This window comes from Capra hircus, chromosome 3 (genome assembly GCF_001704415.2).
Source record: "Capra hircus breed San Clemente chromosome 3, ASM170441v1, whole genome shotgun sequence".
Lineage (NCBI taxonomy): Eukaryota > Metazoa > Chordata > Mammalia > Artiodactyla > Bovidae > Capra > Capra hircus.
The window spans coordinates 33,213,931-33,358,109 of NC_030810.1; the positions used below are offsets into that span (position 1 = coordinate 33,213,931).

Sequence of the window (144,179 nt, forward strand, 5' to 3'; positions counted from 1 at the left end):
CAGCCTTATAAATCAACCATACTTTAATAAAATTAAGTTTTTTAAAAATATGGCTCAAATGAATTTACTGGTATGTCAGGCTGTAGACACACAGCTCCCCTTCTGCACAAAGTCAGTGACATGAGCCCAGCTACAGGGGTATAACTCCTTTTGGGGAGCCTCAGTATCAAGACACATTGTCCAGCTGCTGCTTGGTGATCAGAAATGCCCTCCAGACAAGCCAGAGCAAGAGGAGTCAGAGACAGCAAGGTCAGGAGGCCTGCTACTACAGGAGGCCTGGGGCGGTGGCTGCCCCAGACTCAAAGTTCACCTTGAGTGGAGGCCACACAGAGCAGCTTTGCTGACAGATGAAGGGGCTGGCGAAGGGAGGGTGCAGGAGGCGGGTCCACAGGGGCAGGCAGATGCCAGGGTGCTGGAGGAAGAGAGGAGAGGAAACAGGCATCCCAGAGGCACACCTCTTTGCTTTCTGAGTGTCATTTGCCTTTTCCCTTCTACTTCGGGTCCCACCCTCCTCACCCAAGACTTGATAGAGAGCCCCCCACCTATCACCTCTGGACAGACCTTTCTGAGACATCCTGAGTGCCACCTGCTCCCAGACACAACACTCCAGACCTGGGCGGTGACACTAAGGTGCTGTCTTCTTTCTGCGGAGAGGAAATACTTTGTCACACACTCTTCCCACATTTAACTATGTGTTTCTTCTAGAAGATCTAAGGAGATCTTCCCTGGTGGCTCAGATGTTAAAGCGTCCTCTTGCAATTCGGGAGACCTGGGTTTGATCCCTGGGTTGGGAAAATCCCCTGGAGGAGAAAATGGCAACTCACTCCAGTATTCTTGCCTGAAGAATCCCACGGACAGAGGACCCTGATAGGCTACAGTCCATGGGGTCACAAAGAGTCAGACACGACTGAGCGACTTCACTTTCACTTTTATTCTGGAAAGCTCCAGTTCCTCTCCTTCCCTACCACCTCAAAAGCAGAGCCGACTTGGCCTTGCCCTTGGTGCCTTTGGACCACACCTCAACGGTGACTTGTGGCATCTTGAGCTACATTTGTGTGCTTTCTTCACCCTTGTTGGTTCATGAGCTCCTCAGATATTGCATCTTTATCTTGTGTTTCCCATCACCTATAACAATTTTGAGTAGGGTCTGCATTTGGACTCCCGCAGAAGTGATTCTGAGTTATGGATCTAAGGGTGAGTAGTTCATTTGGGATGGAATTCCAGGAAACACCTGTGGGGATGGGAAAGTAAGAGAGGGAAGGATGGGGAAGCAGCCAATGGAAGAGCCCATTAAAGCTCAGCTACCAATAGGGACAAGTGAAGCTTAATCCTACTGGCAGAACTCTGGCAGGGAAACATGTTCTTCTCAGAGTCACCCCACTGGAGGGAGCTGGTTGTTATACACCAACACCTATCTGTCATTGGGCCAGGGCTGCTTTTTGTTCTTAAGTTGCAACTTTTTTGCAATCCCATAGGCTGTAACCTACAAGGCTCCTCTGTCCATGGGATGTCTCAAGCAAGAATACTGGAGTGGGTTGTCATTTCCTTCTCCAGAGGATCTTCCTGACCCACCGATTGAACCTGCATCCCCGGCATTGCAGGCGGATTATTTACCAGTGAGTCAACTGGAAAGCCCAGGGCTGCTTCTAGGGGGCCTTAATTCCCTGGGATGACAGTGCACCACTAGGACAGGCAAGGCAGGCTTTGGCAGCTGGAAAAAGCCCTCAGCACAGACATGCACTGGCCGGTGGAACTTGGTACAACTGAAGATGAAGTCATAAGGTGGTGGGGATATGGGCTTAACAAATATCTACTGCATTATGAGCGATTAAGTTCACTCAGAGATATTTCGGAATTAGCTTTGGTATCACCAAAGAGTGATATACAAAAGAAGGAATGAATTTCATTATATTTAATTCTTGCCAAGGGGTCAGAGTATGGTTACTAAAGCATTCTATTTCTCTTAACTGTTCTTCCACTGTACGTGTGAAACTAACACAATATTGTGAATCAACTATATTTCAGTACAAACTTTTTTAATTAAAAAAATATTTTTTAGACAAGTACATCCTCTAATGTTATATATGCCACCCAATGGGTAATTGTTTCAGAAACTGTGGTTGAGCATCTATGGGTGGGTGTCTCCTTTCTCCCCACCTCCATGGCCCCAGCATCCCTCTCAGAGCTATGGGGTCAATCAAAGCAGAGAAACATCTCTGAAGAGGTGAGCCTTGTCCCAACAGAGGCACACAGCACAAAGACTCTGGCGTCAGACCAGCTCGGGCAGGATCCTGGCCCTGCCTCCATTCACTGTTATCACTTTGGTTCAACAACTCACTTTTGTTGTCTATAAAATGGGCCTATCTACCTTGCTTACTTTTATGGGAATGAAATGACATAAATGTATGGAAAACATTCAACATTGTGTTAATACTTTATTTCTCAATTTTCTTTCCTTCCCCTAATAAGGTAACCCTATAAGAGGGTCTAATGGTGGGAGGAAAAACTGATTTCAAAAATTGGGATCTTTGGGCTCCTCAGTAAGCAGATGACAGTATTGAGCACAGAGAGGTTAAGAAAAATATCCAAGGTCATAGCTAATAAATGGCTCACCTGGGATTAGAGCCCAGACAGTGTGACTCCAGAATCTATGTTCATATGCTCATGATGCTTTGCGTATTGTTTGAGAATGAACACTGGAAGAAGAAAGATACTAGGCTAGTGAAAGCATCCAAAAGTACACTAATAATGGATGGTCCAGAGCAAAGCAGGCATAGGAGGGAGTGGAAGGGAGGCGTGCACACAAGAGACATGTCAATGGAGGACTATGAGGTCTAGGAAAAGGAGAAGAAAGGAGAAACCCACAAGTATTTGTATTTTCCAAGCCCGGGGCTATTTTTAGCATATATAACTTAGGGCCAGAAGGCCAGGTTTTGGAAAAGAGGATGACACAAATGAAAACCAGTACAATATTGTAAAGTAATTAGCCTCCAATTAAATAAATTTATATTAAAAAAAGAATCCATTGAGTCATCCACTACTTATTAACATCTACTAAATATGAAAACTCCCACCAAGCCTTAAATATGATTTAGAAACACCCAAGAAGCTTATTTTTTAAATCCCAGCACTTAGATCCGGACACAGACGATTAAGTCAGTATCTGTGGGGCTGAGGCTGTGGGCACTGGTATTTTTAAAAAAGCATCCCAGGTGATTATTATATGTGGCCAGGGCTGAGACCACTGTTAATTCATTATCTCATTTAATTCCTCCAGCACCCCTATGAGGTTCTACTATTATTGTCTTAGATAGGCTAAGGAAGAACTAAGAAAAAGAGCCAAGTGTCAGACTTTACGTAGCTGTAAAGCCCATGCTTTCAGCTACTCTGTAGGTTGAGAGGCTAAAAGAGGTCTTAAATTAAGATTGCCATGCCCAGCCCCATTTCACAGAGAAGAAAATGGAGGTCCAGGGAAGGAGTGAGCTGCCAGAGGTTACCCACACCAGCTGTGCCACACCAGACTCCTACCTGGCTCTCCGGACCCCTAGCCCAGAACTCACTGCTCTCAGACATGCCGTGTTCTGTTTTAGACTAGAATTCTGAAACAGAGACGAAGTAGTGAGGAAAACCACCTGAGTGCCGGGTCAGACAGTCAGAGGGTGCTGCTTCACTCTCCTGTCTGGAAAGGCTGACTGTGTTCCGGGAAAGAAACGAGAAGGGAGCCGCAGCAGGCCACCCTTACCCTGTCCTCTCCCTGCGTCTACACAACAGCGCCTGCTCGTGACAGCAAAAGCCCTTATTAAGCGTCCTGTACCATCTCATCTCCTGCCCTCGCTGAACTTACACTGCTCATGTTGTAGGGATTAGGGGGAAAAAAAATCCCTCCACCCCGAGGCAGAACAATAATAACATGGATGCTGACTGGGAAGGCAGTTCATCGTGTGGGCTTGAAAAATAATGAAGGTGACATTTAGGGGGGCCGCTCTGGCCTCCCTGTCACTGAGCCTCATCATTAATTTAACCGTCTCTGTTACAGACAAACTTTCTAGTCAGCCTTGGAGGGATGAGGAGGGGGCTTCCTGTCCTCTGTGGCCCATTAGAGATGCAGGGAGCTTCTCTCCCTCCTCCCCCAGTCACCTGAAATCTAGTCTCTGTCCGATTCTTGGCTCAAATGACATTTCTGCAGAAGAGCATAATTGGCCGCTGTGGACGAGGGGAGAAAAGGCAAAAAGTGCATTGGCAGGAGGGCTCCGAGAAACATCTATCTTTACCCAGCTGAGAGAAGCTATTTTTCAAATGCCCACAATGGGACACACATTCATGTGTGTATTTATCTGTTCAACAATTAATTACAGGTGCCTCTCTGGTGTCAGCCATGGTGCAAAGAGCCGAATATACCTTGGTGAGCTAAACAGGTAGAGACCCTGCCTTCCTGGAGTTTCTAATCTAGCTCTGTGCTATCCAATTTAGTGATCACCAACCACAAGTGTGTACTTACTTAAACTGATCTAAGTGTAATCAAAAGTTCAGTCCCTCCTTTGTGCTAGCTGGGCTTCCCTTGTGGCTCAGCTGGTAAAGAATCTGCCTGCAATGTGGGAGACCTGGGTTTGATCCCTGGGTTGGGAAGATCCCCTGGACAAGGGAAAGGCTACCCACTCCAGTAATTGGGCCTGGAGAATTCCATGGACTGTATAGTCCATGGGGTCACAAAGAGTCAGACATGGCCGAGCGACTTTCACTTCACTTTGTACTAGTAACATTTCAGGTGCTCAGTAGTCATGTGGCTAGTAGCTACCACATTGGATAGACAGGAAACATCTCCATCTTCAGAGAAATTTCAGTTAGACAGCACTGGTCTAGTGGGACAAGCAGACACTTTATATTATATCATATCTCCCTCATAGAACCTTGGAGGTAAGCGCGGTTTCCGTTATTTTAGAGAGGAGGAAGCAGGGACCACCTGGTCAGTGCGGAGTCAGGGTTTGAACTCAGGTTTCTCCTACACCAAAATCTATAAGTAAGTAAAGGAAACAGGATCAAAGCTACAGGCAGAATAGCTACAGGTAGCATAGATTCTGAGGGTCATGAATCTGAAAGCAGTTTAGCTGGGTGCCTCTCGCTCAGGATATCTAGCAAGGTGGCAGTCAAGTTCTTGGCTGGGGCTGTATTATCTGAAGGCTTGGCTGGGCAGGAGACTCAACTTGCAAGAGAATTTAGTCCCAAGACTGCTGTCAGGGTCTAAATTCTTTAGCTCTGTTTGGTCTTCTTGGGTCTTCATCACATGGGCTTCTAGACAAGGCCCTATAAGAGTTCTTAAGACATGGAAGCTGGCTTTCCCCCAGAGCAACTGACCCAAAGGGTAGAAAGAGCAAGTGACAGAGAGAATCCATAGTCTGTTCACAAGGTAATCTCAAAACTAACATACCACCACTTTTGCCATGTTCTATTCATTAGAAGCAAGTCACTAAATCCAGCCCATATTGGACTGAGAGAGGAATTAAGCTCTACAGCTTGTAAGGAGACGCATCAAATAATTTGTGGACAGATGTTAAAACTACCACAAGCATGAACTGGGCTGGGTGCCCAGGTATTCCTCTGAGCAGAGTGCCTGGATGGACCAGGAGTCAAAGACAAAAATCTAGGCACATAAATACCACTTTACCATCCAGAAGCTTGAGTCAGATGAGGGAAGATAGCAAAAGGCAGATGAAGTTGGCAGCAGAGGGACGTATCAGTAATGTTTATGCATGTGTGTGGGGCAGGGAAGGAAGGGCACATCACCTGTATTATAACAGGACATACACTTATTGTATATAAATTCTTTCTCCTAATTGGGGCACCATGTTTGGGGAATGAGGCACCAGAAACACTTCCAAACTTACATTGTTTTATTTCTGGCCAGAGCGCCTTCCCTGAATCCATCTCCTGTCTTTCACTTGGCCCTAGGTTGAGCAGCAGAGAAGGGGATGAAAGAAATTAATATTTATTGAATAGCTGCTATGTCATTTTGTTTCTCACAAATATCCTATCAGATAGGTGTCAAAGACAGATTATTAAAATGTGTGTTTGCATGTGTGTGTGTGTGCTCAGCTGTGTCCAACTCTTTCATCCCCATGGACTGTAGCCTGCCAGGCTCCTCTACCCCTGGTATTTCCCAGGCAAGAATACTGGAGTGGGTTGTCATTTCCTACTCCAGGGGATCTTCCTGATCCTGGGATCAATCCCACATTTCTTGCATCTCCTGCATTGGCAGACAGATTCTTTACCACTGAGCCACCTAGATATGGTGTCCCCCAACTCATGTGTATGCCTGTCCATGGTCCTGAATCTCATTGTTCTCTGTGGGTGCTCCCCTGACCAGGGATCCAACCTGCAGTGCTCTCTGCATGCTCAGTTGTGTCCACAACTCTTTGCGACCCATAGACTATTGTTCTCTGAGTGGTCTCCAAAATGAGGTTGACCTACTCTAATGATTCATGGGATTTGCGGAGGAAAACATAGTGGTAGAGCCCTCTATTTATATGTTTAAACTTAAAATAAGTAAAATATTAATGTTTACTAAGCTATAATATGCCAAAGCCTTTGACTGTGTGGATCACAATCAACTGTGGAAAATTCTGAAAGAGATGGGAATACCAGGCCACCTGACCTGCCTCTTGAGAAACCTATATGCAGGTCAGGAAGCAACAGTTAGAACTGGACATGGAATAACAGACTGGTTCCAAATAGGAAAAGGAGTACATCAAGGCTGTATATTGTCACCCTGCTTATTTAACTTCTATGCAGAGTACATCATGAGAAATGCTGGGTTGGAAGAAGCACAAGCTGGAATCAAGATCACCGGGAAAAATATCAATAACCTCAGATATGCAGATAACACCACCCTTATGGCAGAAAGTGAAGAAGAACTAAAGAGCCTCTTGATGAAAGAGGAGAGTGAAAAAGTTGGCTTAAAGCTCAACATTCAGAAAACAAAGATCATGGCATCTGGTCCCATTGCTTCATGGGAAATAGACGGGGAAACAGTGGAAACAGTGTCAGACGTTATTCTTTTGGGCTCCAAAATCACTGCAGATGGTGATTGCAGTCATGAAATTAAAAGACGCTTACTCCTTGCAAGGAAAGTTATGACCAACCTAGATAACATATTAAAAAGCAGAGATATTACTTTGCCAACAAAAGTTGGTCTAGTCAAGGCTATGGTTTTTCCAGTGGTCATGTATGGATGTGAGAGTTGGACTGTGAAGAAAGCTGAGCACCAAAGAATTGATGCTTTTGAACTGTGGTGCTGGAGAAGACTTTTGCAAGTTCCTTGGACTGCAAGGAGATCCAACTAGTCCATCCTAAAGGAGATCAGTCCTTGGTGTTCATTGGATGCTAAAGCTGAAACTCCAATACTTTGGCCACTTCATGCAAAGAGTTGACTCATTGGAAAAGACACTGATGCTGGGAGGGATTGGGGGCAGGAGGAGAAGGGGACGACAGAGGATAAGGTGGCTGGATGGCATCACCGATTCGATGTACATGAGTTGGGTGAACTCCAGGAGTTGGTGATGGACAGCGAGGCCTGGCATGCTGCAATTCATGGGGTCGCAGAGTCAGACATGACTGAGCGACTGAACTGAACTGAACTGAATATGCAGATAAGCTCTGATGCTCTGATGCTCTTATGCTCTTACTGGGTCTATTTGTCACCTACTCTCTACTCTTGTTTCTTTCTCTGCATAAAAAGCAAGTGTCCCACAAGACAGAAAGGCTACCCACAGAATCCTCATTCAATTTTTACTTTTCAGCATTTAATGGTTTACTGTATGGACATGAGTATAATTAAGTGACTTTACAGATTATTGTTTGAGATACTAGAGTTGGGTGAAGATGGTGAAAATCTTCTACACCAAACAGAGGCTCACTAGTTATCCCAGAGCTAAATACTTAAAAGAGTTGTCTAGAAGAGAGATGAGATATGAAATTATTTTTAAAAAAGACAAAGGTTTGAAATATACTGAGATTTCCTGTGATGAAAACAGCTGTTGGCAGTGCCTTACAGCTAAGAAAATGATTAAATTCAACCCCTCAAATAAATTAAACTTTGGGCCAAACTTCTTTTTTTTTTTAACTTTTTGGCCACACTGGACAGCTTAAGGGATCTTAGTTCCCTGACCAGGGATCCAACTTGCACCCTCTGCAGTGGAATCATGGAGTCTTTACCACTGGACCACCAGGGAAGGCCCTGGGCCAAACTTTTAAATAACTATTTCAGAAAGTGTTACAAGATTTTAAAAATGACAATATTTTAGTGTGAGTATGCATTTCTGGGTCATTAATTTCTTCTAATTAGCATTTATTTTTATTTCAGGCTTTCAAAAAATTCCAATCTTAAAAATTTCCATTTGTGGACTTCCCACCAGAGAAGGAGGTCCAGTGGTTAAAACTCTGAAATTCCAATGAAGGGGTGAAGATTGTATTCCTAGGCAGGGAACTAAGATCCCACATGCCATGTGGCATGGCCAAAAAAGAAAAGAATCTCCATTTGTGTTTTTCTTACACACAAAATATTAGTACATGTGTAACAGTACAATTTTTAAACAAAGAACTGTGCATACATTGATACTGGATGCTCAAAGTTTCCAGTGCCAATAGAGGCTCATGATCAAAAAGTATTGATCTAGAGCCCACTTATTTCCAACGTGATTTATACTCGTGCTCATTCTCCTGAAACATTTCTAAGTCAGAAACAGGCAGGATGAGTGAGAAAGGAGAGAGCAGAGATGGAAAGCAAACGAGAGATGGCCACTCTGGAAAGTCAGAGCTACTCAGGGATTGCCAAGGAGAAAGCAAGGTTTGTTCTGAAGTTGATTTCATATAAGTACAGTAACCAAGGACAAAACTGCAACTGAACCCAGCTAAACTACTAAAGAGCTTTTTTTAAAAAATAAGTCAAAGGTGTACATTAATGGACACCGAGGCAGGCAAGCATCAACATGAACAAGGGTAGTACTGTGGTGTCCCAACAGAGCAGCGTGAAGAGAATGAGCTCTCCCTATGATGGAGTTATTCAAAAGGCTCATGATTTTTCTCTGTTTTTATTTTCTATCTTGATGAGAAATGTGCTGATTCCACCCTGTCTCAGGACAAATAGAACTTTGACATATAGTTCACAATTTATGTAACTGATTGCATATACATTGTGTTTCTGACAATTACAAATACTTCTTTGCTCACTCAGTGGTGTTGTGGGGCATCCGTGATCACCCCACTGTGCCTTGATGCTACAGTTAGGGGTGCTCTTTATTCCATCTGACACTGCAAGGAAGCGAACTGAGGCTCAGACAGGTTATTTGATCAAGGACACCTAAAGGGTAAATGGCAGATCCAGGATTTGGACCCAGATCAATAAGGGAAGTACCTTAAAATTTCTCTGCCACATCTCAAGTGTCCCCAGACTGAGTCACCTCAATCCCAAGGAATCTCTGTCTATAGCAGTGTTTCAGAGGTTCAGGGTACCCAAAACTTCAGGGTATTCTCCAAACTTCAAAATGTCTAAAAAATGGCACAAAACAGGCTATTTACTAATAAATATAGTGCTTGTACTGGGTAAAATCTTTCAAGGGTGCAGTCAATCAATGTATGAAAATCATGTATGGGTCACTGGTGGTCAAAATGGGGGAACTCACTGCTTTAGATTTTTACCCAAACGACAAGTACCCTGCATCAAGTCCCTTCAACTTCATATAGCATCTGGTGAAGCCAGATGGGCTGTTGAATGAATGAATGCCTCAGGCTGTTAATAAGACCTTATTGTGTTCAGTTTCCTCAACTATAAAATAGGGGTGAAGACAGACCTACCTCTAAGAGTTGTGGTTGGTATTTTTAAAAATCAAAACATGAAAAGTACTTAGAACAGTGCCTGGCACCTAGCAGGAAATCAGTGACAGCTATTATTGTTTTAGCCTCAGTTTCTTCATCAGTAAAATAGGAGAATGCATACACTACCTACTACCAACAGGCATACTGTGAGACTCAAATGAAATGTACAATAGTGCCTGACAAGCTACAGCACGCTCCGAAGATGACAGAAGGTGTTGTACTTCTCAGTCTTCTGACTCACACATGAAACAAGTCTGAGAACAGCACATTCCAGCCAGGAAATTAAAAGCTTTGTTCCTTTAGAGTCAGAGTGTGTCCCTGTACAGATCAATGTTTCTGAAGAGAAAAGAGAGATTTAATTACCTCCAGCCTCACCACCTTCCCCACCGAGAGCAGCGAGCTCCTGGTGGGAGGGGAGGCTGAGTGTGGAGGTGACAGGCCATCGTGTGCACACCTGGGGAATCCCAGACCACCAGCCTGGGCTCTGTTCCTGGGGGCAGACAGCTTGACACAGGCAGAGCTGACCCCAAAGAGAAGGTGTGAACCTGTCTTTGAAAAGGCCACGAGCTGGGATGGAATCCCCCGGGGGAGGAGGCAGTTAAGGCAGCCTTCCTCGCCCTTGCAGGCCTGTGTGTGCCACCATGGAAGGGCACACGACACTGAGTTTGCACGCACTGGTATCCACGTACCGAGGGCTATGAACTCTCAGAAGCATAAGGTCATACGCACACCAGAGTCTGCCTGTGCATGTACCTGTGCATCTGGGCACACCTTGCATGCGAAGAACAAGTGGGTTTGCCTGTGGGCCCTGTGTCTGCCCCCGTGGGCACACATGCATGTCTGGGTCTCTGCTCTTGGCCCAGTGGGCGTGGATCCTTGTGGCCAGGTGGATCCATCTGTGTAAGATCCTGGCATCACTGTCTAGATTTGTGTTCAAGTCTGAACACAAATATATATGAGTTTGTACAGCTCTTACTGTGCATCTCAGTGGTGCCTGGTTACTGAGACAGGGCAGCCTGTGGGGCTGCTGCCCACGGGATACCTGTGGAGTTGGGTCTGGGGGGCTCTGGGTGAACGCCCCAAAGCTAGGAACTGGCAGGGAGCCGTGGCTGGGAGAAAGTGAGGTCACTGCCAAAGGGGTCAAGTAAGAGTGCATCTAAATGAGATGTGGAGCCTGGGCTGCGGGGAGGAGAGGACAAGGAAGAACACAGTGCAAGAGGGGGGAGGAGAGATCTGGCTGACAAACCCACCACCAATGGGCAAGCACAGACAGAAGAGCGTCTTGCTTTTTAACCAGAGATGTCTCCTTAAAGGCGCCACACCAGTTGCCCAGGGCACACAGTCTGAGGACTGAGTCTGTAGAAACAGGGTCTGTTTCTATACAGGGCTTCTCTGGGGGTTGACATATGATATGACTGCATGTTGGCTTTTACTCAGGCAGTATTTACACAGCACCTATTGTATACCTGGGGTCTTTGGGAGGAATTGGAACAAAGTGAAAGCAAGTCCCTTGAGCCTGAGTTTCTAAACGTAGGAGTGACACACACGATGAAGAAAAAAATAAGCAACGTAAAGAAAGCGCTCAGGCATTCTACTGTCTAGATTTGTGTGCAAGTCTGAACTCCACCTTCTACTGGCTCTGCGGTCTTAGGCAAGTTATTTAACCTCTCTGAGTTTCATTTCCCTCATCTGCAAGATGAAATAATAATACCAATTATTGTTACTAGGCTATTGTGACAATGAAAGGAAGTAAGAAATATGAAGTCACCTAATAAAGCATAAAGTACATAGCATATGTGATGAGTGGGGCTCAGTCCAGCAGGCTCCTGGGAGGAGAAGGAAGTGACCAGGTGACAGTCTGAGAGAGGAAGTGGAGGATCCAGACCTCCACGGGAGTCAGCTCTTGTCTTTAGACCTTTGTTGTGGTGGTGGTGGTTCAGTCTCTAAGTCATATCCAACTCTTTGTGACTCCATGGACTGTGGCCCGCCAGGCTCCTCTGTCCCTGGAATTCTCCAGGCAAGAATGCTGGAGTGGGTAGCCATTCTCTTTGCCAAGGGAACTTCCCAACCCAGAGATCAAACCCAGGTCTCCTGCACTGCAGGCAGATTCTTTACCATCTAAGCCTCCAGGGAAGCAGAATCAGAGGAGGATCTTAAAACCAAGCCCCAGGGTCAGGAGTAGCTTTGCAGAAAGATGGACAGAGTGAGGTTGGGTGTATCTGACATAGGCCGTGGTAGGACACACGGTGTTTCACATTTGATGCAGTCCTGTCAAGGTGATGCACTGAAATAGCCTGCAAATCAACATGGGTCCACTACAGTTATAATGGATAACATTTATGGAGCACTTGCCATGTGCTTTCATTCATTTGCTCCTATGACACAGTGTGAGAATCCACACTTTCAGATGAGAAAACTGGGGGCTTAGGTAGCTTGACTAAAGTTCCCAGCTGGTAAGTCTGAGCTGGGGGGATGACTCCAAGCTGTACCCCTATACCACCTCTGGTCAGAAATGTTTCCCCATTAGAACTCAGGACCTGAGGCTAACAGCGAAGCCAGATTTTGGAGAGAAAGAAACCTAGACCAGTATGGTGGCTGCAAGAACATGCCTCTCAGATGTCCAACCTCAGGGAGCATAACTGACCAGTGGTCCCAGCCACTGTGCTCTGAAGTCCAGTATTGCCTTTGCACCATGCTGGCTCCTGGCAGCTCCCAGCCAGTGGCAGAACCCAGCGAGGGACACTCAGCAGGGCCATTCCTGGGAGACTCGGGTCTCCTCTCCCAGGCAACTTGGGTTCAAGGACCCCCAGACAGCTTTGCCAGACTCAGGATTGTCTAAGACATTTTCACCCAACCCTCTGCCTTCCCTCTCTCCTTCACTCAGGGTCATATCAACTTCACATGCTGTAGCTCCTCCCATCTCCCCTCATTTTCTCTCCTGTTTCAGATTTCCTATATGTAATCCTGTCTGTCTCTGGTTTCCGCTTCTTCTATGGACCTGGACTAATGCAGATCAAGTGAGTGTAAACAGAAGCCCAGCTGGAGTCTGTGGGGCCCTGGATTCCGAGTCCGGACAGCAGAGGAAAGGGAGGATGTTCGAGTGAGGTCGTGTGAAGCACTATCACTTTACTCTCCCTTTCCCAGGCCTCGGGAAGGCGGTTCTTTTCTGAAGGAACAATCTCTCTCCCCGGCCACACGCCATCCTCTCCTCCTTTCCCTGGCTCCACCTGGTTCTCCTCTGGAGGTCACTTCCTCCAGAAAGCCTTGACGCCGTGACACGGAGTGACGGGTCACTTTCAGCGCTGCCACTGCCCCGACCTTCACCCAGCATGGGCTTCATCCCACTGCCCGGGCACCTGCGCATGCCTCTGTGTTCCTGCTAGATGGGGGTGGGGGCTCCTGGGCGGTGGGTCCGAGTCTGTGCTACTTGTCACTGTATTCTGGTGCCTGGAACATAGGAGTGGTGAATCAATGACTGAAATGACCGAACACATTAATAAGCGGATGACTGGCCTCATAGCAGACAAACACATCGCTTGCCTTGTGCAAAACAGACCCAGAACCTGGAGGCAGAGCACCGCCGAGGACCCTTGACACCAGAATGACTTTCGTGTGAACCCAGCTCTGCTAATTAGCAGCTGAGTGACCCCAAATTCGCTGAGCCTCAGTTTTCTCATCTGTTAAAAGGGGTTGTAATACTCATCTCTCCAAGCTGTGAAGACTGAAAATAAAACACATGAGGCATTTAACAAAGTGGCTGTCACAGTAGTAGGAAATCAGGCATCAGACCCTCTGACCTGGCCACCCAGGTCCTCCACCATAGATCTATTACCTCATACAGCAGTGCTCAGACAAAGGCAGAGACTCTGCTTTCCTGACTTTCAAAACAGTTACTTACGTTCGACTATCTGCTCTACCCACCTTCTCTCTTCCCTCGATTTTCCATCTCCTGATTAATAAACACATAATAAGCGCATATTGCTTGTCATCAGCACTGGGGATTCAGAAACAAGCAGATGAGAATCTTCCTTCTTAGAGTTCATGGTCCAGTGAGGGTCTGGGAGAGAAAGAGAGTAGAAACAAGCATAAAAATAAAGAAATGCGACTCAGGGTAGGAAAAGCCACAATAGGCTAAGACTCAACTGCTGGCATGTGATAACAAAGACCCAAGATTTTCTGACGCAGAGCCGATTTCAAGTCATTTAATATATTTTCAAAAAAGGTAATCTGTGGAGTATGATTTAATATGGGTTACTTTTATCATGGAATACTTTAGGCACAGGTACAAAGAGCAACCATCTACCAACCACTCAGCTTAAGACAGAAAACCTGACTGCATTCTTCTTTCTTTCTCTCCCCAGTGGCAACTTCAATCCGGCAGTTTGTGCTTAATCACTCCCTAGTACTCCAGTACTCTTGCCTGGAAAATCCCATGGACGGAGGAGCCTGGTAGGCTGCGGTCCACGGGGTCGCTGAGAGTCGGACACGACTGAGCAACTTCACTTTCACTTTTCACTTTCCTGCGCTGGAGAAGGAAATGGCAACCCACTCCAGTGTTCTTGCCTGGAGAATCCCAGGGACGGGGGAGCCTGATAGGCTGCCATCTATGGGGTTGCACAGAGTTTGACACGACTGAGGCGACTTAGCAGCAGCAGCAGCAGTGGGTTCTTACACTTTTATTATGTATGCACATATCTACAAATGATGTATTGCTTGGTTCTTCATGTTTTAAAACTTTATATAAATGTCACATCCTGTATGTATTGACATCCAGGATGTATGTCACATCCTGCAACTCTTTTGGTTGTTTTTGGTCAATACTGTACTTTTGAGATGTATCCACATTGAGGCCTTTATCTCTAAATCATTCATTTTCACTGCTCTGTAGCATTCCATTAGATGTCAATATCACAGTATTGATCTGTTTTCCTGGTGATAAACATTTGGATTGGGGAAACAGAATCACTCTGTCTGTCTACTAGAGACTTCCAAGAAGCAGACACCAAGATGGAATCAGATGTACAGGAGATGAATTGGAGAGACACAGGTGAGTGATGTGGGTAGGGGAGGAGGAGTAGGCAGAGAGAGCCTTCAGACCACCGTGCAGGTCTGACACAGGAAAGGAGAGTGGGAAGGAAGGACTCAGTCAGGAAGGTTTCTGACTAGCGTGGCTCTAAGCAAGTCTCAGCTAGGCCAACAGGGAGTCCTCGAGCAAAAGTTGTGAGGCCGGAATGGCCCAGTCCAGCTCTAGCGCTGCTGCTGTGTCCAGTCACTGGCTAGAAGCCATCCAGATGAAATGTCACAGTGGATCTGAAGGTGTGGCAGCTGGGGCATCAGTCAGCTAAGCTCCATACAGCAGGTTCTCTGGAATGGGGTGCCGAGTGGGTCCACAACCTCTGTGGCTGCCATACTGTGCATGAGCAGAGAACAAGTAGATTCCTACTTACTTATTCGTTCATTCATTCATTCTCTGTCTTAGAAAAAAATTGAGATGTTTGAGAAGGTCATCACAGAACAGTGCCATGAAAGCTGGGTCCTTAGAAGACTGTCTCAGATATCATCACTGGGGCCAGCAGCCACAGGAAGTCATTTTTGTCTAGGTGACCACATAGAGCTCTACTGCCAGGGATCTATAGTCAAGGTCCCAAGAGGCTTCAAGGTAAGATTTTGGAGTCATATAGACCTGATCTGTTTTTATTCTCTTCTCTGCCACTTGGTCACTTGTGCAAAGACCTTTGTACCTTGCTCTAGGTCTCAAAAATGAGGGTATCCAGACCTATTTCATGGAGCTGTTATGAGGATTAAAAGAGGTGATGTAAAGATAGTAACTGGCACACATAGTAGGTGACTTAAAAAACATGAGGCAATTAGGTTCCTCATCCAACATTCTTGGATGGAAAAATTTTTCTCAAACAGAACTGCTAAAACTTAGAGCCCTAGTTCTGCAAACTCCAGCTATAGCAATCAGGGTGAATCGAAATGATCTCCATTGACCCTTCTTATTCACACCCATCACTCTTTCTAAAGCAGCATTTGTGATTAATCTCACTCTAGGGCTAAATCAGTCCCAAGCGCTTCCAAGGCACTTGATAAAGAAGCTCTCTGATTTATAGCAAACACCATTATTGAGCGATGGCAGAGAGAGGCCATTGGGGGATTTGTCTTGCTGGAAACTGTCTGTTGGAGCCATTTCTTCTACTTTCCTGGATAAGAGCTCAATTTACTTCAAAATAGATAAATGGGGTCCTTTTTTTATTCCCCTGGTGGGGTAGGAAGGAGAGAGGAGTTGAACAATTTTTTAAAAATAATGAATAATAGTTAACATTTTTAATTTGGGGAATTCCTCACGGCTGACACAGACATCAGGGTTCAGCAGGCTAGGCACATAGTTCAGTTCAGTTCAGTCGCTCAGTCATGTCCAACTCTTTGTGACCCCATGGACTGTAGCACACCAGGCTTCCCTGTCCATCACCAACTCCCAAAGCTTACTCAAACTCATGTCCATTGAGTTGGTCATGCCATCCAACCATCTCATCCTCTGTCATCCCCTTCTCCTCCTGCCTTCAATCCTTCCCAGCATCAGGGTCTTTTTAATGAATCAGTTCTTCACATCAGGTGGCCAAAGTACTGGAGCTTTAGCTTCAGCATCAGTCCTTCCAATGAACATTCAAGACTGATTTCCTTTAAGATTGACTGGTTGGATCTCCATGCAGTCCAAAGGATTCTCAAGAGTCTTCTCCAACACCACAGGTCAAAAGCATCAATTCTTCAATGCTCGGCTTTCTTTATAGTCCAACTCTCACATCCATACATGATTACTGGAAAAATCATAGCTTTGACTAGATGGACATTTGTCAGCAAAGTAATGTCTTTGCTTTTTAATATGCTGTCTAGATTGGACATAGCTTTTCTTCCAGGGAGCAAGCATCTTTTAATTTCATGGTTGTAATCACTATCTGTAGTGATTTTGGAATCCAAAAATATTAAAGTCTGTTACAGTTTCCATTGTTTCCCCATCTATTTGCCATGAAGTGATGAGCCAGATGCCATGATCTTAGTTTTCTGAATGTTGAATTTTAAACCAGCTTTTTCACTCTCTTCTTTCACTTTCATCAAGAGGCTCTTTAGTTCTTCTTCGCTTTCTGCCATGAGGGTGGTGTCATCTGTGTATCTGAGGTTATTGATATTTCTCCCAGCAATCCTGATTCCAGCTTGTGCTTCATCCAGCCTGGTATTTTGCATGATATACTCTGCATATAAGTTAAATAAGCAGGGTGACATAGTAGGTCCTCAATAAATGTTTGTGGGCATATGCAGTCATCTCATGGAATCCTCACAGTACCCCTGTGAAGTGTACCAAATCCATTCTTCCCATTTGATAAAAGGGGAAGATGAGTCTCGCAAGTAAGAAATGGAAGAACTAGGACCCTGATGTACTTTTCTGGTGGCTCAGGCGGTAAAGCGTCTGTCTACAGTGTGGGAGACCTGAGTTCGATCCCTGGGTTGGGAAGATCCTCTGGAGAAGGAAATGGCAATCCACTCCAGTACTATTGCCTGGAAAATCCCATGGAAGGAGGAGCCTGGTAGGCTACAGTCCCTGGGGTCACAAAGAGTTGGACACGACTGAGCACACTTTCACTTTCAGGACCCTGATGTAGCCTCAGACCTGACCTTGACCAGTCACCGCACCACTGCCCTTGGTGGTCCAGGAGCAGAGCCATGATACCCATTCCTTGAGCACAGATGCCTAAGACACAGGCTCAGAATGAAAGCCCAGTTAGCCAAGGCTCCAACTTATTTTTACCTAGTCTTTGGATCCAGTTGGTTCTACTCCAGAACATATACATAGAACATTTGTCTCTCACTTGCAGTCCCACTTCCTCATTTCTGCCTACTCAGAGCCAGACTTTCCTCTCCAACAAACCTTACAAACGGTAGTCTGGCAAGACTTTGCCTGAATATTTCCAGTAACCAAGAGCTCCCTCCCTGCCAGAGCTGTCCATAAGAGAGCTCTTCTTATTTGTGCCCTAGGAAGGTAATTCCCCTGGACCTTAGACTTCGCTGCAGGCAGAAGAGCATCAGTGAAAAGCTCAGGCAGACCTGCCTTGAAGTATGGACTTTTCATTTACTAGCTAGGTGAACTGGGAAAGTGAACTAATTTGCAAAATGCAACCAATAATATTTTATCAGTAAGATTTCTTTTGGGTGCAGGTGTGAGAATGGCCACCTGATGTGAAGAGCCGACTCATTGGAAAAGATCCCGATGCTGGGAAAGATCGAAGGCAGGAGGAGAAGGAGATGACAGAGGATGAGATGGTTGAATGGCATCACCGACTCAATGGACATGAGTTTGAGCAATCTCTGGGAGATGGTGAAGGACAGGGACAAGCTCCGGCAGATGGTGAAGGACAGGGAAGCCTGGCACGCTGCAGTCCATGTGGTTGCAATGAGCTGGACACAACTGAGCAACTGAACAAGAAAATAATTAACAGTGGCATAAACAATATACTTAACTTTTCATTTCATAAACAGTTTCAAGGGAGGCGGCACTGTGTTCAACAACACAGTGATGTTGGGCTTCAGGTTGGTATCTTCATGATTCTCTTGGCCCACCCTCAAGTTCATTAAAAGGCCACAGCAGCAACAAGTGTCACGTCTTAACACAAAACTTGCAAAGCAGGGATAGAAGACACAGGTTTAAAAATAAAGTAGATAAACAATAAGGGTCTACTGTATAGCACAGGGAACTATATTCAATATCCTGAGATAAACCATAATGGAAAGAATATACATATGTGTGTGTATATATCAGAATGTATAACTGAATCACTTTGCTGTATAGCAGAAATTGATATAACATTGTAAATCAACTATATATGGCCTCTCTCTTATCAGAGTGGAAAACATTTGCGATCCTGGAAAATATGAGACTTGTCTCTATTTCTCATGGGTCGGATCTGGTCACATGCCTACTTCTAGACCAATCACTAGCTTAGGGAGATAGTACTGCCATGATTGACTTAGACAACCATGTTTTATCTCCTTGGGCAGGGCAGATTGCCATTTAAACAAAATGAAGCTTTGCTAGCTGTTGGCTGAACAGCAACAATATTGCAGTTGAGGGTAAAATGTGATACTATGCACACAGTGCTTAGTAATTTCTGACATGTTTTACTCCTTAAGTGTTAACTCTTACTATTGCCTATTATGATGACAAACATTAATAAAGGTATCCAGTTTCCCTCTGACAATCTCCTCTTCCACCTAGAACTTCAGTTCTACCTTGTAATTATGTTCTACCTTGAGGATCATTCTTCTTGACAGAAAAGATAAAAGCATTAAAGGTAGGACTTCCTTGTTGCATGACTCTACTGGGAGTTGTTCACATTGTAGTCTGGGCAGATGGCGCCCTCTGGAGTTGTGCAGTATATAACTTGTGTGACTGCTAGCCTTGGGCCTATTAGAAATAAAATCGTTCTTTCTGTGTCATCTGTCTTCACCATACCATCTTCTCCCATAAGCAGTCCCCTCCTGTTCTTGGTATATTTGACCCTACAAAAACTTTAGCTTTTTTGTTTTGTCTTACTCATAAGTCTCAGTTAGGAATTTAGCCTGGATTAACATCTTATCAATATCTTGAGTAAAAACAGGGACAGGCAGCTCCCTTTAGGGGACAGAGTCAGTGACCAGTTGTGGTCATTGAACTTGACCATGGGACCTCTATCTGCCCTTCATATGGCAGTGGGGTTGGGGGGAAGGCAGGATTTCCAGTTCTGCTGTCATCTTTGAAACAATTCAAAGAGACTCATCAGCAGAGAATAGAGAAACCAGGGCAGGTATTTCCTGAATATTACTTAATGCTATCTTGAGTAGAAAACGAAAGACTTTGTTGAAAAACCTTTCTTGTATTTGTCTCTTGATATTCTCTGCCTTACAAAAGAATCTCTTAAATCATCTGAGGCCTGATAAAAAGAGTCAGATTTTGGCCCCAAACTTTCCTTTGCAAATCATCTTTGGAAGTAAGTGGACTATAAGGCATATGTTTGAGGGGGAAAGAGAAAGAACAAGAAGTGATTAGTTACCACGTGCCAGGCACCTCTGCCCATAAATCCACTGCTTTCTCCTGGCTGCTCTGTGAAGCAGGTATCACCGAATATTTAGCGGGAGTGAAATCAGTCCTGGGAAGGTGAAGGAATTTTCTAAGGTCTGTCTGATTCAAAAGACATTTCTCCACATCACACTGTCAGTTCAGTTCAGTCACTCAGTCATGTCCAACTCTTTGCAACCCCATGGACTGCAGCATGCCAGGCTTCCCTGTCCATCACCAACTCCCGGAGCTTCCTCAAACTCATGTCCATTGAGTCAGTGATGCCCTCCAACCATCTCATCCTCTGTCGTCCCCTTCTCCTCCTGCCTTCAATCATTCCCAGCATCAGGGTCTTTTCCAATACATCACACTGTATTTTGTGCATCGTAAACCAGTCAGTCAAACATCCAACCCACTGTCATCGAATGCCTTCAGATGGCCTTAAATCTGGGGCCCATGAGCTTGGAGGATGGGGATAGTCCAAACTGTGACTCTGGGTCAAGACACCCATGCTCTCTAGGCTCTGATTCCTGCATTCGTCTATAAAGTGAGACGATCATATCCACCTCACAGAATGGCTGCAGGGATCAAATCAGCCCCTGGATGTCAAGTGCTTTTGGGTCCTGGCTTGTAAGAAGCGATTAACTATTCATCCACTAACCAATGGTGGCTCTTATTATTGCTCTGCTTACTGGTCTCACTGTCAGTGACTGGATCATCCTGAGCCCTGAAGTGAACTGAGAAGTGTGAAGTGAAAGTGTTAGTCGCTCAGTGTGTCTGACTCTTTACGACCCCATAGCCTACCAGGCTCCACTGTACGTGGAATTCTCCAGGCAAGAATACTGGAGTGGGTTGCCATGCCCTCCCCTCCAGGGGATCTTCCCAACCCAGGGATTGAACTCGGGTCTCCTGCATTGCATGCAGATTCTTTACCATCTGAGCCATCAGGGAAGCCCCAGTGACCACTTTCCAAAACAACCCAACCTGAATGTCCTCTGCAGAGTAAGCTGGAGCACTTCTGAGTGGGCTTCCCCCAAACTGGTTTGCCTTCCCAGCCTGTTTCGTGTTTTGACTCCTGACAGTTTCCTTGTATTGGACAAGGCCTCCGAGTGTGACTCTGCCATCTGCTCCGGCTGTTAAATAAACTTCTGCTCCTGGATGGGCTGTCACGGGTGTGTAAAAACCACTTTACGTCTGGACTCTGATTTCCAAGTCAAAATTCCCACTGCATGGCTGGTTATTAGGGTCACTCCAGATCCAGAGCGTATGAATCAGAGATAATAGGTTCCAGCTCCGAGGCTGCCCTGGGGACTGATGATGGGCCTGAATGAGGGATGTTTACTTATTGTATGTGGGCATGTTTATGGCTACTCTGAGCATCAGATGATCGCTTTTGTGTCACCATCATTAGAAGAGGTGGCCTTATGAAGGGACAATAAGCCACTCATGCCCAGTACTACAGTTTATGAAGCCCATTTATATTTAAGTGTTGACTCATTACCTCCTCATAACAATCCTGAGAGGCAAGGGTTATTTAAACTATGCACTGCTGTGTAACCATGGGCCGATTCCTACTCTCTGAACTTTAGTTTTGTCATCTGCTAAGTGGGGTTGTTATGGGCATTCAATAATAATAATAGTGTTTGATAACTAACTTCCCAGTTTGGGTCTCCCCCAAAATAAGGCCAAGGCAGGCACCAGGGTTAAGTAGGGAGGCCTGAGATGGTTTATCTGGCCTTGCTCTCAGGAACTCATGTAAGGAAGTGGACAGAGAGAGCAGGGAGGGAGAAACCACTGCAGTATGGATTAATGACTGGGTTAAAACTCTGATGGGGCTTCCCAGGTGGCTCAGTGGTAAAGAATCCACCTGTAAAGCAGGAGACCTGGGTTCGGTCCCTGGGTCGGGAAGATCCCCTGGAGAAGGGAATGAATGCCCACGCCACTATTCTTGCCTGGGAAATCCCACGGACAGGGGAGCCTGAAGGGCTACAGTCCATGGGGTCGTAAAGAGCCAGACATGACTTAGCGCAGTAGCAGGTTAAACATACACATCTATAGGCTCATAAATCTAAACTAGTTTAGACGAAAACTAAACCTGCTACAGATAGGTTTCCCTTTTTGTCACCCTTGGGTAAGAACAGATTATCATCAGTTCTGGGCTATATCACATCAGGCAATGGTCATCCTTTTGGAAATGACCTCTCCTAAATAATTTGCGACCCCATGGACAGTAGCCTGCACCAAGCTCCTCCGTCCATGGGATTTTCAAGGCAAGAGTACTGGAGTGGGTTGCCATTTCCTTCTCCAGGGAATCTTTCCAACCCAGGGATCGAACCCAGGTCTCTCGCATTGTAGACAGATAATTTGCCATCTGAGCCACCGGGGAAGTCAAATAATAACCTTATCACCCAGACTAAGATGATGCTAGAGTCAGCCTGCATGCAGGGTTGTTTTTTTTCTTTTTCTTTTTGAAAGAGAAATGAAGCAGTTTTTAATAAATTAATGGCATAAATTTGGTTGTATATCTTAGAATACAAAAATAAATTACAGGTGTTTTAAATACAAAACGATAAAAAGCCAGCCCCAAACTGCATGCAGCATTTTGGATAATGTACAAAGCAGAGACACATAACTATATTTAAAACCCATTATAACTGCGGGAAGTAGGCAGGGAAAATGTTATCATCCTATTTTCCTAAAGAAAAAAAAAGATTAGTCATGTTCTTGATTTTTCTCAAGGTATTCTAACATCAGAGGGGAACAGTTGTGGAAAAAATTAAATTCTTCATCTTGCTTTTCTGCAAAAATGATACTTAAAAAATATATCCTTATATACAAAACAACAGACCTGTCTACCTTCAGTAGACTGTCCATCATCCCTAACCTACAGCAATATGGCTCTAATTTAATACACTGGTCAACATTAATACATGTTAATTTTACTTTCTTTCATCTTCTAGAGAAAAAAAAAGTGAATCTGACTCTAAACCCATACATCCTGGGAAGAGGTCCCAGGCCCCTTGTGGCCTGTGAAGATGTTATTGGAATCTTTCAAAGAACCTAACTAAAAATTGCATATTTTCTCTCATATAATTAGGCCACACAGACTAATTAAAATCACAAATCTTGCTTCTGGCTGGAATTTGGTAACACCAGAGATCACATGATGATCAGCAGTCCTGATTGGTCATTGATGACATCACAGAAACTCTGAGACCTGGAAGCAGAACCACACTGTGACTTATGCCCCTCACCCAACTATCTCAGCTCCTAAGCAGCCAGTGCAGCAAGAGACCCTGGTCATGGGTTGAGACATTCCAACCCTTCAAGACAGAGAGAACTTGGTGCAAACATCCATGCACACAGAGCCAGATCATGTAAAAAGAATTCTTGGTGATTTAAAAGCTAGAGCCGCTAGCCTACTTTGGAGGGCTACTGGTTTTCTGATGGAAATTAGGGGGCTGAAGAATTGATGCTTTTGAACTGTGGTGTTGGAGAAGACTCTTGAGGGTCCCTTGGACTGCAAGGAGATCCAACCAGTCCATTCTGAAGGAGATCAACCCTGGGATTTCTTTGGAAGGAATGATGCTAAAGCTGAAGCTCCAGTACTTTGGCCACCTCATGTGAAGAGTTGACTCATTGGAAAAGACACTGATGCTGGGAGGGATTGGGGGCAGGAGGAGAAGGGGACGACAGAGGATGAGATGGCTGGATGGCATCACTGACTCGATGGACGTGAGTCTGAGTGAACTCCGGGAGATGGTGATGGACAGGGAGGCCTGGCGTGCTGCAATCCATGGGGTCGCCAAGAGTCAGACACAACTGAGCGACTGAACTGAACTAAAGGAATAAAGGGGGGAGGCACTGATAGTGCTTTCTTTCCACAGTGAAATGAGATATATATATATATATATATGTATATAATATATATATATATATATAATGTTTTTACACAGATTAAGGAACTCTCTAGGTTTCAATAAAAATACATTATACAAATGCTGGAGAGGGTGTAGAGAAGAGGGAACCCTCCTACACTGTTGGTGGGAATTTAAGTTTGTGCAGCCATTATGGAAAACAGTAGAGAGGTTCCTCAGAAAACTAAAAATAGAATTACCACATGATCCAGCAATCCCACAAGTGGGCATATATCCAGACAAAACTCTAATTTGAAAAGATACATACAACCCAGTGTTCACAGTGACACTATTCACAATATCAAAGATATGGAAACAACCTACATGTCCATCGACAGACAAATGGATAAAGAAGATATGGTACACAAATACAATAAATACTACTCAGCCATAAAAAAGAACAAAATAATGCCCTTTGCAGCAACACGGATGCAATGAGATTATCATTCTAAGTGAAGTAAATCAGAAAAAGACAAATGATATATGACAAAAGACATATGCTATCCTCATACATGGAACCTAAAAGATGACACAAATGAACAATCTATGGAAGAGAAACAGATTCACAGACATAAAGAGCAGACTTGTGGCTGCCAAGGAGGAGGGAGCTGGGGGAGAGATGGACTGGGAACCTGGGGTTGAAAGAGGCAAACTACTACACTTAGGATGGAGAAACAAGGTCCTATTGTACAGCACATGGAACTATATTCAATATCCTGAGATAAACCATAATGGTGATGCATATAAAAAATAATTTCTGTGCATATATATGTGTGTGTGTGTATATACATATATATAAAACTGAGTCTCTTTGCTGTACAGCAGAATTAACACAGCATTGCAAATCATGAGTATTCCAATTTTTAAAAAAACATGTTATATAATATAACAATTACCAGGAATTTTATCTTCATGTATATGAATATGCTTAAAATAGATATTTTTACCACAAGCCATGGAGCATTAAAATGAGTGCTTTTAAGAAAGGGAAGAGAAGGTATTGGCCCTGCTGTTCGCAAGTGAGGAGTGAAAGGAAAGGAACCCTGTGCGTTTCCACTTCCTTTATGAGATTTGTCAGCTGAAGCAGTAAATTGATGAGGAGCACAGACTCTGGAATCAGAAGATGAAGGCTTGAATCTCAGTTCTGCCATTACTTGCTGAGCAGTGCTGGGCACGCAGTTGCTTAGTACCTTTGAGCTTCAGTTTTGAGATAAAAAATGGAGGTAAGACCTGCCTCTCCAAAGAGAGTGGAGTTACAGTGTGGTGTTACTGTTGAATGAGCATAGGATTATAAATCAACAAATCTTTTCCTTCTGATCTCAGTTCAGCCATTCACTTGGATAACCTGCCTAACTCCTTCAAGCTTTAGTTTTATCCCCTATGAGCAAAACTCACTTGTCCTTCCAATCTCATAGGTTGATTTTGAGGATATAATTCAGGATAGGCAAAATAAATAAATAAATAAATAAATGATAAAACAAACATTTCAACACAAATCCACTATCATATCAACATAAAATTTTGCTACAGTGTTTTTGTACAGATTAAATATCATTTCAGACCAATCTTCAAAGGATCATGTTTCCTTACTTGCTCAAAGAGGCAAAGGTAACAGGTTTCTTTATTCATCACTCAACAGACCCTTCGGTTGCATGTCCCCCACCGTGTCATAGAGCTCTGTTTGGGTGCTGTTGACTGTACCCATCCTTGGCTCCTGCCAGTCAGGACAATCCCATCCTCTCCCTTGGTGATGGTGACTGCTTCTGGGATAATCTTTAGAGGCTGCAATTAGAAATGAAGGCGTTATTTCAAAAGTTGCAAAGTGAGTCACTCTTCCCACCTAGATGTGAAGTAAACCTGGCGGCTGCCAACAGCCATCTTGATTATCATCAGAGGAGAGAGAAGCCAGAGCTGAGAAAAATCACAAGAGCCATTGCTCTGCTGATATCATGATCCTCTGGACTGAACTGTGTCCAGAGCTAGTGCACTGCTGGGCTTGCTGGCTAAGACAATAAATTTTCTTGATTGAGGTTGAGTTGGTTTTTCTGTTCTTGCAAGTAAAATAATCTTAAGAAATATACCATGTGACCTTAAGCAAGTTTCATTAACCCCCTGAACATCAGTTTCCTGATCTATAATAGGGGATAATATAATATCTATCATATACAAGGTTACAGTGAGGTTCAATAGTGCTTGAAAAATGCTTAGCACAGTGCTTAGTACAAAGTAAGAATTCAATAAATTGTGGCTATTTTTATTATGTTTGGAGCTCTGGACATTGTGCTAAATGCTTTCAGTACATCATTTCCCTTAATCATCACATTAACCTATAAAGTAGGATTTATTATCTCCATTTATAAATGAAGAAATGAGGGTTAGAGGGTTTAGGGGACTTGTCCAGGGTCCCATGGCTACCAAAAGGCAGAGATTTCACCAAGTATGATTGCTTTTCCTTTTTTCTAATCTTTTGACCAGATGATATTGTACATTATCAGCAAAACGCAAATGTGCTAAAAATGATTAGGTATTAGCGATATAGCAGTAAATATACATGTTTTCTTTGAGCTTAGTTTTAGAGGGTATAGTATTAAAACTATTTGGATTATAAACAAAATTAGATTGAATTTCTGCCCTGGATTAACCAGCATCACATTCCAGCCAATAGCATCTAAATCCTTCAAGCACATAAAAAGCACTGAAAGTAAGTTAAGCAACTAAATGCAGGACATAGACAGGTCGTTTCCATGTACAACCTAAAGCATATGTACACCTATTATGTTCCAATTGCTATCTAATTTCTCCTAAAACCCTGAGCTGAAACGTAACGTTTCTTTTACATTTATTGATTCTAGTTTTAAAAGAATCCTTTTCATGTACACTATGAAATTATCATCTCTATATTTTCTCTGCTCTTTCTGACAAGATGTCAGCTTGTGTATGTTTTCCAGGAAGTCTGAACAATACAATTAGATGTGAGAATAGAAGAAAACAAACAGACTAGGGTCTCCACCACATAATTTTCTTAGGAAATTTACAGGGCAATCTAAAACTGTGCTTTACTGTTGACCTGTAGGGGACCTTCTCCAGGTGTCGTTACATGGCATGGAGTGACAGAACTCCAATCACTAAGGGAGGAAAGAACAACCAAATGGAGAATGGTTAATCCAAACCTCTGCCTTACAAGTGTTGTCTCGTGGGCAGATGAGGGGATTCCTTCCAAGCGATATATAGAAAGCTTCAAAAAACATAAATACACTCTGGACTTGTCTTCTTAACAACTAGGTCAATATTTTGTCAAAGAAAATGTAAGTGCATCCAGACATATCCCCAATGAGAAGTAAGAGTTTCACAAGCAGGGCGAGAGGTTTCACTTCTGTCCTGCCTCATTCCAGGTTTTTCACATGAAGCCTGATAGAAACGTCTGAGAGGAGGACCTGGAAAACAATCTTATAGATGACACAAGTGACCCTTGATTTTAAACTTAGACAGTTTTTTACCTATATCAAAGTCATACATGAGGAAGCTGACAAACAACCTAGAATAGAGTTTGTTCCTTTTGGTAGTTTTTAGAAAGCTGAGAGTGGGGAAGTGGACCTATTTGTAGTCAGGCAGGTCTAGCTTTGCTCCTTCTAGGTGAGAGACACTGAGTGTATCTTTGAACCTCTGCAAGCCTGTTTCTCATCATAAAATGAAAATACGGGCATGCCTCATTTCACTGCGCTTCACTTTATTGCACTTTGCAGGTATCATGTCTTTTACAAATTGAAGGTTTGTGGCAAGACTGTGTCACCCTGTCCTGACAGCATTATATTTTAATTAAGGTGTGTACATAGCTTTTTACACATGATGCTATTGCACATGTAATAGACTACAGTACGGTATAAACATAAGTTTTATATGCACTGGGAAGCCAAAAAAATTGCAACTCATTTGACTGGGATATTCACTTTCCTGTGGTGCTCTGGAACCGATCCTGCAGTATCTCTGAGGTATGCCTGTAGTAAGAAGTATTCACAGGGTTGTGTGATGAATGGGCACAGGTAAAAGGTAGCTTATTTTCCCTTTTTCTATTAAACTATTTATTTGATTTAATCTGTTATAAGAAAAATACCCCTCTTAATATAACCTCAGCATCACTAGACCTCACCAGTTTGGGAGTACAAATCATACAAAAACAACAATACATTTTAAAAACCTATTTCTACATGTAGCAAATACAGTAATTTCTGGGTATCACTAGGGATGTGTCTTATGCTTCTTTCATTTTCATCCAGATCTTTTTCGATGTCCACTGCCCAGAAAGATCAACTTGGGGACTACACCTCGCCCCTGCCTGTGTCTCTGTGATACCTCAGTGATAACAGGTTGGCTGTGCTGAGAACCCCCGAGGTACCGAGACTATAATGCCATCAACGAGCCCAGATGATACGACGACCTGCTTCGGCTTCAGTGCACCAGAAGCACACTATGTCTGCAGAGAAGATCCTTCTCCACATTTTCTCACCTGATCACTTAAACCACAAACAGCACTACTTGTGTCTGCCTATGGAAAGAGCTTCTTCAGCTTCTTCTTAATCACTCATGGCCCACAGATGAGGATCAGGAAACTCTCTAGTCAAAGGTGCCCTATTCCACACAAGTGCAGTCCTAATGCAAACCAATTTCTGCCTATATCAGACTATCAATTTCCTAGTTCCTTGCAACCACCCAGACTCTTAAATTCAGTTTAGGCTCAGCTGGAACCCTCTGCTGCTGCTAAGTCGCTTCAGTCGTGTCCGACTCTGTGCAACCCCATAGATGGCAGCCCACCAGGCTCTGCCATCCCTGGGATTCTCCAGGCAAGAACACTGGAGTGGGTTGCCATTTCCTTCTGCAATACATGAAAGTGAAAAGTGAAAGTGAAGTCACTCAGTCGTGGGGTCGACCCTTTGCAACCCCATGGACAGCAGCCCACCAGGCTCCTCCGTCCTTGGGATTCTCCAGGCAAGGCATGCCAGGCCTCCCTGTTCATCACCAACTCCCAGAGTTCACTCAGACTCACGTCCATCGAGTCAGTGATGCCATCCAGCCATCTCATCCTCTGTCGTCCCCTTCTCCTCCTGCCCCCAATCCCTCCCAGCATCAGAGTCTTTTCCAGTGAGTCAACTCTTCGCATGAAGTGGCCAAAGTACTAGAGTTTCAGCTTTAGCATCATTCCTTCCAAAGAAATCCTAGGGCTGATCTCCTTCAGAATGGACTGGTTGGATCTCGTTGCAGTCCAAGGGACTCTCAAGAGTCTTCTCCAACACCACAGTTCAAAAGCATCAATTCTTTGGTGCTCAGCCTTCTTCACAGTCCAACTCTCACATCCATACATCAGTTCAGTTCAGTTGCTCAGTCGTGTCCGACTCTTTGCGACCCCATGAATCGCAGCACGCCAGGCCTCCCTGTCCATCACCATCTCCCGGAGTTCACTCAGACTCACATCCATCGAGTCCATGATGCCATCCAGCCATCTCATCTAGGTTGGTCATAACTTTTCTTCCAAGGAGTAAGCCTCTTTTAATTTCATGGCTGCAGTCACCATCTGCAGTGATTTTGGAGCCCCCCAAAATAAAGTCTGACACTGTTTCCACTGTTTCCCCATCTATTTCCCATGAAGTTATGGGACCGGATGCCATGATCTTCGTTTTCTGAATGTTGAGCTTTAAGCCAACTTTTTCACTCTCCTCTTCACTTTCTGCTATAAGGATGGTATCATCTGCATATCTGAGGTTATTGATATTTCTCCTGGCAATCTTGATTCCAGCTTGTGTTTCTTCCAGTCCAGTGTTTCTCATGACGTACTCTGCATATAAGTTAAATAAGCACGGTGACAATATACAGCCTTGACGTACTCCTTTTCCTATTTGGAACCAGTCTGTTGTTCCATGTCCAGCTCTAACTGTTCCTTCCTGGCCTGTATACAGATTTCTCAAGAGGCAGGTCAGGTGGGCTGGTATTCCCATCTCTCTCAGAATTTTCCACAGTTTATTGTGGTCCACACAGTCAAAGTCTTTGGCATAGTCAATAAAGCAGAAATAGATGTTTTTCTGGAACTCTCTTGCTTTTTCCATGATCCAGCAGATCTTGGCAATTTGATCTCTGGTTCCTCCGCCTTTTCTAAAACCAGCTTGAACATCAGGAATTTCACGGTTCACATATTGCTGAAGCCTGGCTTGGAGAATTTTCCTCTAGATCAAAACAATTATTTCACATTCTGATATTCTGATTTTTTACCCACTAGAGGTTTTCCCCCAAATCAAAAGCATAAGACACGTAAAATGTGTAATACAGGGGCGGTCCTAAGATGGCGGAGGAATAGGATGGGGAGACCAATTTCTCCCCCACAAATTCATTGAAAAGAAAATTTGAACGCTGAGAAAATTCCACAAAACAACTTCTGAATGTTGGCAGAGGACATCAGGCACCCAGAAAGGCAGCCCATTGTCTTTGAGAGGAAGTAGGACAAAATATGAAAGATAAAAAGAGAGACAAAAGAGGTAGGGACGAAGATCCGTCCTGGGAAGGGAGTCTTAAAAGAGAAGTTTCCAAACACCAGGAAACACTCTCACCGGCGGGTCTGTGGGGAGTTTTGGAATCTCAGAGGGCAACATAACTGGGAGGAAAAATAAATAAATAAAACCCACAGATTACGTGCCTAAGGGCAACTCCCAGTGCACCCGCCAAGCGAGGGCTGAACAGGGAGGCATGGGCTGCATTGTTTAAAGTAAGGACAGGGCCTGAATGCTGAGGGCAATCTGAGGGAACTAACATGAGATAGCAACCCAAACTGTGAGATAGCAACCCAAACTGTGGGATAGCCAGAGAGAGACAAAAAAAAAAAACAGAGAGAGAGAGAGAACTATCCTGTGAAAAGCCCTAACCTAAGGCACTGCCAGGCAGGCTCACAGAACAAGGGACTGAGGGAATACCAGAGGAGAGCTAGCCGGCTTTGGACCGGCCCATCCCCTGCTGGAGACAGGCAGGCAGGCGGGGATAGCCAGAGCCGGAAAGGGGCAATCTCAGCCCCAGAGATGGCATCCTCCACCAAACTGCAAGCAGGCTCCCAGTTGCTAGCCAAGACTTATTGGGATTCTGGGCGGTTGACATCTGCCAGGAGGGTCGCAGCCAGAGACCAGCTCCCCAGAAGAACCGCACGGCACACCTGAGACGGCGCACCCGCTGCCACCCAGGAAACTGAGCTGCTGGGACCAGGGAGGTTCTAAGACGCACTCCCCACCTGGGGAGACTGCGCTCGCCAAGCACCTGGTCACCTGAGCTGCTTGGACCTGGGAAGGGCACAAAACACAGACCCAACTGAGTCTGCGCCTTTGTGGAGTACCCGAGAACCTGAACCTGAGCGGCTTAGACCTGGGAAGTGCATACAACCCAGGGCTCACCTCAGACAGTTCCCGGCAGAGCAACCTAGAGCCTGAGAAGTGTAGACTGGGAAAGCACATGTGCCATGAGTGGGAGCACCCAGTGTGGCCCAGGCGCTGCGAGCACTCCCCACACACGCCAGTGGTATTTGTTTGCAGTGTTTCTCCCTCCCCACAGCGTGACTGAACAAGTGAGCCTAAATAAGTGACCACCCTTGCCCCCATGTGTCAGGGCGGAAATTAGACACTGAAGAGAGCAGCAAACAGAAGAAGGTAAAATAAACAGAGGGAACCGTTTTGCAAGTGACAGGTGCAACAGATTAAAACCTCTAGTTAGCACCAACTACACTGGAAGGGGCCTATAGATCTTGAGAAGTATAAGCTGGATCAAGGAACTATCTGAAACTGAACTGACCACACACTGCCTGCAACAGCTCCAGAGAAGTTCCTAGATATACTTTTACTATTATCACTTTTTAAATTTTTAAAAAATGAAAAATAAAAATTTTAAGTCCTCTATTACTTCAATTTTCATTTTTATAACCTACTACTAACTTGCAAAAAAAGACTCTATTTTTAAAGCAAACTTCATATAATTTTTGTGACTTTTTTTAATATTGTATTTTTGAGAATTTAACCACTACTCTAGATTTTTAATCTTTGCTTTTTGGTATTTGTTATCAATTTTGTACCTTTAAGAACCCAATCTTCAGTACCCATTTTAACTTGGGAGTGTGATTAATGGCTTGATTGCTCTCTCCCCCTTTTGACTCTCTTTTTTCTCCACCAGGTCGCCTTTTTCTCCTCCCTCCCCCTTCTCTTCTTTACCAAACTCTGTGAATCTCTTTGTGTGTTTTGGACTGTGGAGAACACTTAGGGAACTGATTACTGGCTGGATTTGTCTCTCTCCTTTTGATTCCCCCTCTTCTCCTCCTGGTCACCTCTAACTCCCTCCTTCCTCTTCTCTTCTCCATGTAACTCTGTGAACCTCTCCAGGTGTCCCTCACTGTGGGAAGCTTTTCATCATTAGTGTTAGTTGCTCAGTCGTACCCGACCCTTTGCGACCTCATGGACTGCAGCCCTCTGTCTGTGAGATTTTCCAGGCAAGGATACTGGAGTGGGTTGCCATTTCCTTCTCCAGGGGATCTTCCCAACCCAGGAATCAAACCCAGGTCTCCTGCACTGCAGGCAGATTCTTTACCAAGATGTTTCATCACTGGTGCTGTGTTTTCTATCTCATTTATTGTATTATTCATTATTGACTCTTTTATTTCTTCTAGGTCCTTGTTATACATTCCTTGCATCTTCTCAATCCTTGTCTCCAGGCTATTTATCTGCAACTCCATTTTGTTTTCAAGATTTTCGATAATTTTTACTATCATTATTCTGAATTCCTTATCAGGTAGGTTCCCTGATACAGACAAGCAAAAGCTCAGAGAATTCAGCATCACCAAACCAGCTCTTCAACAAATACAAAAGGATCTTCTCTAGACAGGAAACACAGGAAACACAGAAAGGATGTATAAACTTGAACCCAAAACAACAAAGTAAATGGCAACGGGATCATACTTATCAATAATTACCTTAAATGTAAATGAGTTGAATGCCCCAGCCAAAAGACAAAGACTGGGTGAATGGATACAAAAATAAGACCCCTATATATGTTGTCTACAAGTGACCCACCTCAAAACAAGGGACACATACAGACTGAAAGTGAAGGGCTGGAAGAAGATATTCCACACAAATAGAGACCAAAAGAAAGCAGGAGTAGCAATAGTCATATTAGACAAAATAGACTTTAAAATAAAGGCTGTGAAAAGAGACAAAGAAGGACACTACATAATGATCAAAGGATCAATCCAAGAAGAAGATACAAAAATTATAAATATATATGCACCCAACATAGGAGCATTGCAATAAGTAAGGCAAATGCTAACAAGTATGAAAGGGGAAATTAACAATAACATGATAATAGTGGGAGACTTTAATACCCCACTCACACCTATGGATGAATCACTAAACAGAAAATTAACAAGGAAACACAAACTTTAAATGATACAATGGACCAGTTAGACCTAATTGATATCTATAAGACATTTCATCCCAAAATAATGAATTTCACCCTTTTCTCAAGTAGGAACCTTTTCCAGGATAAATCATATCCTGGGCCATAAAGCCACCCTTGTAAATTTTAAAAAAAAATTGAAATCATTCCAAGCATCTTTTCTAACCACAATGCAGTAAGATTAGATGTCAATTACAGGAGAAAAACTATTAAAAATTCCAACATATGGAGGCTGAACAACATGCTGCTAGATAACCAACAAATCACAGAAGAAATCAAAAAAGAAATCAAAATATGCATAGAAATGAATGAAAATGAAAACACAACAACCCAAACCCCATGGGACACTGTAAAAGCAGTGCTAAGGGGAAGGTTCATAGCAATACAGGCTTATCTCAAGAAAGAAGAAAAAAGTCAAATAAATAACCTAACTCTACACCTAAAGCAACTAGAAAAGGAAGAAATGAAGAACCCCAGGGTCAGTAGAAGAAAAGAATCTTAAAAATTAGGGCAGAAATAAATGAAAAAGAAACAAAAGAGACTATAGCAAAAATCAACAAAGCTTAAAGCTGGTTCTTTGAGAAGATAAATAAAATTGACAAACCATCAGCCAGACTAATCAAGAAACAAAGGGAGAAGTATCAAATCAACAAAATTATAAGTGAAAATGGAGAAATCACAACAGACAACACAGACATACAAAGGATCATAAACTACTATCAGCAATTATATGCCAATAAAATGGACAACTTGGAAGAAATGGACGAATTCTTAGAAAAGTATAACTTTCCAAAACTGAACCTTTAAGAAATAGAAAATCTTAACAGACCTATCACAAGCATGGAAATCAAAACTGTAATCAGAAATCTTCCAGCAAACAAAAGCCTAGGTCCAGACGGCTTCACAGCTGAATTCTACCAAAAAATTCAGAGAAGAGCTAACACCTCCCCTACTCAAAATCTTCCAGAAAACTGCAGAGGAAGTTAAACTTCCAAACTCATTCTATGAGGCCACCATCACCCTAATAACAAAACCAGACAAAGATACCACAAAAAAAGAAAACTACAGGCCAATATCACTGATGAAAAAATCCTTAACAAAATTCTAGCAAACAGAATCCAACAATATATTAAAAAGATCATACATCTGACCAAGTGGGCTTTATCCCAAGGATGCAAGGATTCTGCAATATCTGCAAATCAATCAATGTAATACACCACAGTAACAAATTGAAAGATAAAAACCGTATGATTATCTCAATAGATGCAAAGAAAGCCTTTGACAAAATTCAACATCCATTTATGATTTAAAAAAAAAAAACCCTCCAGAAAGCAGGAATAGAAGGGACATACCTCAACATAATAAAAGCTATATATGACAAACCCACAGCAAACATTATCCTCAATGATGAAAAACTGAAAGAATTTCCCCTAAAGTTAGGAACAAGACAAGGGTGCCCACTCTCACCACTACTATTCAACATAGTTTTAGAAGTTTTGGCCATAGCAATCAGAGCAGAAAAATAAATAAAAGGAATCCAGATGGGAAAAGAAGAAGTAAAACTCTCACTGTTTGCAGATGACATGATCCTCTACATAGAAAACCCTAAAGACTCCACCAGAAAATTACTAGAGCTAATCAATGAATATAGAAAAGTTGCAGGATATAAAATTAACACTCAGAAATCCCTTGCATTCCTATACACTAACAATGAGAAAATAGAAAGAGAAATTAAGGGAACAATTCCATTCACCATTTAAATGAAAAGAATAAAATACTTAGGAATATATCTACCTAAAGAAACTAAAGACCTATATATAGAAAACTATAAAACACTGATGAAAGAAATCAAAGAGGACACTAATAGATGGAGAAATATACCATGTTCATGGATTGGAAGAATCAATATAGTGAAAATGGGTATACTACCCAAAGCAATCTATAGATTTAATGCAATCCCTATCAAACTACCAATGGTATTTTTCACAGAACTAGAACAAATAATGTCACAATTTGTATGGAAATACAAAAAAAAACTCAAATAGCCAAAGCAATCTTGAGAAAGAAGAATGGAACTGGAGGAATCGACCTGTCTGACTTCAAGCTCTACTACAAAGCCACAGTCATCAAGACAGTATGGTACTGGCACAAAGACAGAAAAACAGATCAATGGAACAAAATAGAAAGCCCAGAGATAAATCCACACACCTATGGACACCTTACCTTTGACAAAGGAGGCAAGAATATACAATGGATAAAGACAATCTCTTTAACAAGAAGTGCTGAGAAAACTGGTCAACCACTTGTAAAAGAATGAAACTAGAACACTTTCTAACACCACACACAAAAATAAACTCAAATGGATTAACGATCTAGATGTAAGATCAGAAACTATAAAACTCCTAGAGGAAAACATAGGCAAAACACTCCCTGACATAAATCACAGCAGGATCCTCTATGACCCACCTCGCAGAGTAATGTTAATAAAATCAAAAATAAACAAATGGGATCAAATTAAAATTAAAAGCTTTTGCAGAACGAAGGAAACTATAAGCAAGGTTAAAAGACAGACTTCAGAATGGGAGAAAATAATAGCAAATGAAGCAACTGACAAAAGAATTAATCTCAAAAATATACAAGCAATTCCTGCAGCTCAATTCCAGAAAAATAAATGACCCAATAAAAAAATGGGCCAAAGAACTAAACAGACATTTCTCCAAAGAAGACATACAGATGGCTAACAAACACCTGGAAAGATGCTCAACATCACTCATTATCAGAGAAAAGCAAATCAAAACCACAATGACATACCATCTCATGCCGGTCAGAATGGCTGCGATCCAAAAGTCTACAAACAATAAATTCTGGAGAGGGAGTGGAAAAAAGGGAACCCTCTTACACTGTTGGTGGGAATGCAAACTAGTACAGCCACTATGGAGAACAGTGTAGAGATTCCTTTAAAAACTGCAAATAAAACTGCCATATGACTCAGCAATCCCATTGCTGGGCATATATGCTGAGGAAACCAGAACTGAAAGAGACACGTGTACCCCAATGTTCATCGCAGCACTGTTTATAATAGCCAGGACATGGAAGCAACCTAGATGTCCATCAGCAGATGAATAGATAAGAAAGCTGTGGTACATATACACAATGGAATATTGCTCAGCCATTAAAAAGAATACATTTGAGTCAGTTCTGAGGTGGATGAAACTGGAGCCTATTATACAGAGTGAAGTAAGCCAGAAAGAAAAACACCAATACACTATAGTGACACATATATACGGAATTTAGAAAGATGGTAACGATAACCCTATATGTGAGACAGCAAAAGGGACACAGATGTATAGAACAGTCTTTTGGACTCTGTGGGAGAAGGCGAGGGTGGAATGATTTGAGAGAATAGCATTGAAACATGTATATTATCATATGTGAAACAGATTGCCAGTCCAGGTTCAGTGCATGAGACAGGGTACTCAGCACTGGTGCACTGGGATGACCTAAAGGGATGGGATGTGGAGGGAAGTGGGAGGGGGGGTTCAGGATGGGGAACACATGTACATCCATGACTGATTCATGTCCATGTATGGCAAAACCACTGCACTATTGTAATTAGCCTCCAATTAAAATAAATAAAAAATAAATAAAATGTATTTTTGTTCCAGAATTAAAAAACAAAAAAGGAGTTAGGCATGATTAAAAGCGAGGTTCTTGATTTATCAAGAAGTAAAATGTAGCAGTGATCGTCAACCAGAAAGTAAATTATTTATCACTAGATAGCACTGTACTGGATAATTAAAAAAAATTTTTTTAGCTCAAGGTTCAACTTACTTATCAAATTAAAGAATTCTTTCTTTCAACAGAAGAAGGTAAGATTACATTACTCCTATTTTAAGTTATCTCATGGCTTTGAAAATAAAAGATATGGTTTAATGGAAAACAAAACAATGACATACTCATTAAACTCTATTTTTAAACTATTCTGATATATTAAATAACTCTTCTGATATTTTCTAAGCAGAAATAATGATGAATGTCTCTTGTTTACAATACAACAAACAAGTATAGGAACGGAACCTGCGCAGATTTGCACTATAGCAATTTGACTTAGGGGGAACTACATGTCCCAGAATCTCTGGTCACAAACGGCTCCAGGAAGAGGTGGGCAAAAGAGGAATTCACTTCAGATGCCAGAGGAGGAACTGAGGCAGCCATAGGATTTCTCTTCTTGGTTAGATGTGGTCACAGATACTGACACTACCAGTTCCAGCCCATCCTAACACCCCTCTGGTCCATGTCTAGCTCTTTTTTTCTCAAACACTGAACCGACTGAGCAATAAAAACCCCAGGTTCACACCAGAGAGCTGGCAGAAGACACAGAAGTGGCATTCTAGAAGTATTTAATTATGGACGAATAATGTTTAGTAAGCTATAATAATGAAGTAAATGAGTTAAGCTCCTCCTCACACAGTACCTTCAATGTGTTGATAATGTTCTATTAATTTATAGATTTATCAGTTCAATTCGGTCACTAAGTCATGTTCGACTCTGTGACCCCGTGAATCGCAGCACGCCAGGCCTCCCTGTCCATCACCATCTCCCGGAGTTCACTCACTCACGTCCATTGAGTCAGTGATGGCATCCAGCCATCTCATCCTCTGTCGTCCCCCTCTCCTCCTGCCCCCAATCCCTCCCAGCATCAGAGTCTTTTCCAATGAGTCAACTCTTCACATGAGGTGGCCAAAGTACTGGAGCTTCAGCTTCAGCATCATCCCTTCCAAAGAAATCCCAGGGCTGATCTTCAGAATGGACTGGTTGGATCTCCTTGCAGTCCAAGGGACTCTCAAGTCTCTTCTCCAACCACAGTTCAAAAGCATCAATTCTTTGGTGCTCAGCCTTCTTCACAGTCCAACTCTCACATCCATACATGACTAGTGGAAAAACCATAGCCTTGACTAGGCAGACCTTAGTCGGCAAAGAAACGTCTGCTTTCGAACATGCTATCTAGGTAGGTCATAACTTTTCTTCCAAGGAGTAAGTGTCTTTTAATTTCATGGCTGCAGTCACCATCTGCAGTGATTTTGGAGCCCCAAAAAATAAAGTCTGACACTGTTTCCACTGTTTCCCCATCTATTTCCCATGAAGTGATGGGACCGGATGCCATGATCTTCGTTTTCTGAATGTTGAGCTTGAAGCCAACTGTTTCACTCTTCTCTTTCACTTTCATCAAGAGGCTTTTTAGTTCTTCTTCACTTTCTGCCATAAGGGTGGTGTCATCTGCATATCTGAGGTTATTGAGATTTCTCCCGGCAATCTTGATTCCAGCTTCTGTTTCTTCCAGTACAGCGTTTCTCATGATGTACTCTGCATAGAAGTGAAATAAGCAGGGTGACAACATACAGGCTTGACGTACTCCTTTTCCTATCTGGAACCAGTCTGTTGTTCCATGTCCAGTTCTAACTGTTGCTTCCTGGCCTGTATACAGATTTCTCAAGAGGCAGGTCAGGTGGGCTGGTATTCCCATCTCTTGAAGAATTTTCCACAGTTTATTGTGATCCACACAGTCAAAGGCTTTGGCATAGTCAATAAAGCAGAAAGAGATGTTTTCCTGGAACTCTTGCTTTTTCCATGATCCAGTGGATGCTGGCAATTCGATCTCTCCTTCCTCTGCCTTTTCTAAAACTAGCCTGAACATCAGGAAGTTCATGGTTCACATATTGCTGAAGTCTGGCTTGGAGAATTTTGAGCATTACTTTACTAGCATGTGAGATGAATGCAATTGTGCAGTAGTTTGAGCATTCTTTGGCATTGCCTTTCCTTGGGATTGGAAAGAAAACTAAACTTTTCCAGTCCTGTGGCCACTGCTGAGTTTTTCAAATGTGCTGGCATATTAAGTGCAACACATTCACAGCATCATCTTTCAAGATTTGAAGTAGCTCTACTGGAATTCCATCACCTCCACTAGCTTTGTTCATAGCGATGATTTCTAAGGCCCACTTGACTACACATTCTAGGATGTCTGGCTCTAGATGAATGATCACACCATCGTGATTACCCAGGTCATTAAGATCTTTTTTGTACAGTTCTTCAGTGTATTCTTGCCATCTCTTCTTAATATCTTCTGCTTCTGTTAGGTCCGTACAATATCTGTCCTTTATCGAGCCCATCTTTGCATGAAATGTTCCCTTGGTATCTCTAATTTTCTTGAAGAGATCTCTAGTCTTTCCCATTCTGTTCTTTTCCTCTATTTCTTTGAACTGATCGCTGAAGGCTTTCTTATTTCTTCTTGCTATTCTTTGGAACTCTGCATTCAGATGCTTGTATCTTTCCTTTTCTCCTTTGCTTTTCACTTCTCTTCTTTTCACAGCTATTTGTAAGGCCTCCCCAGACAGCCATTTTGCTTTTTTGCATTTCTTTTCCATGGTGATGGTCTTGATCCCTGTCTCCTGTACAATGTCATGAACCTCATTCTAGTCCCTTAAATCTATTTCTGACTTCCACTGTATAATCATAAGGGATTTGATTTAGGTCATACCTGAATGGTCTAGTGGTTTTCCCTACTTTCTTCAATTTAAGTCTGAATTTGGTAATAAGGAGTTCATGATCTGAGCCACAGTCAGCTCCTGGTCTTGTTTTTGTTGACTGCATAGAGCTTCCCCATCTTTGGCTGCAAAGAATATAATCAATCTGATTTCGGTGTTGACCATCTGGTGATGTCCATGTGTAGAGCCTTTTTTTGTGTTGTTGGAAGAGGGTGTTTGCTATGACCAGTGCATTCTCTTGGCAAAACTCTGTTAGTCTTTGCCCTGCTTCATTCTGCATTCCAATGCCAAATTTGCCTGTTACTCCAGGTGTTTCTTGACTTCCTACTTTTGCATTCCAGTCCCCTATAATGAAAAGGACATCTTTTGGGGGTGTTAGTTCTAAAAGGTCTTGAAGGTCTTCATAGAACTGTTCAACTTCAGCTTCTTCAGTGTTACTGGTTGGGGCATAGACTTGGATTACTGTGATATTGAATGGTTTGCCTTGGAGACGAACAGAGATCATTCTGTCGTTTTTGAGATTGCATCCAAGTACTGAATTTCGGACTCTTTCGTTTACCATGATGGCTACTCCATTTCTTCTGAGGGATTCCTGCCCGCAGTAGTAGATATAAGGGTCATCTGAGTTAAATTCACCCATTCCAGTCCATTTTAGTTTGCTGATTCCTAGCATGTCGACATTCACCCTTGCCATCTCGTTTGACCACTTCCAATTTGCCTTGATTCATGGACCTGACATTCCAGGTTCCTATGCAATATTGCTCTTACAGCATCGGACCTTGCTTCTATCACCAGTCACATCCACAGCTGGGTATTGTTTTTGCTTTGGCTCCATCCCTTCATTATTTCTGGAGTTATTTCTCCACTGATCTCCAGTAGCATACTGGGTACCTACTGACCTGGGGAGTTCCTCTTTCAGTATCCTATAATTTTTCCTTTTCATACAGTTCATGGGGTTCTCAAGGCAAGAATACTTAAGTGGTTTGCCATTCCCTTCTCCAGTGGATCACATTCTGTCAGACCTCTCCACCATGACTCGCCCATCTTGGATGGCCTGACAGGCATGGCTTAGTTTCATTGAGTTAGACAAGGCTGTGGTCCTAGTGTGATTAGATTGACTGGTTTTCTGTGAGTATGGTTTCAGTGTGTCTGCCCTCTGTTGCCCTCTTGCAACACTTACCATCTTACTCAGGTTTCTCTTACCTTGGGCACAGGGTATCTCTTCACGGCTGCTCCAGCAAAGCACAGCCGCTGCTCCTTACTTTGGATGAGGGGTATCTCCTCATTCAAATCTACCCATAGATTTATAGTGTATTTGTATACCCTTTTCCATGTATCAAACATTACATAACATTTTTTTAAGGGCAATCAGTGATATTAAACATCTGGAGATATTCAAGTAAGTTGAGACCACAATGCCTGAACAAAACAGTGAGCTAAAAAATCCATCTTCACCATTTCTTTAATATTTACGAAATTATCATCCAGCAGTTCCAGTCACTGTCCATGAAAACCCTCCATCTATAGTCAGCTATCTTTAACGGTCAACCAAACTCCTGCGTTTGATAGCTAACCACCAAGATGATTTCTTAGTCTGCTTTATTTTCAGAAGTGAAAAAGTAGATCTCGTGCTGGCACCAATGACAAGGATACACAACAGACTCAATATTCTGTGTTAGAAAGAGTTGATCAGTTAAATTATCTTCACACTGGTATCAGCCTGATTCAACTCCCTTAACATCTGAGTTACCACAAGGTAATGAAATGAAACATCAGAGAAAATAAGAAATATAACTGCTAGTTCACTTTTGCGGATTAAAAAAGTCAAGATTCAAAAATAATGTGTAATACAAATTTATTCTGTGACATTTTCCTGATTAAAGATATTTTTAAATTTATTAAATATATCAATATTTCATGAAAAATAAATACCTAGTATAAGAATTTAGATAATACCTGTAATATACATGATTTGACCCTGAGTATCCATTTTTTTTCCTTTCAAACATCATTTTTAAAAAAATAACATGAAAATGATAAGGACTGCTGCATTCTTCATGTATCCTGTGTCTCATAAATTTTAATTCAGCTGCCAGTTCTTTTGTCCACTATACATGTTAATGGTATTTGCTTCTGGTTTTGGATGGGAAGAGCATCCATTTTCTGTTTAACAGTGATATTTAGGTCTTCTTTTTCTGCTTCAAGAAAATTCTTCATGCTGAGTTTGAATAGTAATCGAGGGTCTGGTCCCGAAAGTGGTGGGCAATTACAGGTCTCTCTAATTTTGAGAGCCTATAAAGAAAGAATACAATACAAAATATATACACACATATAAATTAATTAAAACAATGAAAAATAAGAATACATTCTGTATTTCTGCAATAAAGGAATCTTAAATACAACATGTAAAAGAGAACATATGTAAATTCATAGTAAATAGTCATATTTACGTGATTTATCCATACAATAAGGTATGTGCAAAGAACAACTGTATTTGCAATGACTGCCCACTGTCTTGTTGGGAATAAACAAGGCTTCTTGAAGGTATTTCTATGATTTGTCAAACTCGAGCCAATCCTGAGAATAATATTCCGATCAAAAAGATCTGAAGACTCAGAGACTTTTTTCAAGAGAAAAAAAAAAAGATGTGAACACACTGAAAGAAGTTATACATAAGTGGGACAGTCTGGGGTGGAAATGATGCTAGTAACCTAGACAAGTAAGCAAATCAAAATCACAACACCTTTTAACTCCAGGGAAAATAAAATAAGGAAAAAGAAAAGTAAGCATAGTATACAAATGGCTCAGCTGTGATTAGTGTTTACAGTATTTAAAAAATCTATCTTTATCTAACCAAAAGGAGGAGAGCTATATTCATGCCTGTGTATGCACAGGATATGACAGTGGTCAGAGAGACCTTAATTCTCATCCACCATGGGAAGAAAAGAAACATATAATACGCAACACCAAAAAGTTAGGAAGTAGCCATATAAGCACGTTCCATGGACATGGTAGGAAATACTGAAAGAACCAATTTATAGAGTTGCAGTTACCCTTGAAACTGGAAGCATGATAGGGAGACTGTTGCTTCACATACTAGCCTCAGAGAACTAGTACCTACTTCTTTAAAGCAGGTACATGGATGATTTTAAAACATGAAAACCAAAATAGAAATTTTTTAAGAGAAGAAAGTCTTAGATTCTTAAGGGATTTTGAAAGAAACATATTTGAGGGAAAAAATTAGTCTTTTACCGCTTCTAAATCTTGGATAGTGGTGCACATTAAGGGAAGAGAAGCAGGGAAGGGGATTTGAGAATCCCTTAGGAGAATCCCTTAGAAGCAAGAATCCCTTAGAGGAAACGGAGTAGCCCTCATAGTCAATTAAAGAATCTGAAATGCAGTACTTGGGTACAGTCTCAAAAATGACAGAATGATCTCTGTTCATTTCTAAGGCAAACCATTCAATATCACAGTAATCCAAGTCTATGCCCCAACCAGTAATGGTGAAGAAGCTGAAGTTGAACGGTTCTATGAAGACCTAACAGACCTTCTAGAAATAACACCCCCAAAAGACGTCCTTTTCATTAAAGGGGACTGGAATGCAAAAGCAGAGGTCAAGAGATATCTGGAGTAACGGGCAAATTTGGCCTTGGAATACAAACGAAGCAGGGCAAAGACTAACAGAGTTTTGCCAAGAGAATGCACTGGTCATAGCAAACACCCTCTGCCAACACCACAAGAGATGACTCTACACATGGACATCACAAGATGGTCAATAATGAAATCAGATTGATTATATTCTTTGCAGCCAAAGATGGAGAAGCTCTATACAGTCAGTAAAAACAAGACTGAGAGTTGCCTGTGCCTCAGAACTCCTTATTGCAAAATTCAGACTTAAACTGAAGAAAGTAGGGAAAACCACTAGACCATTCAGGTATGACCTAAATCAAATCCCTTCCGATTATACAATGGAAGTGACAAACAAAGTCAATGGATTAGATCTGATAGACAGAGTGCCTGAAGAACTATGGACGGAGGTTCATGACATTGTACAGGAAGCAGTGATCAAGACCATCCCTAAGAAAAAGAAATACAAAAAGGCAAAATGGTTGTCTGAGGAGGCCTTACAAATAGCTGAGAAAAGGAGAGAAGCTAAAGGCAAAGGAGAAAAGGAAAGATATATCCATTTGAATGCAGAATTCCAAAGAATAGCAAGGAGAGACAAGAAAGCCTTCGTCGGTGACCAATGCAAAGGAACAGAAGAAAACAATAAAATGAAAAAGACTAGAGATCTCTTCAAGAAAATAAGAGATACCAAGGGAACTTTTCATACAAAGATGGGCACAATAAAGGACAGAAATGATATGGACCTAACAGAAGCAGAAGATATTAACAAGAGATGGCAAGAATAAACAGAAGAACTATACAAAAAAAGATCTTCATGACCCAGATAACCACAGTGGTGTGATCACTCACCTAGAGACAGACATCCTGGAATGTGAAGTCAAGCGGGCCTTACTTAGGAAGCATTACTACAAACGAAGCTAGTGGAGGTGATGCAATTCCAGTGGAGCTATTTCAAACCCTAAAAGATAATCCTGTGAAAGTGCTACACTCAATATGCCAGCAAATTTGGAAAACTCAGCAGTGGCCACAGGACTGGAAAAGGTTAGTTTTCATTCCAATCCCAAAGAAAGGCAATATCAAAGAATGCTCAAACTACTGCACAATTGCACTCATCTCACATGCTAGTAAAGTAATGCTCAAAATTCTCCAAGCCAGGCTTCAACAGTACGTGAACTGTGAATATCCAAATGTTCAAGCTGGTTTTAGAAAAGGCAGAGGAACCAGAGGTCAAATTGCCAACATCTGTTGGATCATAGAAAAAGAAAGAGAGTTCCAGAAAACCTTCTATTTCTGTTTTATTGACTGCAACAAAGCCTTTGACTGTGTGGATCATAAGAAACTGGAAAATTCTGAAAGAGTTGGGGATGCCAGACCACCTTACCTATCTCCTGAGAAATCTGCATGCAGGTCAAGAAGCAACAGTTAAAACTGGATATGGAACAACAGACTCGTTCTAAATCAGGAAAGGAGTTCATCAAGGCTATATATCGTCACCCTGCTTATTTAACTTATATACAGAGTACATCAAGTGAAATGCTGGCCTGGATGAAGCATAAGCTGGAATCAAGACTGCTGGGAGAAATACCAATAACCTCAGATATGCAGATGACACCACACTTCTGGCAGAAAGCGAAAAAGAACAAAAGAGCCTCTTGATGAAAGTGAAAGAGAGTGAAAAAGTTGGTTTAAACTCAACTTTCAGAAAACTAAGATCATGGCATCTACTCCCATCACTCCATGGCCAAATAGATGGGGAAACAATGGAAATAGTGACAGACTTTCTTTTGGGGGGCTCCAAAATCACTGCAGATGGTGACGGCAGCCATGAAATTAAAAGGTGATTGCTCCTTGGAAGAAAAGTTATGACCAAGCTAGACAGAATATTAAAAAGCAGAGACATTACTTTGCCAACAAAGGTCTGTCTAGTCAAAGCTATGGTTTTTCCATATAAGAGTTGGACTATAAAAAAAAAGCTGAGTGCCAAAGAATTGATGCTTTTGAACTGTGGTGTTGAAGACTCTTGAGAATTCCTTGGACTGCAAGGAGATCCAACCAGTCAATCCTAAATAAAATCAGTCCTGAATGTTCATTGGAAGAACTGATGCTGAAGCTGAAACTCCAGTACTTCGGCCACCTGATGCAAAGAACTGACTCACTGGAAAAAACTCTGACACTGGGAAAGGTTGAAGGCAGGAAGAGAAAGGGACAATAGAAGATGAGGGCTAAATGGCATCTCCAACTCGAAGGACATGAGTTTGTGTAAGCTCCGGGAGTTGGTGATGGACAGGGAGGCCTAGCGTGCTGTAGTCCATGGGGTCGCTAAGGGTGGGACATGACTGAGAGACTGAACTGAACTGAACATTTCATTAGGTCTCACTGATAAAATAATGACCTGGAGGGGTGGAGGGAAGACCTAGAGGACAGGACCTGAGGGAAGAAATAACTCAGGTATCCAGAAGAAGATAATTCCAAAATGCAGCAGTGAGTACCAGAACCTGAGATGGGAGAGTCATGTTCCAGACAGTGAGGAAGCCAGGACAGCTGCAGCAGAGTGGGTATGTGGCAGGTGCAGATCGTGTGGGATCTCATGGGTCAGGGAAGGGATCTGGGTCTTCCTCTGAATGCACCTGCTTCTGACATCTGTGGGGTCCATGGCAAGAATGCAAACGGAGGCTCAGACACCATATATTTAAATATCTAAAATGACTACACAAAAATGTTCTGTTCTACTCTGAGGAACAGACAATCAAAATGACGATGATGGCCAAACACAAAATTAGCATTCTTGAATTTCACTGTAAGGTTGCAGGGAGCCTACCCTGGCTGCTGCCACTGGTCTGCTGTCCACTCCCTTCTCCCACCACTGCCCACCTGGCACTACGAAGAACCTTGTGTGCACGTGTCCAAGGGAAGAGGTCCACACAGGCTCCGGAAACAGACTCCAAAGGATCTGGGTGAGGAATTCCATTATCCCAAATGATGACAGCATAGGTTCTTAAAAGGGTAACTTATATATTCCCTTAGGTCTCACAGGAGAGGAGGGCATACAACCAGAGGCAAGTCAGAAAAGGGTCTTTTTAAATGGCTGAGGCCAGGGCAAGAGCTTGGGTCTAGGACTCTGACTCTGAATGAGGCTGTGAGTTACCAAAATGAAGAGGAAAAAGCACTGAAGTGAAATTCTTTGGTGACAGAGGTCTTGTCTGAATTTTCTTTGTATCTCACAATATGACAGAATGTGATATGTACTCAGCGTTAAGTAAATGTTTGTTAAACTGAACTGAAAAAAGAAAAACAATGTTTCCCAGCTACAGCACTAAAGTAAACAGAAATTCAGACCCTCAGCCAAATGGTGACCTACTGTCCAAACAAGGATACCTTTGAGAGTGAAAGGAAATGCTATTTAAGTAAGATTTACACCAAGACATCAGGCACAAACTGAGACTGTCCTGGCAAAACTGGGACATACTACTCTTGCTTTAACTCCTTTATAACCAGGCTGATGTTCCTTCCCAAGTGAGGAGCCATTATGTCATGGCTGCTACATCACACGCCCAAGGCCTTCCCAGGTGTCAGTAAAGGCCCTAGTGTGGGGTTCAGCAGCTAACAGGTGGTACAACTGAGTTTAACAATGAGAGATGTGAAAAAGCAAACAAAGAGAAGAGAATACCATCTCCAATAGTCTTTTATATTCAGTAAAAGCTCTTCTCTTTCCCTTACTCTACTCAATACTTTTGCCTTCAACAGAAACCTAGAACACAATATTGAGTCAAGTGCTAGGTACACTCGAATCAGAACAAACAGGCATGATCCCTGCCCTCAAGCAATTCACTTTGCATTTCCCCATTACTGGGCTTGTGAATAGTTTCCATAGTTTCGTTTTATGTGGCTTTTATAAGTTACCCTGCTATGAAAATCTTTGTTTAAAAAAAAAGATGTTATTTTCTAACCTCCAGTTGGGAAGGGAAATACCCCAAAATAAAATGATCTGATCAAAAGCATAAGAACAGAGTGTAATTTTTGTGATACAGGACCAGACTGCTTTCACCAGGAAGGGTTTATCACCTTATAATGTCATCAGCATACAATCATATCTGACCTAATCTATTTAAGAGTGCATGATTTCTATCTAGATAACCACATAATTTCAAACCTCAGAATTCTTAGAAATCATGTGTTAAATTTTACAGAGAAGCAAATTGAACCCTAGAGAGGAAACAAAACACTGCCTACTATTTGTTTACTTACTTGTAATTGCCAGAACTTGGAAGCAACCAGGATGTCCTTTGGTAGGTGAACAAGCAGACAACAGAATATTATTCAGCACCAATAAGAAAAATCTTCAAGCCATAAAAAGCCATAGAGAAACCTTAAATGTGTGTTTTTAAGAGGGGAAGAAAAAGCCAATCTGTAAAGGCTACATAGTGTGTGATTCCAGTTATATATGTGACATTCAGAAAAATGCAAAACTATGGAGACACTAAAAAGATCCTTGTTTGTTAGGGGGCAGGAGGGAGACAAGGATGAATAGAGCAAAGAGTATTTTTAGGGTAATGAAACCTACACTATGTAGTACTATAAGGATAAATACATGTCATTATACATTTGTCAAAACACCACCAAATGTACAACTAAGAGTGAACCCTAATGTAAACTGTGGACTTTGGCTATAATAATGGTGGCCATGTACGTTCATCTACTGTAACAAATGTACCACTCTGGTGCAGGATTTTGATAGAGGGGGAGGATGTGCCCACATGGAAGCAAGAGGTAGATGGGAAATTGTACCTTCCATTCAATTTTGTTATGAACCTAAGATGTGTCTTAAAAACAAAACTATCTTTTTCAAAAGCTGGCATGGAAGTAATCCAAGGTGGCACTAGTGGTAAAGAACCCATTTGCTAATGCAGGAGACATAAGAGACGAGGTTTGATCCCTGGATTGGGAAGATCTCCTGGAGAAGGGCATGGCAACCCACTCCAATATTCTTGCCTGCAGAATCCCATGGACAGAGGCGCCTGGCAGGCTACAGTCTAAGGGGCCTCAAAGAGTCAGATATGACTGAAGCCACTTAGCACAGCACAGCACATGGAAAAGCAAAAAGGTTTAGAAAAAAGGAATTAGAACCCACTTTTGTTGTTTTGTTTTTTATACTTCTGCATTACATGTACTAATGGTTTTTCTTTCTTTTTTTTTGCACATTATGTTTCCTGAGTAATCCTTTACTGAACAAAACGAACTTCAGCAACATCTGAGCTACTTTCCTTAACTGCTAGAAAAACTATATATACTTCATAAAGGTTTATATTAGTATTTCTTCACATGTCAACTGTTTTTCTCCTCTACCTATCAAGCAGAATCCTGTTACAGACCACATATATTTTCATCAAGTCTTCATCTGTTTTGCATTGTAAGATTTTTATCACATATGTTGGTAAAACATTCTTTTTTTCACTTTCCTTTCCACATTTATTTTATTATGCTTTGTGGTATCAACACTTTTTATTTTTTATAAACTCAAATCTATCTTATTTAATATGCCTTCCTCTCTTGAAGTAAGCAATGCTTTCCTACTATGTAACTAGAATATGCTTTTTCCCTTACTTTGTTTTCTATATTTAAATCCAAGCACTGCACATAATAGTACTTAATAAATGCATGCTGAATTTTAAACAAACATTTATAGAACACAAGCTATGAATAAATCATTATGATAAATGTCATAGGAAAAACATTCTTAAGAGTTTTTATAGCCTAAGAGAAAGCAGGAATGTATTCACATAAGAATATACAGTTCTAAGAATCCCATGGAAGACCTAGCATTAAATATGGGATTAGCCAGCCTAAAGATTTCCACTAGGAGTGAAAGAACTAACATTCACCATTCATTTTCTATGTGTCTTGCCCTGTGCCAGGTGTTTTATCTAAATTGGTGTTATGATATGAACTACTTTGAAATCCTGGGCTCAGTGTTAAATACTTATCATTAAAGCATCTTATAGTGGAAGGAGGGAAGGAGAAAGTTTCCCTTTCTTAGGCCAAGAGAGAAGGAGGCATGATCTCCACACAAATACATAAAACATTCATTAAACATCCAGGAGAGACTGCTATCTCAGTTTCCTTCTCACATCTCTTTATGTCTCTTGTACTGGAAGGCAGGCTCTTTACTACTAGCACTACCTGGGAAGCCACCAGGGCTTCCCCGGTGGCTCAGATGACAAAGAATCCACCTCATGCCTGGGTTGAGAAGATCCTCTGGAGAAGAAGGGAATGGCTACCCACTGCAGTATTCTTGCCTGGAGAACCCCTTGGACAGAGGAGCCTGGTGGGCTGGAGTCCACAGGGTTGCAAAGAATTGGACACAACTGGAGCAACTAAGCACGGACACAGTAAAGAAGAAAATAAACATTCATTTCCAAGCATTTAATTTATAATGTCCATTAAATCTTATTTTTGTACTATTCAACTCGATTCTCTGTTAATTTCTTTACGTGATCTCTGGTTTTCTAAGAAGAGCAGGGTGCAAGCTATAATCACAATCCTATATATTGCTAAATAGCAAGCTAGACTATATATTTTATCTAATTCTCAAGCATCAGTGGATTTGAAAAGTTCACTACTGCTACTGAGTACTTCACTGACACTTTGTTGTATGTGTTTCATTTATTAAGGGATCTTTCATCACAAAAGGGGTTTCCCAGGTAGTGCAGTGGTAGGGAATCTGTCTGTCAATGCAGGACACGTGGATTTGATCCCTGGGTCAGGAAGATCCCATGGAGTAGGAAAGTGCAACCCACTCCAGTATTCTTGCCTGGAAAATTCCACGGACAGCGGAGCCCGGTAGACTACAATCTATGGAGTCAGAAAGAGTCAGACACGACTGAGTGAGCACACACCACCTTAAAAGCAAGAAAAGTTGGTTTGGCTAGATACCACAGCAAAATGTATTCATTCCACTGGCTTTTGTTTGGTTGGTTTTGTTCCATTCCCCTCTAAACTCTTACACTTCTCCAAAGTCTGAAAAGTAAGATCCAAAGTCTCTTTAAGTGTTTTTAAAATTTCTCTTTATACCATGGCATCTTGTAAAAGCCTGTCTTTGCAATGAAGGGCAAACATTTGATAAATGTATGTATCTAGGTCTGTTCACGTCAGGTTTCTCTTGCATGATGCTCTGGGATTCTTCTAAAAACTTATCCTGAGAAACGTTATCTAAATTAAAAATGTGACATAGAAACAAGTTAAAGAAATGTCTTTTGTCTTGTTGAAAGACAAAACAAATGACCCTTATCACTGTTATATGCAGCTTGGATTTCCTTGTGTCTTCAATACGCTTCCATTTTTAAACACCTTTTTTAGCTTCGGATGTTCTAATTTGGATGTGCTATGTATGTCGCTCTATCTCCGAGCATCAATAAGTCTTTGCTCTGGAGCATCAATTCTGCTCTTTGCAATAGCTGCTCTGCAGTATTCACAAGTGAAGAAACTTTTTGAAGTGGGTGTGTCTTACATTTGTAAAGTCATTCTTCCTTCTTCCTGTCACTTTCCATGTAGCTGAATCAGCCTTATCATGCAGCTTTACATGGTGCTGCCTCTGCATGTGCTCACTAGCTAAGTTGTGTCCAACTCTTTTGTGACCCCATGGACTGCAGCACTCCAGGCTCCTCTGTCCATGGGATTTCCCAGGCAAGAATACTGGAGTGAGTTGCCATTTCCTCCTCTAGGGGATCTTCCTGCCCCAGGGATCAAACCCAAGTCCTCTGCATTGGAGGCAGACTATTTACCACTTGAGCCACCAGGGAAGCATCTCTGATGAAGTTAATTTTTTAAATTAGCTTGAGATTTGAGATTCGGTGTTTTTTTTTTTTTTTTTTAGTTTTTCTATTATTTAAAGCTTATCTTATTTGAGGAAAATGGGCATTTGGGGGGCTTTGGTTTTTGTCGTTAATGCTAGATTTAGTTGAGATGAATTGAAGATCTTCGTGGTATTATTAGTGGAGGACTCTCAGACACTACCTATTTATTAAATATCAATACAATTATCTGTGACCAACCTGCCTTTCAACTCTTATGTACTCATCATCATTGTGATTTAAAAGAAAAAAAAATTCTCTTACCTACATCTTAAATCTACTCTTAAATAGGAGAAAAATGTGCCTGCAACATCTTTTGTTCCATTAGAGCTGACTTGGCTGTTCTGAGTTCCTTCTTCACTGTTCTACATAGGTAGATTCCTCCTAAAGACACACAGGGCTTACCTGCTGGCTCAGACAGTAAAGAATCTACCTGCAATGCAGGAGACCTGGGTTCGATCCCTAAGTTGGGAATAGGCCCTGGAGAAGGAAATGGCTACCTATCCACTCTTGTATTCTTGCCTGGAGAATTCCATGGACAGAGGAGCCTGGTGGGCTCCAGTCCATAAAGTCGCAAAGAGTCGAACACGACTGAAGCGACTAACATTTTCACTTTCTGAAGACACCATCAGCTTAGCCTTTTGAGAGAGAGGAGGATATTTCTTCAATTAAAAACACTTCTCAGGTTGCTGAAGAACTGGATCTTTGGCAGAGTGCCATATCATCACCTCACAATCACTTGCTGGCTATGAGAGGGAAAACCACATTCCCAAAGGAGGGGTTATGGTATCACAGACCCTCTGATCACATGTGACATCACTGGACATGGAGCAGCCAGACTAAAAGACTCCTAATGTGAAGGTATATGAAGTATAACTGCACCACCTATAAACTATTCTTGCCAAAAGTTAACTGCCACTTACAAGCATACAGAGAAAGAAGCTGGTCAAGGCCACAAGGAAACAATCAGATAAATCTAGAATGTGGGTCTAAATTTATTCAACACATCAATAACATGTTTAAAAACAAACAAATCAAAGGGAAGGGAGACTGTTCTAAAATCACAGACTTAAGGGACAAAGCAGGGAAATGCTATATGGATTTGCTGAATCATGATTTGAATAAACTAATTATAGAACTATATTTGGGGGCCATATTTGAGTATAAAAGGATATTTAACTTTATTAAGGGGAAATTACTTAATTTTCTTAGCTATGATGATGGTATGATTACAGAAGAAAACAGTACTACTTTCTAAAATGCACAGTGAAGTATTAGGAGGGAAAGCCCTCATGTTGTAAGTTTTGCATTAAAATACTTCAGGGTAAAGAAATAAGAGAAGGGGCAAATGAAGCAAATGTATAAAAAGTTAATACTACTGAATGTGAGTGAAAATGGGGGTTCATTAAATTATTTAAATTATTCTCTATCTTTATATATGTTTTAACATTTTTACCATCAAAAATAAAACTAAAAATCTTTTCTTAAAAAAAAAAACACCTTTTTTTCCTATCTTCACTTTTCCTTTGTCATTTTTACACTTCTATAACTTCAACCTTGATTTTGCATCAATATCTTTTAATTCTAAATGGCTCATGAGAGGTTTAAATGTTTTTCCTGAAATATGAAAGCAGTCCCTTTACATCCTCTGAATTTCCAACTCTCTTCCTTAATTTCTGAAGGTAAGCATATACTTTTCAAAAGACCTGAAATTTTAGTATCAATAACCTCAGTGCTAAAACTCACTAGAAACAAATTTAAGAGAAAATAATGAGAATAAGAAGGTTACCACTTCAAGGAACAGGAAATACAACAGAAAACACAATACAATGTGTGGCTAATTAAAAATACCCAGAAAACTTGTTTTTTATTAGTCTGACAGGACGATCTGATCTGGGGTCTACTTGAAAGGTTAACAGAAGACAATAGGAAACAAAGAGGAAAACTGTGAAAGAATGTGAAATGGGTAGTAAAAGATCATTTGGGGTCCTGCCAAGTGCATCCTTGGGTATTATCTCTGTCTTTCATAGCCTTAGAGCTATTTTACCACACTGTAAGTTGTGGAAAATTTAAAACCTGTAAATGATACTTGTCCACAGAAAAGGAAATGAACTATATCTGGTACTACATATCAAGTAAAACAGCAATTACATATGCATAAAAAATTAACTAAGTTCAAAAGAGAAAAAGGAAAGAGAACAGGAAAAAAATTAATGCCAAAGAAGCCTCATGGTTAGGCTAAAAGCCTCCTTTGAAAATAGAAACCAAGACATTTCAAGGGGGAAAAAAAAAATCACCTCCATTTTTTTAAACATGTTTTTCTAAAAATATCATTACTTTTCTCCCCTTTCCTCCCAAAAGCAATTTTTTTCTAATAGCCCATTCATTTCAGTCTCAAGTAGATACACATCAAATGCACCATAATATTTTTTTAAGGTTTTAGACAATGGTACTGTCAGGCTTACTGGTTTTATATGATTCAGAGGCCAATTCAATTACAGTAGCTGCTATGATATTTGCCTTCTCCTCAACACTCTTCATGTCAGACAAAATGAAATTCTGTAAGGTGAACAGTATGTTTGTGTACATTGGCCAACAACGACATTTCACTTCAATGTTAAACACCCTCATATTTTCTCCTTATGAGACGTATAATATTAATGATTTATGCATTTACTTTGTCCAATTATAAATATGTAAGAATGATTTACACGTGAGTTAAAACCCCCAGCTTCCTGAAAGTTTAAAGAATCTGAAATAAAATGAGATTAAAATGAATGCATTTATGGTCTGCCACTGAGTGATTCTTGTACCTAAAAATTAAATGTAGTAAATTTGAAACTCAAGATTTAAAAAACAGTTTACAAATAAAGCTGACATTGAAAGTTCTAAGAGTACTAAAAAATAAATCCTTTTCAAAATTATAATAACGTAACCCCAGACAACTAGTAATTCCAAATTAAATGCTTTCCCTATATACTCTATTATTCTCTATCCCCTTCCCCATGCCAAGGAAAGGATGACAGAGAGTTGGTGAGAGAAGAAATATAAAAAAATTTAGTATAAATGCTTTCAGTTGTAAAATAAATCCTTCAAGTAAATTTCAACCCCAGGTTATTATACAGTTTTTCTTATTAACATCTATTCATATAGTATAATGATACTTACAGAAAAAAATTAAGATATCTCTTTCAAGGACTATGTATGGTATATATAAATTTAAAATTTGAATATAATTTTAAAATTGTCATACTATTAAACATCAACAGGTTGATATAACATCTGTTCTTCAATTTTTCACCCAAGTTGTTATGGTAACGGAATATGTGGGGTATGTGTTTCCTAAATTTAACTGATTATTTCAAGTAAATAAAATTATAACATACCGTATTCATTAACTACAAATAATATCATTACTATAACTCTTTATTTATCCTTTTTAAATACTAGTGGATCACAGGACTATATTTAACTAAAGGCATTTACACATGCATTATCTGAGCATTCACATTTTTTAAAAAAGCAAGGATATTTTTTTCCAATTTGGAGGCTTGATTTAGAAACTAAACACAAAAAGGAACTGGCTTATTTTCTGAACAATATACTAAACTAAAACACTCCAAAATTACATGTTTATACTGTTTTGTAGGAGCTGTAGATCACACTCTTTTCAAATACAACACAGATCCTGTTACTCCTCTAGTCCTCAGCTCAAAACACTCCACTGAGGCTCTCTTCAGTCATGTGTGACTCTGTGTGACCCTATTGACTGTAGCCCACCAGGCTCCTCAGTCCATGGAATTCTCCAGGCAAGAATACTGGAGCGTGTTGCTACGCCCTCCTCCAGGGGATCTTTCTGACCCAGGGATGGAACTCGAGTCCCCTACAACTCCTGCACTGCAGGCAGACTCTGTATCACTGAGCCACCAGGGAAGCCCCCACTGCTGCTCTATCTCTGAGCAAAACCTAGCCCCCCACCTTTTTTTTTTTCGGTTGACCTATAAAACCTGCTTCTTCCACCTTCCCTCGTTTAACCCCAAGCAGCTACACTGGTTTCTTTGCTGGTCCTCAAACATAGCTGGCTCACTCCTGCGCAAGGACTTGTACTTACTATTCCCTCTGCCTGGACAGCTCCTCCTCCCAGGAAGCCACATGACTCACTCTTTCCCTTATTTCAAGTCTTCCTTCAAATACCTTCTTCCCAGTGAAACCTTCTCTGACCCAACCCCAATTCACACAGCTGTTCCAGCAACCATGACTACCTCTGCTCACACATTACCTATCTGCTATGGAATGAACTGTGTCATCCGGGAAATGCATATGTTGAGCCTCTAATTCCCAATGTGATGGTATTTAGAGATGCAGCCTCTGGGAGGTAACGTTTAGATGAGGTCATGAGGGTATGACCCTTGTGATGGAACAGTGCCTCCTAAGAGGAAGAGACACAAACAGCAATCACTCTTTCTATACCACACGGGACACAGCAAGAAGACAGCTATATACACGACATGGAGAGAGATCTCACCAGAAACTGAGCTGGCCAGAGCCTTATTATTGAACTTCCAGCCCTCAGAATTGAGAAAAGTGTATTTCTGCTGCTTAAGGCAGAACCCTGATCTTGTACTTTTAGCCTTCAAATCTGTGAATAAATTAATTTCTGTTGCTTAAGCTACCAAGTCTATGGATTTTGTTATGGCAGCCCAAGATAATACACAATTCCTCCTTCTTTATGTCCCTCCCTTACACTTCTTACTGACTAACAGGCAATATATTGGTGATTTGTTCTGTATATTACTAACTTATTCTATTCACTGTCTCTCACCCTTTACTGCCAAATAAACTTCCTGAGGGCAGGCGGTTTTGTCTATTTTGGTCACAACACCTACAATACCTATAATCTAGCACATAAGGGGTAATCAATAAATATTTGTTGAAAAATGCATCAAATATAGATTTAAAACATAAACATTAATATGCTATGGTAAGGTAATACAGTTCTGTAATGATCTACAGGAAAACAATAAAAAAGAAAAACATACAACCATTAATAACTTAAACTTTAAAACATCAAAGTTACCAAGATTTGTATTCTCAGAGGACCAAGGAACCTCATTTTCCTGACCTTCTTGGTCTTTTCTCTTCCTATGAACCTAACCTACTACAGGCTCTTCCTCCTGCCAATTAAGCATGGACTCTACCTAACACACCAAAGTGTCCAGGAGCATTTCCTTTGCTTACCTCCTAAGTGAACTCACTCACTCTCACCACTTTAACCACCACCATTTCCTGGTGATTTTGAAATCCTCATCTCTGACCAAGACACCTCTGCACACTGGTGCAATATTCCCAACCACCCTTTAGAGGTACATCACTGTCTGAAGTGGCAAAGGACAGGAGCTTTAGGTGGAACCCAACACAGTCCTCACTTTAGTAGGAAAGAAACCTTAAGGAAAATCTAACCCAAAAAACATAGTCTCTAAGAGGACACAGACTCACATAATCCCATATATTGCCTGAGGAATCGTTTTCTTTCATTACAGAAATTAGACCTATGATAGTAGGGAATTCCTATCTCTGAATTATGACTATGTATTCTAATTAACAATATACTCTTGTACTATCAGTTTCACTTCAACTACTGAATTACTCCCAATATTGTAGTAGAGTTTTATTACCTTCAAATTGAATTTAATCACTTGGGGGGAAAAATACAAGAAATTATATGAGGTTTTCAATTAAGCTTCTGAACTAGAATAGTTTATTTTTAGAAGAAAAATATCTCTTAATTTTTTTCTTCGTCACTGGCTTCCAAATAACATATCTGTTTCTCCAACCGTTTTTTCTTTTTTTTTTTTCATACTCACTACTCAATTCATTATTATTTTAAAGACTTTTCTAAAGAACATTTACTACTTCTTTAAAGATCCTTAGGTATCTGATGATGAAACAAAAACCTGGAATTTACAACCAGCTTCAGATAAAAGATAGGTAGAACTCATTACCCAACTTAAGCAAACCATGTATTTTTAGAATTTCATTAAGCAAAAAGCAAAGGAAATTCTAAGAGAAAACCATACAGTTATTACGGATTTAGAGATAGGTTAAGCCACTCCCAGGGTAGTATGAGGTTCCTGGGTCTGGGGTGCCACTAAGAAGACTCTCAGAGTCAGTGCTCTTCAACACAAATCAGTTACTTATGCAACTGATTCTCCCAGTCCCATGCTGTCTCTCAAGGTGAGTAACTACTACACATTGTATCAAGTAAATTTCACTGCTCTTTCTTTCTCACGTATTTTTCCTTAAAGTTAAGAGTATAAATGAAATGTATTTAGGATAGGTCTCAATAACCTATGTCTGGCTGACCCAGTGCTCATAAAAGGCATAAAGTAAGCTCAAAATATCAACAAATCCAGTCATCATTCTTTTCAAAATACATCCAAAATCTGACCATTTCTCTCCTGCTCTTCTGCCTCCATCATCTCTTACCAGGATTACTGCAAGAGCCTCTTAAATAGGCTTCCTGATTCCACCTTTGCTCCCCTATAGTCCACAAAAGAGACCCAGTGATCACTATAAAACACTCGAGCCAGATCAAGCCTCCTCTGCTCAAAGCCCTCGCTTAACTTCCCATATCACTTGAAATAAGAATCAAGACCTTACAGTGGTTTTGAAGACCCCTCACACCTCAACCATTCTCCCCTCCCTGACTCCTTTCAGCCCCAGTGTCTTGCTATCCCTTGAATATACCAAGTAGGCACAGTCTCACTTCCGGTCCTGGGCATCAGCTGCTTCCTCAGCCTAGAAGACTCTTCCTCCAGATATCCACAGGACTTGCTCCCCTGCTTCTTTCCAGATTCTGTGTATTAAGGTCTTCCCTGACAAACATTGACTAGTATACCTTCTGTTGCCCAGGCCTCTCTCCCACCTTTCATCTGCTTTGTTTTTCTGCAACGTGCTTATAACTGCTTGACATACTTACTATATGTATGTTTGTTGGCTTGTTTATTATTTGCATTCCTTAACTAGAATGTTAGCTCTAAGAAAACAAGAGGCTGTTTTGTTCCTTGCTCACTCCCCGGCACAATACAACACAAAACAGTACATTAGCAATGAATATTAATAAATGGTGATCACATGAATAAATGAATGAATGAATCCTGTGGTAGTTTCTTACCACAAATATTTTGGCTTACCCCAAAATAAGGTTATTACTATTACACCAAGTAATAAGGTTATTCTTCCTTCACAATATATACCATTGTATTCTACTTTTTTATGATAAATAATATTCCTTATTATATTAAGAATGATTTTTTACTTATTTTAGCATCTTAAAATATCAAGACTATGTATTATTTCTTTTGCATCTTTCTTATAGCGGGTACTCAATGTTTGTTCTTCTGAATTTGAAGTCATATTTAAAGAGACATTTATAATAAATATATCTGTATCTGTTGTGTTATCGCTTTAGCAATTAGCCCAAGACTAATTCTTAAATTGGTAACGAATATTCTGCTTTTAAGCAAGTGAGGCAGAAGAGAGGATGTAGGCTGCCTTAGAAATGACTGACATTCATTTTGTACCTATGTGGAAAGCACAGAAAACATTCTGAATATGTTAAATCAAAAGATTTTTAGAAGAGAGTGAATGCTACTTGGGAGAAAGCTGTTTCAGCTTGATCCATTAATGAATTCTACAAAGAAAAAAAAAGAGCACATGGCACATACTTTATTCTATCTTTTGAGAGAAATAACCAGAAAGCAAACTAATCTGAAGGGTTTTTTTTCCTAAAAAAAAAAAAAAAAGGAAAACAAATTCCAGCATCACTACTGGAATTAATACTCAACCCAAAATTTCACATAATTCATTAACTGGTATTTTTAATGATAAGCTTAATTCACTAAGATTATGATCCGTATGATGAAAAACATACCTTGACTTTTAGACTTTCACCAAATCAGTTAAAACTACAAAGTATGATACTAAAAGTTGCTAAACCTTGACTGTCATGAAAAGTCAGCTATACATACCTATTTATTCACCAGGACTTGTGGACTAGCAGGATTTCTTACTTTTCAGTGAAATCCTTTGAAAACTGATGGTAATAAAAATGGTTGATAGGCTAGTGCTCTTTTTCAAGGCACAAGAAGTAACAGTATTAAAAATAAATGATAGCATAACAATAAAGGCTTGCCTTATGTAGTGTTAGCCCACCTGAGGTATGAGCCTGTCCAAGTGCTCAGCTCGATTGCCATGAGAAGGGTGTGTAGACAACCATTCTGGCAACTTGGGATGACCATGGAGGCTTTCTGCAAATTCCATCTGCTGCCAAAACACTGAACTGGCTCTGACGTCCACACAGGCCTAAAACCAAAATTAATAAAAGCACAACGTAAGCTTAGTAATGAGGACATTATTTTAAAATTACCTTTATGTCATTACATTTCTTAAAAATATTTACCATTATCATTTTAATAAAAGTAGAATATGCTCACTGCTTAAAAAAAAAAAAAAAAAAACCTCTAAACAATATGGTAAAGCATCCTCCTCCCTTGCCCTTCCCACTATACAACGTTCACAATAATCCCACTCCCAAGAAGTATGACAGATATTAAGAACGTATATTGAGGGCAAAAATCTTCCATACAAATTAAAATTTTTTAGGTTTTCATAAAAAGATTTTAAAATCTAATCTGTTAACAAACTATAATAAAGAAAGTTTACTCATCTATACCACCAGAATAATTGGAAGACCTCAAATAAAGACAGTTATACTTTTATATGAAATTCCAATTTTATTTGGATTATATCTTACTACAAAAATGGTTCTTCATTTTAGAATGTAAGATTAAAGTGTTGACTCCAGAAAAAAGCTAATGTTTTTATGCTGTTTGATTCCACCTACTATTAGCATGCATTTACATTTAAAATCAGTCATTCCCTCTTGGAAATCTTTTTTAAAGGATATTAAACCTACACTAAGCAACTGAACTGAACTGAAACCTACACTATAGGTTTTATTTATTGATATTTTTTTGGCCAAAGCTTAACTTTCTCCTTTACAAATTTCTTTTATTGTATTTATGCTTAAGAAGGATTTCACAAGTTTGAAATCAGAGATATTACTCTATGATTTATTTTTAATACATCTGTTTACATTTACCTCGTCAATCCACTTGAAGTGAACATTTATGAATGTATGAGTAATGTATTTTTTATATTTATTTACTTTTTAGTTGAAGGATAATTGCTTTACAGAATTTTGTTGTTTTCTGTTAAAGACAGTTATAGTTTTAATGTACACATCAATTTGTCTACTTTTCCTTGAACTTACTGAAGAACATATTTAAGCCATTCAAAATACCTTATAGAAAATGAATCTTTAAAAAAAAAGATGGGGTATATAGTTTTTGTGTATGCGTGTGTACAATTCCATCATATACTTATATACATATACTTATCTATTTATAGATCATTTCTGGAAAACTATTTAAGAAACATTAATAGTAGCTACCCTAAGAGAGAAATGGGGTGTTTGATGGTGGAGGAGGAGTAAGACTTTTATTTCTGAAATGTATTAAATTATATTAATTTTATACTAAAATTTATTTTCTAAATCCTACATAAGGCGATTTAGTAAATATTATTATAAACCTATCCAATTTTTTCACACTTCTTATTTTTCCTATAAAAAGTGTCTGGGAGAAAAGTGATTATATTGTATTTCCCAACCAGTTTTACTTTTGATTAAAACGATTTTTAAAATTACACTGTATTGACTAAAATGTGCTATCAAAAGCCTTAATATGCTATCAGCCTTAAAACAGTGCAACTGTGATACACGAAAAGACAAATAAAGAACATTGTATGCTAATTTAGACAGTCAACATCTATGCCACATCATTTTTAATAAACACCATTAAAGCCATTTTTAAATACTCGGAAAATGGAAAGAAAAAAAATCTGAAATTTAAGTAAGTTTTAGTCAATGTTTAAAGCAACACCATTCTTTTTTTATTGTGGTAAAATACATATACCAAATTTGACCATCTTAACCACTTTTAAGCATACAGCTCAGTGGTACTGAATACATTCACACTGTTGTACAGTCATCTGTACCCATAACTAGACTCATAACTCTTTTCATCTAGTGAAACTGAAACTCCGTACCTATTAAACAATAACCTCCATTCTTCCCTCCCCTCAGCCCCAGGCAACTACTATTACAATTCCTGTCTTTATGACTTTGACTACTCTTAAAATACCTCAAATAAGTGGAATCACACAATATCTGTCTTTTTACACCTGGCATTTCACTGGGCATAATGTCCTCTAGGTTCATCCGTATTATAGCATATTACAGAATTTTCTGCCTTTTTAAGGCTGGATGATATCTCACTATGTATGTACCACATTTTGTTTATCCATTCAACAGTCAGTGGGTACTTGGGGTGCTTCCACATTAGCTATTGTGGAAAATGTTGCTATGAACATGGGTGTACAAATATCTTTTTAAGACCAAGCTTTCAATCTTCCAGGGAATATACCCATAAGTGAAATGGCTGGATCATATGGTAATTTTATTTTAAAATTTTTTCAGAAACCAACGTTTCATTTCCATGGTGTCTGGACCATTTTACATTTCCATCCAATTTCTTCATATCCTCGCCAATGCCTGTTATTTTATGTTACTTTGATAAGAGCTTTGCTAATGAATGTGAAGTAGTATCTCATTGCAGTTTTAACTTGCAGTTCCCTAATTATCAGTGGTGTCGAACATCTTTCCATGTGCTTATTGGCAATTCACATAGTTCTTCTCTGGAGAAATGTCTATTCAAGTCTTTTGCCCATTTTTGAATCAGGTTTTTATTGTTGTTGAATTTTAGAAGTTCTCTATATATTCAGATGTTAATCCCTTATCAGATATATGATTTGCAAATATTTCCTCCCATTCTGTGAGTTGTCTCTTTTTACTCTGGGGATAGGGCTTCCCTGGTGGCTCAGGTGGTAAAGAATCTGCTTGAAATGCAGGAGCCCCAGGTTCAATGCCTGGGTTGGGAAGATCGCCTGAAGAAAGAAATGGCAACCCACTCCAGTATTCAAGCCTGGAAAATCCCACAGACAGAGGGGCCTGGCAGGCTACAGCCCATAGGGTCACAAAGAGTTGGACACAACAGAGCAACTAACACTCTGTGAATGGTGTCTTTTGATGTAATTATTTTTAATTTTCATGAAGTCCAATTTGTGTACTTTTTCTCTTGTCAATTGTGCCTTTGGAGTTATATCTAAGAAATCATTACCGAAACCAATGTTGTGAAGGGTTTTGCCCTGTGCTTTTTTTCTAAGAGTTTTTGTTTTAGGTCTTACACTTAGGTCCGAGTTAGTTTTTGTATACAGTGCTAATAAAGGTCCAGCTCCACTCTTCTGTGGAGAAATCTGTATGCAGGTCAAGAAGCAACAGTTAGAACTAGACATGGAACAATGGACTGATTCCAAATTTGGAAAGGAATACATCAAGGCTGTATACTGTCACCCTGCTTATTTAACTTATATGTAGAGTACATTATGCTTCATGCTGGATTCGATGAAGCACAAGCTGGAATCAAGATTGCAGGGAGAAATATCAATAACCTCAGATATGCAGATGACACCACACTTATGGCAGAAAGTGAAGAGGAACTAAAGAGCCTCTTGATGTAAGTGAAAGAGGAGAGTGAAAAAGTTGGCTTAAAACTCAACATTCAGAAAAGTAAGATCATGGCAGCTGAACCCATTTGCCACTTCATGACAAATAGATGGCAAAACAATGGAAACAGTGACAGACTTTATTTTCTTAGGCTCCAAAATCACTACAGATGGTGACTGCAGCCATGAAATTAAAACACGCTTGCTCCTTGGAATAAAAGGTATGACAAGCCTAGACAGCATATTAAAAAGCAGAGACATTACCGACAAAGGTCCATACAGTCAAAGCTATGGTTTTTCCAGTAGTCATATATGGATGTGAGAGTCGGACTTCAAAGAGAGCTGAGTGATAAAGAATTGATGCTTTTGAACTGTGGTGTTGGAGAAGACTCTTGAGAGTCCCTTGGACTGCAAGGAGATCCAACCAGTCCAACCTAAAGGAAATCAGTCCTGAATATTCACTGGAAGGACTGATGCTGAAGCTGAAACTCCAATACTTATGCGGAGAACTGACTCATTGGAAAAGACCCTGATGCTGGGAAAGACTGAAGGCGAGAGGAAAAGGGGACGACAAAGGATAAGATGGTTTGATGGCATCACCGACTCGATGCACATGAGTTTGAGTAAGCTCCAGGAGCTGGTGATGGACAGGGAAGCCTGGTGTGATGCAGTCCACGGGGTCGCAGAGAGTCGGACGTGACTGAACTGATCCTCTTTTTTTAAGAATTATTTCCTGAAAAGATTGTCCTTTACCCATTTTCCACTTTTGACAAAAAATCATTTGACCATATGCATGACAGTTTAATTCTGGGCTATCTACTCTATTCTACTGGTCTATAAGTCTTTCATACTAACACCACACTGCTTGGATTACTGCACACTTGTAGAGTAAGTCTTGAAATCAGGAAACATGAGTCTTCAAGTTTTGTTCTTTTTCAAGGTTGTTTTGGCTATTCGGTTCCTCAAGATTGTATACGAATTTTAGGATAGGTTTTTCTCTTTTTCCTTTTTTTGGCCATGCCATGTGGCATGTGGAACTTCCCTGATCAGGGACTGAATCTAAAACCCCTGCAGTGGAAAGGTGGACTCTTAGCCACTGGATCACCAGGGAAGTCTCTAGGATGGGTTTTTCTAATTCTCAAAAAAAAAAAAAAAATCACTGGCATTTTCACAGAGATCACGCTGAATTTGTAGACTGGTTTGGGTACTGACATTTTAGCAATATTAGGTTTCACAATCCCTAAGCACAGGATGTTTTTCCATTCATTCACGTCTTAAGTTGTTCCAGAAATGTTTTGTAGTTTTCACCGTACAAGCCTTTTCCCTCCTCAGTTAATTCCCAAGTCTTTTACTCCTATGGGTGCTATTACAAATGGAATTATTTTTGTAGTTTTCCTTTTTAGATTATTCACTGTTCATGAATAGAAATACAACTGGTTTGTGTGTGCTGATTTTGTAGTCTGCTACTTATTAAACAGCTTTTTTGGTAGAGTCTTTAGGATTTTCTACACACATGATCATATCATCTGCAAACAGAAATAACTTTACTTCTTCTTTTCTAATTTGGATGCTTTCTATTTCTTTTTCTTGCTCTGGCTAAACGTTCCACTACTACTATGTTGAATGGAAGTGAAAGTGGGCATCTCTGTCTTATTCTTGATCTTAAAGGAAAAGTTTTCAGTCTTTGCTGCTGTGTGTTTTTCATGTATGGTTTTCATTGCAGTGATACAGTTTTCTTTTTGTCTCTATTTTGTTGCCTGTTCCTTATCATGAAAGGGTGCTGAATTTTGTCAAATGTTTTTTTTCTGTATCAATTAAGACAATCACACAGCTTTTTTCCTTCATTTTGTTGATAATAGCATATCATTGATTAATTTTTGTATATTGACCCATTCTTGCATTCCAGGGATAAATCTCATTTTGCCAGTGTATAATCCTTGTAATAGGCTTTTGAATTCTATTTGCTAGTATTCTTTTGAGAATCTTTGAACCAATGTTCATATGGGATATTCTTTTCTTGTAGTTCGTCTTTGTCTGGCTTTGATATTAGGATTACAGTGGTTTCACAGATAAGGAAGTATTCCCTCCTCTTCAATCTTATTTGGAAATTTGAGAAGTACTGATATTAATTCTTTAAATATTTGGCAGAATCCATCAGTGATGCTATCAGATCTAAGCCTTCACTCTGTCGGAAGATTCTGATCATTGACTCAATCTAATTACTAGTTATGTGTACTAAGTCACTTCAGTCATGTCCAACTATTTGCGATCCCATGGACTGTAGCCCACCAGGACCCTTTGTCTATGGGATTTTCTGGGCAAGAATATTGGAGTGGGTTGCTATGCCCTCCTCCAGGGAATCTTCCCAATTCAGAGATCGAACTGTGTCTCTTACGTCTCCTGCAATGGCAGACAGGTTCTTTACCACTAGCACCAGTAGTTATGGGTCTATTCAGATTTTCTATTTCTCCATGATCTAGTCTTGGTAGGTTTCGTGTTTCTAGGAATTTGTCCATTTCATCTAGGCTATCCAATCTGGGGCAAACAATTGTTCACAGCACACTATTATAATCTTTTTATTTCTACAAAATCAGTAAAAGTGTCCCCAAGTTCATTTCTGATTTTAGTAATCTAACTCATCTTTATATTTTTATTAGTCCAGCTAGTTCATGATTTGTCAATTTTATCTTTTCAGAGAACAAAATTTTGGTCTTGTTGATTTTTCTCTGTTGTTTTTCTATTCTCTATTTAATTTATCCCCACTCTAATCTTTTTAAAATTTCCTTCTACTAGCTCTGAGTTTAGTCTATTCTTTTTCTAGCTAAGTTGTAAAGTTAGGTTGTATATTTGAGAGCTAACTTTGGGTATATTGTTTTCATTTTCATTCATCTCTATATTTATTAATTTCCCTTGTGATTTCTTCTTTAAATTCTTTGACTGTTGTTAAAGTATACTGTTTTAGTAGAGGTCTAACACTATGCTACTAAACAACCAATGGATCACTGAAGAATCACAGAGGAAGTCAAAAAATATCTAGAGATAAGTGAAAATGAAAATACAATGAACCAAAACCTATGCAACACAGCAAAAGCAGTTCTAACAGGGCCATTTATAGTGATACACACTTATCTCAAGAAACAAGAAAACTCTCAAATAAACAACTCTGACTTACACATAAAGAAACCAGAGAAAGGGGAATAAAACCCCAAACCCAAAGTTAGTAGAAGGAAAGAAACAGCAACAAAACAAAAAGAATGGGGGGAAAAAAATCAATGAAACTAAGAGCTAGCTCTTTGAAAAAATTAACAAACTGATAAACCTTTAGCCAGACTCAAGAAAAAAAAAAGGGGAGGAGAGGGCTCAAATCAATAAAATTAGAAATGAAAAGGGGAAGCTACAATCAATATCACAGAAATATAAGTGATCATAAGAGACTACTACAAACAACGATATGCCAATAAAATAGAAAACCTGGAAGAAATGAACAAATTCTTAGAAAGGTGCAATTTCCCAAGATTGAACAAGGAAGAAACAAAATATATTACCAGTAATGAAATTGAGTTAATAATTTAAAAACGCCCAACAAACAAAAGTCCAGAACTAGAGGGCTTCACAGGTGAATTCTACCAAAAACACAGAGAAGAGTTAACACTTATACTTCTGAAACTATGCCCAAAAACCGAAGAGGAAGGAACACTTCCTAATTCATTCTATAAGGCTAGTTTATCACCCTGACACCAAAACCTAGGTGAAGATCTCACATATACACAAAAATTACAGGCCAATGTCACTGATGAACATGATACAAAAATCCTCTACAGAATACTAGCAAACTGAATCCCACAATACATTAAAAAGATCATTTACCATGATCAAGTGGGATTTATCCCAGGGATGCAAGGATTTTTCAATACCCACAAATAAATCAATGTGATACACCACATAAACAACAACAACAAAAATCCCAGTGTCCTGGGGCAGCAGGAGGTGAACCACACATGTAATGTTCCTACCTTTCTAGGAGCTGCCCAAGGGACTAGCTACTGTCACACCTACCTAAGGGCACAGATAGACTCTAGAATACTTTAGATGCCTGGGGAGCACGAAGACCAAAGACAGATTCAGACTGGCCTGAATGTTTGAGAGGTTGCCCTAAGTCTGGCTGGACTGATCAGCAAAGACCTCCTCCTGTTTGAGGCCATTCTGTGAAGACTGAAAGAAGTGGTTGTTTTTTCCATTGTGAAGATACCAGTACAATAAGTCAAGAGAAATGAAGAAATGGGGAAATGAGTCCTGAAGGAACAAGCTAAATCTCCAGAAATCAACCCTAATGATACTGATATGTGATTTACCTGATAGAGAATTCAAACCAGCCACCATAAAGCTGCTCATCGAGGTCAGGAGAAATGCATGAATTGCAGCCAAGAGATAGAAATTACTAGAGTACCAAACAGAAATCTTGGAACTGAAGAATACTATAAATAAACTGAAAAATTTCAGTAGAGGGATTCAACATCAGACTAGATCCAGAAAGGATCAGTGAACTCGAAGACAAGGCATTAGAAATCATCTCGTCAGAGAAGTAAACAAACCAACCAAAAATAATAGAGTGAAGAAAGCTTAAGGAATTTATGCACTATTATCCATCAGCAGACCAATTTATACATTATAGAAGTCCCAGAGGAAGAGAGAAAGAGAAATGGGGCAGAAGAAAAGTATCTCTAAATCTTGCTCTTTCTATTCACCTAGACTCTCCAACCAAACTCCTGCCAGATATCATGTTCTCTAAGAGGTAAATTCTGACACTAGCAGTTCTGAATTTTTCTTTGGAATGGCAGTAACACCCTACACTTGTCCGAGTCATTCTGGCATTCTCCCCTGTATTCTACATAGACATGTGGCAGTTAAAACAGCCATCTGAGATAACACTATAAAGAGCTGTAGCAGAAGGGTAATTGGATTCTTAGATGTAGAAGAATACACTGAGGCTATTTTAAAATTAAATTTAAAGGAACTGAAAACATATATAAAAATGGTCATTTTATGGACAACAGGACAGATGTCTAAAACTGTTCCTAGCAGGTTAAAGTATTGGGTTGACCAAAAAGTTTGTTCGAGTTATTCCATATCATATTACAGAGCAAAACTTTTGGCCAATCCAATATTATCAAAAAGTTCCATTTCAGAAGTAGGAGGGGAAAACTTTACTATCTGTGAGCCCTTTGACAAGTTACTTGCTTTCTCCGTCCCTCAGTTTCATCCATAAAAATGAGAAAGTAATTGTACTTCACAGGGTTGTTATGAAGATTAAAAGAGGTAGCATACTTAAAAACACATACATAAAGAAATGTGAACTATTATTATCAGTTGTCAAAAATCATCATCATTACCATCACTACCATTATCATCATCATCTACCAGGATGTCTCACTTTATTTCAGTCTCTTACAGGTTCCCTTTCCCAATATCGTATCATTTGTTAAAGCTCACCTTATAACCCACTTCCTGTTTAAACAACATTTTCCAGTCAATAATTAAAAACGGCTCTTTTCCAACTAAATGTGACATAGTCCTGGGATGGTTATTGCTAAACTATTCTCAATATGCGCCAATCCCACTCACTTAAAAAGAAAAAAAAAATGACTTATCAAAACCAATTTTATGTACCCTAACAAAGAGGAAAAACGACAACTTCCATTATTTTATAATTCATTTCATTTTAAAGTTTTCTGCATTTTTGATTGCCAACATGTCAGTTCTACATAATTTTAAAATTTTTTCATGCATTTATTTATTTATCTTAAAAAGTTTTATCATGAGATTCAAAAACTTGTGCTGAAATCGGAGCAATTAAAAAAAATTAAATGAAATCACAACAGCTTGTCTCATTTCTCTAAGTGAAACAATCAGGTTCAAAATAAGACGTAATCTATAATACATGCATTATGGGAGCTTACTCCATGGCACACCTAGTAAATGAGATGTTCTCATTATTTTTTCTTTCTTAAATAAATCACTAAAAACATAAGACTTTAACACAAATAGGACACAAAAATAGTCAGTATGCTATGTGAAAGGCTCAGATTACCAACCTGGAAAACTGGGATCTGAATTCTAGCCCTGGCTCTTGCTGTAATACCAACTGCGTGCTAAGTCACTTCAGCTGTGTCCAACTCTACGACCCTATGGACTGCAGCCCACCAGGCTCCTCTGCCCATGGGATTCTCCAGCAAGAATACTGGAGTGGGCTGCCATGCCCTTGATCTTCCCGACCCAGGGATTGAACCTGTGCCTGCTTCATCTCTTGCACTGACAGGCGGGTTCTTCACCACTAGTGCCACCTGGGAAGCCCAAAGCAAGGGAAGCCACTCCATTATTCTTGCCTGAAGAACTCTATGGATAGAGGAGGCTGGTCGGCTATAGTCCATAGGATTGCAGAGTTGGACACAACTGAAACGACTTAGCACGCACGCACACATGTATGTTACGGGACAAATCACTGCACCTCTTTGGGCCCTAATTTTCCCATCTGTAAAAGGAAAAGATGGATCAGATTATCTCCAGTTTTCCTTCCTGCTTCAAAAATCCGGGATTCTATCACTTATCATTTTACAGAGAGTTCAGATTTTTTAATATTCTCATTCCTGCTATTAAAGGAGGGTTTGCTTATTACCTATTGATATTTCCCCCACTAGATGGTGCTATGTGCACAGTTATTCAGATCACTTGAAGCAATCAGCCAACTATGTTTCTTAAGAGGGGCACTTTCCAGATTTGGGGGCTGGACAATACCTCATTCTGGAGAGCTCTCTGGGCCACTACAGGGTATTTAAGATCCCTCCCCTCTGCATGCCCATTAAACACCAGCAATCCTACCTCCACAGTCAGTATGACAATCAAAAATAATCAAGGGGCTGTCCCCCAGCTTAGCACAAACAAAAGAAAACTAGTTTTCTTTCTCATATTTAAGAAACAGATACTCAAAAAATATACGAACTTGATACAGCTTTTTGTGAAATCAAACAAATAAAAGTCATTTGTGTAAATGACTGTAAAGTGTCAAATTCTTTCTACAGGGACAAATGAATAAACACACACAACAAAATCAGGCTATCTTTTTGTCAGCTGGACAGTTAGCTGTTACTCTGTGTTTAGGACACCTTAGTTCTACCAGTTTTTACAACTATATTTGTCATTCTGGTTATTTATGTAATGATAATTTAAAATTTTTAAATTTTTATAAAAATTAAATGAAAAATTAAAACTACAACTGTAAGAATGCAAATATAAAAAACAAACTCACTCACAGCCAAGAGCAGAGTAGACACAGAGTGTCTCTAGAGCAGAGAAGCTACTTTCCATGAAAGAGGCATGTTGAGTAACTTGATTCTAATGGATTTTCCATATTTCTATTTAGCCCTTGGCCTTAAAAGCTCATAAATCCAATGGGACAGCACATGACCAACAGATCCATCCTTCAGGAACAGTTTCCATTAACCAAGCTCACTAGACTGACGTAAAATTAGAACGCCAACTTATTAGGTGACAGCAGTAACTATAACTACCCCAACTACAAGGGCACGGGGCATCTGTGTCCTCAAGTCAGCATGTTCTATCCCTCGCAGGCAAGGCAGTCCAGGCAAAGGAAGCCAGACTATAATCAGAAGGTTGCTTGAAAAGGAAAGGATTAGGAATAAGAGAATTACGTGATCTGACTATTAAGTGGCAAGAAGTCAACGGAGTCTGATGCATCAGTGTCCAAAGAGAGGACACACGCCACAAATAAGAGTCAAGTTCTGGATATTCAAACTGACCATCGAGGTTCAGTTCAGTTGCTCAGTCATGTCTGACTCTTTGCGACCCCGAAACTGCAGCACGCCAGTCCTCCCTGTCCATCAAGAACTCCTGGAATTTACTCAAACTCATGTCCATTGAGTCAGTGATGCCATCCAACCATCTGATTCTCTGTTTTCCCCTTCTTCTCTTGCCTTCAATTTTTCCCAGCATCAGGGTCTTTTCCAAGGAGTCAGTTCTTCACATTAAATGGCCAAAGTATTGAGAGTTTCAGCTTCACCATCAGGACTTCCAATGAATATTCAGGACTGATTTCCTTTAGGTGGGACTGGTTGGATCTCCTTGCTGTCCAAGGGACGCTCAAGAGTCTTCAACACCACAGTTCAAAAACATCAATTCTTCAGCACTCAGCTTTATAGTCCAACTCTCACATCCATACATGACTACTGGAAAAACGATAGCTTTGACTACACGGACCTTTGTTGACAATGTCTCTGCTTTTTTAATATGCTGTCTAGATTGGTCATAACTTTTCTTTCCAGGAGCAAGTGTCTTTTAATTTCATGGCCGCAGTCACCATCTGCAGTGATTTTGGAGCCCAAAAAAATAAAGTCTGTCTCCGTTTCCACTGTTTCCCCATCTATTTGCCATGAAGTGATTGGACCAGATGCCATGATCTTCGTTTTCTAAATGTTGAGTTTTAAGCCAATTTTTTCACTCTCCTCTTTCACTTTCATCAAGAGGCTTTTTAGTTCCTCTTCACTTTCTGCCATAAGGGTGGTGTCATCTGCATATCTGAGGTTACTGATATTTCTCCCAGCAATCTTGATTCCAGCTTGTGCTTCTTCCAGTCCAGCGTTTCTCATGATGTACTCTGCATATAAGTTAAATAAGCAGGGTGACAATATACAGCCTTGATGAACTCCTTTCCCAATTTAGAACCAGTCTGCTGTTCCATGTCTAGTTCTAACTGTTGCTTCTTGACCTGCGTAAGGAGGTCAGGAGGCAGGTCAGGTGGTCTGGTATTCCCATCTCTTTCAGAAGTTTCCAGTCTGTTGTGATCCACACAGTCAAAGACCCTGGCATAGTCAATAAAGCAGAAGATGTTTTTCTGGAACTCTCTTGTTTTTTCAATGATCCAATGGATGTTGGCAATTCGATCTCTGTTTCCTCTGCCTTTTCTAAAACCAGATTGAACATCTGGAAGTTCATGGTTCACAAACTGCTGAAGCCTGGCTTGGAGAAATTTGACCATTACATTGCTAGTGTGTGAGATGAGTGTAATTGTGTGGTAGTTTGAGTATTCTTTGGCATTGTCTTTCTTTGGAATTGGAATGAAAACTGACCTTTTCCAGTCCTGTGGCTACTGCTGAGTTTTCCATATTTGCTGGCATAGTGAGTGCAGCACTTTCACAGCATCATCTTTCAGGATTTGAAATAGCTCCACTGGAATTCCATCACCTCCACTAGCTCTGTTCATAGTGATGCTTCCTAAGGGCCACTTGGCTTTGTGTTCCAGGATGTCTGGCTCTAGGTGAGTGATCACACCATCGTGATTATCTGTGTCGTGGCTATCTTTTTTGCATAGTTCTGCTAATTCTTGCCACCTCTTCTTGATATCTTCTGCTTCTGTTAGGTCCCTACCATTTCTGTCCTTTACTGTACCTATCTTTGCATGAAATGTTCCCTTGGTATCTCTAATTTTCTTGAAGAGATCTCGTCTTTCCTATTCTATTGTTTTCCTCTATTTCTTTGCACTGGTCACTGAGGAAGGCTTTCTTATGTCTCTTTGCTATTCTTTGGAACTCTGCGTTCAAATGGGTATATCTTTCCTTTTCTCCTTTGCCTTTCGCTTCTCTCCTTTTCTCAGCTATTTGTAAGGCCTCCTCAGACAACCATTTTGCCTTTTTGCATTTCTTTTTCTTGGGGATGGTCTTGATCACTGCCTCCTGTACAACGGCATGAACCTCCATCCATAGTTCTTCAGGCACTCTATCAGATCTAATCCCTTGAATCTATTTGTCACTTCCATGCATAATCACAAGGGATTTGATTATGTCATACCTTAATGATCTAGTGGTTTTCCCTACTTTCTTCAATTTAAGTCTGAATTTGGCAATAAGGAGTTCATGATCTGAGCCACAGTCAGCTCCCGATCTTGTTTTTGCTGACTGTATAGAGCTTCTCCACCTTTGACTGCAAAGAATATGATCAATCTGATCATATAAAATGCTAAGCAAAGTATAAAAATATAATAAATATTAAGTTGCAGATAATGGTGTTACTATCCATAAAGGTGACACAGAATAAAGTGGTAGTATAAACATAATTGAGGTTTTAATACTTATTTCTCCCTTTGGCAGGAAAAGAAATACTTGTATTCAGAGATGGCATTTTTATATCCTAAGTGCTCCATAATAAAGATATTACTTTATCACTATGGATGCATGACTTAACATCTGCAGCAATACTGTTTTCTCCTTTGAACTAAATAAACCATAATATCACAAGTGGTAAAAGGTCACTAGTCCACAACACAAAGAAAATGAAATCATAGTTTTATCTACCCAGATATACTCTTTAAAATATATATATATATGGATTACATATCATAAATAATCAAAGGAATATCAATATTTCTTTAATAACTTCTCTAGTTTAATTCCTCTTTTTTTTTTAATAAAATAGGAAATTTAACTTACCAAGTGACCTCAAAACACAAAACTGACATTTGATTATTCAAAGTAGTAATTTCCAAATCTGCCTGGATATCAGAATAACTTGCAGCTCCTAAACACACTCAGACTCAGACCTTGGTCACCTAGCTACTGATTCTGAATTTCCAAGGGGGGAAGCTAGAATATGTATTTTAAAAATCTACTCATCAAAACACAATAAAAGGCAAGCCACAAAAGAAGAAATCATTTTAAAAGAGCCAATGAAAATAAAACATTATGCTCAGCTTTACTGCTAAGCAAGAAAATTCAAGTTTTAAAAGCAATGAGATCTCAGTTTTTGTCCAAATTAACAAGAAAGGGATTAAAAACAGTGCTATTGAGGGGAGTTTAAAAAGGCATTCTGGTTTGTCACTGGTAAGACTTGCTAGTAACATTCTGAAATAATTGAGTGTCTTTTACAGTAAAAATTGAAATGCCAGCAACCCCACCCTATAGCTATAAAAGCCCAAGGAGCAGAAGGAATGTGCATAAGGTTGCCAATTTCAGAATTATTGCAATAAAAACAGTAACAATAACAACAACAAAAAACAGAAGTACCTCCAGAAGTTCATCAATAAGCATACAGTTAAATGAGTTATCCAAATTACAGAATATTAGATAGCTATTTAAAAGACTGCATTAGGGAGTTTCTCTCCTAACAGTGACAGAGTCAAGTAGCTTATTATAGCAGACCAATGTTTCCATCAAAAATGATTAGAAAATTTGGATAAAACATAAATAATACTTGTTCAAAGGTACTGGAGAGTTACCAAGTCAACCAAGACTAGAAAAGACAAAATCCCAGAAAGAAGGAAAGCTCACTGAGGTGAGTCTGATCCTCTGTTTCACAATTCCAACCAGCAAATCTTATTAAATTTTAAGCTTCACTGCTAAGAATATATGCTGAAATCAAAAGATATCCAAGCAGAAGGAGGTGACTGAGAAGAGCCTTAGACTGTCTATCGGGACTAGAGAGTCAAAACTTAGAAATCAGACATTTCTCCAAAGAAGACACAGGGATGGCTGAGAAGCTCATAAAAAGATATTCAACATTACTCACTGTTAGAGAAATGAAAATCAAAACTACTATGAGGCATTATCTCACACCAATCATAACAGCCATCATCAGAAAAACTACAAACAATAAATGCTGGAGAGGGTGTGGAGAAAAGGGAAGCATACTGCACTGTGGTGGGAATGTAAACTGATACAGTCATTGTGGAGAACAGCATGGAGATCCTTAACAAGTTACGCATAACACCACCCTGGTGGCGGTTCACTCACGAAGTCCTGTCCAACTCTTGCGACCCCATGGACTGCAGCCTGCCAAGCTCCTTGTCCATAGGATTTATTTCCCAGGCAAGAATACTGGAGTGAGTTGCCATTTTCTTCTCCAAAAACCACCATATAAACTGGTAATCCCACCACTGGGCATGTTGTTGTTAGTTGCTAAGTCGTGTCTGACTCTTTGTGACCCCATGAACTGCAGCATACCAGGCTCCTCTGTCATCCACCATCTCCCAGAATTTGCTCAAATTTATGTCTATTGAATCAGTGATGCTATGTAACCTTCTCATCCTCTGCTGCCCCCTTCTCCTGCCTTCAATCTTTCCCAGCATCAGTATCTTTTCCAATGAGCTGGCTCTTCACATCAGGTAGCCAAAGTATTGGAGCTTCAGCTTCAGCATCAAGATATGAGATGTCGAAATTTATTACACAGTTACAATGAAAAGGTGGTATTGGCTCAAAGATAAATAACGGACCAGTGGAATACAACAGGGAGTCCAGAAACAGACTTATATATAGCCTCCCACATTCATGAAAGAGAAATTGAAGTTTAGTGGAGAAAAGAAAATCTTCAATAATCAATGCTGAGTCTATTAGATATCCACATGGGGAAAAATTATCTTGACCTCTTCCTTATATTTAACAACACAAGAAAACTTCTTGGAAATAAAACAGGAACACTTATTGAAATAAGCAAATATTTCTGAAATAGAACACAGAAGGCAATTAACTAGAGTGAAAATTTCACAGACTGTAGCACATTAAAATTGGGATATTCTTGACAGAGTCAACCTGTGGCTCACTATTCGGGAACCTCTTAATCTATGAGGTCTGAAAATTCATTTAATTCTGCTTATGCAACATTCAGAGAACATTGCTTTTTTGGATTTATTGAATTCTTTGAACTTAGAATTTTTATCTCGATTTATGAAATTAAATACATAAAACTCATAATGAGAAATTCGGGTAAGAGTGATTTTCAATAGGATTTTTGATAACTACTGAAAACTCAACAAAGAATCAAATACAATTTGAATTTAACATGTGAAGTGGCACTGTTTTCACCAATTTTTAAAAATGCAGTTTTACTTCTCATGTTAAATACTACTAATTCACAGTTATCACAGATGATAAAAAACAGCAGTCAGACATGAAGTAGCTTCAAATCAATCCAACATAAACCAGAATAAGAGCCCAGAGCTGCTCTCTGTGGCTAGCAAAAATAAGTCATCAGCCAAAACAAAAATTATAACCTAAAGGATACAAAGTAATAAGACTGTTCTTCTACCATTTACTTAAATGGTAAAAATTCAGTCTGTTCAGCTGAGATTATAGCTATAACAAGATAAACCCTTTTCCAAGTGGGGAAAAAAACAGTTACACATCATCTTACTCAGAAAGCCTCCTTAGATCAGCAAAACAAGGGAAAAGAGTCAAGTAAAGACAGCAATAGCTTCCAGCAGGGACAGACTTAAAAAGATATTGATGACGGGCTTCCCTGGTGGCTCAGTGGTAAAGAATCCCCCTGCTAATGCAGGAAGAAGACCCTCCCTGCCCCAACCCCATGCTACAGAGCGACTGAGCCTGCACACCACAACTACTGAGCCTGTGCTCTTGAGCCCAGGAGCCACACTACTGGGCTCACACGTGGCAACTTACTGAAGCCCATGTGCCCCAGAGCCCGTGTTCCACAAGAGCAGCCACTGCAATGAGAGGCCCACGCAGCTCAACTACAGAGGAGCCCCCACTCGCCACAACTACAGAAAAGCCATGCAGCGAAAAAGAGCCAGAACAGCCAAAAATAAACAAATGCAATTATTTTTTTAAAGGCATTAGTGAAAAATTACACATAGTCAAACTCTCATTCTACGCCCACGCCAAGCCTCGTTAAGACAACATACAATTATATTTTGCTGTATGAAGGAGACAGTGTATCTTCAACTTCTAAACTTTGTACCTTGGCAGCAAGCTGTAGTCCAATTTTGTCAGCTTCAGCCTCCAGCGTTCTGCTATATGGTCGATCAAACAAAAACTAAGAAATAAGAAAGAAAGTTCCGTTAAGGCTGTTTATTTCATTAAAAAAGCAGTAACAAAATGAGATTTTTAAAATAAATTTCATGGATTATCTAGGATATAGTTCTTATGCTATGAATAACATTTAAAGCACACCATGGTATAAAACAATGCAGCCTTTATTTCCCCCATCAGAGATTAATATTTTAAAAACAAGGAAAGAATAGGAAAAAACTATGCCTACAAATTTTTGGAGAGTCCACAGTATCAGAGTCCTTTTATTTTTTTCTGTTTTTTTTCTTTTTTTAAAAATTTTTATTTTTACTTTATTTTACTTTACAATACTGTATTGGTTTTGCCATACATTGACATGAATCCACCCCACTTACTATGCAGAGGATTCCCTGAGAAAGTTTACTGACATAGGTTTTTTTCATTATGGCCAAGAAACATTCTGATCTTTCAGTCTTAAAAGAAAATTGAAAAACTGCAGCTATATAGTAGCCAGTGACACTACTAGATTTATCTCAGTTAGAAAATTAACCATATAGCACAATGTTCTTTCTTTGATGTATTATCTTAATTTCTTCTTTGTTTTCTAAGTATTGATTAGTTAGGAAAATGAACTTTTCTTCCAACTTCAATTAAAAAATACAAATAGATATTGTAACTTTAATTTTCCTAATTACTTGTATTTATGTGAATGCTTTCCAGTTAATAATAATTTTTGGTAAGTAATAAAACTTTGTAGAAGATGGATTGATAGGCAGGACTTTTTGAGAAAAGAGCTATTAATTGGGGAAGCAATTAACTATCTGTCAGGGATAGCTAGAAATAACTTAATCAATCTAGTCCACAGTACATGAACATTAAATATGACTTGCTTCCTTCTCGATCATGTCTGTTTTAGATTGCTGAACTATATTATACACTGGCTTCGCTCACCACAAGCAGTCTACAGGTGTCCCCACAAATTGACTGGCATTAATAGTATAACTAGTATAAACTGATGAAAAACACTGGCTTTTAAAGGAGAGAAACGTGTTCAAGCCTGAGTGCTTATTAACTATTACCTCTGGGCTGTATTTTTCCACCCTTCTAAGCCCAATAGCATCATACGTAAAATGAAGCAGTGACTTCATATAGTGGCAAAGTATAGCAGTACTTTATATAGTACCAAACTCCTAGAGTTGCAGAGAGGGTTCAAATGAGCAAGTAATAACTCCTATTTGTTGAGTCCTTACTTTATACCAGGTGTTGGACTAAATGCTTTCAACCAGTGGTTATCAACAGAACATGATTTTTATCCCTTGGGGACATTTGGAAGTGTCTGGTGATATTTTTGATTGTCACAGCTGCAGCTGGGGGTAGGGAGAAGTGGGGAGAGCTACTGGCATCTAGTGGGTAGAGGCATCTAAATGTGTGGCGGCTACTAAACTTTCTGCAATGCAGAGGACAACTGCCCACAACAAAGAATTATCTTGTCAATTCTTTGTCAATTCAAAATGTGAATAGTGCTTATATTGAGAAATACTGCTTTAAATGTTATCATTAAACCTTCAATAATGCTTTGAGTTAGCCACTACTACTATCCGAACTTACAGATAAAGAAACTGAGACCTATAACAAGTGCAGCAATCCATTGAAGTTCTACAGAATTTAAACCTAATAGACATTAAATTCAAACATAGATCCATCTGATCAGAGCCTGTATTCTCAGCCCCTGTACAAAATTCATTTACAGTGTTTATCATGGTGCCTACCATACAGTATGTACTCAATAAATGCTAGCTACTGTATTACTAATAGCTCTCAAAACCTTAACTGGTAGCGCTCTATAAGGGCTGCCACACTATATCCAAATGGTTAAAAGAGAGCCCCTCCTTCTTCCTTCCTCTCTTCCTTTCTCTGACAAAAGAATGTCAGCATTTTCCCCTCAGTAACTTCACTATCAGAATCACCTCTGCCCTCCAATCACCATGAGCAAGACTTCTAGAGAAAGAAACATTTCCTCATTACCAAAATTACTGGGAAGGAACCTTGATTCAGAGAAAAAAATAGAGGAAAAAAAAAGAGTTCAAACAGAAGTAATCCTTACTTGAGTTTCAGTGTAACTATTAAAAAATTATACTCAAGCAACAGGATCATCAAGTATTTCAACAGAGAAACAGCTTCCAGTTATCTTCCTTATGACTTAATCTTCTGATTCCATTACACAAAATGCTATCTACTGATAAATGGTGGAAAACCTGCGTTACCTTCTTTGACTTCCCAGCACACGAACGATAAAAATAAAATTCAAAATATGAGATTCTGTAACTTAAGCAATAACCATTTTTTCTTTTTCCCTTTAAGAACTTTTATTTCCTTTGGCTGTGGTTTCGCTGGATAGTAGGTATACCTTATGACCCAGCAATCCCACTGCTGGGCATACACACGGAGGAAACCAGAATTGAAAGAGACACATGTACCCCAATGTTCATCGCAGCACTGTTTATAATAGCCAGGACATGGAAACAACCTAGATGTCCATCAGCAGATGAATGGATAAGAAAGCTGTGGTACATATACACAATGGAGTATTACTCAGCCGTTAAAAAGAATTCATTTGAATCAGTTCTGATGAGATGGATGAAACTGGAGCCGATTATACAGAGTGAAGTAAGCCAGAAAGAAAAACACCAATACAGTATACTAACATATATATATGGAATTTAGGAAGATGGTAACGATAACCCTGTATGCGAGACAGGGAAAGAGACACAGATGTGTATAATGGACTTTTGGACTCAGAGGGAGAGGGAGAGGGTGGGATGATTTGGGAGAATGACATTCTAACATGTATACTATCATGTAAGAATTGAATCGCCAGTCTGTCTGATGCAGGATACAGCATGCTTGGAGCTGGTGCATGGGGATGACCCAGAGAGATGTTATGGGGAGGGAGGTGGGAGGGGGTTCATGTTTGGGAACGCATGTAAGAATTAAAGATTTTAAAATTTAAAAAAAATAAAAAATTAAAAAATAAATAAATAAATAAATTTTAAAAAAAGAACTTTTATTTCAATAAAAATGAAACCAAACGATATGGTAACACTGAATAAAAGATTTAGTTATTCAATTTCCAAAGCAATTTGTCTCAAAGAATTTTACAGATTAGATTTAAACAGCACCCAGATGGCACTCTGATGGGTGCTCCACAAATCACTGAATATACACAAATAACAGATTGTTCCTAAATAACCAAACCTCCCAAGACAAGAGGAAATATGTGATGAAAGACGTAAAATAAAATAATCACAGCTAACAAAGCAAATATTAAGATTGCAAGACCTCCTTTCAGTAGTATACTGTTTTGAGCAAGATGGAGGACCCCACAAATTTTATCAGATGACTATCATTATGCATAAAGCAAAAATTAACAAACACCTATTAAAACTGTCCTTTCAATATTTACCACATAATACTAGCTTAGCTGGAGTCAGGCGGTGGGAGAAATTAGGCAGCTTCTGCCAACCCTGTGCCCAGGTTTACAGGTTTTAAGAGCTCCCCGAGAGTGCTGATGAACCTATTTGCAGGAAAGGAATGAAGACAGAAAAAGGACTTCTGGACACAGGTGGGGAAGGAGAGGGTGGGAAGAACTGAGAAAGTGCCACTGACATATATATACTGCTGCTGCTGCTGCTAAGTCGCTTCAGTCCTGTCCAACTCTGTGTGACCCCATAGACGGCAGCCCACCAGGCTCCCCCGTCCCTGGGATTCTCCTGGCAAGAACACTGGAGTGGGTTGCCATTTCCTTCTCCAATGAATGAAAGTGAAAAGTGAAAGTGGAGTCAGGCACGACAGCGACCCCATGGACAGGAGCCCACCAGGCTCCTCCGTCCGTGGGATTTTCCAGGCAAGAATACTGGAGTGGGGTGCCACTGCCTTCTCTGGACACATATATACTACCACATGTAAAACAGATAACTAGTAGGAAGCTGCTATACGATACAAGGAGCCCAGCCTGGTGCTCTGTGATGACCTAGAGGGGTGTGATGGGAGGGGAGAGGGAGGCTCAAGAGGGATAGAATATATGTATAATTATGGCTGATCCATGCTGTCGTACAGGAGAAACCAACACAACACTGTAAAGCAATTATCCTCAAATAAAAAAAAAGTTCCCCATCAAAATGTAAATATTTGGGGAAAGGAAGAGTCATCCAGTGAGCACACCACTGTCACTACGAGAGACAAAAGGAACATTTGAAGGTAAACAACAGAAGGAAAGGGTTGTGACTGGGTTTTCTCTCTGTAGAAACAATAAAGATGCCAAAAAAATTATGTTAGGGAGAAGCTGCCAAGCCCTTCCTACCCATCTATCTCCATCATTTAAGAGAAGTAGTATTTTCTAATTTAAATGCCTATTATTAAGAGTATCCACTAAAAATGAGAAAATGTAAGACACTAAAACATAGTACCCATGTTTCATGATAAGGATAAAATATGAAAAGATTTCTGATATTTTTTTCTTTACAGTAATATTAAAATACCTTCACCACAGGCTATTGCAAATTCAAGTTTTTGTCTCAGACTTACCTCCTGCAGTTTAGACTGTATCCACTGGCCCAAAAGTGCCAAACTATCTCGAGGACAAATGGCCCAAATCATCGTAAGAAAAATCAGACCTAGGAAATCCAATAAATGAACCAAGCTAGCCTTTTCTGCCTGAGAAAAATCAAAACAATAAATATTATACTTAATAAATTCAGACAGTACAGGCTGACATTTTCTAGTTCACTGTGTATAGCCACATTACATAATTACATGTGTTTAACTGAACTTCGCCAAGTAAGACTGCAAGTTCTCTTTCTTCTGTGAGCTTTATCCTTTCTGTCTCTTGCTTACCTATTATGTATTCATTTACTCATACAACTAATATCTGCTTGAGCTAATACCACTATTCAGATATAATAACAGGTTCATTAACCTACAGAGTCTTATATTAACAAGCATACTAACTTTGTAAAATATGTACAATTGTTTTCTATTTTATAGATAAACTAGGATGAAGAGAGGTTAAAGGAGTTGCTAGTAAAAAGAACAAGGAATCAAACCTAGGAAGCTACTAGTTTCTAATATTGTCGCTAAATCTTTTTTAAAAATCAAATAAATGTGTTTATTATGTTTATACTTTTAGACAGAGATCAAACACTCTTGAACATATGAAGAAGTTAAAACAAGAACAATTCAGGAAAATATTGGAAATTATTTTAAATAAAAATCTTTTGACTTCACGACCTAATATATGAAAAGTCAAGCAAGTTTGAAATGTTATCAGTCTGATACTTCCCACCAGGAAATTTAGTTATAAGATTTTTTTGTATTTACTTATAGCAAAAAAAAAGTTCTAAAGTGTTTGTTTTGAATAGCAATATCTACATATAAGTTTAATGCACTGGACAGTTCACCACTCCCTGCTATTGTTGATTAATACATGTTACTGTCATGCTGACACTGATAATATAGGAAACATTACCTGAGTGTATGAAACATGGCTGACAACTAAAAATAATCACCTAGAATACTTCTTAATATAATCTGCCCTCACAAAGCAATTTTTGCTTCATTATAAGAACTGAGAGTCATGATAAACAATTATGGAATTATTTTAGCACTAAAGAATACAACTCCAAGTGAGGAAGTCATTATAGAAGAGAAAATCCTTGTAATTACTAAAAAATATAATTGCTATTACATAATCTTAGAAAACTAAAAAAAAAATTTTAAATCCATATTTGTGGAATAACTAAACATCATCAAATAAAAATGGAGACTCTTGAAAGAGAAAACATGGTATAGACAATGGCTAAGATGCCTAACAAAGAAATATTCATAACTATTTCCTATTTTTGAGCCTGCTAGTTGCTTTTTATGTCTCATCTAATTATTGTTCTTGCAGAGACAGAGATGACAACATTATGCTGAATAACACATTGATCTAGATCCAGGAAAATTAATGTACTGAAATGAATACTTTTTAAAAGCTAAAAATGACCAAAATTGATTTTGCAGTTATGAAACCATTTCTAGAAAGATATAATGTATTTCAACTGCTTAGACTGATTCTTGCATGTATCTGTTTAAGGAAAAAAATTTTTTTTTAATTTTCCTAACTCAGAAGAAATAAAGGTGATAATTACTATTTGCACTCCAGAAGAGCACAACTTTGGCCTACCTCACCTTATTAATACTCTAAGGCAAAGACAGAATTTGAGATGACTTTTAGAAGGATTAATAACATTATCTTTTCCACTTAAAGTTAATATTACTTGCATTTCTGATACAGCATTTTACAATCCCTTCACTATTTACCTTTGTGCTTTGAATTAGAAAATATACCCTCTTCTACTCATGCGGACAAATGAGCCATATACATTTTTAGTGCATCAAAATAAAAATATGAGTAAACAAATATTTTTCTTCGATTCATACCAAGTGAAACAGATGTGTATATTCACAAGAGCATTAATCGCCCTGAATTGTATGATAAATTGACTTGAAAACAGCCAGGTAACTGTAGTAAAAGAAAGCAGTGCTGGACTGGCAAAGACAAAGCCTTGATTAAAGTTCAAATTCTGCCAGTTTGTCAGATTAGTCATTTTATTTAAGGTCTTTTTAAATGTTAGTGTTCTTGTATATAACATAAGGATACTAAATACCTACCTCATGAGGACAGTATTGAAATTATTAATGAGAAGGTATATATTAAAAAGCTCAGTAAACTGTAAAATGGCAAGGGATCATTATTATTACTCTGCATTCATTATATACAGCATATCATTCTAGACATTTTCCAAGATGCTCTAAGTTATTCTCTGAGAATGAATAAAAAAGCAAGAAAACTGATTTACCACTTGGATAGTAATATCGCTTTCCTCCAGTTAATTTTCTGACTAGATTATAAGTAGGTTAATAATTATGGAAAGTTTAAAATCTAATTTGAAATAATTAGAGGTTGAGAATAATTACTTCTTACCAAAAAAGACAGGTGATAAAAACAGTATTTAAGAGAAACACTAATTATTCAGAATCAAACACTAAAGACTACAGAAATTCTCAAAATTATCCAGTCATACTTTTTCAGGCAATAGAATAAGTCAATTACTAAAAACTAAAATACCATCAATTTAAATAAACTGAAAAGATCCAGTTCTCTGAAAGATTTAATTTGTTAACCTCAAAGGAGTATTTCAATAACTGAACATTCACTTTAGATACTCACAGCATGCTCAAGTACTGCATGTGCTATTTCATGGCCCAGAAGGAAGGAGAGCTGATGGATATCAGTCACACTATTTAAAAGTCCAGTGAAGACGAACACTTGACCATTCTGCACCATAATGAAAATAATGCAAGCAATGAGAACACCATTAAAAAAAAAAAAAAGGACATTAAATTTAACAATTAAAAATTAGGCTGGGTAACATTTACTTACTGGAAGTACAAAGGCATTTATATCCGGGGAATCAACCACATGAATAACCCAATTGATCTCAGAGATCCCTGGAATATCTTGATTGCATTCAATTAAATGATGAACCACTGCTTGAACAGCCACGTATCGGGCGTCTTTCTCAGTTAGCATATCATTTTTAAATTCTTCCATCCACTGAAAGGTAAAAAAGAAAAGTCGTCTCTAAGAGAGTGTTAGCTCTACAAAATGTTTATATTGCTTTTATTGTTGTTTGTCTAGTCACTAAGTTGTACCCGATTCTTGGCGACCCTACAGATTGTAGCCCACCAGGCTCCTCTGTCCACAGGATTTTCCAGGCAAAAACACTGGAGCAGGTTGTCATTTCCTTCTCCAGATCTTTTCAACCCAGAGATGGAACCCTCATCTCCTGCAATGGCAGGTGGATTCTTTACCACAGAGCCACTAGGGAAGCCTTTATTTTAAGGAGTGATTTATATGGCACTATGTTGTTGAATAATTTTTAATTATGGGAAAATCTGCATATATTAAATACTCAAATTTTTCAAATCTGAATTATTTATGCAAAGGCAAAAATTTGGCTTCTCACAAATGGAGTAAGTTCTAATAACTTAAGATTTTTCCTATATGTTGGTCGAAATAAAAATTTCATTCATCTTTTCTATTAGCTTATAAACAAATAAAATACTTAAATATTATTTCTACTTTCCTAAATATTTTAGAAAACAAAGCATTTCCTAGAGACCATAAAGATTTTATATAAGAAAGCAAAACACAAAAGAAATTACTGTATAGCAGAAACTAACACAACACTGTAAAGCAACTATACTCCAATAAAAATTAATGAAAACTTTCTTTCATAACATAAAACACCCTATGCTTAATAAGAAAGCTAAACTTCTACCAGAAAAAGGACAACATTTCATTAAAGTGTCTTATTCACACAGACTGAAAGGAAATTACTGAAACTGTACAACTAATGAGCGTATCATTTTCTTTTTACTGTGTTAAGACTAACCACCATACAAAGACATTTTTTCTGAAGCTATATTCATGAGAGATTCTTTCAAGTATACTTTGAAAAATTTTGCTGTTCCAGTCGCTCGGTTATCTCTGACTCTGTGACCCCACGGACTGCAGCACACCAGGCTTCCCTGTCCTTCACAATCTCCCGGGGCTTGCTCAAAATCATGGCCATCCAGTCGGTGATACCAGCCAACCATCTCATCCTCTGTAGTCCCCTTTTCTTCCTGCCTTTCATCTTTCCCAGCATCAAGTCTTTTCCAATGAGTTGGCTCTTCGCATCAGGTGACCAAAGTATTGGAGCTTCAGCATCAGTCCTACCAATGAATACTCAGGATTGATTTCCTTTAGGATTGACTGGTCTGATCTCCGTGCAGTCCAAAGGACTCTCAAGAGTCTTCTCCAACACCACAGTTCAAAAGTATCACTTCTTTGGCACTTAGCTTTCTTTATGGTCCAACTCTCACATCCACACACGACTACTGGAAAATTCATAGCTTTGACTATATGGACCTTAGTCAGCAAAGTGATGTCTCTGCTTTTTAATAAGCTGTCTAGGTTGGTCATAGCTTTTCTCTAAGGAGCAAGTGCTTTTAATTTCATGGCTGCAGTCACCATCTGCAGTGATTTTAGAGCCCAAGAAAATAAAGTTTGTCACTGTTTCCCTTGTTTCCCCATCTATTTGCCATGAAGCAATGGGACCAGATGCCATGATCTTAGCTTTTTAAATGTTGAGTTTCAAGTTGACTTTTTCACTCTCCTCTATCACTTTCATCAAGAAACTCTTTAGTTCTTCCTTGCTTTCTGCCATAAGGGTGCTGTCATCTGCATACTCTGAAGTTACTGATATTTCTCCCAGCAATCTGGATTTCAGCTTCTGTTTCATCTACTCCAGAATTTCTCATGATGTACTCTGCACAGAAGTTAAATAAGCCAGGTGACAATACACAGCCTTCAGTTCAGTTGCTCAGTCGTGTCCAACTCTTTGCAACCCCATGAATTGCAGCACGCCAGGCCTCCCTGTCCATCACCATCTCCCGGAGTTCACTCAAACTCACGTCCATCGAGTCGGTCATGCCATCCAGCCATCTCATCCTCTGTCGTCCCCTTCTCCTCCTGCCCCCAATCCCTCCCAGCATCAGAGTCTTTTCCAAGGAGTCAACTCTTCGCATGAGGTGGCCAAAGTACTGGAGTTTCAGCTTTAGCATCATTCCTTCCAAAGAACACCCAGGACTGATCTCCTTTAGGATGGACTGGTTGGATCTCCTTACAGTCCAAGGGACTCTCAAGACTCTTCTCCAACACCACAGTTCAAAAGCATCAATTCTTCGCCGCTCAGCTTTCTTCACAGTCCCACTCTCACATCCATACATGACTACTGGAAAAACCATAGCCTTGACTAGACAGACCTTTGTTGGCAAAGTAATGTCTCTGCTTTTGAATATGCTATCTAGGTTGGTCATAACTTTCCTTCCAAGGAGTAAGCGTCTTTTAATTTCATGGCTGCAATCACCATCTCCAGTGATTTTGGAGCCCCCCAAAATAAAGTCTGACACTGTTTCCACTGTTTCCCCATCTTTTCCCATGAAGTGATAGGACCAGATGCCATAATCTTTGTTTTCTCAAAGTTGAGCTTTAAGCCAACTTTTTCACTCTCCTCTTTCACTTTCATCAAGAGGCTTTTTAGTTCCTCTTCACTTTCTGCCATAAGGGTGGTGTCATCTGCATATCTGAGGTTATTGATATTTCTCCCAGCAATCTTGATTCCAGCTGTGCTTCTTCCAGCCCAGCGTTTCTCATGATGTACTCTGCATAGAAGTTAAATAAGCAGGGTGACAATATACAGCCTTGACGTACTCCTTTTCCTATTTGGAACCAGTCTGTTGTTCCATGTCCAGTTCTAACTGTTGCTTCCTGACCTGCATACAGATTTCTCAAGAGGCAGGTAAGGTGGTCTGGCATGCCCATCTCTTTAAGAATTTTCCACAGTTTGTTGTGATTCACACAGTCAAACCCTTTAGAGTAGTCAATGAAGCAGATGTTTTTCTGGAAGTCTCTTGCTTTTTCGATGATCCAACTGATATTGGCAATTTGATCTCTGGTTCCTCTGCCTTTTCTAAATCCAGCTTGAACATCTGGGAGTTCTCTGTTCATGTACTGTTGAAGCCTGACTTGGAGAATTTTGAGCATTACTTCACTAACATGTGAAATGAGTGTGCGGTAGTTTGACCATCCTTTGGTATTGCTTTTCTTTTGGATTAGAATAAAAACTGACCTTTTCCAGTCCTGTGGCCACTGCTGAGTTTTCCAAATTTGCTGGCATACTGAGTACAGCACTTTCATAGCATCATCTTTTAGGATTTGAAATAGCTCAACTGGAATTCCATCACCTCCACTAGCTTTGTTCATAGTGATGCTTCCTAATGCCCACTTGACTTTAGACTCCAGGATGGCTGGTTCCAGGTGAGAGATCACATCATCATGGTTATCTGGGTCATGAAGATCTTTTTTGTATAGTTCTTCTGTGTATTCTTGCCACCTCTTACTATGCTTCTGTTAGGTCCATGCTATTTTTGTTCTTTATTGTGCCCATCTTTGCATGAAATGTTCCCTTGGTATCTCTAATTTTCTTGAAGAGATCTCTAGTCTTTCCTATTCTACTGTTTTCCTTTATTTCTTTGCACTGATTGCTGAGGAAGGCTTTCTTATCTCTCCTTGCTATTTCTTATTTCTCCTTGCTATTCTTTGGAACTCTGCATTCAGATGGGTGTATCTTTCCTTTTCTCTTTTGTCTTTCACTTTTCTTCTTTCCTCAGCTATTTGTACAGAGAAGGCAATGGCACCCCACTCCAGTACTCTTACCTGGAAAATCTCATGGACAGCGGAGCCTGGTGGGCTGCTGTCTATGGGGTTGCACAGAGTCAGACACGACTGAAGTGACTTAGCAGCAGCAGCAGCAGCTAGTTGTAAAGTTCCTCAGACATCTATTTGAAAATTAAGGATGTTCTGAAACTACTAAATTTCCATAAAATGTGTAATTTCTTTCATATATGAATTAAGAAGTCTGTAACCTTGATAATGCATTACAAACATGATTTTACAGAATATGAATTTTAAAATCTTTACATAGTATTTTCTAAAAGCACACATCACCAATGTAAACTGTCTAAAAGAACACTACTGAAGTAGATACAACAAGATCATATGTAATTGCAGTACTTTATAATAATACCATAAAAACATGTGCTTGAACTTTCATATCAAGCAGGTATTACATGCATAGGCTAAATAAGTAAAAAAAATATGTACATGTATGTAGTTTTTTTATAACTTCTTAGTGATATAAATGGTAGAACATACACTAATTTAACTAAACTAGGCTTTTATCAACCTTAATAAAACACTTTTCTCAAACTTGCTTCTGGCTAGGCTATTCTAAGAAACATCTCAAATCTCTGTATAACCTGTATAAAAGAGATTCATCTTTATTAAGAACAATCGAACAATCTTTTTGGTGAAAAATCTGTTATTTCTTTTTTATGGTAGCTTTCCACTGACAAACTCAGAAGCTCAACATTATAAAAACATATAAATATTTTTATATATCAATAAAAATATTGGTATATAAAAATCTAACCACAGCAAAGTTGTCAAGTGAGGCTATAAATTCAACAAATATTAATTTAGCATATACAGCACATGTTGGCGATATTGTGGGTTCAGTTCCAGTTCTCAATATCTTTACTGAGCTATTCAGCGCAAAGTGCATATCTTTATAAAGCGAGTCACAAGAATTTTCGGTTTCCCACTGTTTATTGTGTGCAATAGCATTATGTCTTAAAAAAAACAACGTACACACCTTAAAGAACACTTTATAGCTTAAAAAAAATGCTAAGCATCATCTAGGCCTTGAGAGAGACATAATCTCTTTTGCCTAACAAACAATAATGAAAAGACTCAAAATACTGCATCACTGAAATAGGAAGTGAGCAAATGCTGCTGGAAAAATGGAGCCAACAAGACTCGCTTGACACAAGGTTGCCACAAACCTCCAAAGTTTAAAAATGCAGTATCTGCAAAGTGTAATAAAGCAAATAACAATAAAATGAAGTTTGTATACGTGTGCTAAGCATGAGGGACAGAAAGATGATCTGCCCTCCAACTCACTAGGGGTGTAAGATGTTCACTTGAGTTACTATACTTTCCAAGGAGTTAAGGCTTCTGATATCCGACTTTATTTTGTACTCAAAGAATATAATTTGTAAAAAATTTTTTAAAAGAACATAATAACTGTGGCAACCTGGTGGCCCAGTGGTTGAGAGTCTGCCTGCCAATGCAGGGGACATGGGTTCGATCCCTAGTCTGGAAAGATTCCACACACTACGAGGCAGCTAAGCCCATGGCCTACAGAAGCCTGTGCTCTAGAGTCCAGGAGTTGCAACTACTGAGCCCACATAGCAACCGCTGAAGCCTGTACACCCACAGCCTGTGCTCCACAGCAAGAGAAGCCACCTCAATGAGAAGCCTGCACTCTGCAACTAGAACGTAGCTCCCACTTGCTGCAACTAGAGAAGGCCCTCATGCAGCTGTGAAGGACCAGAGTAGCCAATAAATTAATAGATTTTTTTTTAATGAGAAAGAAAATATATACATAATCAACTGCCCAAATTGATGTTTAGGGGATGGCAAACTACGTTATTCTACTTAATTTTCAAGATACAAAAATTCAAATTACAGATCTATTTGTTAAAAAAAAAATATATAGTAAGCATACTTTGTACACTGTGCCAGTACTTAAAATAAAATGATAAACAAAACAAACAGGCTCTTTGAACCCCTGGAGTTAGTCTAGCAAGGGAGACAGATCAGCAAATAGATAATTATGCAAATAATTATGATGCTTCTACCCTCATGATAAGTGTTTTTAAAAGGAAAGTACAGTATGCAAAGAGAAAATAAAAGTAGGATACCTAGCCCCAATATAGCCAAGCAGTGATCAAGCTACAAATGACTGATTCATAATGTAGTCTGTTATGAAGGATATCCCCTAGGGCCTAACACAGCCTCACTACTTAACCCAGTCGGGATAATCAAGGAAGGCTTTCCTGAGAAAGTGACATTTAAGGTGACATGTTGCAATCAGGAGTTGGCTGGGTGAGGAAAGGCGATGTAGAGGGCAGGAATACAAAGCATGAAAGGTCTGAGACGTTTTGGAAAAAAGGCTAATTCCCCATCAGAGATTAAAATTAAAAAGTAGTACATTGTTCATGTTTAAGAAACTCCTGCTTTGAATATTGTATCAAGGAATCTAATTTAAAAATGAATCTTTCTACTTACTGCTTCATATTCCAGTTCTGATAAAAGTCTGAAATGTTCTTTCCTCAATAACAGTAGCTTGCTCCTTCCTGTGACCGGACTCACTTCCAGATGTGTAAAATAAAACACTACAAAAAGCAATCCGAAACTACTCAAGCCAAGGAAGAGCTTCCATTTATTCTTCCTTAAACTTTCTTTAAATAGTTCCTTCTTGTTAGGAGGAAGTGCCTGCCACCATTTTCTTATGCCCCTAGAGCAAAAAGAAAAATTCTGATAACAAAAAGTTCTGATAACAAAATCAGTACATACTACCAAAACTTAATGCTTATGCTAAAATTTTGCCATCAAAGGCTTGAATTTTTCTATTTCTCTGTATAGACGGGTTTTTTCCAGTTGGTAAAATTCTTAGCCAAATGATAAAAAAGCAATCAATTATACAGAGCTATAGTTAAAAATCCTAATGCTCATTTGAATTTTCTTCTTCAGTTATTTTAAACGAGCTAAGTGAGAAGTCGTTTTACACTAACTACCATTAGTTCACATTTATTGACTATTGAGCACATTCAAGGTACTCTTCTAATTGCTGTACGTATGTCATCTCATTTAATCTTCATAATAACCCTGTTACAGAAGAGAAAATTGAGGCATAGAGAAGTTAAACAACTTATCCAAGGTCACAGAGTTAATAAGAGGAAAATCAGGAAGGCAATGTGGTAATAGGGATGAATTGTGCAAATAAACAACTGAAGGCTTACAGTACAATAAATCTTCACCTTTAACCACTCCCCCCACTGCTCATCAGACATCAGACATCTGGCACAATCTGCTGGTACTTCAGTCAGACGCAAGGGAAACGATCTCAGCACTGATTTTAGAAACAAATATTGCGCAGTAGCAGAAACTCCACTAAGCTACAGAGAACACGACAAAGGAGAGGTAATAAGAGCACAGGCACTGTAAACACAGAAATCAGAGATTTTATGGATAACATCTGAGGAGGTCCAGCTCTACCAGGCAACAATACTCTCTGCTGCTTCCTAGGATTCACAGACATTCTGACAACCAGTAATGTTTTCAGTGGCTTCCCAGGTGGCTCAGTGGTAAAGAATCTGCCTGCCAAAGTAGGAGACCCAGATTCAATCCCTGGGTTTGGAAGCTCCCCTGGAGAAGGAATATTCTTGCCTGGGAAATATTCCAATATTCTTGCCTGGGAAAACCCATGGACATAGGGGCCTGGCAGGCTACAATCTACAGGGTCACAAAGAGTTGGACATGACTTAGCCACTAAAATAACAATGCTGTTTTCAGTACCTGAACAAAAAATTCTCCCTATGAGTTCATCTGTGAAATTGCAACAAACATTTAAAATATATATATCATTCTCTAGACAAAATTTATTTTATAAAACAACTTCTTTAAGTTATTTTAGTCCTGCTAAGTGATATACCTAAAAGGCCCTTAAAGTGTTTCAACCTAAAAAGACTTAGATCAAGCTATGAAGTATACTTATTTCCAATTTAAAAATGTATGACACTATTATTTAAAATGCATGAAAACATAACCTAAAACAAAATTTCAGGTGATTTATAACGGTAATAACAAAAAGTTAAATAATTTAAAAGGAGGAAAAAGATCTACCAGCCCAAGAACCTGGGCTGAATTGTGACAAAGATTCTCTCCTGGACCAAACTCTACTTAGACTCCCATGAATATTTTGGCTTCAGGACTCCTGTGTTCATCTCTGCACAGGTCAGTTAAGTCAGAATCCCTCATCCTACATATCTGATTACTCGTGATATCCAACCTGTTACTTATCATTCATCATCCCCCAGGTCTGCTGCTGCTGCCAAGTTGCTTCAGTCATGTCTGATTCTGTGCGACTCCATAGACAGCAACCCACCAGGCTCCCCCGTCCCTGGGATTCTCCAGGCAAGAACACTGGAGTGGCTTGCCATTTCCTTCTCCAATGCATGAAAGTGAAAAGTGAAAGTGAAGTCGCTCAGTCATGTCTGACTCTTAGCGACCCCATGGACTGCAGCCTACCAGGCTCTCCCGTCCATGGATTTTCCAGGCAAGAGTACTGGAGTTGGGTGCCATTGCCTTCTCCGTTATCCTCCAGGTCAGTGGTCCCCAACCCTTCTGGCACCAGGGACTGGTTTGTGGAAGACAATTTTTCCATGGACCTGGGGTGGTGGTGAGGGAATGGTTTTGGGATGATTCTTATAAGGAACACGCAACCTAGATTCCTCACGTGCCCAGTTCACAGTAGGATTCATGCTCCTAAGAGAATCTAATCCTGCTGCTGATCTGATAAGAGGCAAAGCTCAGGCAGTAATACAAGTGATGGGGAGCAGCTGTTAAATACAGATGAAGCTTCGCTTGTTCACCCACTGCTCACCTCCTGCTGTGAAGTGCGTTTCTAAACAGGACATGGATAGGCACCATAGTTGGGTAGTATCTGATCACTCTCACTTGTCTTCGGCAGTAACTCTGGTAGACCAGATTGAGTAGAATCCCTCCTGGCTCCTGATGTTTCCTCTCTGTAGTTTTCCATCTACCAACCCCCACACTACCTGCACAGCCCATGGTGTATTCAGAACTGACTCTGGTTCTATACTGAGGTCTCTTTTCTCCCACTGCAAAAGTTCTGAATAAAAGCTGGTTTTACTTCTTTGACGACTGCCTAGCTCTAGCTTTCTTTGAAGTCATACTTAAATTGAGAGCTAAATTAACTGTATATTTTCTGAGTGCCAAAGCTTAGTCATAAAGAACACCATAAATTAGAGTACAAGTTCTCGATTTTGGATAAAAAGAAAACTGGGTTGATTATTATGGAAGTAAAAAGGCTAGAAGGCACTTCATAGCTACCAAATATGAAATAACTTTATAGGGAGACAATGCTTAACTTTACCTTTCTTCAATCTTCATGGAGCAAATAAGAGAAAACAAGATTAATTATGAGGGAGGAGTTTTAAGTTAAATACGAAGTATTATTTAGCTTTAAAAACATTAAGTCCTATAAAGGATCACCAAGAGAAAACAAAGATTTGTTGGAAATAGAATAGAAAAATAAACAAATACTAATTAAGAGTTAACTTGGCTAGGAGTTCTTTCTTAAATGAGCAAAGTTCTTCAGTTTCATGATTCATTGCCCCAAATTTCATGAACTAAAAAGGAATGTTTGTAAGTACGGTTCTTACACATGAACTGTAACAAACATTTCTGATTTTTGTAATTATAAGATCTTTAAAATAGTGTCTAGATAAGATATATAAGAATTTTTACATATCACATTTCTGTATTATATATGAAGCAAATGATTTCAAGATTATTAAGGCATATATACATATATATATATATACACCAACTATTTAGAAACTGAACTTCGGTGCTAATCATGGGAGGGAAATCTACCAATTTTTCTTTAAAAGTACAGTTTTACAAACTTTTAATATAGAAGCTTATATTTTAAAAAGCATTTTACCTGCCCACAATGATTGCAAGCAGTTTCTGCACTGGCTTAAGAATCATCAACAACAGAGGAACAGGAGCAGCTTGGCACCGTGGAGAAGTCTGGAAACTCCTGATGTCTCTCGTGGGTAAACAGTTCAAGGGATGCAACACTGAATGAGCAGGAACTATGGGAACGTCCTTCATCAGCAGCTGTCTTGAAAGAGAGTCGGTCCATGCGGTACATTTTCGGCTAATCATCGAAATTTCCTTACTTCTGGTGCTCAAAAGGCAGCCTTTTCTTTTGGTATTAAAAGTCCTATAGAAGAGAAAGTTTTCAGGCAGAAGAGTCCATCTATCACCGTGATTTACTCCCAGGCCCGGAGATTTATTTACTATATGGTTAATTTTCACCTGATGAAAGTCTCGTGAGGTTACAGCTTGCGTGTTACATTTTCTCCAGTTGGTCAGTAAATTAAATCGGAAGAAAAAACAGTTTCTAGCAGCAGGCTGCAGTCCATAGATGAAGCTCATCTTTGTTTTACTTGATTATCTGGAACACAAAATATAAACTATAAATAGTCCCAGCAAAATATATATTACCAAACTGGAAATATAACACGTTGAAAAGTTGTTCTTCCTTCAACAGGTCTCCAACCAAATTACCTTGGGTTTCTACTCACCACTCACGCAGCAATTCCTCTTAACAACAAAAACCAAAGAGGTTTTACTAACTTTTTATTAACTCAGCAACATGTACTTACAATGTCCAACAAATCTGGCCTTTTTTCTTCTTTTTTTAAAATTTTAGTTGAAAGAAGTCTATTTTTATTTTATCAGCTAAATTATTTGGGGAACAAGAAATAGATTAAACAAAAACAGGACTGAAAGTAAGAAAGTGAAAGTCACTCAGTCATGTCCAGCTATTCGCGAATCCACAGACTGTACATGGTCCATGGAATTCTCCAGGCCAGCATACTGGAATGGGTAGCCATTCCCTTCTTCATGGGATCTTCCCAACCCAGGGATTGAACCTAGGTCTCCCACATTGCAGGCGGATTCTTTACCAGCTGAGCCACCAGGGAAAGTTTCAGCAATTGGCAGTAACCAGATCAAAGAGCATTTAATGGAATACTAAAATCTAACACAAAATGTATTTTTTAAAATACCAATTTGTTCCTTTCAAATATAATGCTGACACTTCTGATTCAGGTCAAGAGAGAGGGAAAGGGACTTATCTTCTCACTGAAAAGAACTGAAAGAACAGAATATGAAGACCTAAATAGACATTTTTCCAAAGAAGACATACAGATGGCCAAAAAGCACATGCAAAGATGCTCAACACTGCTAATTATTATTATTGTTGTTCACTCAGTCAGGTCCAACTCTTTGCGACCTCATGGACTGCAGCATGCCAGGCCTCCCTGCCCGTCACCATCTTCTAAAGTTTGTCCAAGTTCAAGCCCATTGAATTGGTGCTGCCATCCAGCCATCTTACCCTCTGACACCTTCTTCCCCTTCAACCCTCAATCTTTCCCGGCATCAGGGACTTTCCAATGAGTCAGCTGTTCACATCAGAAGACCAAAATACTGCAGCTTCAGTATCAGCACAAGCTGGAATCAAGATTGCCAGGTGAAATATCAATAACCTCAGACATGCAGACGACACCACCTTTATGGCAGAAAGTGAAGAGGAACTAAAGAGCCTCTTGATGAAAGTGAAAGAGGAGAGTGAATAAGTTGGCTGAAACCTCAACATTCAGAAAACTAAGATCATGGCATCCGGTTCCATCACTTCATGGCAAATAGACGGGGAAACAGTGGAAACAGTGGCTAACTTTATTTTTCTGGGGCTCCAAAATCACTGCAGATGGTGACTGCAGCCATGAAATTAAAAGATGCTTACTCCTTGGAAGGAAAGTTATGACCAACCTAGATAGCATATTCAAAAGCAGAGACATTACTTTGCCAACAAAGGTCCGTCTAGTCAAGGCTATGGTTTTTCCAGTAGTCATGTATGGATGCAAGAGTTGGATGATGAAGAAAGCTGAGCGCCGAAGAATTGATGCTTTTTCACCGTGGTGTTGGAGAAGAGTCTTGAGAGTCCCTTGGACTGTAAGGAGATCCAACCAGTCTATCCTAAAGGAGATTAGTCCTGGGTGTTCATTGGAAGGACTGATGTTGAAGCTGAAATTTCAATACTCTGGCCATCTGATGCAAAGAGTTCTCATTTGAAAAGACCCTGATGCTGGGAAAGATTGAGGGCAGGAGAAGGGGATGACAGAGGATGAGATGGTTGGATGGCATCACCAACTCAATGCATATGGGTTTGGGTGGACTCCGGGAGCCAGTGATGGTCAGGGAGGCCTAGTGTGCTGCCGTTCATGGGGTCACAAAGAGTCGGACACGACTGAGTGACTGAACTGCATACAAAGGTTTCACCATATGGACATTAGGCAATGAAGAACAGTCATCCCTGAGAGACAGGGAGAAAACAGATAAAGGAAACTTACGACCATCCCAACCTTCTGCCTGGAGAGTTTTCAGGCCACTATGCAAAGAGGTAAAACCTAGCAGAGTCCAATGGTCCTCCTAAATCAAAGAGATGAGCATGTTATATAGAGGTAAAGAATATAATTTTTCAAAAGATCGATGTTGAATTTCTATATAAGAAAATTACTAATACAATGTCTTTAATAAAAATTACCCTGGATGAGACTAACAGCAAATTAGACATTGTAGAAATAAAGACTTATGAACCTGAAATAATGATAAAACCCATCGAAAATGGAATGCAGAAAGAAAATAAACCGTAAGAAATGCATAAAGCATCAATGAGGTGTGGAATAACTCAAATGGAGTAAATGGACTCCAAGAAAAGTGGGAAGGGAGCGTACATAGGAAAAAACACTTGAAAAATACTGGCCAGAATTTTCTAGAGAATAGCAAGGAGAGATAAGAAAGCCTTTTGCAGTGATCAGTGTAGAGAAATAGAGGAAAACAACAGAATGGGAAAGACTAGAGATCTCTTCAAGAAAATGAGAGATACCAAGGGAACATTTCATGCAAAGATGGGCTCAATAAAGGACAGAAATGGTATGGACCTAACAGAAGCAGAAGATATTAAGAAGTGGTGGCAAGAATATACAGAAGAACTATACAAAAAAGATCTTCACAACCCAGATAATCACGATGGTATTATCACTCACCTAGAGTCAGACATCCTGGAATGTGAAGTCAAGTGGGCCTTAGGAAGCATCACTATGACCAAAGCTAGTGGAGGTGATGAAATTCCAGTTGAGCTATTTCAAATCCTGGAAGATGATGCTGTGAAAGTGCTGCACTCAATATGCCAGCAAATTTGGAAAACTCAGCAGTGGCCACAGGACTGGAAAAGGTCAGCTTTCATTCCAATTCCAAAGAAAGGCAATGCCAAAGAATGCTCAAACTACTGCACAATTGCACTCATCTCACACGCTAATAAAGTAATGCTCAAAATTCTCCAAGCCAGGCTTCAGCAATACATGAACCGTGAAATTCCAGATGTTTAATCTGGTTTTAGAAAAGGCAGAGGAACCAGAGATCAAATTGCCAACATCAGTTGGATCATCGAAAAAGCAACAGAGTTCCAGAAAAACATCCCTTTCTGCTTTATTGACTATACCAAAGCCTTTGACTGTGTGGCTCACAACAAACTGTGGAAAATTCTTAAAGAGATGGGAATACCAGACCACCTGATCTGCCTCTTGAGAAATTTGTATGCAGGTCAGGAAGCAATAGTTAGAATCGGACATGGAACGACAGACTGGTTCCAAACAGAGAAAGGAGTACATCAAGGCTGTATATTGTCACCCTGCTTATTTAACTTATATGCAGAGTACATCATGAGAAACACTGGGCTGGATGAAGCACAAGCTGGAATCAAGATTGCTGGGAGAAATATCAATAACCTCAGATATGCAGATGACACCACACTTATGGCAGAAAGCAAAGAAGAACTAAAGAGTCTCTTGATGAAAGTGAAAGAGGAGAGTGAAAAAGTTGGCTTAAAACTCAACATTCAGAAAACGAAGATCATGGCATCTGGTCCCATCACTTCATGGGAAATAGATGGGGAAACAATGGAAACAGTGACAGACTTTATTTTGGGGAGCTCCAAAATCACTGCATGTGGTGACTACAGCCATGAAATTAAAAGACACTTGCTCTTTGGAAGAAAAGTTATGACCAACCTAGACAGCATGTTAAAAAGCAGAGACATTACTTTGCCAACAAAGGTCTATCTAGTCAAGGCTATGGTTTTTCCCAGTAGTCCCATCTGGGTGTGAGAGTGGGACTATAAAGAAAGATGAGCACTGAAGAATTGTTGCTTTTGAACTGTGGTGCTGGAGAAGACCTTTGAGAGTACCTTGGATTGCAAGGAGATTCAACCAGTCCATCCTAAAGGAAATCAGTCCTGAATATTCATTGGAAGGACTGATGCTGAAGCTGAAACTCCAATACTTTGGCCACCTGATGTGAAGAACTGACTCATCTGAAAAGACCCTGATGCTGGGAAAGACTGAAGGTGGGAGGAGAAGGGGACAACAGAAGATCAGATGGTTGGATGGCATCACCGACACAATGGACATGAGTATGAGTAAACTCCAGGAGTTGTTGATGAACAGGGAGGCCTGGTGTGCTACAGTCCATGCGGTCTCAAAGAGTCGGACATGACTGAGCGACTAAAGTGACTGACTGACTGAAAATTTTCCAAATTCGAGGAAAATTGTAAACCTTCAAATCAACAAGTTTAACAAATTACACACACTGGAAACACAAAGAAAATTACTCCAAGGTATATAAAATTTCTTAAAACCAATGAAAGAGAAAATCTTAAATTTGACACCTTAGACTAAATGTACACATTCCTTGAAAAACACAGATTACCAGAGCTTTCTCAAGAAGAAACAAAGAACCTTATACATGATCTTTAAATTGAATTTATAGTTGAAAACCTTCCCACAATGAAAGTTCCAGAACCAAAAGGCTTCACTGGGGAATTCTACTAAACATTTAAAGAAGAAATAACAATTCTATAGAAACTCTTTCAGGAAATTAAAAAGGAATACTTTGCAACCCATTTCTTAAGACCAGCATCACCTGATAACAAAGACAGAAAAAAAAAAAAAAAGGATAATTACAAAAAGACTACAAAATAATAACCCTCATGAGTATAGATACAAAAATTCTTAATATTTTAGGAAATCTAACTCAACAATATGTTAAAAAGACAATACATCATGACCAAGTGACATTTGTCCCAGGAATGTAAGGCTGAATAAAAATTCATACATCAAAGTAATTCACCCTAACTGAAAAACCACCACATGATCATCTCAGAAGATACAGAAAAAGCATTTGATAAAATCCAACAACCAGGAGCCTCCCTGGTGGCTCCGTGATAAGGAATTCATCTGCCAACACAGGAGATGGGGTCAATACCTTACCCAGAAGGATCCCAGATGCCAAGGGGCAACAAAGCCTGCATGCCCCAACTCCTGAGCCTGTGCTCCAGAGCCCGGGAGCCACAACCCCGGAGCCCGTGCTCCAGAGCCTGGGAGCTGCAACTACTGAGGCCTGCAGGCCCTAGAGCCCGTGCTCTGCAACAGAAGCAGCCACTGCAATGAGAAGCCACACACTGCAACGAGAGAACAGCCAGCCCTTGTTCACTGCAACTAGAAGCAAACAACGAAGATCCAACACAGCCCCCAAAAAGGTCAAGAACCAATCTTTAAAAACACTCAGTAAACTAAGATATTTACAGGTATCTATATCCAACAGTATGTTTGCTGGTAAATGATATACTTTCCTCCTAAGATCAGACCAAGGAAAAGATGTCCACTCCCACCACTTCTATTCAACATTATACTGGAGATGTTGGTAAGTGTGATTGAATTGAGTAAATATGTACAGAACTAAATAAATAAATGGCATCCAGATAAGAAATATAGATCATCTTTATGATAACATGACTGTCTATCCAAAATATCCAAAGAAATCTACAAATGAAACAAACAAACAAAAACTATTAGAATGAGCGTAAGGTGGCAGAATACAAGAGCAATACACAAAAGCAATTTTATTTTCTCCATACTAGCAAGTGAGAGAAGCCAGACCCATACACAGGAAAAAACACTGCTCTCCTCCAAAACACATACTCTATGATCCCAGCTTTATAACATTAACTGTAGGAAATGCAGACTTATTTATAGTTACAGAGAAATCAGAGGTTGGAGAGGTAAAGAGGGGCAAGAGGAGGAATTACAAAGTTTGGGGGACAATTAAAATGCTCACTATTGTGATTGTGTTGCTGATTTCATAAACATACACTAAGTCCAAACATATGTACAGTTTAAATATGTCCAATTTACTGTGTATAAACTACACATTAAGATATTTTTTTAGGAGCTGGTGCATGGGGATGACCCAGAGAGATGTTATGGGGAGGGAGGCGGGAGGGGGGTTCATGTTTGGGAACGCATGTAAGAATTAAACATTTTAAAATTTAAAAAAAAATAAAATTTAAAAAAAAAAAAAGATACTAAAAAGAGACAACCAAACACAATGTGTAAACTCTGATTAGATCCTACTTTGAAAGAAAAAAATTAGCCTTAGAAGACAATTGGAACTACTGGGATAATCTGAATATGAATTTGCTTTTAGGTTCTTTTAGGTAGGTACTGCTTATTTTCTTAGTTGACAAAGATGTGGTTATGGAGGCAAGTATCTTATAACTGAAATACTTGCTGAATACTCTCTTCATCATGAATGAAACTTCCAAATTCTATAATAAAATTACCTACATACATACACACAGGACATAAATCTGATATACTAAAAATGGTAGCAATCTTTGTGTAAAGTAGTGGTTATATACGTGCCGTAAATTTTTTTTTTCAGTTTTCTTTAGTGTTTCAAAATCTTCATAATAAAAATTGCATCTTCTGCTTTGGCAGGCAGGTTCTTTACCAGCTGAGCCACTGGGGAAGCCCAATAAAAGTTGAAGGTAAAAATACATAAATCTAATTCAGTCTAGGTTAATATACTATTATCTGGAAAGATGCTTCAGAACATCAATTTTCATAAATAGTATTATCTATATATCAAACTATTTGAATACTGCTCAACATTTTTACATACTTTATACATTCTGCCCTTGCATTATTAATGTATAATCTGAATAAAGAGCATGCTAAGCAAGTGTTAACTTCTAGTTAACCCTTTTTGAATTACTACCGATTCTAAATCAGTAGAGTCGAAGCTGACATTGTATATAATATTTTAACATTAATAACAAGATATTTTCTAGTTTTCTTCTCCTTTGAACCTAGATGAAAAGTGGTAAAATATTTTAGGCCTGGAAATCATTTTAAAATTAGTATTTGGGTAGCTAGGAAGATGCTTCATTGGCTAGGTGGTATGTGAGTTATGGACACAGCATAAAATTCAATCCCTGACCTCACAGAGGTTGTAATCTAGTTGGGGCTGGGGGGAAAGTACTTTAGTAAGACTATTAAAGGACAGTAAAACATGGCCTTTTATTAAGTGCCATACACTGTATGAATTTTAAAAAAGAAAGTATATCCATGAGTAGCAAAATAGTTCAGAAAGGCAATTATGCACACCATTTGGGCAGATGCAGAAAAAAAAACTTAAGATTTCAAATATGAAAGTGTACTTAAGGTTTATATATAGAATGTCTTCTACCAAAAGTCCAAACTGCAAAAACAACATACTCTTTTCATTACTCTAGGGGACCAGTTTCAGTCACTGACCAACCACACTCCCTTTTTATAAGTACACTCTACAGCCTAAATTTGGGGCATAGGCCTAGACTGCCATGTTTGTCCCTTTTGATTCTGACCTCTGAATTATTTATTATTCATTCATACATTAAATATTGAATAAGTGCCTGCTACATACCATACCACATACCTTTCTGAATGCCAAGGATACCACAGAAAACAAACCAGACAAAAATCACTACCTAATTTGCAAAAGTAGTAATGCTTAAAATATGGCAGTATACACAAATATTTATAAATAAGTCCAAAGGAATATATACCAAAGCATTCACAGCGGTTATGTGGAGCGGCAGGGTGATGGCTGTAAGGATTCAGCATTTCCATCTTCTGTATTTCTGTGCTATTTACATTTTTACAGAATGTATGACTACTGTTGTAAGCCCCGAGCCAATAAAGCCAACTGTATTTGTAATTTCCATTGGTTTCCATGCACGTCAATAAACTCCTACATACTGTAGACCAAACCCTGCAAATTACCACTTCCCACAATTTCTCCAGGCACCTTCCCCACCCTTTCTTCACCAACTCCTAGGTTCCAGACCCACGGATTTACTTACACCTCTCAGCGGAAAGAAAGAAAAAAACCTCTCATCTCTGTCTGCGCATATCTATTTACACTGCTTAGCTCTGCTCACATGTCAAGCAAACTCCTGCTCACCACTCTCGACTTCTGTGAAATGTGAAGTGTTCTACTGACACAGAAGGTATAAGCAAAAGCCCGACACCATACTTATTACACATACAAGCAAAAACACTATTATTTATATCACCGACAAGTGTCACTTAGAACAGAAATAGTGCCTGATAGTTTGTAATCCCTGCTTTATCCTTAAAAAAGGGTAAAGAATGGGAGAAGGAGTCTATTTATACATTTTCAAAGAGCCAACGACTAGACTTCACAGAGCAGAATCCAGGCTTATGTATCCTCTTCAAAGAACAGCAGCAGGTCAACAAAGGTAGCTGGCAAACTTCTAGGATTATTAAATTAATGATGCGAGAAAATTAAACAATTTGGATTGTTAGCCTCTAAGAACATTTCAGATCCTTAATTCTTTAAGTACCATCTCAGAATGTGCAAGTACAGCCCTCACTGGCACTCACAGCTGAAGCCTAGAAGACAGTTTTAACAACTCTGCTGAAAATGACTATTTCTTCTCTAGTTTCTATGGCAACAGCTGTTAGATCGGCAAAAATAGGACATGTACTTTAAAATAATCATTCAAGCAAAGTACACACATGATGGAAGGCTTAAAAAAATAATAATAAATTGGAAGGCAACAGACTTGGTTCTTAGGCTTCCAAATGTCAGCCTACACCCTTTCACCACAGCTGAGAATGATGGATATGAACCCAAATCCTTTTAGTGAGGATTTGGTTGCATTGGTTGGAATCACTATAGCTGATCAATCCCTGAATCCTCAATGAAGTATTTTCATTTCCCTGGACTAAAATGTCTCATGCACACTGTAACTGTTGTTCCACTTTACACAAGCAAGAGACATTATTTAAAGAGCACAAAAAGTGATTTCTGTAGACAAGTTCATGAAGAAATTGTTTCAATACGCTACAGCTGTTCAGACAGGGAATTTCCTATTTTTCACTGGGGTTTAGGTAGGAAAACTTTTCTCGACTTTTAAGAGTGAGGAAGTAAAAGAGGTTTGAGTCTCAAGATGCCTAAAGCGGTTGGAATCGGTTTTCCACGGGAGATGTCACTGTGAAGCACATGATACTACATTAGAAACACAGCTTTTAAAAAGGGATCCCTACACGAGAAGGCTGGGAGAGGGGTTATCTCGCCGGAAAATACAGCCACCTGTCTATTTGCAACTCCCGCGCTGCACGGTAGCGCCCTGGCGTCCCTGCAATTCACACCAAAAGGGGACCAGGCGGGAGAAGGAGGCTTTACTCCCACGTCCTCCTTTCCCGCTCGCCCCTCTTCCCCGACTCCACACGCCGCCCCCTCTATTCCCGCCCGGGCGCCCTGTCGTCCTCCCCCACCCCAGGCCTCGCCATCCCCACCCCGCCGGGTCCACAGGGTCCTCGCTCCGCACCCCAGCGCTCCTCAAAGCTCTCTCCGCCCCAACTCCAGTACTCTGTCCCCTCCCCGGGGCCCGGCCCACTCTATAGCAAAGGTGTCCCCACCAGGACAGACCCCACCAGCAGCAAAAGCGAAGTCCGCCGACCCGACCTCTGCGCACGCGCACACCCCGCCAGCGAAGCCCGGCCTCTTCACTTCCTGCCCCCGGCAAGGACCGGGACGCCTTTTGCTCCGCCCACACCGGGCAGTCAACACACTCGCCCAGATTCGTCCTCCCAGAGGGCCGGGGTCCCGTGTGAACTATGGCGCTCTAGTGCCCCCGCGTGGCTGGAGGAGGCACGTGACTATGGGCTAGGCCGCTTGCCGAGGAACATCTTCACTAGCGTGATCCAGGCAAGGGTGTGCCCGCTGTAGATATGGCCTGCTGTGCTGGCCGGAAAGAAAAGTGATTCAAAGGCTACCATAACGCTAAGGTTTCTTGGTTCAGAAGTTGCACTGATAGAAACAGTCTTCAGAGTGTGAGAACTGTCTGCTTCCACATGGCACGTTTTAAGGAAGATGAGGGATAACCTGCAGCATCTGGACATTAGTTGAAAATAGCTGGCTACAAAGTGATGTGTATAGTAGACTTCAGGATACCAGATAGTGATATGATACTTTAATTACAAATTTAGTCTGTTATATTTATATCTTTGCACAGTGAAGAACATCTTAAAGGATAGAAACACTGTTTTTAGGTATCACTTTTAGAGCATTTTAAAATAATTTTTTCTTTTATCTTGCTTGTCTGTATTTTGTAGTTTGCCTTTTGTTTCAAAGGATCTATGTTGGCATATCTCTGACCACTGGTTCCCTGGAAATTGAAGTGGCAGTTCCCTGAATCTTCACAGATTTATCTCCCACCCTCCGAAGAGCATGTTTCCTACCAAGGTTTCCAACATACCAGCCACCTGTTGCTCATTCTGCCTGATTAGCATCGTGTCATCAGTGAAACAGGTATGGTGTTCTGGCGGATGCCCGAGCGGTCCAGATTCTGTATCATGTGGGTCACAGAGCTGACACGATGGCTGTGATCAGGACCCCTCATGGTTAGGTCTGCAGTAGTCTGTAAGCCATCCTCCTGGTTTCTGAAGGGGGCTGACAGGCAAACCAAATGGAAACGTGGCCGTTTAAGGGGCACCCATTCCTGCATCCTTTAGGCTGCTCATGGTAGCATCTATTCCACCGTCACCTCCACATCCCCTTGGATGAAATATTGGTTTTAATTTATTTTTTCAACTTGGTAGAGAAGGGATAGTTTCAAAGGTGTTCACTTGGACTTCCCCACATGAGAAATAAAGGCCAAGAACTTAATGTGCAGGCTTGCTCCAACTGCCCAATTTATATTCCCATTTATGAATTCAAGAGTCTGGGGAAATGGGTGGGTCTGTAGGCCCAGGATCACTGTAAGCTCTGTGTTATCAAGGACTCTGCTTGTTCTCTGACACTCAGAAGTCCCCTTTCTTCCAGAGGAGCCATGATAGTACTTTGTATTTCTGGGTAACAAGATCCTTTCAAATCCTGAGAAATATCTGGATGTTCCTGTTTCCCCAGTATACTTGTCCCAATGTTTCAGGGTCCTTCTTCCTAGGGACCTAGCCACCTCCTCTGGTCAATGGGTTCCATGGTCTGGGTCTGAAAATTTACTCAGATGTGAGAATTAAGCAAGGAACATGACTTTTTATTTGGATAACTACACTGAGACTCCTCTTCATCCATTCTTGTGTTTTTCTGGTCATAGATATTAAGCAGAAACCAGTTGGCTGCCCATTTATAGAATGTAATATAATGTAACCTAAAATATTTTCTGAATGATTAGGCCCAGGGAGCTTTTACAAACACATGCATATGTCCTTCTTGTGGTAAGGACCACCAAGGTGACTGTGGTCCCAACAGTTCTGAATAAACCCATCCTTTCCAAGTGTTGACTCTATCAGTCTAGGAAACTGCCATGTGTCTCCATTTATACAAGTCTTCTTTTATGTCCCTCCATAAAGCTTTATAGTTTTCTTACATGATGGGTCAAAGCAGTATGTTTTTTAAAGGAACTATAGACTTTGACTTGTCTTAAAATTATAGAATCTCAGAACTGGAAAGGACTTAAAATTCATCTCATCACCCCACTCAATCAAACAAGCAAAGATATGGGTGTATTTTGGTGAGTTTTTTTTTTGACATGGTGACATCATATTATATGTATGTTCTGTGACTTCAGTTTATCACTTGAATAGCAAGTCTTGGAGAAATTTCTGTGTAGATGCAGATAGATCAAGTTAATTCATTTTAATTGCTGCATAATGTTTTATGGAAATGATATAGCATCATTTAATTTATTATTCCCCTCTTGTGGACATTTAACTTTTCTATTGTTTTGGTCTTACAAAGAACTGAGTTTACAACTTTGCTGCTGCTGCTGCTAAGTCGCTTCAGTCATGTCCGATTCTGTGCGACCCCAGAGACGGCAGCCCAACAGGCTCCGCCGTCCCTGGGATTCTCCAGGCAAGAACACTGGAGTGGGTTGCCATTTTCTTCTCGTTACAACTTTGCACCCTAACTAAAATCGAAGTTCCTGAGAGTCTAGTGCACACAACCAGGGCCTGCAAAGTCCCCCTCCTCAAAGTCACCACTAGGTGGCACAATGCCTGTCAAAGAAAGGCTTTTTTAAATTTTTTTGGCTAAGTGTCCTTCAGTTCTGTTCAAAAAGTATTTATCAGATGGGTATTGTATACAAAGCACTGGAATTTTGCAACACCCCAATTTCAACACAATAAAATCATCACTTCAAAAAATACTTATTGGATTTCCCTAATGCTCCAGTGATTAAGAATCCCCCTGCCAATGCAGGGGATGCTGGTTTGACCTCTGGTCTGGAAGATCCCATATGCTGCAGAGCAACTAAGCGCATGTGCCATAACTACTGAGCCCGCGCTCTGGGTCATCCAAGCTGCAATTACTGAAGCCTGCATGCGTAGAGCCTGTGCTTCCACAAGAGAAGCCACTGCAATGAGGAGCCCACACGCCACACCTAGAGAATAGCCCCCATTCACTGCAACCAGAGAAAGCCCACACACAACAACAAAGACCCAGCACAGCCAAAAACCAGTCAATCACCAATACAGTATTTTTTTAAAAAATACTTATTAAGTGCACACCATATGCTGGGCCCTGTGTAGGTCTGAGGGCTCCAGGGAACATGAACAATCCCCAGCTTTTCTTCTGGACTCCAACAATTTCCAGAATAAAAGAGGGGTCGTTATAACATGGTACACATTTATTTCTACGCTCCAGATAATTCTTTACACTTTAGACCAAAAGACAAGGCAGCAGATTCTCAAATAATTTGGATAATGTCTTAAATATGTTGCGAGATGTCCATGCTTACATTCTCATGCTCTTGTACATGCTGTCCTTTCTGTGTGGAATGTTATCTAATTTGGGGTTCCCTCAGAAGGATACCCTGAGACAAGAAATCAAATGCAAGTGATTTACTTGGAAGATGATCCCAGGAAGTACCAGTTGAGGTTCAAAGCAGAAAAGTGAGACAGGGAAAGGAAGGGAAGCCAATAAATGGTGCATTAACAAACTGGTTACAGATGGAGTCAAATGAAGCGGAGTTTCTCTAATGAGTATGGGGGTACTATGTAACACACACTCAGAATTTTCCCAACTGAAGGATGAATTTGCTTGGTTATTTATCTACCAACTCTATCCAGTCACTGAGGGAAAGTTGTTCCGAGGCTGATTAATTCTCTGCACTTTCAGCCTCTTGCATATGTTTCTGGGAGGTCCAGAGGCCTCAAGCAGAGGCGTTCAGATGCTGATTTTTGCAAGTATAATGAGCATGTGCAGAAACACACCTGTTGGGCCAGGCAGCAATGTCCAGGGAGGCATAAGTGGGCACCACTAACATCTGCTACAAATGCCTTTTCTACCGTCACCCGGCTAATTCGTTGTTTAAAACTCAGGGGAGAAATCACCCTCTCTGAAAAGTCCTGCATGCATATGCAGCGAGCCTGGTGAGTTGCTCCACTTTTCTGTGCACCAGCAGCACTTTGTTATATCTTTCCTACTAAGAGATTGTAAGTGGCTCTGAGACCCAGACTGGCTCCTGACTCCAAATCCCAGGATGAAACCACTGACATGCTCCCATACAAGTGAGCCCCTTGGATGTAGAGACACAGCTCCAAGCTCTGCCTCGGTCTTCATATCACTGTTTTCTCTGTGTTTCTGTGTCCTCTATTCTTTTAAGGACACCAGTCATTGGTTTAGGGCCCTCCCTCGGTGAGAATGATCTCCTCTCAAGAGGAGTTGTTGCTGTTTAGTTGCTAGGTTGCATCTGACTCTTTGCAACCCCATGGACTGCAGCATGTCAGGCTTCCCTATCCTTCACCATCTCCCAGAGTTAACATCACCAAGAGGAGTTAACATCTACAAAGACTATTTCCAGTGGAAATTGGAAGGAGAAAACATTCTGTGTGGCTCTTGAATTAGTAGAATAAGAGGCTCAACTGCTGGTGGCCCTGTTGCTCCAGATGAGGAGGAAGCTGCCCTAGAAAATGATGCCAAGTCATGAGCATAATAAAGATATAAAGAGAGAAACAGAAACCTGACATTATTTGAGCGCTTGGATCCAGCCACATGTGAAGCTAACACTTCCTCTTCACCTTCAAGTTACATGAATTAACAAATTCCTTTTGCTTAACTAGAGTCACTAACACCAGCAACTGAAACAGTTCTTACTTACTAATACAATCAAGTACTACACATCTAATTTCTTCCTTGATGGATCTGCTTTCCCTTCTCTTCTTATACCTGACAAAGTCCTATTTATCCTTAGATCTCAGTTCAAACTTTCTGGAGTAGACCTTCCCTAAACTTCCCCCACCTCCACCCCGGATTACATCAGTTCTACCAGATGGATGTTCTCATAGCCTGGCGCTCCTTTATCATAACACTTATATCACATCATTGTAATTGTTTAATTTATTCCCCTATCCTAAGGTTGCTTCCCTGGTTGTTGTTGCTCTTTCACTAAGTCATGTCTAACTCTTTGAGACCCCATGACGGCAGCACACCAGACTTCCCTGTCCTTCACTGTCTTCTGGAGGTTGCTCTCTCATGTCTATTGAGTCAGTGATGCCCTCCAATCATCTCATTCTTTGTCGCCCCCTCCTCCCCCTGGTAGCTCAGTGGTAAAGAGTCCGCCTGTCTGTGCAGGAGAGGCGGGTTTGATCCCTGGGGAGGGAAGACCCCCTGAAGAAGGAAATGGCAACCCACTCTAGTATTCTTGCCTGGGAAATCCCATGGACAGAGGAGCCTGGTGGGCTACAGTCCATGGAGTTGCAGAGTCAGACACGATTTGGCAGCTAAACAACAACAATCCTAACTCTTCCTCTGTACTGAAATGTAAGACCTTTGAGAACAGAAAAAAATCTGTTTATTGCTATATTCCAGTTTCTAGCATAGTGATGAAAAGTAGTAGGTGATTATTGTCTGTTTATTCACAACTTCAATCTTCGTCTGTTTTTCAAAGTATGGTACAATAGACTATGACCAATTATAAGTCACAGCTACTTCATGTGTGTGTCTGTGTGTCTGTGTGGCTACTGGACAACTGTAATATGTCCTGATTAATTTTTAGTATGGAAACTACTAATTGCTTTAACTTAGGGATTTCTTAATAAAATCATCATAATAATTTTTTTTAAACTCCCAAGCTGATCAAAGGGAATAATTTGAAAAGGATAATTATACTCATGGAGGATGAAGATTATGGCTTTAATAATACTGAGCAGCCTGATGAGACTTAAAGAAAGGAAGAGCTCAGTTTGCAGTTCTTTAGGCATTTTCTGAAGATCTGAATTTAAATCTAAATAATCCATGACCTTAAATGGGCTTCTTTTAAATAAATTTTGCTTTTTTCCCTGATTGTTGAAACAAGTTATAATCATCATAGAAAATTTGGAATACACATAGAAGTACAGTTGGAGAAAATGAGAAGCCCCCTTATCCTCACTGATGAATCTCTGTGTTTTATTTCTCTGCATATCTGTAACCAGATATCAGTTCAGATCCTGGCTCTTGTCCCCAGGAACATTCCTGGCCTTACCTTCTCAGGATCCCCCCTCCAGCATTCCTGATTTCACTTCTCATGTGTGTCCCCTTCTTATCTCACAGAAGCAGAGAGATGCCTTTTCCTTGATTTCCACACTTGCATAACTAACTTACCCTAAAAATCTGGGGGTAAAGACAAAGAGAAATTTTATATCACAATTCCATATTCATCATTCATTCATTCATTCCTCTTGAAAATGGAATATTAGGACTTCCATTCCTTAGTCAAATCACACACTAATAGTCTGGATGAAGTTGGAAAGTATCCCCCCAAAATTCATGCCCACCTGGAACTTGTACATGTTCTCTTATTTGGAAGTAAGCTCTTCATAGATGCAATCAAGTTAAGATGAAGTCATACTAAACTGCAGCACAGCCCAATCCAATGCCTGGTGTCTCATAAGCAGAGAAAAATTTGGACACAGACACACACACAGAAGAGAGGCTTCCCAGGTGGCAGTAGTGGTAAAGAATCCACCCACCAACGTAGGAGACACGAGAGATGTGGGTTCAGTTCCTGAGTGGGGAAGATCCCCTTGTGTAGGAAACGGCACCCCACTTCTGTATTCTTGACTGGAAAATTCCAAGGGCAGAGAAGCCTGGTGGGCTACAGTCCACAGGCTCGCAAGGGGTCAGACACAACTGAGCACAACACAGCACACAGAGGAAAGACAAGCGTGGGAAGGAGGCAGAGGCTGGAATTATGCTGCCATAAGCCAAAAGCACTGCAGCTGGTGACCGCAGCCATGAAACTAAAAGACGCTTGCTCCTTGGAAGGAAAGTTATGACCAACCTAGACAGCATATTGAAAAGCAGAGACATTGCTTTGCCAACAAAGGTCCGTCTAGTCAAGGCTATGGTTTTTCCTGTGGTCATGTATGGATGTGAGAGTTGGACTGTGAAGAAAGCTGAGCGCCGAAGAAATGATGGTTTTGAACTGTGGTGTTGGAGAAGACTCTTGAGAGTCCCTTGGGCTGCAAGGAGATCCAACCAGTCCATTCTGAAGGAGATCAGCCCTGGGATTTCTTTGGAAGGAATGATGCTAAAGCTGAAACTCCAGTACTTTGTCCACCTCATGCAAAGAGTTGACTCATTGGAAAAGACTCTGATGCTGGGAGGGATTGGGGGCAGGAGGAGAAGGGGATGACAGAGGATGAGATGGCTGGATGGCATCATGGACTCGATGGACGTGTGTCTGAGTGAACTCCGGGAGTTGGTGATGGACAGGGAGGCCTGGCGTGCTGTGATTCATGGGGTCGCAAAGAGTCGGACCCAACTGAGCGACAGAACTGAATTGAAGCTAAGAAACCAAGAAGCTAGAGAATGCAAGGAAGGCTGCTTCACTAGAGGCTTCAGAGAGAATGCGGCCCAGCTGACACCTTGATTTTAGTCTCTAGCCTCTAGAACTGTGAGAAATTTACTTCGTATTATTTTAAGCCACTACACTTATTGTGCATAATTACGGCAACCCCAGGAAACATTAGATCAGCCCCATGCTGAGTGATCTCCTCTCTCACCTCTCCACCCTCTCTACCCCACACCCACCCCCCTGCTTCCACTCAACGCCCCCCAAATTTCCTGCCACTTCTTTGTGCAAAGCAATTTAGTTTCTTTCTCCAGTCCTGGGAGCAAGGGTTTAGTCACTCACTCATGTCAGACTCTTTTCGACCCCATAGATTGTAGCCCACGGGGCTCCTCTGCCCAGGAGATTCTTCAGGCAAGAATACTCAAGTGGGTTGCCATTCTATTCTCCAGGTACTCTTCCCGACCCAGGGATCAATCCCTGGTCTCCTGCATAGCAGGTGGATTCTTTACTAGCTGACCTTATCCCTTGCTTCACCAAGTAGGAGGTGGGATGGAGGGATTCCCTTTCTCCCGCCCCAGCAGACCATTCAAAGAAAACCAGTGAACCTCCCTGATGGTCCAGTGGCTAAGACTCTGTGCTTCCACTGCAAGGGGCATGGATTTGATTCCTGGTCAGAGAAGGTCTACGTTGCCAGGCAGTGGGGCCGAAAGAGGAAAATTAGTCAAAAAAAAGCTGAGTGAAGTAATGACTGATTTCTACACTGATAAAAATTATACTATTGCTCTTGAAGATTAAAAACAGAAGGAAAAAAGAGGAAAACAAAAGCAGCTATAGTCAGTTTGGATTTAAAACAGCCAATTTTGCATTTAAATGAACAAATTTATTCCCACTTTTTCTTTTAAAGTGGAGGGGGGCCACTGTGTCACTTTGGCACTCTCTCCCCTCCCCTGCTCCTTCAGCTAACAATATATTGTAATCATTTCCCCATATTAAAAAGTCCTAAAAGATTATACCATAATTTATACAGATCCCCAATCCCTTATCCACAAATTCAGAATGCTCTGAAAACTTTTGAAAATTTAGTGCCAACTCATTTGATGACCAATGACCAGAAGTGGCCTATAGCTATTTATGGTCTATTTATACCAATTAGTGTGGCTATTAGTAAGTTTTATGGCAGAAATCTGGATGTGTTGATGATATTGCTCCAGACCTTATTAAGAATGCTAAATAGTACATGCACAAAATTATTTTTGGAAAATTCAAAGATTCTGAAACACATTGGATCTCAGAGTTGTGGATGTGTGTAATCGTCCCTTTGTTGTTGGATATTTAGATTATTTTCAGCTTTTTGTTATTATACAATTGCTGCAGGGAACATGTCTTATGTGTAAATCTTTGTGCACGCATGCTAAGTCACTTCGGTTGTGTCTGGCTCTGTGACCTCATGAACTATAGCCTGCCAGGCTCCTCTGTCCATAGGATTTTCTAGGCAAGAGTACTGGAGTGGGTTGCCATGCCCTTCTCCAGGGAATCTTCCTGACCCAAGGATCTTGCATGCAAAAATGCAGCTCTGGTTTTCCTGTAACATTTTTACAATGCTGGTTTTTTTTCACCTTTTAAGTCATAGGATTTCACGAGATACTGGGGGTTGGCTAGGCCTCCAGGGGCTCAAGAATTCCAAGACACACTCCATTTCTCTCTTATCTGCAGTGTCGCCTGGCTAGCTGTGCTTGCAGGCAGGCACAGAATCTGGGCTATGTCCAAGCAGGTCAGAAGCAAGTTCAAAGGTCTGCTCTCCTGCTTCTGAAGCCTGAACAGGACTTCCTCCATTTTATCTTCACCACCAGTGAAGTCCTAGCTATATTTTTAGAACATGTTTATTATCATTTCTAGTTTCTCTCCCAGAATTGTCTATTTGTGACCTTTGTCTTTTTTTTTTTTTTTTAATTGAAAACTGGCCATCTTGTAAAGTCATTCTGTGTACGTGCTACACCAAGGCCAAGGGGTGAAGTGAAGTGAAAGTCACTTAGTCATGTCTGACTCTTTGTGACCCCATGGACTATAGAGTCCATGGAATTCTCCAGGCCAGGATACTAGGGTTGGTTGCCTTTCCCTTCTCCAGAGGATCTTCCCAACCCAGGGATAGAATCCAGGTCTCCTGCATTACAGGAGGATTCTTTACCAGCTGAGCCACAAGGGAAGCCCAAGGGGTGCAGTAGCCCAAATCAAGTCTGACTCCAGTCATTTTCTCTTTACAAAAGTACTTACCTACCTGTGTCCTTGGCGAGTCTGTACCACAAGACTGGGTCCAAATATATGGAGTGACTTTTTCTAATTTATCTGCTCTGTGTGTGTGTGTGTGTGTGTGTGTGTGTGTGTGTGTGTGTGTGTTGCGGGGGGGGGGGGCGTGCAGTTACCCTTTCTAATTTGACTAAGGTATCTAGCTGATGCCTTGATTAGATCATTGTTTTTCTAATCAATTTGTCTCCGTTTTCCATGTAGGAAGGACAGTAACTTTTTGCATATTGTGCTGACTGTGTTGCTTGCGCATTGTTTTGTATTAGTTTACTCATATATGATTTAAATGCGGTCCACATTGCTTTTCCTTAAAAAACCTTCTTGGAGTTCTAAGTAGCTTCCTTTTTCTTTCTTTTGCTCCTGAGTATTATTTTGGATGGTGAGATATAGGTAGAAGCAAATGAAATTTACCCTCTTGAACAGTTAATTCCGGATGTTGAAGGGACATATTTGGCCCCATTTAAACTTCCAGGCAGAGCTAGTCCTTCTGGGAGATCTCCACCCATCTCCTCTGTACAATCATTGAATCAGTGTTCCTTATTGAGCACTTGCTACTTTCCATGAACTGTGCAGAGGTGAGCAAAAGGAAACAGTTCTTCCCTTGGGGGAGCTTGCATTGGACACTATGTATGCAAGTTCAATACATTGATTAATAAGAGCTAACATTTCTGAGCACTCCCTGTGTGCCAGGCACTAGTCTAAGTGCTTTACCTGTTCTATTTACTTCTCTCACCAACCTGATGAGGAGGTAGGTACATTGGTTTGGTGATTTACTTGTTAAATCATGTCTGATTCTTTGCGACCCCATAGACTATAGCCCATCAGGCTCCTCTCTCCACGAGATTTCCCAGACAAGAATACCTGAAGTGGGTTGCCATTTTCTCCCCCAGGGGATCTTCCCTACTCTTCAGGGATCGAACCTGAGTTTCCTGCTTGGCAGGAGGATTCTTTACCACTGAGCCACCTGGGAAGCCCTTCTGCTGCTACTGCTAAGTCGCTTCAGTCATGTCCGACTCTGTGTGACCCCAGAGAGGCAGCCCATCAGGCTCCCCTGTCCCTGGGATTCTCCAGGCAAGAACACTGGAGTGAGTTGCCATTTCCTTCTCCAATGCATGAAAGTGAAAAGTGAAAGTGAAGTCGCTCAGTCATGTCCAACTCTTAGTGACCCCATGGACTGCAGCCTACCAGTCTCCTCTCTCCATGGGATTTTCCAGGCAAGAGTACTGGAGTGGGGTGCCATTGCCTTTTACAAGTAAGGAAATGAAGCTCAGGAAGTTTAAGCAATTTGGTCCAATCATATGCTGAAAAGGAACTTTACCAGAAGCTGCATTTGGCAATCTCAGCCTCCTGTGTCCCCCCAGCCAGCTCACAGATTAGTCTCTTGAAATGTCTGCTCAAAACCTCTCCTTTTTCCCATATAGCTGTCCCCAAAGACCAGGCAGCTGATGAACAAAAACTGTAAGTGCCAGACACTCAGGTGCCTCTTGATCTGGGCCTTTGCTCCCACCAATGCTCCCCTCAACCATCTGTTCAGTAGCCCCCACCTTCTGACTCGGTCTCATCTCCTGAGGCCAGACTGGGCTGGCCCTTTTATCTCCATGCCTGGTTTTGACCATTCTTGGTTCCTTTGCCAGCTCATCCTCCTCTTTCATGCCCTGAAGCACTGAAGTCTTCAGACGCCTGGAACTAGTTCTCTCCCCTTTTCCATCTATTGCTTTCCCCTAGCCACTTACATCTGTGATTATAGATTTTCATCCTACCTACATACGAGTGCTTCCCAAAACCTATATGCCAGCTTCTCCCAAATCCCCATCTGCTGCCCATACATAATATGTCAGACATCTATATCCAGCTCCTGGCTGAACTCAACATATCCAATGCCACACATTATTTTCCTCCCACCAAACACATTCTCTTTCCTGAGTCCTCTATCGTGGGTAATGGTATCTCCAACCAGTCATGAAAGCCTGACACCAGAGAACTGTTGTTGACACCTCCCACTTCCTCACCACCGGGTAGACTCCAGCCCCAACTCCTACTGATTTGGTGACCTGGGTATCCCTGCAACCCACTAATTCCTCTCCATCCCCATCACTATCCTCTACACTTGTTCTCGGTCTAAGCTACCTTTATCTCTCATGTGAGATTCTGGTCTTCTCCTGTTTCTTCACCTCTACTCTTGTTCCTTTTCAGCCTATTCTCCAGACTCCAGCCAGAGTGATTTTTTTTCAAAATTGGATTATGTCATGTCTGTGTAAATATGTGTGTATGTGTGTGTGTGTACACGTATATATGTATGTTCAATGATTTTTACTGTACTTTTTTCTCACTGAATTGCCTGTTGAACACGTTATGAACTACATGATCCTGTGTTACTAATGCAGCTCGTGTGTCACTTTGCACAGGAATTTAAGAAGCTTTATATCAAAGGATTTAGACTCTTTTGAACAAGAAATCCACAAGACGAAATACAATTTACTCTCTCCTACCCACCTATACACATACATATAGTAGAAACAAAACTTTCATGGAGCCCTACTTATTTTTGTTTGAAATGTACGTTTACTTTCTGGGCTTTTTTGTCTCCTCGTAGTTTCAGGTATACAACATAATGATTTGATGTTTGTATATATTGTAAACCTCAGATATGCAGATGAGACCACGCTTATGGCAGAAAGCAAAGAGGAACTAAAGAGTCTCTTGATAAAGGTGAAAGAGGAAAGTGAAAAACCTGGCTTAAAACTCAACGTTCAAAAAATGAAGATCATGGCATCCAGTCCCTTCACTTCATGGCAAATAAATGGGGAAACTGTGACAGACTTTGTTTTCTTGGGCTCCAAAATGACTGTGGACAGTGACTGCAGTCATGAAATCTAAAAACGCTTCTTCCTTGAAAGAAAAGCTATGACAAACCTAGACAGTGTATTAAAAAGCAGAGGCATCACTTTGCCAACAAAGGTCCATCTAGTCAAGGCTATGGTTTTTCCAGTGGTCACGTATGGATGTGAGAGTTGGACCATAAAGAGAGCTGAGTGACGAAGAACAGATGCTTTTTAACTGTGGTGTTGGAGAAGATTCTTGAGAGTCCCTTGGACAGCAAGGAGAAGAAACCAGTCCATCCTAAAGGAAATCAATCCTGAATATTCATTGGAGGAACTGATGCTGAAGCTGAAGCTCTAATTTTTTGGCCACCTGATGAGAAGAGCAAACTCCTTGGAAAAGAGCTTGATGCTGGGAAAAAATTGAAAGCAGGAGGAAAAGGGGATGACAGAGGATGAAATGGTTGGATGGCACCACCGACTCAATGGACATAAGTTTGAGCAAACTCTGGGAGATGGTGAAGGACAGGGAAGCCAGGCATGCTGCATTCCATGGGGTTGCAAAGAGACACGACTGAGCAACTGAACAACAACAACAATATGTTGTAAAATTGCTACTCTTGAATGGGGTCAGGATAAGGTGGTGTCAGTAGGGAGAAGGGAGCCCCTTTTTCTTCACACAAAGGTCCCCACTCACCCATCTGCCAAGCCCTTCACTGCAGGGTTAAGTCCGAGTAGACAGGAGGCCCGTTTCTGCTTCTCAGAAGGGCCCTTATACAGAGGGCATGCCCTACTAATTTGCACAAAGTTCAAAATATTTGCTTGAAAGGCCTCTCTTAGTCTGTCCTTGGAGCTTCCCTCAGTGGTGAAGAATCTGCCTCCCAATGCAGGAGACATGAGTTCCATCCCTGGGTCAGGAAGAGCCCCTGGAGAAGGAAATGGCAACCCACTCCAGTATTCTTGCCTGGGAAATCCCCTGGACACAGGAGCTGGCAGGCTATAGCCCAGGGCGTTGCAAAAGAGTTGGGCACAAGTGAGCCACTAAACAACAAGTCTATCCCCAGCCCACTTCTCCAGCCTCAAGCAGCACCACCCTTCTCCTTGCTCTCTACATTCTAGAATGCTGGCCTACTCTGAGGTTCTCAGATAAGCCATATTCCCTCTGCTTCAGAACCTTCCCACCTGCTACTTTCCTTTGCTAAAATCCTTCCTTCCCTGCATAAATAACATCTACCCATATCCTGACTCTTAGATCAAGCATTAATTCCTTAAGGATGTGACTCCCTCCAAGGCAGAGTCAGAACTTCCATATGTACTATTTGTCTTCAGAGCACTTATCTCATTTTTCAATTGTGCCCTTACCTTTATGATCATATACTTAAAGACTGTCTTGGCCTCTGGACTTTCAGTTATACAAAGTCAGGGACTCCACCAGTTGGGTTGTTGGTTGTAAACAACAGAAACTGATTCTGGCTAAACTCAAGCATAAAAGTAATTTATTGGAGGATTTGGGGTAAATATACAGAATCAGTGGGAAGACTGGAGAACCAGATTCAGAAAATAGTCAGGAAGTAGGTTGGCTGGGCAGTAGGAATATGGCCAGAGGCAAGCAATGGGGCAGTCTGATCAGTATGGCCCACTGGTATGCTGCCGCTGGACAGTTGACATCTGTGAAGCAGTTGTACAGTTGGCAAAGTTAACGCTGCTGGGACTAATTTATCAGGTGATGGATGGTTTCATGTCCTCTAGATCAATGTCCCAGGCAGGAGAGTTCAGTTGAGTGAGCCAGGTCACACGCGCATATTCCATCAGCCAGGAGCAGGACCACCTAGCCTCTCACCAAGACTCACATAATAATGGGTGTGTCTCCTCATTGAGAAGGTTGCAGGGTTGCCAGGTAAGCAAAAAACAAACACCAGAGAAACCATGTCTATTCAGTGCATCATATACTCTCAAAGCTAGTACAATATCTGGCATTAAATAAAACAAACAAACAAAAAAACTTGAGAGAATGAGTGAATGATAAACTTTCAGAATTCTTAAGGACACAGGTCATCCAGTTTCGGAGGGTGTCCAGGTAACAGGCTTCCCTTGTGGCTCAGATGGTAAAGCATCTGCCTATAATGTGGGAGACCTGGGCTCGATCCCTGGGTCGGGAAGTTCCCCTGGAGAAGGCAATGGCAACCCACTCCAGTATTCTTGCCTGGAAAATCCCATGGACGGAGGAGTCCGGTAGGCTACAGTCCATGGGGTCGCAAAGACCTCTTCCCTAGTACTGGTTTGGCTGCTGCTGCTGCTGCCAAGTCGCTTCAGTCGTGTCCGACTCTGTGCGACCCCAGAGACGGCAGCCCACCAGGCTGCCCTGTCCCTGGGATTCTCCAGGCAAGAACACTGGAGCGGGTTGCCATGTCCTTCTCCAATGCATGAAAGTGAAAAGTGAAAGTGAAGTCGCTCAGTCGTGTCCAGCTCTTAGCGACCCCCTGGGCTGCAGCCCACCAGGCTCCTCCATCCATGGGATTTTCCAGGCAAGAGTACTGAAGTGGGTTGCCATTGCCTTCTCCAACTAGTTTGGCTAGTACTGGCCAAACTAGCCTCTTGGTCACACTTACCTTAGTCCCAGTGAGGTGAGATTAGAAGACAAGAGTGCTATGAACCAGAGTGAGTAGATATTATTAGGTCCATTAGATGATGTAAATGTGAGGACCAGGGAGATAAACTACCAGATTCAAGATCACACAGCTAAAAAGAAAGAACCAAGGCATCAAGCTTCCTTGCTGACCTAGTTGAATTGACACCTTCTGTATCAAGCTGTGTTTCGATAGCACGTGATAATGTGCTTCCCATCAAAATATTTGAGTGATCGGAACATTTCCTCCAACAGTACCAACCAACCAGCGAGTTGAGAGTAGTGGGACCCCAAAGGGGCTGCGATGCTCCAGAGTGGGAGCCACAAGGACCTAAGGTACTGAAAGGTTAAACTGATCTAGTCAAGAGACTCTTGGCCCTGTCTGTCCAAGAAGACACGATGTGTCGGTAAGCAGAGTGTTCAGACTGTTGTTCTGGGACATTTCTCTTCCCCTCCTTCGCCTCCTGGTATAGCACGGACCTGAGAATTTCCACTGAGAGTGAGAACATCTTAGCTTACTGTGGAATCAGGGGACACAGTTCTCCTGAGCCCAGTGGAATTCTTAACGCTGAATGAAACTAGGACCCAGTACGCATCCCCACCCTTCCAATAATTCCTTCCTAGGGTTCAACATATAAAGCAGTAACGACACCTCCGATGGTGTTTAGCAATGACAGAGAATGGCTCCAGGAGGGAAATTACAACTGGAAGATGCCCATCAGGATATGCTGTTGATTATAAAAGAAATGTGTTAAGTTCCCAAGTGGTCCTTCAGGGGATTCCCTCTGGGTCCCTGAGAATAAGCTTCTCAACTTGCATCATCACTTTTTGGCATGGAACATGGTTCTTTACCCTGTGGTATTGCAGAGCATAGTGATAAAAGCACAGACTCTGGGGAAGGTAGCCCTGGATTTATATTCTAGCTGTATTCCTTACCAGCAATGTGATTTCTGGCAAGTCACTTATTAATACCTTGGTTTCCTCAGTAGTAAAACAGCAACAACAGAACATATCTTCTGTTCATGGGATTGCTGTGAAGTGGATGAGATAATCAGGGTAAAGTTGTAGGACAGTGTCTGGCACATTATACATGTTCAATAAATGCCAGTAGTTGGTATGGTTTCATTTCAACACACATTTCTTGAGAGCCTATTCAGTGCTAAGCATCTTGCATGACCCTGTGTGCGATACAGGAGTAATTCTCCCAAGAGTTCATTTTACTGCTTATGAAGGCTTTGTTCAAAAAGGGACAAAGCAGAGGGCCATGGGGGAGAGAGATCTTTTATCACAAAATACAGAATTGTACTCAGGCCTGAAAGAGCATAATGGTTAAGAGCATGGGTTTGTGGGGAGAAGGGCACTCTCTGAGGGGTGGACAGAATAATGCCCTCCCCAGTCATGGTGCCCACAAATTAATCCCCAGGATTTGCGGATATGTTACATTAATGGCAAAAGGGACTTTGCAGATATGATTAAAGTTAGAGGACTTGAGGGAAGATAATCTTATCCTGGACTATGTGGGTGACCCAACCTAAGTCCTCACAAGTGAGACATTTTTCGTGAAAGATGAGACAATGGAGAAAGATTGAGTGTGAAGATTCTACTTGCCATCACTGGTTTTGAAGATGAAGAAAGTGGGGCACGAGGTAAGAAACATAGGCTGCCACGACAAACCGGGGAAAGCGCTTCGTTTACAGCCTGTGAGAAGAAACCAAACATCTAGGTCCCATAACTGAAAAGGAACTGAATCCTGCCAATAAACTGAATGAGCAGGAAACAAAATCTTCCCTAGCACCCTCAGAAAGGAATGCAACATGCAGATATCTTGATTGTGGCCTAGTGAAAACTAGGTCTTTTCTAGCCTTCTTATCTAGAGAACTGTAAGCTAATAACTATGTATAAATGTGTACTGTTTAACCCACTAGATTTGTAGTAATATGTTGTAACAGAAGCTAGTATACTCTGGCTAGCAAATTTATAAATTCTAGGAGACAGTATAATACATTGGTTAAGCACCTGGGTTTAAGGGCCACTGCGCCTGCGCTCTAAACTCAGATATGCCACTTATTAGATGTGTGACTACAGGCAAGTAATTTAACTTTCAGTGTCTTTTTTTTTTCCTTTGTCTGTTACAGGAATAATACTATGGCCACCAATACTTGTTTGGGTAAAAGATTATGCTAAAATAAAAGACGCTTACAGAGGCCCAACAATGACATAATTTGAAAACAAAAGCATTTATTTCTTTCTCACATCAGAGTCGAAGGTATCTCACTCAGCTTTGGCAGCCATTTCATACAGACCAGGTAGCCTGTGACTTCACCTCTATAAACAGGTGACCTCAAAGATTGCTCTCATCTTCCTGAGAGCAGACACCTAGGGACAGAGAAATCCCTATAGGGAAGTAGGCTGGAAGTGCTATTTGCATTGCATTGGAGAAAGTTTACTTGTGACTAGTTAGTTATTTGGATCTTGAGGGGTCTTGCTGTCATTCTATCAAGACCAATCATTTACTAAATATGTACTCAATCTTTTCTTATGTCTAATTTTTAAAACCAAGCATAGTAGACAAGACTCACTTGTTTTACAAACAAGAAAAAAGAGGTCTGAAAGGCCAGGTAAATTCAAAACCCACACATTTTACACTTGACCAAAGTATCACTCCCATTTAAGTGATATTAAGAAACTAAAGGAAATGCACTACAATTTAAGAACAGAAATGATAGAGTGAAAATAAAGAGGAGACTAGGGAGACACGTGGAACAGACATTAGACAAGACAGAAGTCAGGGTACTGGAGCTATAGGGTAGCTCAGCCACTATCTGCAAGACTTGGGTAAGCCCATTCTCCTCTCTGGGCCTCAGTTTCTTCATCCAGAAAATGGACTCTTGGACTAAATGGTCCTCTTTCCAGCTCTGACGTTGTGATTCTATTTGAAAAACGCTGACACCAAAAGTATGTAAGCAGGTAAAAAGGATGTGATTTAAAGAATTGCTCTTGGAATTTCCTGGTGGTCCAGGTGGTTAGGACTCCATGCTCTCACCGCTGAGGGCCTGGGTTCAATCCTTGATTGGGGAGCTAAGATCTCACAAGCCATGAGGCGGGTCCAAAAAAATTGCTCCAATTAAGGAAATAGCAAGAGTGGAGACAGCCCTAGTGACCAAAACAAGGAAATCAAATGAACCTCCTGCAGGGCTCAGAAGACAAGTTGTGACCTGCAAGGTGAATCATACCTGCTCTTCACATTCCTGTCAAAAGCAGCCCCAGGCTAGAGCTCAAAATAGTAAATGTTAAGTTGGGGCAGGGGGTGGTCGGGTGGGGGGGGGGGGGGAGAATCTGGTGGTGGCTAAACCCCTGGTGAGAGCCAATTCTGGATAGTATATTTCTGTGACTGACAGAAGTGAGCTGAGTACAGAACAGAGTATGAGGAGCTCTTCCTTGGAAGAAGTGAATAGGAAAGATGTCTCAACCTGCTGGAGCTTTCCAAGTGGCTTAGTGGGTAGAGAATCCACCAGCAATGCAGGAGACACAGGAGACCTGGCTTCAATCTCTGGGTGGGGAAGATCCCCTGGAGGAGGAAATGGCAACCCACTCTGGTATTCTTGCCTGAAAATCCCAAGGACAGAAGAGCCTGGTGGGCTGCAGTCCACAGGGTCACCAAGAGTCAGACATGACTTAGCAACTGAGCACACAGACACTGAACCTGCTTGGTGCCTGGGGTAGAAACCTGGGCTAGAAAGCTGAAACAAGGGTTCTACATTCTGGCTTTGGCACATGGAGGACGTGTGATCATGAGTCACTCAGCCCCAGCCTCTGTGGACCTGTTTCCTGACATGTGAAATGAACATAATCTATGGTGGTTTAGTCACTAAGTTGTGCCCGACTCTTATGACCCCATGGACTGTAGCCTGCCAGGCTCCTCTGTCTGTGGGATTCTCCAGGCAAGAATACTGGAGTAGGTTGCCATTTCCTTCTCCAGGGTATCTTCCCAACCCAGGAATCGTCTGTAGGCAGATTCTTTACCAACTGAGCTACGAGGGACCTAATCTGTAAGAGAGGCAAAAATTGAACACCAAGTTCTAGGCACTCCTATCAATTACCCTCATTTAATTTTTATAATAGAGATTTGTAGTTTTTAGCAGATGAGGAAACTGGAGAGTTAAGTGACTTATTGCCCAGTACAGTGGGATTTGAACCCAGGTTTGTCAACACTTGATTATCAGTAAGCCAGCAGCCCAGAGATGATCCAAGTGAAAGTGCTTTACAAACTGTAAATAAAGTGCAATCAATGACTCAGCCCAGAATTAATGCAGACATTTAGAAATTATTCAAAAGCCACATTCTGATGAAGAATGGGGTTGCTCAGAACTTTTTCCTTTGTTCAGCCGCCCACTCAATCCTTAATCTGTTTACTTTCTGGGCAGTCAAGTGATAGTTTTCTGAAGTGACTCTTGAAACAATGGCAGTGTGATACAGTGAAAAGAATACTGGATGAGGAATCAAGAATCTGTCTAGTTTCAGCTGGGTCACAGAAACATTAACCTTGAGAAGTCACTCACCCTTTCATCCGTAAGATTAGAGGTTAGGATAGAGGTGATAGCCAAGGTCTCTTTAGCTAAGGTATTTCAGTGATGGGGGGAGTGGGGGTGCGGAGGGTGGGTGAGGGGTGGGAAGTTGGCCTGAGAGTTGTTTCACTCTCATCGTTAAGGTTCTCATTCTAACCTCAGGCACGTCAGCTGTCCTTTCCACAGCCAGCCTACATCAGCCTTCTCCCCTTGTTAAGCCCCATTTTTACCTGAAAGGATGTTTGGAGCCTTCCCTTAGCAGCAGTGCTTGCAGGCAGTAGAGACTCTGGGGACCATAAGGTATCATTGTTTCAGCACACATCAGTCACCGCCCCAAGCTGCCCAGGCAGCAGCTTAGAGCTCCCTCACCCCAAATCTTACTGGTGCTTCTTTCTTGAGGGGCAGGCATACACCAGAGTGCAAGTCAGAGGAGGAATGTGAGATGTATTCTGGGGAAGAAAATGAGGTCCTGGACCTAGCTCTTTGGGGTTGGATGTACCACTCTGTCCTTTGTACGTGCCCATGGTTGCAGCAACTTCCCAGGAACTGCAGCAACTTATTTACCACGAGGCTACCCCACAGCGACCTTCTAACACACCCTGCTTCACATAAATAAGCGTGAATGAGTAAAAACAAGCAGATAAACGTGAGACAAGACTTTTTGCAGCTAAAACGCAGTAAGTTTTTAAAGCACCTTACTAGTAAAATCTTAGGAAAACAGACTACATGGGCACATGCACACACACAGCCAGAGCACGAGCCGGCTATAGACTGGCTGTGCCCATGTGGGAAAGTCCTTTAACTCAGAGACAAAGGTAGAGTCTTCTTCTCCAGGGGAGAATTCTCATTTGGTGATAACCTTAGGCTGGTCCCCTTTCCTAACAACACTGGCTGGTTCTAGGCGGTTCCCTCAGACCTACCCTCCTGCAGGGGGTTTCCAAACAACCTTATTTAGAAACACCTGTGTTTACCCTGGCCAGCTCAGGGATCTCAGAAACACCAGAGTGGCTATGGGAAAAGGTCCATCCTGCTAAGAAGTGTTAGAATTTGAAGTAAGAAATCTGAGTCATAGGAAATTAGAGTAGTCCCAAATCATATAAATCTGGAGCAAGTTTTCACAAATTCCATCTTTTGGTTTGTGCCTTTTCCATATTTTATTAAATTCATGTTTTTTTAAAAAAAAATCACAACAGCATTATCAAAGACAACCTATGTACAAACATTTTATAAAAGAAACATTACTAGTATCAGCTGTAATAAGGGCAAGTTGAAGAACAGATGCTGAGTTTCTGGGCCAAAGTCTGTCCTCCAATAAAGACATCTAACGTGTGCAGGCAGCTCAGTCAGGCTTCTTTCCCAGTAACAAGCATGTGTGGTCAGTAATACAAACGATGGGAAATGAAGATACAACATGGGCCCAATTAGCGAACTCATCAGGAAGGCCAGGAGACAAGTGGAGCTAATGAAATAACTTAAACCCAAGACAGCAGCTGTTTCCCAGCTAAAAGCGTTTAAGCCTTCAGCATGGATTTCCGCATTTGTAAACCAGGCTGGGTTGTCATACAGACACTTGATTCTTATACGTAACCCTATGCCAAACTGCCCTTAACTCTTAGAGTCAGGTTTCTGGTTGGACCGAAAGGGAAGGAATTTTAGAAATGCTTTCTTCAGGACAGAAGTCAGAAAGCGAGGTAACCCTGAGAACAGGATCTATTAAACATGGTGGCGGTGGGGGGAAGCAGGAATGTGCGATGAGAAATGTCTCCTGCGGGGGGCCAAGAATCAAGAAGGCTGACTGACTCACTTGGGTCTGGAACCTTGCTGAAATCCGATACCCTACCCCAGCCCCAGCCCCGCCGGTACCTACAAGGTCGGTTACTGTCTTATCTCCCCCAGTTCTTTGATCTCCACCTTCTTGTACTTTCCTGACTTCCTCCGATTGGTGATCACCAGGACGGCCAAGCCGGCGACCACCGCCACCACGACCACCACGATGACGGCGATGAGGCCGCTGGTGAGGCGCTTCATGGAGAACTGGGGGGGCTTCTCGTCCAGGTAGTAGACGAGCATCTGCTCCAGGACCAGGGGCTGTCCGCCCACGCGCAAGTTGAGGTCGCGGGGGCCTAGGAACAGCGACTCGCCCTTGACGTCCCTCTCGAAGTAGTACGCGGCGTCGCCGATGTCCACCTCGCCGGCGACCTTCTGCGACGAGTTCTGGCGCAGCTCGATCTGGATGGTGGGGTGCTCGTAGTGCACAGCCCTCACGAACTTGGGCTGCAGCAGATAGCGCTGCTGGAAGAGCTGCCGCAGCTCGGCGTCCAGGTCCGAGTGGTTGAAGGCGGGGGCGTCCGGGCGGTGGCGCAGGTCAATAAGAATGTGGTAGGTGCGCACCACCTCGTCGCACTGCAGGCTCAGGTCGCCCTTGTCGGTGCGGCGCACGCCCACCGAGTTCACGCACCAGCACACCGACGTCTGGTTACACTGGCGCGCCTTGAAGCGCCCCTGCTGGTCGCAGTCCGGGTCGTACAGGCCGTCGTTGTCCAGGAGCGCGTGCTCGCTCGGCCGCACCAGCGCGCGGCCGCTGTGGGAGGCGCGCATGCGCGCCTTGAGCAGCAGGCACTTGGACGTGAGCGTGGAGCAGTTGACCGCCTGGTTCGAGCCGAGCACGCGGCACTGGCAGCGGCCGCTCGGGTCGCGCTCGTCGCACACGGTCATCTTGTTGGTGGGACACACGCACTGGTTCTGCGCGGCCGCGTGGCCGATCACCGCCGCCAGCATCAGGATCCACGGCGACGGCAGCGCGAGGCCCGGGCCCCGGGCCATGGTGGGGCGGAGGAGCGAGAAGCCGGCGCGGGCTGGCGAGGACTGGAGACTCCGCAGGGCTCCGGCTCCGGCGTGTGCGACGGTATCCAGGCGTCTGCCGCCCGCCGCTCCCTCCAGCTCTTATACTTCGCCAGACCTGCCGGGCTGGTTTGGCCGCCGACTCACCCGCTGGTATTTGGGTGATAGATACCCCGCCCGCCCCTTCCCGAGTTCTCGTCCCCTTCTCACTGAAGGCTCAGCCGGCCCTGCGCCGCCCGCGATAGGATCAGCGAGGCGGAGGCTGTCCCGTCTCCTCTGGACCGAAAGCCTGGGAAAGGAAAACCGATACTCGGCTGAGGGCGGGGGGCGGAGTACCGCCCCCGGCCCGCGCGGCCCCACCCGAGAAGGGACCCGCCCTAGGCGCGCCCTCCAGCCGAGAACCTTGGGCGTCCAGGCCTCTCTCCCCGGCTGGAGTTCTCAGAAATTGTATTGAGAAGGATGGCGTGGGACTGTCAGGTTTTGTTCCAGCCCTTGTCCCTCCTTTAAGTTCTTTCACTTCCTCGCTTCTTTTCTCAGTCCCTTGCTTGCGTGCTAAGTCGCTTCAGTCGCGTCCTGCTCTTTGCAACTCTGTAGACTGGAGCCCACCAGGCTCCTCTGTCCATGGGATTCTCCGGGCAAGAATGCCGGAGTGGGTTGCCATGCCCTCCTCCATGGGTTCTTCCCCACTGAGGGACCGAACCCCCTTAAGTCTTACAGTTCCCTTAATAGTTTGTAACCCACTCCAGTGATCTTGCCTGGAGAATCCCAGGGACGGGGGAGCCTGGTGCGCTGCCGTCTATGGGGTCGCACAGAGTTGGACACGACTGAAGTGAGCAGCATATAGTTTACAGTACACAAACATTATCTCATCCTCACGTCAGGTCCTGACAGGTATTCACTGTCTATCAGACCCATTCCATAGGTGGTGTAGGTGAGGCTTAGAGAATTTAAAGTCGCCGGGCCAACAGTTTCCTCATTCCTTGGAGATGCCTTTCCAACTCTGCCTGGCTGTTCTGAGACCTTAAATAAGTGCTTATGGAAATAGTGGTACCGAATCTGAAGGAAGGTTTAGAAACAGGTCTGTTACCGTATCACAGTTAAAACCCAAGTGTCCTGGTGGCCAGGATATCAGAAGTTCTGTTAAACACTTCCCCCCCTCTCCTTCAAACACCGCAAACTGGGAATATTTATGCACGTGGTCAGTATAGGGAGATGAAAAGGAACACATTCTTTCAAAGAACCAGCAAGACTATAAGGAATTCGTTGTATAATTTGATTCTAAAAGAACAAATCATTGCTTTTCTTTCACTATGCCCCATGTAAGTAGCCGAACCACTGCAAATAATGAATGGAGCTTGTGAGAAATTACTCGTCTGCTTCTGTGTGGCTACTGGGATGGGATGCAAGTGTTGCCATCTCTTTTTTGAATCATTGAGAAAGTTCAGGATTTCAAATCTGTGGTAAAATTAACAACGATTAGCAAGCTATAATTATTCCTGGCTCCTCCAGTCAGCCCATTTTATATGCTCAGCATTTAAAGAACACCAGCAGTGGTTCCGGGTGTTGTTTAACACATGAAAGCCAGTCAGGTTTCTACCCTATTAATTTTCTAGCAATTCCTGAGGCGGGTAGGTGGATATATATTATTCTGCCTTTACAGGCAGAGAAAGCAGAAACGTGGGGGTCAGTTTCTTACCCACAAGGAACTGGCATTCTGCTCTCTACTCCCACTGTCTCTGTTTAGGTTCTTGAACCAGGAGCCTCCTCAGTTTTCTCCTCCCCAACACCCAGTCCACCCTGAACACGAGAAGGCTTTCTACATCACAAATCTGTGACCATCTTCTCTCTGCTGAGAATCTTTCATGCACAGAGTGGGAGGTGCCCTTGGCTCTTAGGATGAAACTCATACTTCTTAAGTTAGCACACAAGATCGTATGTGATTTTGGCCATATTTCTCAAGTTATGTAATTTCTCTGTGCCTTAGTTTCCTATCCTCATCTGTAATAAAATGGGCTAATAAAAGTATCTACCTAACAAGATAGGTGTGAGAATTAATGTTCAGTTCAGTCGCTCAGTCGTGTCCGACTCTTTGCGACCCCATGAATCGCAGCACGCCAGGCCTCCCTGTCCATCACCAACTCCCGGAATTCACTCAAACTCACGTCCATCGAGTCAGTGATGCCATCCAGCCATCTCATCCTCTGTCATCCCCTTCTCCTCCTGCCCCCAATCCCTCCCAGCATCAAAGTCTTTTCCAATGAGTCAACTCTTCACATGAGGTGGCCAAAGTACTGGAGCTTCAGCTTTAGCATCATTCCTTCCAAAGAAATCCCAGGGCTGATCTCCTTCAGAATGAACTGGTTGGATCTCCTTGCAGTCCAAGGGACTCTCAAGAGTCTTCTCCAACACCACAGTTCAAAAGCATCAATTCTTCGGTGCTCAGCTTTCTTCACAGTCCAACTCTCACATCCATACATGACTACTGGAAAAACCATAGCCTTGACTAGACGGACCTTAGTCGGAAGTAATGTCTCTGCTTTTGAATATGCTGTCTAGGTTGGTCGTAACTTTTCTTCCAAGGAGTAAGCGTCTTTTACTTTCATGGCCAAAAAAACCACTTAGGAAAGTGTGTGTTCTAACAATATCCAAACTTGGTAAGCATAGATAGGTGTTAGCTATTGTCATGGTCCCCACCATCACCATGTTTATCTTGCTTCGTCTTGCCTCTCCAGGCTTCGTCATATTTTCAAACCTTTGTGAAGTCATCTACCTGGACTCTCCACTCCTTCACCTATTTTGTGGATTTTTTTTTTTACACTCAGCTCTTGGGTCACCTCCAGGAAGCCTTCCCTGATTGATCCTCTTGCTGCAGTCAGGATGATGCCCCTTCTTTGTGCTTTCATAATTCCTCTAACACCAGAATGACAACACCAACTTTTCTGGGCTTGGTGAACCCCCCGCTATAATGGAGATAATAGCAATTCTCTACTTCATAAATCATCCTGAGGATCCAGTGTAAATAGATGAGATGGTAGATCCCAAAGCTTTATAAGCTGTAAGACACTCTAAAAATAGTAGGCTGCCTTTTTAGTATTTAAATATCTATCTTACTCTTCCAACTACTGACTAGGTAGCCACAATCCCCTATAACTGAAAGCCACCTGCTTGATACTCCAATGGGTCCCAGACCAGCAAAAGGAAAGCTGAAGGGAAAAGGGTCTCAGAGCTGAGGAATGTATACAATGGTGTCTACTTAGCTAGGACAGCCCCAGTGCCTGGGCCTTATTTGGGCTAGTGCTTTGTCTCCAAACCCCTGGCTTTTCCAGCCATGTTATGTGTTGCAAAGAAGGGGATAAACAGGAGTCCATCCTCAGTAACGTCTATGGAAGATGGGGAGAAGCAAAGATGACTTGCCCCCTGTCCTATTCCCCACCCCACACACACTTTCTTAAATTCTGTGGTTCTGGCAGATTTTTCCTAACAAGCACACAAACACCAAGATGGGTTTATTAAGAGAAGCCCCAGCTCTGATACCCACTTCATTCTTTGTTTCCCACCCAGGTCTGCAAAATGCCATGTGTTAGCTTTAGTTCTGTTTTTTCTTTTTTAACTTTTAAATATTTAACAAAAGGGTTCTATGAATTCAGGATTCACAAGAGTATATCAGGGCAGGAACCACATCTGAGCACTGTAGCAAGTATTCAGTAATATATTTATTGGCTTAATTAATATTGAGTTGTGCCCAGAGTATTGTAGTATCAACATATACTCCCAGGAATGTTCCTGTTGACCATTTCAGTATTTCCCTTCTGGGCCAATTCTCATCACCTACCGCAGCCACAAACCTCTGTCCCCACCATAACCTACCTTCCTAGCACCTCATTTCAAGGAAGACCAGGTAATGATACCTGAGTGCTATTTTTGCTCTTATCCCAGGCTTTTAATATACTTCCCTCGTGGTTCAGATGGCAAGGAGTCTGCTTGCAGTGCGGGAGACCCAGGTTCCATCCCTGGGTTAGGAAGATCCCCTGAAGAAGGAAATGGCAACCCACTCCAGTATCCTTGCGTGGAAAATCCCATGGATGGAGGAGCATGGCAGGCCCCAGTCCCTGGGGTCACAAAGAGTCGGACACAACTGAGCAGCTTCACTTCCAGACTTTTAATAACTGTAGGAAGGAAGGTTGTAGTCTGATGAGGGTTAGAATAGACAAGGATTCTGGAGGCAATCAGTGTACTGTGGTTGAAAGAAAATGAGCTTTGGCGCTATAGTAAGACTTTGCCTCCAATTCTGGTTTTACATCACTTACTGTCTGTGTATTACTTCACCTCCCTGAGTCTCAATTCCCTTAGTTATAAAATGGGGATAATAATGCCTACATTTCCCCAACATCTGGGAAAAGGATAATTTCCCATCTTATTATTGAGAACATGCTTTCCCCCTCCACTGAACTTCATCTATTCTTGTACTCTTTTCTGATCTGTTGTTGATGTTCTGGTTTTCCTTGGTATTAGACCAATACCAACACATCAGTTTTATATTCAAGGAGATGATTCGCAAAAACAAAACACAAAAATAAAAGTGTGTTTATTAATAAAATACTAATCATCCATAATTATTTTAATGTTTCAAGGTAAAGAATATAAAAAAACTCAACAGCGTGTTTGGCATATTCTAGGTGGAATTAATCTTAGCTATTATTATCAGCCCTCTCAGGAATGTGAGGATGCTTTAAGATCATAAAAGCGCAAAGCTGGTGATTGTGTGGATTGCTGACAGGACCGTGCATGGAGCTGGTGTTAGGGAGGGGAGCTGGTGTTAGGGAGGGGAGCTGCCTGAGAACCCTTATCATTCCCCCACCCCACCGGATGCAGGAATACGGAGAATAGGAGAATATCTAGAGAGGATCTAGTGTGTGTTAGCATTTCCACTCCCATTTTCTGTTGGAATACCTACAACACCCTAGGGGAAGGTAGAGAAGGTATTATTATCCCCATTTTACTGATGTGGAAGTAGAGACCTGTGGAGGGGAAGAGGGCTTGTTCATGGTCACATGCTTATAGGTAGAGAGGCCAGGTCTAGAATCCAGTTCTCCTGACTACAGATGCACATGTCAATTAATTAAGATGGAAGGGAATTGAAAGTATGAAGGGGTTAGAACCTCATCTCACGTTCCTTGGGTTGTCTTTTATTATTTTTCTTTCCCTTAATTATACAAACACTTTTTAGAAAGTTCTGCTTTTATGAAGAGCACAAAATAGCTATTAAAATTGTGTAGGGCGCACCAGTGAGCTCACACCTGGAAACGCCAGGGCTTAGGCCGCTAATCACTCGTTCCTCCCACTCTGGAGTGAAAGTGGTCCCTGACGTCTCTGCTTTGCAGAAAAAGCAGCCTCCATTTGAATTCTGGGCTGCCAGCCTACGAGCAGTTGCTTCACCTTGTTCTTTCCTTATAGAACAGGGATAATGGTTGCGTCTTAGAGACGTGAGGATTCAGTGGTATGGTGTCCGTGGAGCTGCCTAGCGCCATGTTGGGAAGAGCCCTCACTCTTATTTCTGGCCTGACCAGCGTCAGCTTTAGGCTCCATAAGGAGCAGCCACTGAGATGGTGGACAGTGCCTGAAAGTTGGTCAGGCTTCCTCTTCTTCCTCAGAGGGAGCTTGGAGTCTTGGAGGAATCAAGTGGTCCTGCCAGCCAGAATGCAGAAACTATAGCGAGAAGGTGGCTGTGATGATCACTGGGTAGAAAGAGGACAGAGGCTCCAAGAAACGAATCATAGAAAGAACGGGAAGTCATCCCAGGGCCTGGGGACAAGGTGCAGAGAATCAAATAGACAAGGGGTACAGGACTCTTATCTTCAATGCTTCATTTCTTTAAAAATGCAACTCAAGTATTGCAGACCATTAGAATTCAAAAGAGCCAGGCAATGGGAACTCTGTATTTTCTTGTTTGCTATCGTGAAAATGTTTATAATAAAAAATTTTAAATCTAGTTAATCCTTCAAATTAAGTTTTGGAGGAAATACTTGGAGTAAAGTTTTCTGTTTTTGCTTCTACTTTTTTTTTTTTTTCCCCATTTCCATAGTTTTTCTTGTTAATATGAACTGGCACTTATTTATCACCAACATTGTGTCAGGCACTTTAATGCTTTTATTTATTTATTTATGCTTTTATTTATTATTTATAAATAAATTCCGTATAATCCCCCCAACAATTCTATGAACTATTCTTGTCCCCATTCATCTGATCAGGAAGCTGAGGCTTAAGATCCCTCAGCGAGAAATCAATAGGGGAGGGGTTTGAACATGATCTGCACTTTTCCATGGCACAGTTTGTTCTCTTTCTGAAGTCTTGAGTGAGTGAGAGTAGTTTGAAGATGTTGGGCTAGCGAACTGAGTGTGTTTTGGGACCCAGCTGCCTAGGGAATGGAATCTGATTTCTCACTTGTCTGGCAAGACAACATATTTCTTGTTTGCGTGTGCTCATCTGGGTGGAGCTTAACTCCTTTTCTTAAAAGAGAGGTTGGCTATGACGTCTGTGGCTCTGCTTGTTTTCGACTGCGTTCTCACCCAAAAACTCTGTGTCATGGTCACTTCCGTATCTGCCACTCACCATCTTCTTCTCTTGATCTTGTCATGATTTCCATGCCACAAATGGCAAACCCTAAGTGGCTCCCGTCTCATTCAGGTCTCTTCTTCTAGAGGTAGCTGACTTCTTCCCCCAGGGCTTTAGCACTGGAGAAAAGCCACCTAGTAACTTTGTTTTTTTTTTTTTTTGGAATGTAATTGCTTTACAATGTTGTTTCAGTTTCTGCTGTACAGTGAAGTGAATCAGCTGTGTGTATACATATACCCTCTTCCTCTTGAATCTCCCTCCCACCCCTCCCAGCCCCCACCCATCCCGCCTATCTAGATCTTCACAGGACACTGAGCTGAAGCTCCTGTGCTTCATAGCAGGGTCCCACTAGCTGTTTCACACGTGGTATGTATATATGTCCATCACAGTTTCCCGATTCATCCCTCCCTCCCCTTCCCACCCAGTGTCTGCATGTTGATTCTCTGTGTCTTCATCTGTGTTCCTGCCTTGGAAATAGGTTCATCTCTACTATTTTCCCGGAGAGGGCAATGGCACCCCACTCCAGGACTCTTGCCTGAAAAATCCCATGGACCGAGGAGCCTGGTAGGCTGCAGTCCATGGGGTCGTGAAGAGTCGGACACGACTGAGCAACTTCACTTTCACTTTTCACTTTCATGCTTGGAGAAGGAAATGGCAACCCACTCCAGGGTTCTTGCTTGGAGAATCCCAGGGACAGCAGAGCCTGGTGGGCTGCCATCTATGGGCTTGCACAGAGTCGGACACAACTGAAGCAACTTAACTACTATTTTCCTAGATTCCACACATATGTATCAATATATTTGTTTTTCTCCTTCTGACTTACGTCGCTCTGTATGACAGTCTAGGTTCATCCACATCTCTGCAAATGACCTTATTTTGTTCCTTTTAGTGGCTGAGTAATAGTCCCTTGTATATGTGTATCACATCTTCTTTATCCATCATCTGTCCATGGACATTTAGGTTGCTTCCATCTCCTGGCTATTGTGAATAGTGCTGCTGTGAACATAGGGTGCATGTGTCCTTTTGAATTATGGTTTTCTCAAGGCATGTGCCAGAGAAGGCAATGGCGCCGCACTCCAGTACTCTTGCCTGGAAAATCCCATGGATGAAGGAGCCTGGTAGGCTGCAGTCCATGGGGTCGTGAAGAGTCGGACACGACTGAGCAACTTCACTTTCACTTTTCACTTTCATGCATTGGAGAAGGAAATGGCAACCCACTCCAGTGTTCTTGCCTGGAGGATCCCAGGGACGGCGGAGCCTGATGGGCTGCCGTCTATGGAGTTGCACAGAGTTGGACATGACTGAAGCGACTTAGCAGCAGCAGCAAGGTATGTGCCCAGTAGTAAAATTGCTGGGTCATATGGTTGTTCTATGTTTAGTAACTGTGTAGTTAATCTCACTGGCTTTTGAGCACATCAGTTTCCGGTGAGACTTGGCAACAAATGAGGAGAGATTGGGTAATGTTGTCACAACATTCCCCAGGCAGCCAAGTTTCCCAGACCCCACACTTATGAATCATGGTGTCGGCGTTTCCTTTCCTTGAGCTGGCCAGGTGATGTGTGATTCCTCATAGAGGGGAATGCAGGTGTATGCTGTTTCTTAGCACTTTCAGCTGTTCTGGAGTTGGGGGCAGGTGGTGCGAGGTCTCACCCCTACACTAACCTGCTTTTCTGGGCAAGCCTGGTCCAAGTGATGCTTCTTAGAATTATTGAAAAGGATTTCAGAGGTCATTTATCCCAGTCTCCCACCCAAAGAGAGAAATCTCTTCTCCAAATCCCAAACAGGTGCTTAAGCATTACCTGGGCTGGTGAATCATCCATTCTCTCCCACAAGACAACTCATTTCAGCCCTGAGAATCTTTATGAGAAAGTTCCTCATCATATTTAGGAAAATTCTGTGCCTCTGTAATTTTCACAGACTGATCCACATTTCCATTCTCAGAGCACTACAGAGTAAATGATTTCCATCCTCCACTTCATGGTTCCTCAGGTATGTATTTGAAGCCAGCTCTTCTGTCCCCCAGTTCTCCTGTCTCTTTCTGCCTCTTCCCTTGCCTTTGTCTAGGAGAGACATCCCTCCTCCCTCATCCTCGCCTCTGTGCCAGCCTCACCCCCTGGGTTGTGATGTTTCCATCAGTGGTCCAGTTCAGCAAATGTTGTCATGTAACTGGGTTGCTGCCAGCAAAGGATCCCTGGGAAGCTGTGCAGAGGGCTTGTTCCTGTTGTCTAACCTCTATACTTTGATTAGGAAGGTAGGTATAATTCAAACTGTCCCATACTCAGCTACCAATTTCCTCTTTTCTAGGAGCACATGATTCCTGGGCAGTGTTTATAATATCAGCAATTTATTGAGAGGCTGTCACGGTCAGCTTCTCAACATGTGTTATCTTTATCCTTGCAACATCTAAATGAGGTATGTTCTGTTATTCTTACTTATGAAAACTCAAGCAAAAGGACACTTTCCCAAGAATATATCAACAGTAAACGGCAAAGCCAGAATTCACATTCTTTTGGCTCTGAGATTATGCTCTTTGATTTACACCGAGCCTCTATACAGCAGGTGAATTTTCCAAACCCACAGGTTTTCAATTCCACCACACTTAATTTACAAGTTCAAACTACATCCCAACCTCTTGTTCTTCTACAGCTGCCAAATGAAGGCATCAAAATTGTCTCTCAGGGACTCCCCCCTACTTTGCATTCCAATGGAGAGGGTGTGAGTTCCCTGATTTGGGCTAAGATCCCACATGCCTCAGGGCCAAAAAAACAAACCATGAAACACAAGCAATGTTATAACAAATTCAATGAAGAATGATCCACATTTTTAAAAATACTTAAACAAAAAAAGTTGTCCCTCAACTGAATCCAAGTAATGATATGGCTTAGATTTTATCCAACACTGGACAATTTTGCGTTCTGGCATCTTGGCTGAATTCACCCTTATAGAAAAACAGATAAGACATTATCAGTACTGTGCAGGTGAAGGAAGTCCAGCCTAGAGCATGCTGGTGGCCAAAGCTAGAGAGCAGGACAGAACCTCCCGCTCTTCCTAGCCGCAGATGCGCTTCTCAGCTCTCGAGCTGTCCTTTCTACAGCTTCAAGTACCCAGACTTCTCTGTTGTCTGTATTTCTGCTCCTCCCTGCCTATTTGTCTTTTTTATAAAATTTTAATTGAAATATAGTTGACATGCAATATTATGTTAGTTTCAACTATATTACATAATGATTTTATATTTGCATACATAAGAATTTTACATTTGCATACATAATGAAATGATCACCATGATAAATCTGGTAATCTGTCCCCATATAAAGTTATTATAGTATTATTTCTTATGCCGTATATTATATCCCCATGACTTCATATATAACTGAAGGTTTGTACCACTTAATCCCGTGTGTCTATTTTATTCACCTGCCCCTCTCCCCCACTTCTGGCAACAACTTGCTTATTCTCTGATTCTATGAGTCCATTTTCACTGGGTTTTCTGTTTTGTTTTATTTTTTTGTAATTTTTTTTTTGGCTGTGCAGGTGGGATCTTAGTTTCTGGACCAGGGATTGAACTCTGCATGGGGAACATAGACTCTTAACTATTGGACTGCCAGAGAAGTCCCTGTTTTTTTAAGGTATTTTTAGATTCCACATAAGTGAGGTTATGCAGTTTTGTCTTTCTCTGTATGACTTGTTTCATTTTGTATAACACCCATCAGGTCCATCTATGTTGTTAAAAATGGCAAGATTTCATTCTTTTTACGACTGAGTAATATTCCACTGTGTATATACCTAATATGTATATAAAACATATTTTCTTTATCCATTCACTAAGTGTCCATGTTCATATTCATGGACACTTAGGTTGCCTCTATATCTTGGCTATTGTAAATAATGCAATGAACATTGGAAAACATGTCTTTTTAATAGTGTTTTTGTTTTCTTTGGGTAAATACCCAGAAGTAAAACTATTGGATTATGTGGTAGTTCTATTTTTAATTTTTTGGGGTGGCTCCATTTGGCTTTCCATAGTGGCTGTACCAATTTAAAATCCCACTGACAGTGCACAGGGTCTCTTTCCTTCACATCCTTGCCAACAATTGTCATCTTTTTGACAGTATCCATTCTGACTGGTGTGAAGTGATATCTCATTGTGATTTTGATTTGAATTTCCCTGACGTTGGTGATATGGAGCATCTTTCCATGGATCAGTTGGCCATTTGTATACCTTCTTTGTAAAAATGTCTATTCAGATCCTCTGCCCATTTTTCACTTTTTTTTATGTTGCCTTTCTTTATATATTTTAGGTTATATTTTAGGTATTAACCCCTTATCAGGGGATGTATTATTTGCAAATGTCTGTCCCAGGAGCCTCTCTGTGTATATTTTAGGTATTAACCCCTTATCAGGGGGTGTATCATTTGCAAATGTCTGTCCCGGGAGCTGAGTATGCTCTCAGCAGTTGTGAGTCACTAGACTCACACCAGGGACGGAAGCAGAGGCGAGGAGGAGTGGGACAAGGGAAAAGTTCAGGAGTTGAAGGAGAAAGTACAGGCAGGACAGAGGAGATCTCATTGTTTTCCAGTGTGGGGATGTACCGGTCCAAGACAAAGAGCCAGAAAGCCCTCATTGTTCCTCTGGCCTAAGTAGGATGCAAGAAATTGGACTCATTTCTTTGGATTCATGTGGGAAGTCCTGGCTCTGTCAGCTAAACTTCAGCTATAACCTTTCAAATCATGACTGATGGGAAAATGAGGTCTGCCCTCAACAGCTTCTCCAAGAACACGGAGTCTGCTGATTAGAAGGCAACTGGGAGCCAACAGAACCAACCTGCTCGGGACCCGGCACCTCCTTTTCCCACCCACATGATAATTTCCTGTACATCCATTCACCATCCATTCAGCCAGTCAGTCACCCATCATTAATTCATTCCAAACCCTTTGAGTGCCCACCATGTACCGTCCCTGTACCAGGCTGGGAGGATAAAAGACAAATAGCAGCCAACCCCTGACTCTCAGGAGCTCACAGTCCACACAGTTATGGCTGCCAAGCAGGGGCTCAATGTAAATATATTGAATAAATATCATAGAAACATATGAATAATTACAGTAAAGGATTACAAAGCACAGTTCCTGTCCTTCCCACTTATATGGATTATGCACCTAGAATTGCTGAATACATCAGTAGAAAAACCGAACTTTCTCTTAAGTTTGTATGCTTTTCCCTCCTTTCCTCTCTCTCTCTCTCTCTCTCTCTCTCTCTCTCTCTCTCTTTCTCTTTGACTGTGCTGAATAGCTTGTGGGATCTTAGTTCCCAGATCAGGGATCAACCCAGACCCGCAGTAGTGTAAATGCCAAAACCTAACCACTTTATTTATTTATTTTTTTCAATTTTTATTTTTACTTTATTTTACTTTACAATACTGTATTGGTTTTGCCATACATTGACATGAATCCACCACGGGTGTACATGCAATCCCAAACATGAACCCCCCTCCCACCTCCCTCCCCACAACATCCCTCTGGGTCATCCCCATGCACCAGCCCCAAGCATGCTGTATCCTGCTTCAGACATAGACTGGTGATTCGATTCTTGCATGATAGTATACATGTTTCAATGCCATTCTCCCAAATCAAAAACCTAACCACTTTAACACCAGGGAATTCCCACTTTTCTCATTTTTGTCAGTGATGAGCATGTAATTCTTTGAGGGCAAGGAGAAAAACATAATCTAATAGGTAAGGTTTGCATTAAAAAGACACCTGAAATAAATAACATTTGGTCATAAAAGACAACCTAAAGAGATAACAGTTGGGGCACAAAAATGGCAACCCAAATTAAGAACATCAAAGGATGTTAAAGTTGGAAATGAGTTTCCAAGACAGCCAGTCCAGTAACTCTAATCTATTTTGAATTGTGGAGTCCCACGTCTCAGAAAAGTGGTGAGTTTTCTCCTTAAAGAAATACAGCTGTGCACAAAGGCAGAAACATTAAACTGTGTAGTTTCCAGTGGGGGCCACAGAGTCCCTGAGTTTATTCCTCTCAAGGACCCTCCCATTCCCAGTTTAGAATTTCTGTAGAGTTCAGTGCCCTCACCTCGTTTAACAGACATAGTGGAATGACTTCTTAAAGCTCACAGTGCCAGTTAGTGAAAACATCAGGCAGTTTGATTTTGAGAAAGAACTTAAAAACCAGCTGCCTGGGTTCAAATACCGACTTCACCATGTAGAAAGGGAATGTTGCCTGCCATTCCAGTAAACAATGAATGTTTGTCCCTGCACCCTACTCCCCATCAAACCACCAGCTGTTGCAGCCACCCTCCCACACACACCCACGGTGCACCCCGAGGGGAATTCAGGATGGAGAAAAACAGGAAGCAGTCTGTGCCATGGATACTGGCCCTAGATAGTTAAGATGCATACAATTATTTCAATGAGCCCAGATTCTTACTGTACATCTTCCCATACATAGAAAAGCACTGAAATCATTCATTTGAGGTTCTGTTTTGTGTGTGTGTGTGTGTGTGGTTAATCTTTTGATGTTCAACTACATTTTGGGGGGGGGGGGTTTCTTTATTGTTTATTTTTCTTTCCCAGCAAAAACTCCTATATATCCTGACTCTTCCCTTACCTTTTTGGAATAGTTCCTCAGAGCTATCTGAGAGGCTGTCTGCCAGGCTATAGTTTTCATTAAGATCCCCCAATAAAACTTAACTTAATGATCAGCTTTTAGGTTGAGCATTTTTTTGGCCACTTGACTTTCAGTAAACCACTTCACTTCTTTATGCCTCTGTTTTCTCATCTGTAAAATGGGGATAATAGGAACCTACTTCATAAGGTTATTGTGAGGGCTAAGAGTTCATCCAAGTTAAAATTTTGAGCTGGGGTGAGCAAACTATGTATGTAAAAGGTTAGATGTTAAGTATTTTAGGCTTTGTGGGCTGAGGAGCAAAATTCAAGGCTATTTTGGAGACATCTATAGAATTATTTGGGCTTCCCTGGTGGCTTGGATAGTAAAAAATCTGCCTGCAGTGCAGGAGATGCAGGAGACACGGATTCAATTCCTGGGTCAGAAAGATCCTCTGGAGGAGGGCACAGCAGCCCACTCCAGTATTCTTGCTTGGAGAATTCCATGGACAGAGGAGCCTGGCAGGCTATAGTCCATGGGGTTGCAAAGACACGACTGTGCAACTAACATGACAATATAGAATTATTTAAAAATGTAAAATTCTTAGCTCATGTACCATACAAAAACAAATACCCACACACAAACAGGATTTGGGTCACAGATTTATAGTTTGCCAACCCTTAGCTTAGCGCAGCACCTGGTACACAGTAAGTACTCAATAAGTGCTAGCTTCTACTCTTCAGCCTAATCCAACTCAGGGCTCTTTCAGCTGCCAGGGTCTCCTCTATGGAGCATAAATGACAATGGGAAACAAGGGGCTGGGCAACCAACTCGGCCAAGACGTTTGTCACAAATGGGCCCAGGTCTCCAGGTGTGTAGAGTCTCCTGCTCCTCCCCAGTGCAGGAGACCCCATCTGAGACCCCATCCATGTCCAGCTTAAGTAGGCAAAATGGCCAACATGCTATAATTATTCTCAGGGAAGCCTTGAGTCAGATGCCACCATCATGAGGCAGAGAAAGGTAAGAGGGGCTGGAATGGGGACCACAGGCCTTGGTTTCTGGGCATTTCTGCCAGGTCAGCCACCTTCTTCCCGCACCTACCCTACATTAGAGCAGCCTTTCCTGGGGAAGCTCTAGACACAAACTCAGCCAGAGCTGGTGAGTTAGAATGGACCCCATCATCTACTTCTAATTACTTCATTTTACCAATAGGAAAACTATGGCCCAGGTTGGGGAAGTGACTTGTCCAAGATCAGATAGCTAGATTGGGATTAGAAAACTTTAGCCTTGCCTTCCAGGTCAGTGCTTTTCCCCTGCCTGCATTAGCGCTGGTTTCTGTCTTTGGCACATAATGGAAACTACCAGAGCAGTTGTCCGGTCCAGTCTTTTGGTGCTCATCAGCCCTTTGCAGACTGTATGCTCTTGTTTATAAACATTTCCTGATCTCCTTCTATGGGCCAGGCTCTCTACTGGATGCAAAAGATGAAAAAAGAGCCAGTTTCTGCTTTCGAGGACCTCAGCTCACAGTTCAGTGTGATTATTGTTACTCAATAGTTGGTTTGTGCATTTGTTCATTCAACAAACATTATTAAATATACATGTTGTATCAGGCACTGCAACAGATGCCGGGAATACAGAATTAATAAAGGCTCTACCTTCATGGAAATTATAATCTAGTATAGGAGATAAACAACAGTAATGTGCTGGTGGGCTTCCCTGGCCAAGAATCTGACTTCAATGAAGGAGACCTGGGTTCAATTCCTGGGTTGGGAAGTTCCCCTGGAGAAGGGATAGGCTACCCATTCCAGTATTCTTGGGCTTCTCTGGTGGATCACACAGTAAAGAATCTGCTTGCAATGCGGGAGACCTGGGTTCAATCCCTGGGTTGGGAAGATCCCCTGGAGGAAGGCATGGCAACCCACTCCAGTATTCTTGCCTGGAGAAAAGTCCCCATGGACAGAGGGGCCTGGTGGGCTACAGTCCATGGGGTCGCAAAGAGTCAGACACCACTGAGCGACTAAGCACAGCACAGCAGTGTGCTGGCAGATGTGTAGCAGCAGGTTCTCCAGAAAAAGAGGACCATAATCTGCAGCATTGGCTTATTTTCTTGTTGAGAATGCTCTCCTCATGACTAATTTCAAGCTACCAACCTGGCATGATGGAACACTGGTTGAGAAAGATGCACGCTATGGCTCTGGCAAGCTGGTGCAAGCCGGCTGCCACACGGCACCACGTAGACACTGAACAGGTAAGGGCCTTGAAAGGCAAGAAGCAGATGGAGGGGATGGAAAGTGATGGAGGGCATGCTGTTTTAGACAGGCTGTTCAGGGCAGCCTTTTCTGAGGGGGTGAGATTGGACCAGAGACCTCAGTGAAATGAGGAAGCCAGTTATTCAGTGAATTTTTAGGAAATGAGAATCCCAGGCAGAGGGAACAGCATTGCAAAGGCTCTGAGTCAGGACCATGTTTGGGCTGCTGGGGCAATGGTGAGAAGTCTAGTCTGCAGGGAGCACTGGTTTTATGGGAGCTCACGGAAGGGATGCTTGAATCCAACAGATACATGGGGCATTAGTAGAAGGAGAGAGTTGGTGTCAGTCTTCTTGCAGGTGACTTTGAAGGGAATCTTAAGATTAGGAGTAGGGCTTACCTGGTGGTCCAGTGGTTGAGACTCTGCATTTCCAATGCAGGGAGTGTGAGTCCAGTCCCTAATCAGGGAACTAAGATCCCACCACATGCCATGTGGTGTGGCCCAACATTTTTCTCAAAAATTAGGAGTAACTGTCACCTGAAAGGTGGGGATTTGGGCAGAGGTGCAAAGAGAAGGGAGTTGTGGGGTGAAGTAATGGTGTAGGCCAAGGCACTCAGCTACTGAGTGGGGAATGGAATAGTTCGACTGTGGGGTTCGGAGTACAGCCAAGGCTGCACAGGTGAGCGAGAGCCACAGCACAGAGGGCCTTGGGCTAATGACAGGTTTCCGCTAGGGTAAAGATGTGGATGCACTCTTAATCTGGAGAGATCGCTAAGGCTGGCGGCATTTATGAAGGATGCATTTGATGGGGAGACAGGAGTCGGCTCTGAAGGCTCCCAGTGCAGAATAAAGAGGATGAGGGCCTGATTTAGGAGAGAGAAGAAGGGATGGATCTGAAACAGTAACCTCACGTCTCTTTCATGATTTACACTAATGACTTTGGGGCATGCCATCTTTCAACGTCTTCACAGCAGCCCTGAGAGGGTGGGACACATGGGGCGGTGAGTTAAAGATGGTGGCCTGTCTTTGATACCCCTCCCTATCTCTTCCCCTTGCATCTGGGCTGGCCTCATGTCCCACTTATAACCAGTGGACTGCAGCATCAGGGGCCCAGAGGGGCTTCCAAGGCTAGGTGAGAAGCCACCTTTCCCTCTCTGCCTTGATCTCTCGGCATGCTTACTCTGGGGGAAGCCAGCTGCCATGGGAAAAGTCTGACTACCTTAAGATCGGTGTGCTGTGAAGTCCCAGCTAGCCATGCGGAGAGGCCAAATGGCAGGAGAGTTCCCCACCCAGGCCAGGAGCCAGACAGGTGAATGAAAAAGCCACTGTGGATACTGAGCCTGTCCAAACAGGATGACTCCAACCCAGGTGCCATCTGACTGCAACTGCATGAGAGCATCAGCAGGAGCCACCCACCTGAACCAAGTCAGCCGCAAACCCTAAGGGGTAAGAATTGCTGTTGTAAGCCATTGTGTTTTGGGATGATGTGCCATGCAACAATGCGTAATGAGAGCACGTGATATTATCCCCACCTGGATGGGGAACTGAGGCTGACAGAGATTAGGAGGACTGAACCAAAGTCACAAGACTGGGAAGTGGCACAGCCAGAGCTAAACCCAGTTGTGCTGACCTTTAGAACTGCTGTTTGAACTCCTTCCTGCTGTATCATTACCACCCCTCCCAAGCCCTGGGGCCAGAAAGGCCAGGGATGAAGGTGACCAGCCATCTGTGTCTTTTTGCCAGCCCAACCGGGAGGGCCACTCATGATGTTTATACAGCCTTGTTCTCTCGGGAGTAAGAGAAAGGTGTCCCCCCAGAATCTCAATGCCCTAGGGTGTCTCTTCCTAGCATGTCCCCATGTTCTCTCCATTCAAGCCCTGCTTTTAACCAGGGGCCGCATGGGAATTAAGGAACTCACATTTGCTGAGCATTATCTGACTAAGCTTCTTTTACATAGTGCTAGCTCATACAGTCTGTGCAGCAAACCTATGAGATAGGAACAGCCACTATTCGTGGGGACATGGAGGGGAAGGGCCTTGTCCAGATTTACATGAAGAGTGCGTTTCAGAGCCTGGATTCCAACCCAGGTTTGTCT

The 144,179-nt window shown here is 41.3% G+C and overlaps 2 protein-coding genes across 6 annotated transcripts; both read right to left on the reverse strand.

Moving 5' to 3' along the window:
* On the reverse strand, window positions 41,325-104,179 carry OMA1 (OMA1 zinc metallopeptidase). 5 transcript variants are annotated; one of them, XM_018044702.1, is made up of 10 exons: window positions 104,101-104,179; window positions 94,146-94,664; window positions 90,683-90,911; window positions 84,326-84,499; window positions 84,113-84,220; window positions 81,427-81,555; window positions 76,793-76,867; window positions 59,567-59,716; window positions 55,632-55,781; window positions 41,712-42,170 (listed from the first exon to the last, which is right to left on the reverse strand). In XM_018044702.1, the coding sequence occupies exons 2-9, from the start codon at window positions 94,643-94,645 to the stop codon at window positions 55,656-55,658; spliced, it is 1,491 nt and encodes a 496-aa protein (XP_017900191.1). In that variant the 5' UTR covers window positions 94,646-94,664; window positions 104,101-104,179; the 3' UTR covers window positions 41,712-42,170; window positions 55,632-55,655. The 5 variants fall into 5 exon arrangements, with proteins under 5 accessions (XP_017900176.1, XP_005678406.2, XP_017900186.1 ...); XM_018044687.1 differs by lacking the exon at window positions 55,632-55,781 and having other exon boundaries at window positions 41,325-42,170; XM_005678349.3 differs by lacking the exon at window positions 55,632-55,781 and having other exon boundaries at window positions 41,325-42,170; window positions 104,111-104,177.
* TACSTD2 (tumor-associated calcium signal transducer 2) lies at window positions 124,889-126,687 on the reverse strand. The gene has a single exon (XM_005709702.3). It carries the CDS (start codon window positions 126,587-126,589, stop codon window positions 125,642-125,644), a length of 948 nt encoding a protein of 315 aa, XP_005709759.3. The 5' UTR covers window positions 126,590-126,687; the 3' UTR covers window positions 124,889-125,641.

Excerpts from the sequence above, each read along its gene's own strand:
- OMA1 (XM_018044687.1), bottom strand. The coding sequence starts at position 94,645 with ATGAGCTTCATCTATGGACTGCAGCCTGCTGCTAGAAACTGTTTTTTC. Across the intron at positions 84,500-90,682 it reads CAGAACTGGAATATGAAGCA|TGGATGGAAGAATTTAAAAA; the intron begins GTAAGTAGAAAG and ends TTTACCTTTCAG. Across the intron at positions 59,717-76,792 it reads GACTACAGCTTGCTGCCAAG|GCCTGTGTGGACGTCAGAGC; the intron begins GTACAAAGTTTA and ends TTTTGGTTTTAG.
- TACSTD2 (XM_005709702.3), bottom strand. The coding sequence starts at position 126,589 with ATGGCCCGGGGCCCGGGCCTCGCGCTGCCGTCGCCGTGGATCCTGATG.